General features: G+C 46.6%; 2 protein-coding genes, 1 long non-coding RNA gene and 1 pseudogene across 11 annotated transcripts; 3 read left to right on the forward strand and 1 right to left on the reverse strand.

Moving 5' to 3' along the window:
* The first annotated feature begins 23,624 nt into the window (after positions 1-23,624).
* On the forward strand, positions 23,625-35,257 carry AGT (angiotensinogen). The gene is made up of 5 exons (XM_032841111.1): positions 23,625-23,667; positions 28,305-29,156; positions 32,259-32,526; positions 34,164-34,308; positions 35,066-35,257. The coding sequence occupies exons 2-5, from the start codon at positions 28,328-28,330 to the stop codon at positions 35,255-35,257; spliced, it is 1,434 nt and encodes a 477-aa protein (XP_032697002.1). The 5' UTR covers positions 23,625-23,667; positions 28,305-28,327.
* Positions 35,258-43,947: 8,690 nt separating this feature from the next.
* COG2 (component of oligomeric golgi complex 2) lies at positions 43,948-97,270 on the reverse strand. 9 transcript variants are annotated; one of them, XM_032841118.1, is made up of 18 exons: positions 97,118-97,270; positions 77,444-77,605; positions 76,231-76,296; positions 73,946-74,026; positions 72,244-72,347; positions 69,776-69,884; positions 68,812-68,991; positions 67,076-67,200; positions 62,547-62,673; positions 60,257-60,396; positions 53,972-54,033; positions 52,222-52,373; positions 50,397-50,594; positions 49,421-49,493; positions 48,986-49,128; positions 47,306-47,445; positions 45,679-45,862; positions 43,948-44,166 (listed from the first exon to the last, which is right to left on the reverse strand). In XM_032841118.1, the coding sequence occupies exons 1-18, from the start codon at positions 97,187-97,189 to the stop codon at positions 44,065-44,067; spliced, it is 2,220 nt and encodes a 739-aa protein (XP_032697009.1). In that variant the 5' UTR covers positions 97,190-97,270; the 3' UTR covers positions 43,948-44,064. The 9 variants fall into 9 exon arrangements, with proteins under 9 accessions (XP_032697009.1, XP_032697008.1, XP_032697017.1 ...); XM_032841117.1 differs by having other exon boundaries at positions 68,812-69,009; XM_032841126.1 differs by having other exon boundaries at positions 68,812-69,009; positions 97,180-97,255.
* LOC116857214 lies at positions 91,589-92,239 on the forward strand (annotated as a pseudogene).
* Positions 97,271-99,758: 2,488 nt separating the features above from the next.
* LOC116857208 lies at positions 99,759-102,121 on the forward strand. The gene is made up of 3 exons (XR_004380713.1): positions 99,759-100,503; positions 101,840-101,982; positions 102,086-102,121. It is a non-coding gene; the product is annotated as an uncharacterized LOC116857208 (long non-coding RNA).
* The last annotated feature ends 42,058 nt before the right edge of the window (positions 102,122-144,179 follow it).

The following is a 144,179-nucleotide window of genomic DNA, read 5'->3' on the forward strand; positions in this document are numbered from 1 at the left end:
GACTTTCTTTCTAAGGTGGGAATGACCCACATGTCACCAAAGACTTCGAAAAGTCTAGCTTGAAGCTCAAAGCCAAGCAGGGATGTCTTCATTCTAGAGGGCCTCTGTTTCCCCTCCCTTCGGCTCACTGCCAAGAAGTTGAGGCTCAGGAGTGGTGGTCACGAGGGCCACCCCCGTCTCCTAGAAGGTGCGAGCTGGTGCTCCCTCTGTCACCTCCCAGGTTCACACCAGGAAGCCTGGGTCCCGGGTGAGATTCTCACTTCCTCCCCCAGGCCGTGTCCTCACCGGAACGGCCGGCATTCCAGCATCCGGCTACCCTTCCTCTCCAGTGGACCACCCACATTGACGTCACATCACAGGGCAGGCGGTCACGGGCAGGCGGTCACCGGCAGGCACCCAGCGCGAATCTTTCCCAGATGCTCTTTGCAGTCTCTGGCCTCAGCTGTCTGAGTGCAGAGAGCGTGCCGCTCGGAGATGCACGCTGATCAGTTCCGGATAGTCCCCTCGGGTTCCCAGAGCTGCTCATGCTGCCTGTGCCACCCTTGGCTGCAGCCTTGCTTTCTGGTTTGATTGTGGAATACGGTTTCCTCCAAGGCCTTGTTGCCCCAAATAAGCACTAGGCTCCTGCCCTACAGCCCAAGGTGACACTGTCGAAATGGCCTTTGCATTCCTGAGGGGTTTCACTCTTTGAAATTTCAGCGTGGGGGCACCTGGGTGGCTCTGTTGGTTAAGTGTCTAACTCTTGGTTTTGGCTCAGGTCATGATCTCACGTCGTGAGATCGAACCCCACCTGGGGCTCCACACTCAGCGTGGAGTCTGCCTCATATACTCTCTCCCTCTCCCTCTACCCCTCTTTCTCACTCTCTCTCTGTCAAATAAATAAATCAATCTTTAAAAAATAAAAATAAAATAATAATAAAATAAAATAAAATTTTGGTGTGGAAGGAAAACCGATATCCTTGGCTTCCTTCTGTGGACCCTCTGATGCCTCTGTCCCTGCAATTTGGTCTCATTCCCAGAGGACAGCTTCCCGGCCTCCCTCGGGGCTGCAGGTTGATGCTACACACAGATCCTAGGATGCCCTGAACCCTAGGCCCAGCAGAATGGACCTCCACTCTCCGTGGTTTAGCAAGCAAATATCCCAACTTGATTTTTGAAAAACTATGCGTCTTGTCGCCTCTTGCCCTGGAGCCCCCATTCCCAGCCAGTAGTAAAAACGGGATTTACATTTTGCTGTGTGATACTCTTTCATTTTAAAAGGGTCTCTTGCTCTGCCAACTAGCCGTCCACTTTAGCGCTCAAGCACCCTCTGAATCAGTCTCTCCGCACTCAGCAGTCTTCTTCTCCCTTCTTCTTTCCAACAGTGGCACCTGCAGCAGCTGGGGAGGTGGGGAGCTGTGGGGGGGTGTCTGATTTATCTGGGGCATTGGGGCGGGGCCTCTGGGGCCCTGGGAATTCACCTCTTTTCTCACTGAGTTTGCTGCTGGAGGTTGCGTTTCGATTTTTTTTATCGTGGACGATGCTTTGTAATTCCCCGGCGGTGCAGCATGGCTCCATTTTTCCCTGATGGAAGCCCCTCCACAGGTCTCTCCGGGCTCCCTCAATCTCTGTCCCTTGGTTCCCTTTCCCGGCTGGGCTCTTGGCTCTTGCAGCCACCCCAACACGTCCCCTGCCTGCTCAGGACAATGCCAGGGGAAGTGACTCTTGAGTCTCAGCCACGCCTCCCCCTCCAGTGGAAATTGACATGTTTGGGCTGCGCAGTGTCATTTGAACCCCCTTCTTCCAACTGGAGAGTTTCATAAATCCCATTTCATAAATCCCATCTCCCGGGGATGGGAACAGAACTTATTCCCAGGTCTTCCTGGTTGTCTGGGGCTACATGACTCAGGCTCTGCTCCTCAGAGGTCCCCAGGTGAGAGTGATTCAGAGCGAGAGCTGGAGAAGCAGGAGAGAAGGAACTTGTTTCGTGTGTTGTGAGAGCGAGGCGGTGGTGGAGGCACTCTGGTCTTTAGGGTCTGCGTGGGAAGCATTTGGTGTCTGTGTGTCAGCATCCTGTGAGCCTGTAGCATGTGGGCCTGAGGAACGAGGTCTTTGCCGGCGAGTGACCGAGGAGTTGACCTTTCTCCAAAGCAGCCCCGGGATGGCGCTGAGAATCATTGCTGGCTTTGTTCCTCCCAAGCCTGGGTCGCTGGCTTCCCTGGAAACCGTGACCTCCCTCTACCCTTTAATAAACATTCTGCTTTAAGTAGCAACTGTTGCTTGCGACGAGGAATCGTGGGCACCCTTGTCTTGTTTCCATGTGATCTTCAGGTCCTGGGATCTGAGCAGGCTTGCAGGCTTCCCTCCACCCAAACAGCCTTGGTGCCCTTCTTGTCCGGGACCCACAGGAGCCTCTGTGAGGCCGTCTGCCCCGCGGATGCACGCAGAACCTGGTGCACAGCGTACTGGTTTCAGAGTCTCCTGCAAACATCTGCAAGTGTTTCCTCCATTGCTCTCTCTCTGCAGGGTTAACCAAGAAGAGTCTTGGGGCGGGTGGAGGCAATGACTTCAGACATGGGAGCTCCGTTCTCATCTTCAGCTTCTCCCCACCTCCACCAGCCCGGCCTGGGCTCTGGACACTTTGGGACTCCTGCTCTGGTCCTGAGAACTCCTCTGGTACCGCATCCACAAGCCTGGCTAGTGTTGGGCTGGGCGGGGGAGGGGCCGCAGGGAGAGAGGGTGCAGCCCTCTCGACAGGCCGGCCACAGCCATCCCAGCTCCATTGTCTCCTTCCGAGACGGCTCATGGCCAAACAGCAGAGCCCACCCAGAGCAGGACAGCCCAGCTGAGCCTCATGTAAAAGGCCAGCCACAGACTCATGGAAAACACATGTTCTGTAAAGCCCTTAAGCTGCAGGGGGTTTGTTATGCAGCAAAAGCTCGCCGACACACCTCCCATGAGACCGTAACTATGGTGGGATGAATGGGACAGTCATGAGGCAGCTCGTAACCGAGCACGACTGGGGGCAAAAATACACTGGTTTGGGATTTAGTGTTGAAAAAATACCCCTGTTACACATCATTTTCTAAATCAAATGACACTTGGTCTGAGCTGCCAGTCTTCAGAACTGATGGAAAGTGTCCGCTCAGTCCGTTCAGATGGCTCCGTCCAGGGTTGCACAAGCCCTCCCCAGGGAGATGCAGGAGGCCGTGGGGGCTCGTGCAGGGTGGTCCCTGGCATTGCTGGGTCCTCCTGGCTTGGATGAGGATGCAGCACACGAGAGCTAGAGAGGCTCCCGTGTCCGTGGCATTGGCCCCGTTGGCTCTGTGAGGGTAGACATTGTCCTGACCCTAATTCCTCTGCAGAAGATCTGTTGTCCCAGCTACTAATCCTCCCCTGATTCTCCCCTAGAGCACTGAGGAAACATAGATTAGGGCGAATCTGGGAGACTCCTTCCCTCCTTTCCAGAGATGCTATGGGGGTTTTGTTCTGGGTCTGAAGGATCCTTCCATCCTAAGTCCAAGCACCATGTCAGACACCCTCTGATACACCAGAGCAATTATCCCAGAAGATCCCAGCAGAACACTCAACTGTCCTGGATCGTCCCCAATCCAGAAGGCTTCACCATTATACAGCCTGTCCCAGGGTCCTGGGGTCAGTCCAGCCTAGCCTCGAAGACAGCCCTCAGATTTACTATGAAATCAAGCAAGACCCTGGACCTTGATTTTACTTTGAGTTCACATCTAGGGAGGTTGGAGTAAGGGAGGCCCAAATCTCCAGGGAGCCCGTTGGCAGAGACTTTGCCAACAAGTCACGTGCCTCTGGGCATGAATAATGCAGAGTATTGTCCTGAAGCAGCTTCCCCCATGTAGGAGGAAAGACAGTCACTAGTAGTTTGTGATGTTTTCCTGTAGCAAAAAAGAGATGGGATACAAAAGAAAAAAGAAAAAAAGAAAAAAGAAAGAAAGAAAAAAAATCATTGTAGAGATTTTTATATTTCCACAACATTGCTGGGTTTATTAAAATAATTAATATAATTACAAAGATCTCATGGGTGCTCTCTCCTGCATCATACAGTCCAGCTGCATATGCAGTAATTGACATAGATTTTATTTAATTCCCCTTTTTTTCGCAGTGAAGGTTTATCTTCAGCAACTCTTCATGCGTCTCATCTTTTGTCACTTCTCATTCCGTCTTTTTGACACACCATTTTCAGATTCTCATAAATGGTATTCTCCCACGTTGGGAAGGCGCCATTAGGCAGCAAACACATGCTACTTTCGCCCGGATGAATGGCTCAGGAAAAGAACTATTTGTCTCCTTTGAGCTAATGGCTTTCATAAAATCTCATGGCAATCCTTATGCTCCGGCTTTCAGAAGGATTTATTAGCTTAGGCTTCCATGAAAAGGTAATTTATAAAGTCACTGACTGTCAGTCCTAGCTTGGAGGACACCAAGGAACACAAGAATTGCTCATTTTGGGTAGGACTTTTTTCATCTGAGTACTGTGATATGAACTAATACGGTCATGGGTTTGATTATTATAACTAATGTATAAATATAGTTTCCTGTTTAATTTAGGCAATTACAAACTGTGGGAGCTGGTGGTATGCAAAACTGTTTCACGATTTTGGAGAATAGTCTAGTCGTTCCCGAAATGGTTACACCTAGTTACCATGTGACCCAGCAATCCCAGTCCTAGACATATCCCCCACCCCATGAAAATATATGTCCACGCAAAACCTTGTTCATGGGTGTCTATAGCAACATTATTCATAATGGCTAAAAGGTAGAAAGAATGTGAACCAACTGATGAGTGGATAACCAGAATTTGGGATGTCCGTGCGGTAGAATATGGGCGAGTCAAGACAAGGAATGAAACCCAACACACGCCACAACATGGAGGAACCATGAAAACGTTATGCCCCCATGAAAGAACCATCACAAAAATCCATGTATTAGATGCTGTGGACTGAAGAATGTCTGTGTCCCCTCCCCGCGGCCCCAGGTCATAGGTGGAGACCTAACCCCCAGTGTGATGGGATTTGCTGGTGGAGCACTCACGAATGGGAGGACCGCCCTAGAAAAGAGGTTCAGGAAAGCTCCCTCGTCCCTTTCACCACTGGGGACACAGGAAAAAGACGGCCATCTCTTAGCCAAGAAACGGGTTCTCGTCAGACACCGGGTCTGGTGGTGCTTAGATCTTGGGACTTCCCAAGCTTCCAGAACTGTAAGAATTGTTTGTTGGTCATGCCCCACTGTCTGTGGTATTTTTGTTACAGCAACCCAAACGGACTAAGCTATTCCATGATTCCATTCGTATGATCGTCCAGAACAGGAAAATCTGTAGGGACAGCAACTAGATTAGTGGTTGTCAAGGGCTGGGGGAGAGTGAGGGGTGGGATAGAAGTGGGGTGTTAGCTATGGGACCCGGGGTTTCTCTGAGGTGATGAAAATGTGCTGAGATTCACGGAGGTGACGGTTGCACATAGTCGTGACCATACTAAGCATCATTGAATCGTACACTTAAAATAGGTGAATTGCATAATATGTGAATTATAGCTCAATAAAGCTGCTTATAAAAAGAAGATGTGTGTAAGTCCTGTGCTTAATTTTGCCCCTGATAAGGCTTCATAAAGTTATGTGCTGCAAATATGACTTGGGTGTTAATAATGGTGATGGTACTGACTGTAATCTCCACGGGAGGTTCTCCGGCGTCCCTGCACACGCAGTGTTCCGTGCAGATGGCTCCTTGCGGGTCAAGGTTCTCCTGTAAGCTGTGCAGATTGATCTGCGTAAATGAGGCAGAAAGGTATTTATCAAAAGAGCTCGGGAAACCCAGAAAATGGGTAAATGGAGAGAAAAACTAAGAACCGGGTATGGAGATGAGCAGGAACTGGGGGAGACCCAAGAGCTGTGAACAGAGGGGCGCCTGGGTGGCTCAGTTGGTTGAGCGTCTGCCTTCAGCTCTGGTTGTGATCTCAGGGTCCTGGGATCGAGCCCCACATCCGGCCCCACATCCGCCCTGTATCAGGCTCCCTGCTCCGAGGGGAGTCTGCTTCTCCCTTTGCCCCTCCCCGCTGCTTGTGTGTGCTCTCTTTGCCTCAAATAAATAAAATAAAAGCTTCAGAAAAGAAAAAGAGCTGAGAATAGAAACATTCTCACAGCAGGGTCAGAAGTCAGGGTGACTGGAAGCCGACCGTCCCCACAGCTTATACCTCTGTGCTTTGGACTCCAACGCCAGGTGGTGGCCCCTGAGCCCAGGGAAGGCAGAACCTCCCACTAACAGCCCTTCCAGATTCTACCCGAGACCCACAGGGGTCCAGGTGCCAAAAAGTGACCCAAGCCCTCAGCAGGCTCCCGAGATGCTGCCGGTTTTGTCCAGGGCGAACCCTGTGGCCCCATCAGGAAACAGAGCCTCCCCATTTTGCAATTTGGCCCCAAAATGCTACTCAAAGAATTACATTAGACACTATAGCAGTGTGTGGCTGACTCGGGAAAGAGAAATCGGGAGTGGAGGAAACATTTCATCCATCCCCAAAAGCCTGAGTAACAGATCTCTTCCTTGCTCAGCCCCGGTTTGTGGTTCAGACCAGTGTCCGTGCTCCCGATGTTGTGCAAATCCTGGCCAAATGAGGACGTTTCAAATAATTTTTTGGATCAAGACCCAGATAAGGAGAAATCCATCACATTAACAACCGCAACAGCAACTTTGCATTAAACCTTTATATGTAAAGACTGAATTTGCTTCAGGAGCTGGGAAGCCGAGCTGAGTATTACTGAGTATTACTGAGTATTACTGAGTGTTACTGAACCACACGCGTGTTCTTGGCCACACCAAAGCAAACTCTTTGGATTTAAGGTATCGTCTTTCTTTAAGTTTTGATATCCTTTTCCAAGATCCCCTAAACGTACGCGAGGCATTTTTCTTTTAAATAGTGTAGTCAGGGTCCTGGGAAGAAGTAGGCGGTACACCCACTGGGACAACCGAGAAGATTTTCATCAATGAACTGTTCACCAGGATGTGGGCAGGAAAAGACACAGTAGCTTGAACAGCTCCCTGGGGCTTGGAGCGACGGGGCCCCTCTAGAACGTCCCCATCTGGGAGGGGCAGGAGTTGACAGAAGAGGGCATAACCCCGGGAGGGACTCCTACATGTAGCGAGGACTGCAGGACCAGTAAGGATGATCTCCTCCACCGCTGAGACCAACTGAAAGTCCACCAAGGGAGACTGGTGGCCTCATTCATGTCAATCAGCCTCCCAGGGGCAGGGCAGGGAGGCGAGGGCGGGAGGGAGCAGGTGGGTGGGAGTCTTGAGTGAGCTCTTTGCAGGGGGTGGGTCTACTGGCGTCCCACAAGAGGGTGGGAGGCCCCCAAACAGTGAGCCCAGGCCTGAGTGCAGTTTTCTGAGCCAATGAGTAATGTGATTATTACCCACCTTTCCCTCCAGCGTGCCTCTGGCTCTGGTCTTTGGTTCAGATGAAAAGCAAAGCCAATTATTTATAGAATTTACGAATTAAATTCTTTCCTGGAGTCTTTTTGTGGTGAAATACATGTAACGTATGTATAATGTATGTATACATACATATACATGTATATGTATAAAGTGACCGTGGTAATAATTTTGAAGTGTGCGGTTCAGTGGCCTTAAGGACGGTCACAGTGTTGGGTGACCATCACTCCCATCCGGCTCCAGAACCTTCTCATCTTCCCAGACTGAAACCCTGCCACCGTTTAACAGTAGCTTCTCATTCCCCGTCCCCCAGGCCCTGGCCACCACCAACTGCTTTCTGTTACTATGAATCTGACCTCCTACAAGTGGGACCATATGGTATTCGTCCTTTTGCCAATGACTTATTTTACTCAGGATCATGTCTTCAAGGTCCTTCCATGCCGTAGCCTGGGTCTGGATTCCCTTCCTTCTAAATCTGAGTAATAGTCCATTCATGGCGCCCTGCTGATCCATTCACCCACCAGAAGATACCAGGATCGCTTCCACCTTCTGGGTACTGTGAACAAAGCATAGGGGATTTAAGTGAAACAAACATAATGCAAACACCTTTGTGCAAACTCCAGCGCGTGCCCACGACCCCACTGGTTAGAGGATCGTGCACACAAGAGAACTAGAAAACACATGTGCCCCCTGAAAGAGAGGGCATGAGAAGCTTCAAGAGCCCTGAGCTTGGCTCCTTATGGTATCATAGAAGCGAAACCAAAGCTTCTACCTGAGCCCTCCCCCTACCTTGCAGATGGGGGTGGTGATCCCGGAATGATTGGCAGGACAAGTCTCCAGAAGATGGTCTCCCCATAGACAAGATGGAAGAGAGGGCATGGGGGTGGCTCAGTGACAGGCCAGCCAAGAGGAAGACTCTGGTCCCCATCACAGTGGCTCTCAAGTGGCCCCATCCAACCAGATGTCACCAGGAGCCAGAGCTTAGGGTGGGGCAGCTTTGGAATTACACATGATCAGGTGAGTTCACCCCAACTCAACTGCATTGACAAGTTTTCCAGAGGAAACGTCAATCCTGCAAAAGCTTCCTATTTTCAAACAGTAGCAAAGATGCCATTTTGGCCTGAGTGGGTTTATCACTTTGTAGCAATTGAGACAGCTTTTCAGGGATAAGAAAGTGCAAACGAGTCCCCTAGTAAGAAAAACAGCCTTAGGACTAAGGGTGCTGGCTGGGGGTTCCTGATGGTAATTTTCACAGGTGCTTGCTTTCACAAGCTTTAGCCTTTCAAATTTTTATTTGTTGTGGCACCTGCATGGCTCAGTAGGTTCAGCATCCAACTCTTGAGCTCAGCTCAGGGCTTGAACTCAGGGTCGTGAGTTCAAGCCCCATGTTGGGCTCCATGATCGGTGTAGAACCTACTTAAAAAAAAATACAGTAGATTTTTTGTTTGTTTGTTTGAAACCTGGTGAATGTATGAAAGCGTGCTTGGAAACATCTAGTAAAGAGCTGAGTTTAGGAGTTGATAGAAACTTTCCATCATTTCAATCAGAAGGAATTTTCACGAAAAGGGGCAGAATTTTAATAGACCAACTTGGTTTTTAGGTACCTCTGGCTTTGGGTACCTCTCCAAATTTCTTGTGCTGATTTGCTGCACTCATGGGCCAGTTCACCAAGAAAGCCAGGGCCGCTCCTCCCTGCTGGGCACACCAATTTTGGAGACCCACCTGTGGCCAGACACTGTTCTAGATGTGGAACTCCTGCCAGGAAAAGAATCAGTCCTCAGCGAGCTCATCACCCAGAATTCAATATACAAACTGTATGATTTCATACAATGATCCCTGGTAGAAGGAAGTTAAGGAGGAGTCAGGGGATAAGGCGTGGGGCAGGGTGTCCCTCTGGAGTGCTCACAGAGGCCTCTGAAGCATGAGATTTGAACTGATCGGTGAGTAATGAGGCCCTGCTCCCAGATTGAGGAAGAAATCGTGCTAGGTGGTGGTTTCTGGGTTCAGGGGACAGGAATGAGGTCAGAGTGGCTGGAGCCCAGAAGATAAAGGGTGTGGGTCGTGTACTTAGGGCTTACCCACGTGGTGAGGGTTCTGATTTCTCACTAACTACAATGGGTTGCCTTTGGAGGTCTTGCTCCTAGAGGGAATGTGATGGGATTTACACCGAAGAAAGACCTCACTGCGTGCCACATGACCAACAGATGGGAGGGAGCCGTGGGGGCAGAAAGCAGGAAGTCTAGCAAGGTGGCCTATGGGACATGTGGAGGAGCTGTGCAAGCCTTAGACAAGCAGTTATGGGACTCTGTTGGGGAACATTTAATTAAAAAACATAGTCTTCTCTCAACCTGGTAATTCTCTCCACAACAACAGAGAAAAAAAAAAAAACAGTTTTATGAGTGAAGAGGCATTAAACCACATGTGATAGGCATCACGGGGAATCCACGAAAAGATGGCCAGCAGATACCACCATGACACACGTGTTCTCAAGACAAATGACAGACGACAACTAGTCCTCAAGGAAGAGGACACGATGGCCCTCCTGCTCATGCAGAGTTCATTGAACTTTACCTGGTGACTGGAGTGACCATCTGCTAAGTGAAGGGAAGACATGCTTCTCACAACATTACGACAGGAGGTGGGGGAGCCACCCCCCTCCCCAGCTTAGGCTCCTACATACGGCACCCAGGGGCTGGGACATAAGGAGCTCTGGCCCTTCCTGCTTCTGTTTCAAAAAGAAGAGAATTTGATTGACAGTGCCAAGTTTTCTAAGGTAAGTGTTCTGAGAAAACGGATGGGGGAGGGGAGATCCCTTCCCCCACTCTCAACAGGGAGAATGGAGTCTCTCAGGATTTCATTTGAATTTGTCCTTACAGGGCCCTCTGTGTGTCAGAAACACTACCCGGGAGCACAGGGCAGCTGTGCTGAAGACTAGTTGGGCACCATCGGCCTCTTGCTGGCCATGGATGAAAGTCCGGGAGAGATGACCAGTGGAGGCCAAAGGGCAGTGTGGAGCGCAGAGAGGGAGAGGGCGGACAAAGCACACAAGATAGAGACCTTCGGCTCAGGGTCAGGTGGAGGGTCAGATCACCGTTGCGATTCTGCTTACTGTCAGCCCAGCAGAGCTAGCGCTCTCCCCAGCCACCCGGCTGAAACCCACTTCCCCAGCAGCCCTTTCATGGTGGACAGCACACTGGTGTCATCATAAAACACTCATCATGACCTTTGAGACTAGAGTTGTTCTCCTGGGGCTTGCAGAGAGGATAACAATCAGCCCGATCAGTTCCCTGACCTAATTCCAGAGTATATTATCTACAAGAGCCAGAAGAACACCTGTGCCCAAAGAGTTACAGTGCAGAGAGTATGTTCTACCCTGTTATGGAGAATCGACGTGAAGCAGCAGGTGGGAAGTCCTAGAAGGGTGACCTGCCCCTCAAAGGTGCTTAGGAAGTGGCAGCCTCTTATAGTTGTTGCTATGATCTCACAGGTGACATAAATAGTGCCTCTCCAGATGGACGTAAGAGCCCGGAAGGCTGGAGAACTTTCTGTGTTGTGCCTCCCAGGGTCAGATCAAGACCTGATACAGAAGACGTGCTCAGTAATTACTGAGAGAAGATGAGGATTGTTGTGCCCTCAGAAGTGGATAGAACTTGCCATTTTCTCCCACGGGCACGGTGTCTTTCTGGAGGAGAGAACTCAGCAGAACTCTGTCGTGTGCCCCTCAGTTACTTACTTGAGGTTTCTAGGACCTCCTGAGCCTGTACTGATGGTTTGAATTTTGCTAGAGAATTGTCACTGTCAACGTAGGTTTTCATACTGCCTGGCAAAAAACTGTATGTAAGATTCTCTCTCAATTTCCTAATCTCCTTTGTAACTGTAGCCTTTTTATATGTGCTTGGTAAATATGTATTGACAGTCTGATTGATAGTTTTAATTTATGATTGTGGAATAACTCAGAGAGTACAGTTGGGCGTTTGACTCCTGGAGAAGACCCCGGGGATTCATAATTTCCATGCTTGGTGTTATGTGATGGTCTCTCTGCTCTGGCCTGAGAAATCACTCAAATGGGTTTAGGTATGAGACATAGTTCCTGGCACAGGTGGTCACTGTGCCTGGTCACAATATCTGGAGCAGGGAGCTCAGGAGAATTATATTTTTCCTTTGCCCAGAATCTTTAGGAGGAGGGATTATCTTTTTTGGACCTCAGCATCATACCTGAGCACCACTGGTGTGATTTTAGAGCTCTCCTATGTCTGTCTATGCCAATTTCCTGGGACCTTCTCAGAAAGTCCAACAATTCACCATCTCCAATGCAACCTTGACTCCAGAAAGTCATCATTGACATTACCGCCCAGGGGAGAGGGAGAAGGGAGGACTTTCAGATCCTGTATCCAAATTCCTCACTCCTTACTCAGAGAGTTGGAGTGTTGGAGTGTCTTCTTGGAAACATTTTGAGATCCAAGAGAACGTCAGGAGGTGAAAAAAACAAGACCTGGGGAGACACAGGGACTGTGCTCCCCCAGTAAAGCTCTATGGAAGAACATACACAGATTGAATTCTTCATCAAAATATGGAGCAGGGATGCTGGGACAGGATGTGAGAAGAGATTCGTTCACCCGTCGGGCTCCCTACTCTTGATAAAGTAGGGGAAGTGATCCCACCAGCTCAATGTTTTTGTTCATTTGTTTTTAAATATCGTAAGCGCAAACCAAATAGAGCCCTCTCTCATCTTGGCTCATAGCATGACATCTGGGGCCAAGTCCCACTGTCCAGACTGCTTGATCACTCGCCATGGAGCCATTTATAAGCCCGTCCCTCCATTGATAAGATGGGCAAAGCAACTGTCATGGCTTCTTCTCTTCATACAGGACAGTCAACTAGCAGTACCCACAATGCCTGGGGGAGGCCTGAGAGGTGACCCAGGAATCCCGGCCTCTGCTATAGGGCTGGTTCTGGCTGGCAGTTTTTGTTGGCACTTTTACCACGGCTGGCCTCCCCACTGCACCCCGACTTCTCCACTCCTTCCTGTTTGCGGCCGGAAGGTACCTCCACAGATTTCTGTCCCCAAATTTCTTTGCTGTGTTTTCCATGGAAGAAGACGCGATCGTTGCATAAACACTATTTCTGGAACTCGGTTTTTGCAAGAGGTACATCTCGGGCCCGTAAGGATGGTGTTTCTGTTATCACCTGTATGGAACTTCAGTGGGAAAAGGGTGACAGCGTTTCCCCATTGGACAGCCATTCCTTATCTAAACTTATTAAATGGCGAGCAGCACTGTCCCCTGTAGACTTTTCCCAACCCCACAGGTGCCAAAGCAAACACGTGGAGTCCGGCCACCTTGCTGTAGTAATACAAGTGTAAGGTGGTGTGAGTAGGGAAAATAGATCTGGAAAACAGTACTATCTGTATCTGCTTTCAGGACGCCTCCCTCTGCTGACACAGAAACGGAAGGCCAGGCCTGTCCAGGGCCATTCCACAACCAGGGAGTCACCCCCAAAACAAACTGAGGACCCCTGAGAATGTGCCATCTTAAACAAGAATGACGAATTCAACTTCATGTGACTCCTGATGAATTTTCATTGAAGATGTATTTTCTGGGATAAAACCCCTTCAGCCAATCTAATTCACTAATCAGTTTCTATTATATAGAGTAGTTAAATCATTTTTATTTTTCTAAAGTTAATGAAATGTTTTCCACTCTAATTTCTCAAAAGTTAATTATCATCAGGATAAATTCTTTCCCTTTTAAAATTTATTGTGAAGAGTTGATTAATCAATTAGCTTTTGTCCTCATCAAATTCTCTTGATTATAGCATCTGCCTCTCAGGATTTTTCTTTTATAGCCGGACCCAAAGTTTCCTTTTGTTTTTCTCCCCCTTCCCCTTTGGCCAAGTTCAATGGCTCAGGCTTAATGTTGGCATATCTGTGTTTTACCAACAATATAGTTTTTAAAATCAATTTTCTATTAGTGACAAAGTTTGTCATGTACAATTCTAGCCATCGTCTGGATAGGTTATGTACATTATTTCTACCTGTCCTTTTCATTATGAAGGGGATAAAATAGGTCATCTAGCTTTTTTTGGTTCAAAATTTTCTGTACAGTCATCTCTTCATGCAGGAATAAAATAATAAAATTATACATGAAACAGGTGCTGTAAATAAAGTAGATGTTTTCAAAGTGAATATTTATGTATTTATGCTTTAAAGACTTATGTATTTATGTATTTGTGTGAGAGAGAGAGAGCACCCATGCAGAGCAGGGGAAGAGAGAGAATCCCAAGCAGACTCGCCGCTGAGCGTGGAGCCTGACACGGGACTCGATCTCACGAGATCATGACCTGAGCCGTCAGCCAGTTAACTGACGGAGCCACCCACGCGCCCTCCAAAGCTGAATTTTAGAGAAGGACGCTATGCAAGTATAGATCCATTACCTTTGTCCCTGGTAACCTGGATTAACAGAACAGATCAAGGTTCAGCGAGCCTTTTGTGGGGAGGGCAGGGTAACAAATATTTTAGGATCATTTCTTCTCTCAACTCTTGTTGAGCCTGAAAGCAGCCATGGACTGTATGGGAGTTACCGAGTATGATTGTGTTCAATTAAAACTGTATTGTATATAGATAAACATATAATGTATATTTATATATACTTACATACATAAATATATACTATTTATTGAGATAAATATATGATATTGATATAAGTATATATTTATCTATATATCCACAGATTTTATTGAAATATAATTGAGACACAATGTTATGTCAGTTTCCGGTGCACAACATACTGATTTAACAATTCTGTCCACTCTTCAGGGCGCCCCACAGTAAGCACAGCCACCATCGGTCCCCGTACGAGGTTGCCACGGTATCACGGACGGTATCCCCTCTGCTCTACTTTTCATCTCCGTGACTTACTTAATTTATGACTGGAAGATTGTACCTCTTATCCTCCTTGATCCTCTCCCATTTTCCCCGCTCCCTCCCCCTGGCAGACTCCAGTTTGCTCTCTGTATTTAAGAGCCTGTTGTTCCCCCGTCCCCATTACGCACACGAGTGAAATCATATAGTATTTGTCTTTCCGTGACTTACTTCACTTAGCATAACACCCTAGGTCCACCCACGTTGGCTCGAATGGCACGATCTCATTCTTGTTTGTGACTGCGGAATATTGCATTGGGTGTATGTACACCACGTCTTTATCCGTTCATCTATCAATGAACACTCGAGTCGCTTCTGTATCTCAGCTGTTGGAAATAACGTTGCAGGAAACATAGGGATACATATATCTTTTTGAAAGAGTGTTTTCCTTCTCTTTGGGTAAATGCCTGGCGGTGGAATTGCTGTGTCATATGGTAGCTGTAATTTTTGAGGCATGTCCCTGTTACTTTCCGCAGTGGTCGCATGAGTTGACATTCCCACCAGCAGTGCACGAGGCTTCCCTTTTCTCCACATCCTGGCCAGCACCTGTTACTGTCTTTTTGATTCTAGCCATTCTGACTGCTGTGGGGTGATACCTCGTCGTTCTCCAATAAAACTTCATTCATAGAGTTGTGGTCCAGATTTGGCCCGTGTGCCGTAGCTTGCCAATCCCTGGAATGGATGAATGCTATTCCGTTGTTTGTTTACTTGCCTGGGTTGACTGCAGACGACTCTGGTTAGAGAGTTCCTGGAATGCACATTAGAAGTGGTTTCTCTTCTCCCAGTCTCTCAGGATCTCAGGATCACAGCTGTTCTTCAAAGTCCTGTAAAGCTGCCATGTGTGTGTCATACCCAGTTTTTTTAAGGAGCTCATCAACCCACGGACTTAAATGGAGAACCATAAAATGTCCTGGGGCAGGATAAAGGGAAGATAATCATAGCTCCATCTTACTGAAAACGGAGGCAGAACAATCCTCTTAACCTTCATCACAGGGTTAATTATGGATGGAGCATATTATATGATAAAACCAAACGCATTGCAAAGCAAGGCATGACTCTAACATTATTCATGAACCTCATCTGGGCAGAGCAGATTAAGTTCTGAATTTAACTGGGAAATTGTTACACTTTATACTTAGATCACTCACTTAAATACAGAAACGATGACATTTCTGAGTATAGTATTAGATACAGATTGTCTCGTCACCATGTTGGATACTGGCAGCGAATGTAAAACTGTGTGTCAACGTACTTAATTAAAAAAGAAAAGAAGAAGAAAAGCCAAAAATTCAACTAAAACAAATGTAAAAGGGAGACCCATTACACACAGGCTAAAACTTGAAGGGAAATTTAGTGTACTCAATGGAATCGAATTTAAAAAAAATATTTCATTTATTTATTTTGGGGGGTGGGGTGGGCAGAGGAAGAGGGAGAAAGAGTCCTGGGCAGATTCCCGGCTGAGTGCAGAGCCTGGCACCACCCTGAGCCAAAACCAAGGATTGGATGATTGACTGTGCCACCCACACACCCCGGAACTGGATTTTTGAAGAATGCTCTCTTGCCCTCTCCGTGGGAATAAAGGTTAAGTTATCGGGGAAATTTTCACCTGCACGCAACTGTCCCCAAATGCTGCTGTTTGCGCTCAAACAAGCAGACATCCAGAGACAGGCAATCGTCGGCACCAACTGGGAAGCTCGATGTGCCAATCAAAGCTCGGGTTTTCCGGTTTTCCCTCTCATTCCACTCTATCATTCTTAGTTTGTTGGCCTTTGGTCCTTGTGGGTGTTGTCTCATGGTGGCAAGATGGCTGCCCTGTCTCCGGGTAGTACGTAATGTTTGAGGGAGTAGATTCTGAGTCACTAACTCTGCTAATACAAGGAAAGCAACAAGACTCCCAGAGGCCCTCAAGTTTCTGTATAAACTTGCCGGCCTGAACCATCTCCCTTGACCAGTAGTGGTTACAGGGGAGCCGAGGAAAGTGAATAGTTACTTTTCCCAATTTCTGCGTGGATGTGGATGAAGGAGAAAGGCGTAGGGGAGAGGAGAGGAGGGCATCCAACAGCATCCGGGATTAACTTTATTGCCTGTTTTCACAATCCCGTGGAAGTTATTCACTAAGTGTATCACCTAATATCAAAATTGATGGAGACAAATAATCTACTTCTTATTTATACAACTGTAGTGGGTGACCAAGAAGAGTCATCCGTTTGGCTCTATGTTCTGAAATATGCTCCAGTCACAAGAATTTCCCCGAACGGTGTCATCTGGAATCCCCATCCCCTACAGCCCTTGGTCTCCTGCATCTAAATCAGCAGTCATGTCCTCACCAGGCAATGTCTGTATGCAGAGGTCTGCAGGGCCCGGCCCAGCCTAGGGCATTGCTCGATGTCCGGGAGGGCTCCCAGGGGGAGCAGATCCCTCCTGCTGAGAAGCGGGTGCTGGCACTAGTTCATCTTATTTAGCAGGAGTCTAAAGCCCTTGAGAGCTGAGAACACTGCCTTTGTATTTGAGGACTCTTTATTGGAAGGAGATGGATTTCTCCCTAATGAGAATCTCCATTTTACCAACGGAGAGAGCCCCAAGAGCTGTTCCAGTTTCTCTGGCTCAGACGAGCAGGGATGAGGACTCAGAAATGGGGGAACGTGTCCTCGTCACAAAAAGAAGAACTTGGTGGCAGGACAGGGAGCACCTCCCTGCAGTCTGGTTCCAGGAAATGATGTACCTGTATTCATGTGTCCCGGACCAGGCATGTTTGGGGGACAACAGCTCTGATCTGAGAAGAAGCAAGTCCCCCATGAAATAATGAGTTTTGTCCTAGAAGTAGAAATAGAAACCTGGGTCCTGTGTTTATGCCTCCTTCTTTCCTTGGTTCATTCTACCAGCCTCAGAGTCTGATGACGTCATGTACATCAGTAAAGCATGGCGTAGTTTCCCAGTTTGGCTTTGTTTTGCTTTAGAGCAGGAGTTTGTGTGTGTTTGTCCCGTGGCTGGCGGGCTGGCTGGTCAAGAGGTGGGAAAGCGGGAGTTTGAGTTCAGACCGATCCTCATCTCCATGACCGCGGCATGGACTTGACCTCCAGTAGTGCCAGATGGAGCCGTACCCCCTCGCCAAGGCATCACTGTGGCCCAACGCTGCCTCCAACCCATGGCTGGGTTCATGGACCCCGTTCTGAGGGATGGCTTACTCAAGCTCCATAGCCAATATGTGCTGTTCATTCCACAGTCTGCATTTAGCCGCAGATAAACCATCCCGGCCTTCCACTTAGAGAGCAGACACAAGAAATGGTACATATTAGAAAGAAAATTGTCCTAACTCTACATCAGGTCAAAAGTCAGTGGCCTGTTTGAGTGGCTGCTACTTCTGGGAATAATTTAGAGTCTTGATCAAATGCTCTAGCAATTTTCTGATTTATTTTAATGAGCTTAAAAGCCTGGCATCGAAAATCCACCCAGCTGATAGTCAGCCTTGGGAGCTGATTAATGGCCTTGAACCAGTCTTGCAAGAAGTCGAAGCTGACATCCTTTACTGTGTCCCACTTAATGACGATTGCCTCCTTATTTTTTCCCCAGTAATATGTCATTACCAAGAGAGAAATGTCTGTTTAGAGGCCCCTCTCCACTTTGTAACAAGTTTGAAATGAACTTTGACGTGTGTTGTAATCCCTGAGAAGCTGCTTTCAAATATACTAAAGGCTGTAATTGTGTGACAGGGACACTCAAGCCTGAAAAAATTGAGAGAAGTGGGGGAAATCACTCAAGGACACTCAAGAGCATGTTTTTCAGATGCTCACAGATGGGGGCAGAGGTGGCCTGGGTCTAGGGGATGGGGGTAGCGCCCAGAGGAGGGACACATTGGATGTTCCCTTGACGCTGGGCCACCACTAAGCTGTTTGGCAAAGACAATTAACCTTTGGGAGGAACTTGTCTATATGAGCAAAATAATTGTAAAATTATGTGACAGAATTCATAGCCCCATGTGAGATACAGTGATTCTTTTAAAATGAAGATTTAGAAAAGCGGTCAGAGAAGGGACTTAAGTCCCTACTGTCTAATCAGTGAATGTCAAGATTCTTTCTGTTCTTTATTATCAAATGTGTCATTCCTGGATAATTTCCTATCTTGTGGCTCCTCCAGCCTGTTTGTGTCGAGACAGTACAGACCTTCCTGTCTCAGCAGTTTCCTGACACTCCCAAAGCTGTGCCCTCCGTCATGCCATCTGGGAATGTTGGCTTCTGACGACTTAGCAAGTTGCCCTGTCCTTTGTTGACGATGACCACAAATGCAAGTCTTACCTACAGGGCAGTCTGAATTAGAATTCTTCTTCTGGTCATGTTAAACGTACTGCTTGGATTTTTTTTTTTTTTTTGTAGCATAAACAGAATAACATGTGTTATGATCATACCTTCCCCTGAACTCCATAGGATGTGTGGGCAGGGTGCATTCCATTGTCCACCTGCCTTTGGCACCCTATAGGAGCAGGGAGAGTAGGTGATGAGTGACAGTCTGGGGAAAAGCGGGGGGTCTCATTGTCCCAAGGAATGTCCATCTCCCATCTGGCATTGCAGAAGCCCACCCCAGAAAGCACGATATCATTGCATTGATTTGAGGAAGAGAGGGCATCTATCAGAAGAACCAGTTAGTGAATGGGCATTGATTTTGAAAGTCCTTGGAAGGGAGAGGACCACCTCTGGAGGACTGGCTGACACAGAGCCTGTGGAAGGGGTGGGGTGAACATTCTGAGGGCCAGAGGCAAGAGATCCATAAGTAGAAAGATGTCCGCTGCCATCGGTACCCTGAGGCCGTAGAGAGCAGAAAAGATACGTGGGACACAGGTGATTGAGACAGATGTATGGCTCAAGCCCAAGGCTTTGGCAGTGGCTCTTTGTAGCTCAGAGCTCCGACGTCCCAAAAGGAGACATCAGTACCACCCTAACAGCCCAATCTTACGTGATCCTGCTAATTATTATCAGTGAAACAAACGTGCCAGCCAGCAAGAGTGATCTGATGAGGAGACAGCCCTCCTAAACCGAGGATGCTCCAGAGGCAAGAGGCCTAGAGCTACTCAGACATCTGGTCACCCCTAATGCAACATGGGGAATGCATAGAAGGTGAGGGAATGTCTTCATGGGGAGAAACAGGAATCAGGGACCACACACGTCATGGTCCTGCCCCCAACCTGTCCCTGACACCAGAGAACTTAAAACATTGAAAAGAAGGTGCTCTAGGGCATAGTTTGTCTCCTTCCAGTTCTGTGGTCCTAAGATTCAACCCTTCATGCCTTGGTTTACCCACTGTGTTGGGCCATTTTGAGATAATACAGTAAAATCTAGTTTTGTAGATATCTGGGGTTCAGGATCCCTCCCCCCAAACTTTACTAGTTTAAGAAATATGTGTATGGTATGGTTTGTCTAGACAGCAGATGTCTTCCTGTCCCTTAATACTGTCATTTCTGTGAAATAGTTGCTGTCCTTTGGACAGCTGGGCTAAGACACATGACCAGACATTGAACTTCCAATTCTTGACCCGTAGAAGGTTTTCAATAAATAGTTGTTGGACAAACGCCTGAATGTGGTAGGAAAAGAACAGGTGTAGGTGTCAGACAGACCTGGATTCACCATGTTCTTTCTGGGTGATGTTTAGCAAACCTCTGAGCCTCTTGGGGGCCTCAGTTTTCTCTCCCTGGATGGCAGCGGGTGTGTGAAAGTGTGCACTGAAGACATCGAAGAACGTGGATGCACCGGGCATGAAGCCCCACCTTAGAAAGAAAACTACAGGCCCCAAATGGTGTCACTTAGGCTAACTCAGCAAACCAAGACTTAATACCCAAGCTAACTGCAGTTTGGATCCCTCGAGAACATGACCTTTCAGCAGACAACATGGAATTTTCTGGTCGATACCAGAAAATTTACTGAGAGACCACTTCTGCTCCCTCTAGAAGGCTGACATTGCCTGAATAATGCACTCTTAACTCTTGCTAACAAATTCCTCTATTCATTGTTTGCATGCCCTCTGTCTGCCTTCAAAAATCTTTCTTTTGGTTTGCTCAGTGGAGCTCCCCTCTACTTGCTGCCTGATTCATGAATTGTTGAATAAAGCCCATCGTATCTTCGCATTTGCTTGGTAGAATTCTGATTTTTAACAAGCTGCTCAACAAACATGAATTCTCTCTTCCTTCTACCCAGGAGTTGAGAATACGGAGTTTTTTGCTCCCTGCACCCATTCATTACCACGATTGTTAAAAGAGGAGTCCACAGTTCAATCTTCCATTGGCTTCTCAAACCATCTCAGCCGGACCCCTCCCTCGTCCTTCCCTGAGGCTGCTCTCCAACTCCCTAGGGACTCCTACCCTCCTCCTCATGGTCTTTGATGAGCAATAAAGGGTTGGTGTCAATCAAGATTGCTCTGGGTGGAAGTTCTTGCCAGGCTACTTTGTACCAAGTTGGGTGAGGATCACCTCCCACCAGACCCCAAATATCTAGGAGGAGCCTCGGTCTGTCACTAGGCTTCCAATGGATTCTCCAGAGTGGCTTTACCCAACCTGGGCTCCGGGATCATCTCAGACACGCAATGAAGAGGATTCCCAGGAAAGCTCAGGTGCCTCTCAAACAATCTCCGAAGTATTAACCAAGAACCTTGGTAAATTGACCCTAGACTCTAGTATCGTCCTCCCTTCCCCTCTGCCAGAGTATCCGTCTCAGCAGCCAGGCAGAGAGAGGAAACCACAGGGGCTGGTGGAGCGTATCCTCAGCAGCAGTGGGAGGAGGGCTGGAGTGAGGACCTTGTTAACAGCCCGGAAGGAAAGGATGGCAAGGATGATTCGAATGATTCAGTACCAGCGCTACCTAAACCCAGGGTCTCAGCTTCAAAAAGATCTACAGGAGAAGGAAACAGAGGAGGATGAAACAAGAGTGGAAAGATTCAGATGTCGCTGTCATTATTGCCTGTATCACAAAGATCTTGCTGAGGAAACCAGCATGGAGAATAATAATGACGTGGAGCCAATGTAAACAGACTTTTATTCTTGAACTATTTCTTTCTGCTAGTGATTTTAGGATCATTTTGCAGCAGCTTGGAAGGCTGCTCTATGTTAGGGCAAACTAATACTTTGATAATCTGTGATATTACAAGGGTTTTTTTAATATCTTTTTTTTTTTTTTTTTTTTTTTTTACCGTGATGCCAGTAATTTGTGAGGAATCCTGTAGTTTGCATTTGGATGACTTCAGTATACTTGCACCTTTTGATTTGACCTAAGGAAGCACTAATAGGTTTTGAATGTTGCCTGTGTGTTTGAGAGACCTGAAGTCATTAAGATAAGATATAATATCAAAAATTGGAAGCCAAGTAACTTGTGCAGAAGGAATACAAGAAAACTGGGTGGTTTGGTAAGCAAAATTAGGGTGGGTACATATGCTAGATTTTCTGGTTTTCTGACATTGTAATAAAATTTTTTTGTTGTGCTCTTTCAGTTTTTAGTAGGAAGTGTGTGTGTGTAGAGGATCTTAATAAAATTGAGTTATTTGAATTAAAAAAAAAAAAAGATTGCTCTGGGTGCAGACATCTCCACTCCGGTGACTTGAAGCCACTCTGACATATGCTGCCCAAAAGCCCTCCTTCCGGCCCTGACTCCTCACCTCTCGGAACTCTCCTCCTGGCTTCTGGAACACAAACCCCTGTGTGTTACAGCCACCCCCCTGCCCCTCCTCATCCTGCGCTGACTCCCTTCCCATCCCCCAACTCCCTAGGTTTCCCTCTTCTCCCCTCTCCTCACATCTAAGACTTCTAGGGGTCGGGGGTGGGGGGTGGGAAACATCTCCACCCATAGGCCTTGAACTCCACCATGATGCATCAGGACCCTGCATCCAGCTGAGATCTCTGTGCTGAGAGCAGGAATTGTTTCCCTGAGTATTCCCGGCTGGGATCCAATAGGCGCTCAAAACAAACCCATCTGAGATCAAACTCTTCCTGTTGCTTCCCCAAAGCTCTTGTGCTTCCTCGGTCCCTCTCTCGATTATTGGTTTCAGCATTCTCTCTCTCTCTGGGCCGGAGCTTGGAAACCTGATGCCTGTCCCAGTTAGAGGACATTTGTAAAAGCAGAAATCAGGCTTCATAACATTCTCCCGCTCAGACACCTTCCCTCCCTCCCTCCCTCCCATGGCATTGACTTTGGCCTCTGAGCTGGTGTTCAGGCTCTAGCCAGCGTCCTTTCTTTCCACATCACTGGGTCCCACACCCCAGATCTGGGGTGGCCGAGTGGGTTTCGTCTCGTACGTTGGCTCAGATCCTGGAGAGTTTGGCCTGAAGCCCTGTGTCCAGGGGACACTCAGGAAAGATGGGGCACCCTCCCCGGCCATGGGGGCAAGCACAGGGAACAGTGGCCATTTGCTGTTATCTCTGCTCTTCCTCGTAGCACCTTTAGGGGTGCTGGTGTCCCCTGAAAATCTCTGTGCTTTCCCGCCCCTTTGGTACTATCCATAGGCCTCTAAAGATCCCTTCCTCAGTATCCAAGCCCAGCTTGTTTACCCTTCAGGCTTGGACAGAAATGACATTGCTTCCTGAAACCTTCCCCAGCTTAACAATTGTTCCTTCCCAGGATCTGAAAGCATCTTGTCGGTGCCTGTCTGTCTGTCTGTACCACTGTTGGCGTCTAGCAGTCTCCCCAGCGAAATCACGAGTCTCTGGAAGGTGCTTCTGCTTGGTTGTGCGTCTCTCCCCCTGCCCGCCAGAGGGCGTCTCAGGGAGCAGGTGCCTAAAGGTGGTTTGGATAATCATTGAGCGGCTCAAGGCCATGGAGTCAGAAATCGCCCACCCCCACCTCCCGGGCCACCCTCCACAGCTCCCTCCCCTGCCCAATGGGGACTCAAGCACATTCTTGGGGACCCTCAGAAGCACACCTCAAGAGGGCTCTGTCAGAAGGCCTGAGTGGCTGTCACACCTCAGGCTAGAGACCCATCACACACCTACACACACCTACGTGGGATCCCCGTGTGCGTCCCCGCGGCCCCAGGGCAGGTGAGCTGGGGTAAATGTGTAACTCCACGGCTTGCCGGCTCATGCTGTTTGGCACGGAAAGTGTGTATCGATCACTCTGACTTCCTGGAAGGAGTCCCAGCCTGAGAGTCGCTCTGGCACCTGTCCCCTAGCCACCCGGCCGCCTGAGGCCCCCACCCCCTGGGGTCGGGCCAAGTGATGTCACCGCCCTCCTCCCCAGCTTGGGCACAGAACGGTCTGGGAACGGCTCCATCCCCTCTGATATAAATAGGGCCTCGGCCCAGCCAGGGGAAGAGGCTGCTCTTGTTTTGGGGACCCGAGGAGAAGGTAAGCGGGGAGCCCCTCCCTGTCAGGGCAGCTGAGTTCTGCCGGGAGGAGAAGCGAAGGGGTCTCTGGTGGGAGCAGCTGGGAGCCGGAAGGCAGGGGTCCGTGGTGACAGGCGCTGCGGGGGGATCACTACCGAAGACGACGCCGATATGTCCCCCCTCCTGTCACATCGGAAGTCCTCTCATGGACTGTCCTCCCCCTCAGCCACCCCAGGTCTTAGCAGAGGAACTGCCCCCCACTCCACAGCTGTAGGGCAGGGTGGCCGGGTCCCCTGCTGCCTCTGAGCAGGGCTGGGTCCTCAGGCACAGGCCGGGAGCAGAGCCACGGGGAGCCTTGAGTCAGAAGGAAGCGCAAAGCTTGTGCAGGGACAGGAGCTGTGAGGTGGATGGGGGAGCAGCCTCATATAGCTGGGAGCTGCGTCCCTGACCCCATCCCCGGAGGCTCAGGCGAAGAGTGGCCTGCACCACGTCTGTCTCCCTGCACCTCCCCCAGGCAGTGCTGCCTCTGGCCCTGGGTTCAAGGCTTGGGTGCCCTCAACTCATCACTTTGTATCCCCAAGCCTCGGTTTGCCCATCTATAAAATGGCCTCCCTTGCTCATGAGCTAGGGGGTATATTCAGAGAGCTAATATAATGTGAAAGTGCTTTCTAAACTTTAAGAGAAACTACAAAGACAGATTCTTACTGTTCAAGAGGCACTACGATGGGTGCTGAAGTGTGTGGACTGTGGCTTCAGGGGGTCTGGGTTTGAATCCTAGTTCTGTCTCTCACTTAGCTGTGTGACCTTGGGCAAGTCACGGAACCTCTCTGTTCCTCCGCAAAACAGTATCCATTAATCCACTTAACAACTGTTTATCAAGTACGTACTATGTCCCAGGAACATTTCTGGAAATGCAGTATATATATCAGCAAATAAAACAGAGCAAGGACCCCACTCTCTTGGGGTTTGCCTTCACGTGGGAAGAGACAGGTAATGAACACTAAACAAATAAATACATGAGAATTAATTATTTGTAAGCTCATAAGGGGGTCAGTGCTGTGGAGAGAGGAAGTAAAGTGGGATAAGTGAGTTCAGGGTGTCAGGCGTGGTGGGGACAGTTACAGCGGGAAATGGGATGTCACGGAAGACTTAGCAGGATGAGACAAGTCCATGGAAAGTGCTAGAACACTGCCTGGCAATGATAGGCGTTAGACCAGCGTTGGCTGCTGATCTCACCATTTCACGAAGCCACAGAACCACGAGGGGATATGGAGAGGAGACTGAGAAGGGGTGCCGGAGGAGGGCAGATCCACAGGAGCCTGGAGTCCCCGTTTATTCTGAGACCCCGCGGTGGGCTGCTAAGGACCGGTCAGTACGGCAGCCACAAGATCCCAGCTGAGAGCAACACACAGCAGCCCCCGCCCCGGACCGTGACCGTGAAATTGTTTCACTGTAGACAGTGCGTGTGCTGTGCGGGACTGGCAAAGCAGGGAGGGGGCTGTGCTTACCTGTGTGGCCCTAGCCCGGGACTGGGGGCCACTTCTGCCAGATTTCTCCAGCCCTCCGCTCCCACAGGTTTCCCCTGATAACTCAGAGTGTTTTGGCTTTTTACACGAGGCAAGAGCTGGCAACGGAGGCCCGTCTGGACAGGAAGGAGAACTTTCTGTTCCATTTTTGTATGTCGTGTGGCTTCTCATGAGAACCATGGATTGGGTCAAATGTGTGGGGAGGAGGGGGAAGTGGTGGCCGAGGTCAGCAGTCAAAGTTCCTTTGGTGTTTGATGACCAGAGCAGAACTAAACACACAATGCTCGTGAGTGGAAAGCGGGTGCAGTTTACCAGGCCCGGGAGAGGAGTGCGGAGCGCCAGCGTCAGGGGATAACTGGGTATGCCTGGGTGTGCAGGAAAGATGGAGGCATCAAGGTGACCTTGAGTTCACGCCTCAGTTCCAGGGATGACTGGGCTGCTCTGGGAGGGCAGGGGGATGGGTGAGGATGAGGACGGGAGCGCGAAGGATGAAGCTGGTAATCCGGTCCTCGGCTTCACCAGAAATCAGTGCGATTCCATGGAAATGACTGGGAGCAAATGAACCCGTGCCATGAACACAGGCCCTAGGTCCGCAGAGCCAGCCCAAGAACCTTGTCTGCCACGTTCTCGCTCACTGAGAGGTGAGGCAGGAGCAGAATCGCAGGGCGCTAGAGAGAGGTGCCAGAAATCCTCCTGCCAACGACGGAGACCCACGTCTAGGGCACAGGACGGTTCTACTTCAGACTCACCTGGGACGTTTTTTAAAAAAACTATCCCCGGCCCCAGCGCAGACCAACGCCACCGGCTGTCCGTGGGAGGCGTTGGTGGGGCTGGTGTCGGGCTCCATGGGGATCCACTGCGCTGGACATAGTCCTCCACGTGCAGGACACAGTCACCAACTGGCCTGGGGCGCTGGGACCGGTGCAAACACCAGGGCTTCAGGCTGAGCCTCTGGGGCTCACCGCCAGCTGCCTGTGGGGGCCACAGTGGAGCTGAGAAACCCCTTCTGAGGCCACACCCCAGGGTCGTTATAGCTGGCATCTCTGGGGGGGGGGACACGGACTCCCACGGTTTCTAGGGCTCCCCCGATGAGATCTGTGGGAACCGGGCTTGGGCCTGAAGGGTGAGAATAAACACAGGTGTGAATTGTGTCGGTCACACGCTTTGCTGTGTGAAAACTTTCCTTCCTCGCGTGAACAGCCAAGGCTGGACGGGGGAATCTGTAGGCAGGGGCTTCTGGGAACTGTCACGCACTACCCAGTTAGGACACGTCTATTCTTGCAGGACGCTCCTGGTCTGGGGAATGAGGGGTACATTTCCCGGCAGGGACCACACGGATCGTTCTCGCCAGGCCAACTTACAACATAGAAAAAAACCTCTGCGCATCTTAGTCTCGTATTCCAAACTGGTTTCCACCTACCCCGGGGCTAGGAGGCCTCCTGGAGACTCGAGGTCTGCCCCACGGCTGGTTTTCTAGGGACGCTCATAGCCAGAGGCAGCCATATCAAAGTCTCACAGACTGGGTCCCCTCGACGACAGAAATCTGTTCTCTCGTGATTCGGGCGGCGACAAGTACTGCTGACTCCTTTTGGGAGAACCTTCATATCTTCATACCGGTTCCAAGTCCAAGCGGAGATGTTGACAGATGCGTCTTCTGAGGTCCCTCCCCCTGGCTTGTAGATGGCTGTCTTCTCCCTATCTTTCCAGGGTCTTCCGTTTGTGTGTGTCTGTGTCCTAATCTCTTCTAAGAGGGACCCCGGTCAAATGCGATGAGGGCCCATCCCAATGACCCCGTTTAACCTAAATTACCTCTGTAGAGACTCTATCTCCCAATAGAGTACATTTTGAAGTAGTGGGATTTAGGACTTCAACATAGGAAGTTAAAAACTCTAAGGCACCAAGGTGAATTTTGTTTATTTTAAAATCAAACTTCCTTCAAAAATAAGTTTAACAAGATGGGATTGGGAGGGAGACAAACCATAAGAGATTCTTAATGTCACAAAACAAACTGAGGGTTGCCGGGGGCAGAGGGGTCGGGAGAGGGTGGCTGGGTTATGGACATTGGGGAGGGTATGTGCTATGGTGAGTTCTGGGAAGTGTGTAAGGCTGACGATTCACAGACCTGTACCCCTGGAGGTAATAATACATTGTATGTTAATACAAATAATAAAAAAATTAAAAAAAAATAAAATTCAGTAAAGGCAAAAAAAAGTTTAAATGTTTCCATATTACTCTTAAAAAAAAGATTTTATTTATTTATTTGAGAGATGGAGAGAGTGAGCACAAGCAGGTAGGGGATGTGTAGAGGGAGAGGGAGAAGCAGGCTCCCCGCTGAGCAGGGAGCCAGACACAGGACTTGATCCCAGGACCCCAGGATCATGACCTGGGCTGAAAGCAGATGCTTAACGACTGAGCCACCCAGGTGCCCACCCATTACTCTTTATTAAACATATAATTATTGACTAATCCATGATATCACTGATTTACCCAAGGTAAAAAATACTATCAGACAGTCGCATATTCTTTTTTTTTTTTAATTTTTATTTATTTATTTGACAGAGAGAGATCACAAGTAGGCAGAGAGGCAGGCAGAGAGAGAGGGAAGCAGGCTCCCCGCTGAGCAGAGAGTCCGATGCGGGGCTCGATCCCAGGACCCTGAGATCATGACCTGAGCCAAAGGCAGATGCTTAACCCACTGAGCCACCCAGGCGCCCGCAGTTGCATATTCTTGAAGAGAAGGACTTAACAACATTTTGTGAAAATATTTGTGTACATTTTTCCTTGATGTAACGGACATTTTGGTATTTCTGTTTAAAATCTACCCATGTCTTACTGTCGAGACATTCTCCCCATTATAAAAATCAGACAAAACAAAACCAACCCCAACATACTCCCCTGCAAGGCCCCCCCCCCCCCCGCAAAACGCACAGCTCAGTCCACGATAGCGCGTCATGGCTCCCAGAGATACTGTCCTCAGAGCCCGGAATCTATCGCTTCTCTTCAAGGTGTGTGTAGACCCGGATAGATTTCTCCTGGGTTCATGACCGCAGGGAATACGGGAACAGCTAGACGTCTGGCTGGAGGGCACTAACACACTTAGTAACCTGTCGCCCTGCACGAAATGCTGTTTCAGGGAAGCAAGCGCCCCTGCCGGAGATGGGTCCTGCTGGAGTGGGCCTAAGGGCCGCTGTCCTCTGCCTCGTGGCCTGGGCCGGCCTGGCCGCTGGGGACCGAGTGTACATCCACCCCTTCCACCTCCTAGTCTACAGCAAGAGCAGCTGTGAGCAGCTGGAGAGACCCGGCCCAGAGATGCCCGAGGAGCAGACCTTCACGCCCGTCCCGATTCAGGCCAAGACGTCCCCAGTGGACGAGGAGGCGCTCCGGGAGCAGCTGGCCCTGGCCGCCGGGAAGCTGGAGGAGGAGGACAGGATGCGGGCGGCTAAAGTGGGCACGATGCTCAACTTCCTGGGCTTCCACATGTACAGGGCGCTGGGCGAGTCCGGGAGCGCGGCCAGCGGGACTGTCCTGTCCCCCACGACTCTCTTCGGCACGCTGGCCTCTCTCTACCTGGGCGCGCTGGACCCCACGGCTGGCAGACTGCAGGCCTTCCTGGGCGTCCCCGGGGACGACCAGAGCTGCACCTCCCGGCTGGACGGCTACAAGGTGCTGTCCGCCCTGCAGACCATCCAGGGCCTTCTGGTCGCCAAGGGTGAGGCCGGCAGCCGGTCCGCACTGCTCCTCTCCACCGTGCTGGGCCTGTTCACAGCCCCTGGCCTGCGCCTGAAGCAGCCTTTTGTGCGGGGCCTGGCGCCCTTTGCCCCCGTCACCCTCCCGCGCTCTCTGGACTTGTCCACGGACCCGGATCTTGCTGCTGAGAAGATCGACAGGTTCATGCAGGCAGTGACAGGGTGGAAAATGGACAGACCCCTGTCAGGAGTCAGCCCAGACAGCACCCTGCTTTTCAACGCCTATGTCCACTTCCAAGGTAAGGCAAAGCCTGGAGGTGCCCTCGGGGTGGGTGCCCTAGGGGGACAGCTCTCTGTGTCTGCAGACTTAGTGTCCAGCATTTGGCTCAGCAGGGTCGAGCCTTGGGGATGGGCAGGGTGAGAACGTGGGGAAGTACCTGGGAGTCACTCTCAAGGGGCCGGTAGTAGCTGCCCAAGGGGCTCCGTGGATGAGCATCCAGCTAGCTACCTGCTGTCCTACTGTGTGCAGCGACTCTAGTACTCCCTCATATCCTGATCACTTAATCCCCTTGGGACGTGGTAAAGCAGTGTTACTGCCTCCGGGGAAAAACCCACAGTGACTGCCTTAAGAAGGCACGGCCACAGGTCGGGGTCCTGAGATCCAAACCCACACCTCCCGGCCCAGTGGCCCATCTGCACACTCAGGAAGGGGGGGGGCTTCTTGTCTCCTGAGAAGGTCAGTGTCCTTGCAAAAATACCCAGTTTGTTTGCTTACACCACTTTCATGCTGGGAGTGGTTAGTACTACTCCCCCCTCCCCAAATCCCCACAAAGATAGCTCTCATTCAGCAACTGATTGTTGAAGCCCTATGATGCGCATGCCCCTGAGCTGGGCGTCTCAGGGGGCCAGGGAGGAAGGACGCACAGGTCTGGAACCCAGGTTGCCTACTGACCTTCAAGAGGGGAGATCGATCCCACAGGCGAGTGCCCCCAGCTGCAGAGCTCTAGGGAAACGAGCCCTGAAAAGGCACTCTGGGGCACCAGGCCCTTGGAGGAGGGAGGGTCCCTGGGGAGAGGACAGAGGATGGCGAGGGGAGCAGGGCTGTGGAAGGACAAATGTGTGAGCAAAAAGGCTGGCAAGTTCAGGGCCAGAAACCAGAGCAAGGGCGGCTCTGTTTGGCCAGAGCTCAGGGGGGATGGGACCTGTGGGAAGCACAGCCCGAAAGAGGGGTCCAGCCAGATTTGGGGATGTGATGCTGGGAAGGGTGGTGAATGCTGGAGCAGGAAAACTGTTCTGGTCAGAGGGCATCCAGGCTGCCAGGGCTGTGTGCATGGGAGGCGGGGAGGGTCCCAGGAAGGTGATGCAATGGGCCCACTGTCCCGGGAGCACGTGCTGAGGCAGTGACCCTGCAGACTGACAGGTGGGGTGGGCAGGGCGTGTTTGCGAGCCAAGGGAGCCACAGCAGAGAGATGAAACCAGAGACATGGAGGTGTAATAGAGCATGACTATTGTCTTACTCTGAAAACATCCTGCAAGTCTGTAAACCCCCACGGGGGAGGACCTCCAGCCCATTCTGGGTGCAGGGGGAAGACGATGGACCCAGGAACCGAGGACAGCACAGGTGCCCTCCTACTGAGGGTGGCTGCCCGCCCCCCCCCCCCCCCCCCCCCCCCCCGTGGAGGACAGAGGGGGGATGCACGGCCTCAGCCTGCCGTTCCCAGGAGGAGCCCCAGGAGGACCGCTCATTGAGAAAGTCCTGCCCCCCAAAAGCTGGAGAGCCACGGGTGCCTCGACACTTGGCCAGCCCCACCATGCCCACTCTCTGATCTTGCCCCCTGACCTTTCTGGGCCTCAGTTTCCATCCAACAGTGATGCACAACCCCTCCCGGCCCAGCACCACACGGCTGCCTTACGAAGCCGAAGGCTGTCTCTCTGGGGAGCTCGAAGTGCCTCTTTGGTAATGATGTTCTGTGACCACGACCTCAGAGCCCAGATGGACGTTCCCAGCTCTCAAGGCCTCGGGGGTTGGGAGCCCCTGAGCTGTCGGGCGCCCTTTGCTCAGGCCCTGTGGTCATCCCCAGCTGCCGCGGGCTCTGGCAGGTTCCACAACACCAGTTGACTTAACCTTGAGAGATTTACTTAACCTCTGGGTGAGGATGGATTCTGTGCTTTTCAGCGGAGTGTCCAGGACAGGGAAGCCACCTCTGTTCAGACTCTCACGTCCTTCTGTTTGGGTGGGAAAAGGTTTAGTTCTTTCTTCCCCTAAATCTACAAGTCTCCGGCCAGGCCTGGTGGGCCAGCACTGAGGGCCCCCTTGGGGAGCCTGGTACAGTCACGGGGGACCCCCAGGGACAGGGCATCCAGCAAGCGTCTGCCTCTCTTTCCGGACAGCGGCCAGCTGGCCGCACCCCTTGGCCACCCCTCACGCAGCCCCCCTCCGGGGGGGGCCACACGGGGCTGCCCCCTCCCCGCAGGGCCCAGGGCGAGCTTACACCAAGCGCTTCTCTCCAAGCCACGGCTCGCACCAGGTCCTGTGTCTGTCCTGGGCAGCACGTGGAGCCTGCCTTGTGGGACGTGTGCTTAGCTCTGCGTCCTGACTGCAGAAGGGGAGCCTGTCGCAGCTGACACTGCTCCCAGATGGAGACGCGCGCGTGCCCCAAGGCTGCGAAGGGCTGCCAAGCCGCTCTGGGTGACGCTGGGATGGTGGGCGCAGGTCACTGCACGACTGTCCAGCCCCACAGAACGTACGGCCCTGAGAGCAAGCCCTCATGTCAGCCCTGGACTCTGGGTGACAGTGATGTGTCGGTGGAGGGTCATCAGGGTTAAAGGATGTCCCGCTCCGGTGGGGGTGCGGATAGCATGGGAGGCTGTGCTTGGGGTGGGGATGGGTGTACGGGGAAACTGTATACCTTCCCCTAATTATGCTATGAACCTAACTTCTCTAAAAAAAATGAAGTTTATTTAAAAAAAGAAGCCAGTGAGTGTGGCGGGCCGCAGGCTTTGGGCCAGGACAGATCTGGGGTGAGTTTACCTGGTCAGTTCATGGTGGCCTAAGGTCCCTGGTTTCCTTTGTGGACCTTAAAGTGACAGGTGTAAAATCTCAGAGTGCACCTGGTGTGTTAAATGTCTTCAACACGGGCAGTTAGCGTCACCGTCGTGATCTCAAACGGTTGGATCTTGTAGGAGGAAGACTCGACTGGACCTTGGGGTACAGGGTAGGGCCTGCAAAGCGCAGGGGTGGGAAGATACCCTGTGGTCCGGGGTATGCCGGAGGAGGCTAGGGGAGGTCGGATCACAGGCTGGGTCTTCGGCTCTCCCCGTGGTGTCCCCAGCCCTGAGCGCATCTGCCTGCCCCTGCCTCGGCTGACCCATCCCTCCTTGTCTCCTCTCTGGGTCTCCAGGACAGCTGAAGGGCTTCTCCCTGCTGGGGGGACTGCAGGAGTTCTGGGTGGACAATGCCACCTCGGTGTCGGTCCCCATGCTCTCGGGCACGGGCACCTTCCAGCACTGGAGCGACGTCCAGAACAACCTCTCCATGACCCGGGTGCCCCTCAGCAAGAGCGCCTGCCTGCTGCTGGTCCAGCCCCACGGCACCTCCGGCCTGCAGAAGGTGGAGGCCGTCACCTTCCAGCACAAATTCCTGACGTGGTTGAAGAACCTGTCTCCCCGGTATGGCTCCTGGGACACCGGCTGGCACCTCTGGGGCAGCTCCCCGTGGACAGTGGGGAGCTGGGCCCATCTGTCTACCCAGGGCGGGAGGGGACGTGGGATGAGCAGATGTGTGGGTGTTGGCTGAACCCTGGGCCCAGGATGGGGAGGGGCCGGGGGCTTCCGCTGTTCTGGAGTCTGTGCGTTCACGCGTCACCCCTCCTTCCGTCCACCTGTCCACCTAACTCTGCAGGTGTCGTCTCTTTCTGGGCACAGGAGAGGGAAGGAGTGGGAACGTGATTTCCTTGGGCTTGGGCTTACCCGCTGGTTTTGGAGGACTGCGTTTCAACCCACCCTGAAGGGGGGACCTTTAATGCCATGACCACCAACCACACCCCCCTCCCCTCCCCCGCCATCCTCCCACCCCCAATCTTCTGCATTCCCAGAGCTTGTTGGGGACTGGCTTCCCAGAAGTGTTCCCTCTGGGAGGCCTGGGGGAGAGGCTTCCCTGGGGAGCTGTCCTTGACTCCAGAACTCCCCGCTTTGCGGCCGAGTCCTTCGCTCCTCTTTCCAACTGGCGGGAAGAAAGCCATTCCCGTGCGCTGGCGCGCTACACTTGACCCTCGTCCGCGGCCCAGCGCAGTGGGGTCTGGAAACCTGCTCCAAGACCATCAGGGACACACTGGCCTCCCGAGGGCAACGCTCCTTTGGAAATCAGTTTTGGTTGTGCTGATGGTAAATGCCTAAGGTCAAGTGTACAACACGTACATCTCTAAGTGCACCGTTCAGTGGCGTGAAGCACCCCACACTGGTGTGCCCCCCCACCATCGGTCTCCAGAACTTTTTAGCTTCCCCGACGGAAACGCAGCCTGCCCACCCCACTCCACCCCACCCCCACCAAAACCCTGGCCACGGCCGCTCTGCTTCTGCTCTCTGCAAACTAGGACCTCAGAGGAGTGAACTCATACAGTGTGTGTCCTTTTGTGACAGGCTTGTTTCACTTAGCATGACGTCCTCAGGGCTCGCCCGCGTGGCAGCGTGGGTCGGGATTCCCTTCTCTTACAGCTGATGCTCCATTAGACGGACAGACATGTTTTGTTTATCCCACCGTCCGTCCATGCACTCTTGGGTCACTTCCACCATTTGGCTACTGTGGATAATGTATGGACGTGGGTGTCATGTAAATCCCGCGAAGGCTTTGGGGGTCACAGGAAACATCCCTGGGCTCTCAGGGAAGCTGACGGAAGGCAGAGGCCCTACAGGCAAGCCAGCTGAGTTGATGTCAGCAACATGACTGTGTGGAGAGTGACGGGACGTTCTTCCCATCGCTCTCTCCTCCACGGGGCTTTCTGTGTCAAGAATGACAGTGTAAGGTGGTCGTAAGACACGCTGCATTATTTCAGAAAACAGCATTTTACAATTATCCACGTAGTGCAGCTTTGATGAGGCCAGCTGAGAACCAGAGTAGAACGAAGGACAACTCATCGCCAACCCCCCGGGCGCTACTTGAAGCGCACATCCTTCTCCCAGTATTTCCAAGGACACGGGAGTTTTTTGTTGTATTTGTTGCTGACAAACTTTCCCTAGCTGGGCGGGGGGCCCCAGGGCCTCCCAGGGGGAGCCACCCGGGACTTCCTAAGCGTGTGTCACCCCCATAGGACCATCCGCCTGACCGTGCCCCAGCTGACACTGCGAGCCTCCTATGACCTGCGGGACCTGCTGGCCCAGGCCAAGCTGCCTACCCTGCTGGGGGCCGAGGCAAACCTGGGCAAAATCAGCAATGATGATCTCCGAGTCGGAAAGGTACCGTCTGTGCCGGTGATGTCCGGGCCCAAGTGATTCCGTGTGTTCACGGCGGGGGAGATGGAGACGGAAGGGACACGGAGAGAGCTTCTGCAGGGCAGGCAGAGGAGGAGGGGAGGACAGCATGGCTATGTGGCTGTGCATCCAGGGTGGGAGAGAAGGGACCAGAACTTTCCGGGGCTTTCCGGGGACAGGCGGAGAGCAGCAAACCCTTCCCCACCATGTGTTTTTGGCTCTGCCCAGCATGGCCTAGCCTCAGGGTCCTTCCCAGATCCCACAGCAGGGTCAGGACTCAGGCCATGGGATAAGGACCTGGTGCCAGTCCTGCCAGAGCTGCGTGCCCCAGGGAACACTCAGCAGGAGGCAGACTCTCCCTCTGCCTGAATGATGTCTCCCTGGAGCTGGGGGGCTTGGAAGTGCTGGCACCGGGCTGGGTACCGGGGAGAGGGGGCCTTCGCAGTTCTTCACTTCTAGGGAACATCAGTCCTCTTGCTAACTTCGTGGGATGAACCAAGCACTAGCAGACCACAGCCAAAGGGCCTGGGGTTCTGTCCTGGAAATCCAGGTGGAAAGTGGGAGACCAGTGGGTTGGAGGGATGCTCTGGGGAGAGCTGTTGCGTGAGTTGGGCCGAGTGGGAGCCATCTACACCGAGGGGCATGTATATGGCACGGGCGAGCTGGAGAAACAGCTGTCCTGCACCCTCTCCCTGGGCCCTGAGGGCCGTCGGGAGCTGTCACAACGCTTGCTGCTTTGCAGGTGCTGAATAGCATCCTTTTGGAACTAAAAGCAGACGAGGGAGAGCAGCCCACAGAGTCTGCCCCACAGCCGGATGGGCCCAAGGCCTTGGAGGTGACCTTAAACCGCCCGTTCCTGTTTGCCATTTACGAGCATGACTCCACTGCCCTGCACTTCCTGGGCCGTGTGACCAACCCGCTGAGCGCGGTGTGAGGCCCGGCCTGCCCGCAGACCTGGCAGTCACCGCGAGCAAGGGCAGCGGCCCGCAGCAGCGCTGATCTGTCGCCGTCTTCCACTCTGCCTTCCAGCGAGTCAGCTTCGAGCTGGGAGAAAGCCGTTCTCCTCCCGTCTAACGAGCAGCAGAACCTGCGGGCAGAAGGCCTCCCGGGTTCTTCGGCTTCTCCTGGGCCATGTGGGGGGTACCAGGAGCCGGAATTTAGTACAGGACAACTGTTCAGGAGAAAGTCTGAACAGACCAACAGGGTCGTGAAACCGAAATTGTTTCCTTTTTATCAGAGAACAGGAATTGGGTTTTACAGTCCCACGGTTTTCCCTGCCCTGAGTGTAGATCGGCTGGGGAAGCGTGAGCCGCCGAGCCGCCGTCCCCGCGATGCCTTAGCTTTTGTTGGTCCCGGTCTTCTTTCCCAGGATGCTGTGATCTTGGAAAACCCCAAGCACCTGAATTTATGTTAGAATGTAACACCACGGCTAATTATCCCTTGTGTTATTAATAAATGTCTTGCAACAATAAACAAAAGAAGAAAAATTCTTGGGCTGCCTGGGTGGCTCAGTGGGTTAAGCGTCTGCCTTCGGCTCAGATCATGATCCCAGGGTCCTGGGATCGAGCCCCACATTAGGCTCCCTGCTCAGCCCATCCTCCCACTCCTGTTCTCTCTCGCATCTACTCTCTTGTCAATAAATAAATAAAACAAACAAATCAAATAAATAAAATCTTAAAAAGAAAAATTCTTTCCTTCAGCAGCAAAACAAAACCCTGCCATCTAGCTGACAGACTGTACACACCAAGCCCTTTTAGGGCTTTGAGCCAGACTTTGGGCGTATTTCCACGGAAGGTGTGGGCCTTGACTTAGCCATCATGTGGAGAAGTTTGCTTCTGGACGCTTCCGTCCCTAAGCAGCAGGTGGGTGCGTGGGGGAGGAGGCCTCAGGCCCCTACATGCAGCCGGAAGGAACGGGGCCCACGGGCACTTCTTCCTTTCCGGGGACACAGGGTTGATCGCTGGTGCTGATGACAGTGAACCCGTTTCCTGATGTACATACAGTGCTCTCTCCGGCTACCTCCACCGACACTGAAATGACCAGGCAGGCTACGGACTACGGGGCCCACCGACGAGGGCCCAGGGGCATGCGGCGGCCGGGCAAGTGTCTGGGGGTGAGAGTGGGGGTGACCGTCTCAGAATTGAGCCAGGTGTCTCCTGTATGCGGATACAGTGGTGGGAGCAGAAGCACCCGTGTTCCGCTCACACGACGGCTTTGCTGCCCACAGTCCAGAGCGGACTGAGTGTCCTCCGAGCCTCAGCGTCCCCCTCATGTTTCAAGCGTCTGGCTAGTCTGGCACACACCTCCTTGCTCTGAGATCCGGGGAACAGCTGGGCCAGGCATGTGAGAGGCAGCATGGTGGGGGCTTAGGGGCATGGCTTCCAGAGATGGACGGGCTGAGCAGGAAGCCCACATCCAACGCTGACCGTGACCCAGAGCGGGTGACCCCCCCTGTCTGGGGCCCCCTGCCCTTCTGTACCAAATGGAAAATCCTTGAATGAATAAATGAGAAATAACCACCATCATGCCAGTGGCAAACGTTTTGGGGTGCAGGCAGCACCCATCCCTATTTCTACAGCTGCAGGCGAAGCTTTCTGCTGCGGATCAGTTCCTGGCCACTTCCCCTTGCCCCCCCCCCCCAGCTCCCCTTTCCTCAGATCAGCCTCTGCCTTCTGGCTGCACAAGGAGGCCCCAGACACGTCACACCGATCCAGATGGATGCTTGAAAGTTCTAAGGCATGAGTCCTTCCAAAATGTGAAAGAGCCTAAGCAAGGGGTGCCCATTCCCCCCAAACCCCCAAACCTCACACGACGTCAGCCTGAGTGATATGGGCCCCCGGGGGGATGACTGTGACACAGCACCAGCGCTTTGCACGGTCACTTCGAAGATGCAGCGGTCCAGATGCCCCGAGCCCTCCCCGCGGCATGTTAATGAACTGTGGGTGCTGCCCGGGGCCCCCCTGTCCGCAGCTGGCAGAGACTCGATTCCCGCAGCAGCCCCGACCCCGCTGGGCCAGCCCTGGCTTATTTTCCACCACGCTCTGTGCTCCCTGGGTCCCTCTTCCCTCTGCCCAGCGTGGGGCAGAAGCTGCCCCCCAAGTCCTCTCTGGCTTGGGCTTTCTGGAAAGGTTAGGAGACGCCAAGGCTCTGGGGAAAGCCGGACGTTCAGGAGACAGACGTGCCTGAGACTCTCACGACTCAGCCCAGCCCGTGGTGCGTGTTGGGGACGCAGAGCCTCGGGTCCCACCCAGGCCCCGGAGTCCGCGTCTGCATCTTCCTGGTGGCCCGCGAATGCACACTGGACTTCAGGTTAGGGACAGCACAGAATCCCCCTCCCAGCACAAGCTTCAAGAAGGGCCGGGGCCACAGCCAGCAGCACCGGCTCCCGGATTCCCGCTCTCAGGGGGGAGGACGCATCTTCAGTCGGAACTAACCCTGACGGCTTCTCCCGTGGTTCCTGAAGCGACTGTGGACAGACAGCGGTCTAGACGGGTGCGTGGGCTACAGGTGCATCTCGTCCCTGCAACGACACACCGGTGCCGGCAGGGAGCCCGAGCCACCGTCGCTTCCATCAATCTGTCTCGTGAACCGTGGTCTCGAGGCCGCTCTCGGAGACTCAAGTGGTCACACTGCAGTCAGAGGAAGGGGACGTCGGTGTTCTTCCCCGTATTTTAGAAAGCAGCTGGCAGCGGATGAGCGCGTTTCTCCCGCTGCTGGGGCTGCTGGGGCTGGGGGCGGTTGCTAGGAGTACGGTGTTGCCAACCCACCCACAGCTGCTTTTGTCCTCCAGCTCTTTTATAAATGGGCAGTGGGTCACCACACGTTCCCAGGATGCAAAATACCAACATTCTGCAGATTGCTTCACACGCAGGTATCACTTCTGGGGGTCTGTTTCTCTTACACCATTCTTCACTCAGTTCTAAGTCTTCCTGGGGGTGCCAAGCGCCCCTCCCGTAGACACGGGCATGATTCCGCAGCTCCGATCCCCTCCAGCCTGGGCACGGGTGGGGCCGGCAGGGACGGTGGCCCAGGTTGCTTCCCTGCCCACCGAGGAAGCGCCTCAGAGCCCAAATCTTTATGACTTTTGTTTGTTATTCATTTGGCAGCAAACCCCAACCTGAACAGACACGAGGCTGCTTAAGATCCTTGCGTGATAGAAGTTTATGGAAGTGTGACGGGCCCTCAATTTGCTGCAGGAAGATCCGTGTTGGATGAGCAGATGCGTTCCATGTGGCCCCATGGTACCCGAGATGGAAATCACGTTACCTTTCCAAACCGAAAAATCCGGATCTCTGAAACGTGTACTGAAGGCTTTGGGCTTTAGATAGATGGTGGATTTGAAGATCATCCCATGTGATCTTTTTTTTCCAATAGGATTTATGTTTTAGAGCAGTTTTAGGCTCACAGCAAAACTGAAGAGAAACTACAGAGTTCTCTATACTAATAGGTGAGATTTTGGGTGTCCTAAAAAACCCTCTGTGCTCTACCTATTCAGACCCCATACCTCCTGGCACCACTGACCCTTTAACTGCCTCCCTAGGGAGACATTCTCTTCCAGAAGGTCGTGTAGCTAGAATTCTACAGTGTGCAGTCTTTCCAGATCGCCTTCTCTTAGCAATATGCGTTTAAGATGCCTCCATATCTTTTCATGGCTTGATGGCTCGTTTCTTTTTAGCACCAATGACATTCCACTGCCTGGATGGGCCAGCCTTTGATTTATCCATCCCCATACTGAAGGACAACTTGGTTGTTTCCAGTATTTTTTGGAAATTATGAATAAAAGCTGATATAAACATCCGTGTGCAGGTTTTTGTGTGGTCACCATTTTGCTGTGATCTTTTCTTTTTAAAGATTTTATTTATTTATTTGACAGAGAGAGATCACAAGTAGGCAGAGAGAGAGAGGGAGAAGCAGGCTCCCTGCTGAGCAGAGGGCCAGATGCAGAGCTCGATCCCAGGACCCTGAGATCATGACCTGAGCCGAAGGCAGAGGCCTCCGAGGTGCCCAGGCGCCCATGATTTTTTTTTTTTTTTCAAGATTTTACTTATTGGGGCGCCTGGGTGGCTCAGTTGGTTGAGTCATGATCCTGGAGTCCCAAGATCGAGTCCGGCATCAGGCTCCCAGCTCCATGGGGAGTCTGCTTCTCCCTCTGACCTTCTCCCTTCTCATGCTCTCTCTCAAATAAATAAATTTTAAAAAGAACTTTAAAAAAATATATATATTTTATTTATTTATTTGAGAGAGACCAAGAGAGCACCAGCAGTGGGGAGGGGTGGAGAGGGACAAACAGACCCTGCACAAATCAGGGAGTCTGATGCGGATCTCGATTACAGGACCCTGAGGTCATGACCTGAGCCGAAGGCAGACACTTCACCAATGAGCCACCCAGGCGCCCCCGTCATGTGATTTCTTAAAGCTGCAGACTGAGTAGACGTTCAGGGTGCCTCAGGGAGACCCTCAAACACCGTGTGTTTTGAATGTCAGTGACTCCATCACTTCAAGGGAGTGGGGGTCCCGTAGCCCACCTCCCTGCCTGCAAGTTACTGCACACTTCTGTTGAGTTACCCGGAAAGTTATCCTCTGAGGCCTGTTTGTAAGCTCCGTTAAGCGGGTAGAGACCAGCCTGCGGTTTAGGCTAATTTGGTGCCACCCCTGAAGCCATATGCCTCTAAGGACCCTCCTCATGGCCCCTGTGAGAAACCTTCCATTCCGGGAACACACACTGTTCCCAGGCCCCCCGAGCTCAAGGATTGTTCTACCTGCTCCCTTCCTCGCCTTCGTGGCTTCCTGCCCACACCTGTCCACACGGCTAGTCAGCACCCAGCTATACGAGAGCCGCCCTCCTTCCTCTCCACACTCTACCCCCAAGTTCTGGCCTCCCAAGCACCCCCAACTCCAAACTCTCTCAAACCAGAGTCGCCAGGCTCTGGGTCCTCCTGTGCTGGGGCCTGGCCGCCATCCATACCGGGCTCAGTTTCCCTTCTCTCTGAGATCTCGGACACTGCTGTTGCCCGGTGTCCACACTGCACGTTTCTGACCTTGGCCTTGTTCAGCTGTTCAAGGCGGGAGAGTGACTCAGGTCATGGTTACTGCATCACGCTGGAGTCCTGCACAGCCGGAACCCGCCTCGAAGATTAAGAGTGCGTTTTGGCCCCGCATCAGAGAGAGAACCCCAGTGTTCTGAGGTGCAGCGTGAATGTGAGAATGAGGCTGAGCGGGGAGCACAGAGGCACACTGGCAGCCGCGGGAAGGGAGCACGGGGCCTGCCCCGCTGCCGTGCGACACGACACCCGGAGGCCGGTCAAGGGGGGTGGGCAGTGCCGGGAACGTGCACAGGTCAGTGCCGGCGTCCCCTTCAGAGCAGCTGACCCTGAGGCAGGAGGAGGAGACGGACAGAGAGAGGCCGGCTTTCTCCCATGGCGGGGAGCCTCCAGGGGGGCTGCGTGGAGGCGGAGGAGGAGGGGTCTCTCCTGTGGGTCGGGGTGCCAGCACCGAGAAGATCAATGGTGCCTTCCGAGAAGAATCACCCCCCCCCCCCCCAAGACCCGGCTTCAGAATCTACCACTCGTTCGACGTCTGCATTCCGTCACCGGCCTGAGTCCTGGAACATGAACTTGAGCGGGAAGGTCTCGGCGATCTCCGTGGCAAGTCACATCTGTGTGTCACCGTGCGGCCGGTAGGGCAAGGCCAAGCACCCGAAGTCCTGCGGCCCTGGCTGCCCTGCTTTAGCCCACCTGGAGAGGCCTGAGGACCCTGGGGCAGCCTTTCCCGCACGCGCTTGGTGGCTGGGCCACTTGGTTGCTGGCAGTGACTCCCTACAGACGTCCAGGATGCTGCAGAATCACCAGTACAGACGCCCACGAGGAGCGCGGGCGCGAGTCTGAAGCGGCTCCAGGATCAGCGTCCGTCTCTCGGTCCTCCTGGACACACAGCCAGACCAGTTTCCAGTCTTCACGGGCTGAGCTCCGGCCACGGGAGTGTGCTGGGCTCTCCCACACGGGGCCACCCCCACCACCCCACGGTGTGGCCCTCCATGTGCTTTTCCTTTCCCATTTGGCTGCCGCCAAGGGGGAGACCACATGGTGGCCCCAGAAGGTCTGCCCACATCCGAAGCCCTGGAACCTGGGCCTGGTGCCCGGTGACCTCACTCGGCAAAGAGGCCTTTGCAAACACGATTCAGCTCGGGAGCTCGTGACGAGATCTTCCCAGATTAAGCACGTGGATCCTCAATGCAAGGACAGCGTTCTCCTAAGGGAGGAAGGGCAGGCGGCCCCGGGAAGAGGGAGGCAGAGACTGAGTAGTGCTAATGCGAGGGAGGTGGGAGAGGCAAAGAGGACTGTGTCTGACCAGCCCTCGGGGTGCAGGGCCCTGCTGACGCCCACATTCGGACCTCTGCCTTCAGAACTCTGAGAGAACAGAATTCTGTCGTTTTAAGCCACCATATTTGCGGTAATTTGTTAAAACAGCCACAGGGAACCAACACAGGAAGTCACCCTCGGGGAACGTGGAAGCCACAGGAAGGAGATGGCGGCTGGGAGGCAGCCGGGGTCCCTGAACGATGGCGGGGAGCGCCCCACCAACTCGCGCACAGCCTCCAGGCACCACATCACCCAGGCCAGAGAGATGTCCTTGTGCTGAGATGGCTGTTTGGCTCCTATGTCTTAGGGTAAAAACTCATTCTAGTTTTTCCTATAAAAAATGCATTGGTTCGTCCTTAACCTTTGCTCAATTATGATTCTTCAAGGCAAAGCGAACTAACAGAACACACATTGACACAGACGTTCTGGGGAAGCCAGGGGTAAGCATTCTAGAACTTTCTACTTTTCACTAAAGACTGTTTCTTCAGCCTAGAGACCAGCCTCAGGACCCCAAGCGTGTAGCTACGCCAAAATGAGCCCGGAACGTGTTGTTACCGGACCTAGGCCAAGCCTGGGCCCCAGTCCTGCAGCGGCAGCTTCTCTGTTCCGACGCTCCTATTAAGGAGGGAGAATTACCTAGTGGGGAAGCCTGGACCCTGGGACTAGCTTGGTTGGATCGAAATTCCACTTGTTAGTTATCCTAACTCCTTGTTTTCTGTTTCCTCATCTGCATACAGGGACAGTGGGGGGTTGGAAGGGCTAAATACATTGGATCCCTCTCAACCCTGTTTTGAGACAAACGAGAAAGGCAAGGCAGCCAGGCCGAGGAGACACACCGAGGCTAGCATTGACCAGTGCTGGGGTGGTGACAGGCGCTCAGCCACGTGGCGACTGAGCAGACCGTGGGAAGGTGGGCAGATCCGCGCAGCTGCTGGCGCTGGGTCTCGGCTCCCAGAGGGCCCTGCCGGGGGTGGCGGGAGGCTGGCGTTACCCACGAGGGCCCAAGTTTACACGCAGAGGCAAGTGCTGGTCCGGCCACTGTGGTGGCTCACACAGGTCCTGTGGGGCTGCAGGCTCGCCTGCTGGCACGGGGTGGCAGGGCTGGATCTCCCTTGGCTCCCGCAAATCCTGGGCCGGGGGTGTGTGCAGCTTTGAGAAAACACGACTTTTGTAGGCCCCCTTTACAGAACTTGGGGTCTGGGGGCAGCAAGAGACAACCGCGGGTGCGGGCTTATCTCCACTGGCTCCAGGTCAGCCTCACTCGCTCTCACTTCCTGTCCCCTCCAGCGCGCCTTCCTGACCACCTCCCGCGGCCTACAGGCCCAGCACCTGCAGAGGCAACAGCCCGCGTAGACGGCTGAGCCGGCTCCCGAGGTCATGCGAGCGCCCACCCTGACGCTGAGTCCCTTCTGCTCTCACCACCGGGCTGCGGCCCACTGGACCCCGGTCCCATCAGGTGAGAGCCTGCTCCAACCCGGGCAGGGCACGCAGGGCTGCGGCCAGCGCTCTCCAGGCCCTGAGGGCGGGAGCCGCAGGGCCGCCCGGGAGCTCCTGCCGCCCCTGCCGCCCCTACTGGGGTTCCACTCGTGCCCCCGTCTGCAGCTCGGCCTCATCACGGTGCTGAAAACAAACAGCAGAGTAACTGCTGCTGGCTCCCAGCCCTGCTTTCTTCAAGGCCTCTTAGCCTCTTCCTTTCTCGGCCGGAATGGACCTTTGAACCAAGGAGACTCTGAGGTGCGACGAAACGCACGCTGGAGGGAGGAGGGCGGCCCCTCCGTGGGTGGGTCGGCGGCGGCCCACCTCGCGCTCCTCCCTCTTCCCCACGCCCTGCAGCCTCTCCCTCCCGACCGGGAGCGCCACCTCACCGGCTCACCCGCAACCGGAAACCACGTGCGCTTCAGCAGACACATCTTTTATTCAGGAAACACGTCTTTCCTCCTGCTTCGCACGCGGCAGACGGAGTGCGGCTTCCCGCCTCCCTCAGAGCGTCCTCTGCGCGCGGCCCCCTGTAGGCGGGCGCTCCCCGCGGCGGGGCCGGGGCCAACTTTCCGCAGCCGCGCGGCTCTGCGTACTCAAGTCCCGTTTTAGAAATCGGCTCTTCCACGCTAAGATTTACAATAAAAATAAAATAATTTGCTCTGTAAACTATAGTAGAAAGTTTCAAGTGTCTTAAAAACGATCTTCCATACAACGGAAAAAGGCTTCTGTGTTCTGCTCTGGGTGACAGGACACCTGATGTGCGGAGAGCAGTGGCGTTGGGGTGTGCCTGGAGACACGGTGCACCACTTCTGGGCCACGGAGACTTGGGGAGGGGACAGAGCCGCTTTCCTCCCCTCGGGCTCCATGGCCTGCTCTCCCCTCCCCGTGGGCTCTTCCAAAATGCTCACGGCTGTTCTGCCGTTGCCTGGTCCTTGGCGGCAGCAACCAGCTCGGCCAGAGCGGGGAAGCTCTTTATGTCCTTTGTCGCCAGGCCCATCTTTTGAATCTGCAAAGGCCAGGAGAGCGAATGAAGGCCCCTCAGCCTGAATGCGAACAAAAGCCCCTTATGAAAGGACACACAGAACAGCTACCCCCCCAGGAACCCAGAAAAAGGGCGCTCCCCAGTGACTGCCGGAGTGTTTCTCCCTCACAGCAAAGGGCTGACTCATCGTCAAGCCTCACTTTTTGGGGCCGAACGCCTGGCATTCTCAGAAGCCAGCATGTTCATTTATCTTAGTCCGTCACACCGGGCTCTTACCAGCCTGAGAGCCTCTTTTGTGGACCGCGAAAGAAAATTCACACAAAAAGAATAATAAAGTGAACTATTTCTTAGGTGGAGAGTTCTCAGAAAAGCATTGGCCTGGGCTCATTTCTTCACACACCACCACCAACCTCTCCTCAGAATCTGATGAATTGCAGATGCCGTGGCGGGGCGAACGCCGTGGACTACCAGGGCAACCGAGTCATGGCACACTGTGTTCCCTCTCTTGTGAACGGCAGCTAGAAACACCACGCGCACACACGCACAGGAAAATCTGGAAAAATCTGCACCAAGTATGCAGAATCTGCCGGCATGCCGCTGCTCCTCTGGGGACCAGGACCAAGGACTCCCATTTCCTTTTGTCCCCCTGCTGCTAGCCCCCCAGCCCTCCTTCTTTCTTTGGCTTCTTTGTTCTTCGCATTGCTGTGACACATTGTCTTACTTGTAAAAAGACTCTAAGTTTCTCTTGTGAAATAAAAAAACAGGGCAATGGACTTCTGCCAGAATAGACCTATTTCTAAATTCACCTCAAAGCAGCAAAATTAGGCTCTGCAGGAGTCCTCAATGAGCTAGAAAGCCAAGCATCTCCCGACGGAGATTTCAGGATCTCACCTCTTTTCCTCCAGCACAAGACCTTCCCAGAGGACCTGTGCCATTCCACGAGCCTAAACGGTTTAGAAAGCCAGCTTCTCGAGGATGAGAAGTTTCTCGATCCTTGAGCAAGTCACCTCAGTGTGAACAGAGGCCTTGCACAGAACCTGGATCTCCCTCCTCAGAGACATTAGGTACAGTAATGCTCATCCACCCGCTGGGACCCTAAAGCCTGGGTTCAATGAAAACAGAGAACTCAGCCAGGGACGCAAAGAGGTCAGGCTTAGGCGATTCCTCAAGGGCCACACTGAGAAATCCACGGGCTAATGGTTTTCTCATTATTCTAACAACCTGACTGCGTCTTGGGCACTTTCCAGAAGGCGGACAAATAGGACACCATCTCTGTCTGTAAGCTCACACTCACACTCATACACTCACACTCACAAGCGCTCGAGCCGAACAGAGGTGGTGGGACTGCAACCGTCAATTTTCAGTATCTGGTGCGCATCCTTTTCCTTCAAGTATTTTGGGGCCCTGACCTACTCTTCCAGCCCCAGAGGTGGACACCCCCTCCCACCCCGGCAGACCATGTGGGCTCAGGCAAGCCCCCAAGAGACCGAGGGGCCCTCATCAGAGGCATCATGCTGATGACAGCTCGAACCTTACCTGCTCTCCCAGGTACTCCACATCCAAGGCCAACTGCAGCCGGATTTTGTCATCGTCACTCATGCCGCCGCCACTGGGACCGACGGGGTTGGCGGGAGTGCTTTTCCTGGCTTGTTTCAGCCTTTTCAGGCTCTCCTCCATTTTCCTCACCGAGCTCAGGACGTCTGACACAGTTTCGTAATACCTGGAGCACAGGACACACTCACTGGTGAGGCCGAGGTGCTCGTGTGCCTCCCCAGACAGGGGAACTGGCTTTGTGGGCCAAAACAAGAGATTTTTAGGATTAAAAATTCATTTCCAATTTTAAAAAAATCTGCCATGGTAGATTTATCGATGTTTCTTAAGACTGAAAAAAAAAGTTTGTTTTTTTTTTTTTTTAAAGATGTTATTTATTTGAAAGAGCGAGAGAGAGTGCACAAAGTGGGAGGCGCAGAGCGAGGGGGAGAAGCAGGCTCCTTGCTCAGCGGGGGGCCTGATGCAGGGCTTGAGCCTGGGGGATCATGACCTGAGCCAAAGGCAAATGCTTAACTGAGCCACCCAGGTGCCCCTAACAGGCGGGCCTTGACTCTCTAACACTGCATTCCCTCAGAACTGAAGAAATATGTACGTGGACTTGTGTACAATTTTACCCCCGAACTCTAAGAGGAAACTGTGGGCCAAATGGTCTTTCCTACTTGAAGCGTGAGTAGCTAGAGTTCATTCCCCAAGTGCAAGTAACAGATTCATTTACAGTCAGTTCTCGGAACAGATCATCTTTTAAAGAATGGAAGCATTTCAAATTTTTAAATAAAACGAACTACCTTCACAATAGTCTCAATATAATTTGCAAATTATAAATGAGTTGCTTTTTAAAACTTTGTTTACAAGCTGGTTACTTGGCACTTGGAATGTATTTGCCCACAAAAGCAATATTGTAACTCACTGTTATGTCCTAAATTAACCCACAGATTTCACTTAATTCAGATGAGACTGAAATAAATCAAGTATTAGTGCAAAATAATTAAACAAAACTGAATTAATATTCTTTTGACATAAGTCAAGGCTGGCATCGGGGGAGGAGCTGATTAAGGGAGAAATGAGGAGACATTCAACCACAGGGATGCTAAAGACCTCCCTGTATTTTCAAGGACTGCAGGGTTTGAGACATGGAGCATTTCTCCGTTGTAATGATAGTTCCGAATGTCTGTTTTCTCGTCTAGACTGCAGCGGCCTCGCGGGTAGGAGCCTTGGATTATGCAGCGTGATCAGAGCCATTTCAGACACAGCTGAGGAGAGAGAGGATCTTGAAAGGAAAAGTAAGCCTGGACTTGCACAAAGAGGCCCGCATGAGTTGCATCACAGACACGAAGTCCCGGGCGTGCCCAAGGAGGTGCAGGGCCGGTGTGAGCCCCAGGGAGGCCGGGAAGCAGGCGGCCCGACACGCTCTGGGTGCAAGGCGAGTGGCACGAGCGCGGCTGAGCCATCAACACAGACGGAAGGACTGAGCACCCGCACCTGGCTCGTCCAGGCACCTGCTGACTGGATGGACTCCCCACCTTGTCCACATGCAACCTGCCAGGGCCTCCGCGGTCTCTGACTCAGGGCTTTTCTAAGAAAGTCTGGAATCGCCTACTCCTCGGGTACTTACTTATGAGTGCTCTCAGAAAGGGCTCCTTCCAGCCACTGCCGGATTATTGCCTGTTTGAGCTTATCCTTGTGCCCGCTCTGAAGCTGGTGAAAGGGCTTCAGAGCACTGTCCATGTACGAGGAGGCTGCTGTTGGCACCTCCTGGAATAACGACGGTGGGGGATACAAAAGTACACGGGAAAAAAAAAAGAGAGAGCAAGTTACTCAAACTTCACGGAGGTGCTATTGACCTACCAGTTTTGAGACAGGTACAAAGTCCCTCCCTCCCCAGAAGGCACACCAGTGTTGTCTACAGAAAGACACCTGGAGAACAGAGGGGATCTGGTAAAGCAAGGGAAAAGTCACGTTTCCAGCCAGAGACGGAGAGAGAAAGAGAACATGCACCAGGGCGGATGGGGGTGACGGGGCCGTCGGGGGCTGTCTGAGACCATGCATTTCTAACGAGTTCCCACCAGGTGGCGCTAACGCCGCCAATGGGCAGCCGGAGGAGCATGGATCTAGGGTTCGTGATTTGACTTTCCTCAGTTTTAGCTTCTTCAGCTAAAGTGAAGGCCACTGGCATTCACTTTATAGAAGAACAAATGACAGTATCTGACCCACCTGCACCTGGTAAATACATTAACGTCGTACGGAACAGACGGGGAAAGCCGGTAGCTTACTAAAAGGAAATTAATGTATTTGGAACATAAAGTAGGTCTGTCTCCCACTTTGAAGTGAGAGCTTCAAGTCAGACCAGAAAGAGGAAGCCAGGTGAGAAAGTGCTCTCGTTGGAAGTGGCAATCCTAACGCACACCCCAGATTTTAGAAGGAGAAGAACAAGAACCACAAAGGAGATTCGCCTCAGCTCAGTTCAGCCCCTCTCTGCCTCCGGAACATGAGTTGGACAGGAAGGCCAGCATGAACGGGACAGGACCCACGCTCAGCACGCGCAGAGGCTGCCCCAGGGACACTCCAAAATGGCACAGCGTCTTAGGAAATCGTCATAGTTCTTGAAAATAATTTTAGCCTAACATCCAACTCTACAATTGTGAAAAAAGAAATTCGATGGAACATTAAGTGACACGTAGCCAGAGGGAGATGAGAAATGCCTGAAAACAAGAATTCAGGAGGGGAAACTAAGACCACTGGTCCAAAAGAAGTCCCCAAGTCGCCATTCATAAAACGTGACAACAGGAGAATTCGACTTTGAACAACAGTGTGCGTGCACGCTTTTCCATCTCATAAATGCTTTCCATGTTCTTAACACAGCTTTTCAAATCTTATCGAGTTAAGAACCGGAGGAAGCTGATACTTGCTAGGACAGTATGAAGGGAACAAGGTAAATTCAAATTTTTTCAAATATAAGATTCAAAGACCAAAAGAGCACAGGAGTTAAAGATATTTTCTTAAAATGCTTTCTTTTGAAATCTTTATCTTTTCTTTTATCTTTATCTTTTCTTTATCTTTCCTTAAGGCCAAAGGCATCTAGAACTAGTCTGTATAGTCTGAGTCCAATTCCCAAAGCAGCTGACCGTAACCATCCACCTGTGTGGTCCCCCTCCAGCAAATAAAGACTCTTCGGATGAGGCCGATTAGGTCTGTCTTGGGCTGTCCTGGGTCTTGCTCAACCACTCCCTCCCTTGGTGGCTTTCCTGCTCTGTATTTCCCCACCTTGGAATTCTTTTCAGTGAGTGCTGCTAACCTTATTGGTTCTTCGGTAAAGCCTGGGGACTTCCAGGGCACTTTTCAGGTAACTGAAACAAGACTCACTTAAGTCTTGGATGATTCTGTTACTCAAGGCAGGCACACAGGCTGACAGAGACGTCTGGGAGTCCTCCAGGGCTGCTGTAGAGACATAAAGATTAAATGTAACCACTTACTCAGGCCCCGATGTGAATCTTAATTTAGATAGTGTCATGGTATTTAGAGAGTATATGACAGTAAATCAAATCAAATCATTAGAATTAAACAAAGTATCTCATTTAGAGAAGTCAAAATCACAGAACAGAATATAGAAACAACCAAGGATTTACAACGAGAGAAGAAAATGGTAAATATATCCTACAGTGTCTAAAGTTTTATTTTAAATTATTTCTTATTCAAAGATTTGCTGGGTCTAAAGATTCATTTTTTTTACCTGAGATAGAAGAAAAATTCTTAAAGCCAATCATTTCAAGTTTTGGCTTGATTGTTTCCAAGAGTTCTGGAAGCTGAAATAAATATGCACTTTATATATTCAGTTACTTTTTAGAAATCAAAGGAAGAGGCAATTCTATTTGCATCTATAAACTCTAAAATATTGTTAATGAACGATGAAACTAAACTCGGGACTTTCTGTCATTTTCGTCAGAAGAACGGAGAATTCCTAACGCTTTCACAATATAACAGAAGCCAACATCACGTGAAACGGCAGTGCTCGGCTAGCAACAGGCCAGGGACTATGAAAACCATTTCCTATCCTGTGGCTCTCTCCCGTCCCAAAACAAACTTACAATGAAGACCATGTTTTTGCTCAAAACATGTTATTTGTTCGAGCCCCACAACATATTTAAACCGGAGGAAAGCAGATTTATGTACCAGAGCACTCGCACACAAATTCGCCCACAAAGCCCTCTTAATTAATGATAAAGGCCCCCAATATGGGGCCCTATCCAGGGGAAACAGAGGCAGAAGTTTTAACAGTTGAGCACTTTCAAAGTACAGCTGATGATCTAAAGTTACCAGGAAATGATGTGGTCAGGTCAAGTGCGGTAGAGACAATTAAGCCCCAACCTGTTAGCAATCATGCTGCATAGGGTGAGCGGAAAGAACGGGCAGACGGGAGCGGGCTCGCTTGGGGCTCGTGACAGCGCTACGGGAGAGGAAGCGGAGGCCCCAGGTTCACACAGTTTGCGACCAGACTGATGAGCAAGGACGTAGACAGCCCACTGGTGGTGGGGGGAGGGTTTGGAGAGACACCTCGGAGGGCAGATGAACATGTTCTCTCGAGGTGCCCTTGGGCCCCATGATTCTAAGCCCCGTGAGGCCAAATGGCATCAGGTCTTTGCACACACACTGCTTTCTGTGGCCACACTGAAGCAAGCACCTGGGATTCTTCCGGGACAAAGGCCTACCTGCTCCTGAAGCTTGTCGAGGTCTGCGACCACATACACGAGCTGCGCACTGGAAATGGAGACCGTGGGCTTTGTTTCTGAAGGGCCACTTCCTTGGTCTTCACCATTTCCTTGGGTAACTGAAGGGTCTTTGCTACCAGTTACCAAAGGCTTTTTGATATCCTTGGCACTTTCATTAGAGATGGGCCTGAGTAAAAGCTGGAAAACCATTGCAATGATTATTTTTCCACTAGCAACATCTCTGAGCTTTCGTTTTTGTGGGTCAACGACTCACCTAACGTGACAGCTATCTACAAAGTATTACAAGTTCACCAACGGAAGCACAACAAGGAGAAACAAGGTCAAGCGACAAGCCCACATACATTGAATCTTCCTTAAACCTGTGTCTATTTTTGGTGATAAAAAGTAACTGGCAAAAATAAAATAGGTTCCTAAACAGAATGAAAATTAGTTTCTGGAACATCACAATAAAAAAAAAAAAATCACTGACTCTATGGGTAAAATCATTTACCTAGTGTGCTTGGTAAATTTATCATTATAATTAAGGATAAAAAAAACCAAAATCCAAGCCTCATTATGCTTCAAATAGTACAAACAAAAGTGTTACTCGAATCACGTATTGTTACAAGGTAATAAACCAGAGAAAATTACCCTGGAATCAGGAAAAAAATGGAAAAATGAATGTTCAAGGCAAGATAATTTATTAGAGACGTCAGAATTACTGGCTGGTCAGAATGCATGCCGCCGCCGACTCAGACTGAACTAAAGCATCTCATGGCCCCCGTGTCCCCAGAACTGACCACACCGTGCTCTTCAGAAACAGCCTGATGGTCTGCTAAGACCCTTCTGAGCAGAGGAAGGCAAAAGGAGGAAAAAAAAAAAAAAAAAACTGGCTTCCACTGAGCTCCCGGGATCCGCCAGGTACTTCCATCAACAATTTGTTGGTCAACAAATTATCTCTTTACTTCTCACAACCACATATAGAAGCTGTTTTCCCATTTTACAGATGAAGAATTTGGGACTCCAGAGCTAATCTTCCCAAGGCCACGAATCATAAAAGTGGCAGAACTTCGGTTTGGTTCTGATTGAAGCCTGCACTCCTTCCGTTAGAACACTCAGTGACACGGTGACGTGCTCATCTCTGATGCCAACTAGGACTTCCTTCCCACCGAGGAGGCTTCTTTGTGTCATCCTTCTAGAGAGCAAACACACGCTTCCGGCCTCTTTTCAGTGTCATCACACACAATGAACTGGCCACGTGTCTGTCTGTCTCCCGAGACTGTACAGGAGGCAGGGCCTCTCTCAGACCCACATGCTGGTGTGGGGTCTGCCTGCACGCTGAGCTGAACGGACGCTTTATGCACAGAACCTAATAAATCTTCGTGGGCATGTGGCTATTTAATATAGTCAACTACCTGACAAGGAGAAAAGTAAGATATTCTGAAATGAAGGGAAGGTTAATTAATTTCCCTACCTTTTAATCTTGACGACCGTATGATTTTTTTTTTAAACTTCCAAATATGATTAAAACACGTGTATTTTTATTTCTACTCCTTTTCATTAAAATGAGCATCTCTGTTTTAATCTGGGGGCACCTCAAAGATTCTGGCTTGGGGGAGGGAACACAAGCTCGTCAGCGTAGATCTCTCACCAGAGGCCCACAAAGCCAAGGAGCCAAGAGGGAAAGGGAAACACACACTGGCTACGAACTTGAGAAGGGCACCTACTGTCATCCTCCAGATTAACCTCTGGTGACCACAGGGCATTGTGAAACCAGAGTCCCTGACAGCGCTGGTTCTGGAGCAGCGGCGTGGCCAGCCCTCACCTCGCGGACGAAGCCCGAGTACCGAGCCAAGAGCTGCAGCGTGAGCCTCCACAGCCGATGCGTCAGCCCCGGGAGGAACATCTCGGCCGACCAGCACCGCTGCAGGCCGCTCCACGTTCTGTGAGAAGCCAGGAGGCAAAAGGGACTGCCAGCTGGAGAGGAAACAGACACGTCAAGAATCACCGCCAACTCCAGGGTCAACTCGAACATTCTCAACGTGTAACTCAGGAGTGGGGAAAGTGGCCCTACCCATCCACGCTACCCCATCTTTCGTGGCAATGCGCTAATCTTACACAGGTCCCCTTCCCAGGTGCTGGGGAAACGTTAAACACACAGCATTCAGAAATCATCTGTTACGAGGCATTTTATACCACCTCAATAAACACAAGCAGGAGGGGCGGTCCTTGCAAGGGTTTCGACTTTGGTGCCGAGTCTGTCCTGTTGCATTTGTCTGCTTCTCCGTTCCCCTCCCTGAGCCCACTGCTCATGTACAGGAAGTCAGAGACATATGACCCTGTTCGGCAAAAACAGGTGAAGACCGACTTTGAGGCTAAAACCGCATGGTCCAGGCTGACCTGGCCACACAGACACGAGGAGTTTCAGCGGGGCAGCCTAGAGACCCACATGGCTACAGAAGTAGCTGGACGGTGTGTGAGTGGCCGCCGGGAGTGACTACAGGACATGGGATTAGCGAGACCGCTGAGGAAAGCAAGCATGTCCGGAACCCACCAACCACGGTCACCTGCTCACTATCCCGGGATGGGGGCCGGGGCTCTGGAGGCCTGGGGCGGGAACCCCAGTTGTGAATCATTCCCAGGAGGGAAGGGCCATCCTGATGCTTTACATGGGCCTGGGACTAAAGCAGATGTGAGCCAGTTTGCTACACAAAGAGCCGATCACCAGGGGCTAATCCCCTTGCCGTGTTATATTCAGAAACAAAAGTAACGTCTGCTTCCTGTATTCTTAGAGTGTTTTTTACTTGTTTATTTTAGTTTCACTTTAGGGACGCCTGGGTCAGTTAAGTCTGCCTTCAGCTCCGGTCATGATTCTGGGGTCCTGGGATCGAGGCCCGAGTCAGGCTCCTTGCTTAGCAAGAAGCCTGCTTCTCCCTCTGCCTGCCTCTCCCGCTGCTTGTGCTCACTCTCTTTCTCTGACAAATAAATCTTTAAGAAATAAAATCTTAATTCCAGTGTAGTTAACATACAGTGTTGTACTGGTTTCAGGCGTACAATACAGTGACTGAATGATTCTGCACATTCCTGAGTGCTCATCATGGTAAGTGTCCTCTTAATCCCCGTGACCCGTTTCCCCCTCCCCTCTGGTGACCGCCAGTTTGCTGTCCATAGTTAAGAGCCCGTTTCTTGGTTTGTCTCTTTTGTTCCCTTTGCTCACTTGTTTTGTTCCTCACATTCCACAAGTGAAATCAGATGGTGTGTCTTTCTCTGACTCAGTTCACTTAGCATAATGCACTCTAGGTCCCTCATGTCCTTGCACATGACAAGATTTCCTCCTTCTTTACTGCTGAAACAACATCCCATTCTTTTTACCGAGAATGCTCTATAAACCAAAAAAAATTGATTTCTTTAGCCTCTTTAGAAAAAAAGAGAGACTGAGTTATGTTTTTAAGGTCTAACTACGGCATGACAGGACAAGGTGCAAATACCCTCGGAATGGGGAAGTCTAGGTGACTGGCTGAGCTTCCCTCACTCACGGAGCGACATCCTGCCACTGATCACTTTCAGGAAGTTACCTGGGGCGTCCGCCAGCACACCCGTGAGTGCTGCTTCTAAGGATCCTGCGATCTCTCTGAATCTGAGATAAAAACAAGAGCACAGATGAGGGTTAATGCAGCTGCTAGATGCCTCTCCCTGTTCTCCCTCCTTCCCAGGGACCAGCCACTGCCTCCATTGGCTTGTCCCTCGGTCTGATGCTCTTATCAGTGTCCAACAGCCCCAGAATGCCTATTCTCCCAAACGTTTTCTTAACTGAACAAGGAAAACATTTCTCTTGATTCGGGCACGATTAGGTAGGGTTTCTCTGTTATTTGCATCTGACTGGAATCATGACTAACCTGTGCTTTTCAAACTAAAACAAACTTCCCGTTAAGCTGCCATCAAGAAGCCATGCCTGCAAAGTCCCACCTGCCTTGTGAAACCTGCGTTTCCGTCCCCCTCGCGGCCACGAGACTGTGGGTATCCTCAATCCGTCTTGATTTGCACCATCACAGCAGAGTACGTGTCCTCAAACTAAGGAACGGGGAGGCTGTATTCTGTATCTTTGTTTGCAAGCTTGAGAAAAGCCACTGCAGGTAGCCAGGGAGCACAGCGGCTGGTGGCCCATGCTCTGCGCATTTCCATGGAGCCCCTCATGCTCCCTGGTGCCTGCCCTGTTGGCACAGCCAGTGGCATCTGCACCACTGCTTCCGGTCACTTTGCCTGTGTCTCAGCTGGCCCACCATCCATTGAGACCTCCTGTCCCCGATTTCTGTTTTAATAACTGATGAGGGCATGTGTTTAGGACTTTGTGACATGAAAATGTGTATTTTTTAAACTAGGTGCTCAGGTAGCATTCTGTTTCCTGACTACGTAAACTTCCCCCATCATACCCTCCCCAGCACGCTCCTGTCACTTGCCAGTTCCCTTACGGCAATCAATTCTGACACACGCTCAAGATTAATTTACCTAATTGAGCAGTTTGGTTTTTTTAATTATTTTACCTATTTTATTATTTTTTTAATTGTTTTGTTAGTCACCATACAGCATGTCATTAGTTTTTGGTGCAGTGTTCCATGATTCACTGTTTGCATATAACACCCAGTGCTTCATGCAATGCGTTTCCTCCTTAACACCCATCACTGGGCTCACCCATCTCCCCACCTCCCTGAAACCCTCAGTTCCTTTCCCAGAGTCTACAGTCTCTTGTGGTTCATCTCCTCCTGATTCCACACCCCCTTCATTTTTCCCTTCCTTCTCCTAATGTCCTCCGTGTTATTCCTTATGCATCACAAGTAAGTGAAACCATATAATTCACTCTCTCTGCTTGACTTATTTCACTCAGCATAATCTCCTCCAGTACCGTCCATGTTGATACAAAAGTTGGGTATTCATCCTTTCTGATGGAGGGCGTAATACTCCATAGTGTATATAGACCACATCTTCCTTATCCATTCGTCTGGTCAAGAGCATCTTGGCTCTTTCCATAGTTTGGCACCTGTGGCCATTGCTGCTATGAACAATGGGGTACATGTGCCCCTTCTTTTCACATTTGTATCTTTGGGGTAAATACCCAGTAGTGTGACTGCTGGGTTGTAGGGTAGCTCTATTTTTAACTTTTTGAGGAACATCCATGCTGTTTTCCAAAGTGCCCATACCAGCTCATGTTCCCATCAAGTGTTAAGAGGGTTCCCCTTTCTCCACACCCCCTCCAACACTTGTTGTTTCTTGTCTTGTCAATTTTTGCCAGTCTAACTCGTGTAAGGTGGTAGTGGTTTTGATTTGAATTTCCCTGATGGCTAACAATGAACATTTCCTCATGTGTTCTTCATGTGTCTGTAGCCATTTATATGTTTTCTCTAGAGAAGTGTCTGTTCATGTCTTCTGCCCATTTTTTTACTTGATTACTTGTTTTTAGAGTAGAAGTTCTTTATAAATCTTGGGTATCAGCCCTTTATCTGCAGTGTCATTTGTGAATATCTTCTCCCATTCCGTGGGTTGCCTCTTTGTTTTGTTGACTATTTCCTTTGCTGTGCAGAAGCTTTTTATCTTGATGAAGTCCCAAAAGTTCATGTTCCCTTTTGTTTCCCTTGCCTTTGGAGACGTGTCTTGAATAAACATTGTTAAAATTAAAATGTCTATGCTGACCAGAGCAATCTATACTTTAAATGCCATCCCAGTCAAAATAGCAATGGTATTTTTCAAAGTGATGGAACAAACAATCTTAAAATTGTATGGAACCAGAAAAGGCCAAGGAAATGTTAAGAAAGAACAACAAAGCTGGGGGCATCATGTTGCCTGATTTCAAGGTTTATTACAAAGCTGTGATCACCAAGACAGCATGGTACTGGCACAAAAAGAGACACACAGATCAATGGAACAGAATAGAGAGTCCAAATACAGACCCTCAACTCTACGGTCAACTAATCTTCAACAAAGCAGGAAAAAATAGCCAATGGAAAAAAAGAGAGTCTCTTCAGTAAGTGGTGCTGGGAAAACTGGACAGCTATAAACAGAAGAATGACACTTGACCTTTCTCTTACACCGTACATACAGATAAACTCGAAATGGATAAAAGACCTCAACTGTGAGACAGGAATCCATCAGAATGCTAGAGGAGAACATGGGCAGTAACCTCTTCGACATGGGCCACAGCAACTTCTTTTAAGACACGTCTCCAAAGGCAGTTTGTTTTTTTACAGTACATATGTGCTCTTTAAAAGCAGTCCAGGGACGGAGCTGAAGGAAACGGTCTGAAGGGTGAAAAGAACCAACTGTGAGAACCAACTGATGCGAGGCTGTGCACATCAGAGAGCAGCGGCTGTGCCGTCCACCAACACGGCCCGGAGCGCAAGACCCCAAGGCCACCCTGCACTGCTAGGACCCCCCTGGTTACCACAGTTTCCTAGAGGCTAAGCGGAAGGAACCTTCGCACCTACTGCCCAGGGAAGCCTGTGGAAGGCTTGTCTCCCTGAGCTGCAGACAAGAGGCATGGGGGAAAACAAGTGACAAGCAGAAAGGCGGGGTTAGAGAAGGGAGCCGAGGAGATGAGCCCAAGAACAGAGCAATAGCGGGTGGTATGACCCTGCACCCGGGGAAGAGAGAGGGGAAGGGGAGCTCTGCAGCGGGGAGAGCATACTGGCCCCAGGTCTCAGCCTCAGGTGCCTCACATCACTTTTTACAAAATCTATACAAAATTCAGAGTAAGCTCTGACAGGGAAAAGGCCTGAGAGGTGACCCAGCACGGCATACAGCTGGGGAAACCCGGAGCGAGCTACATGGCCCCGAGTAAGGAAACGGTTAGGTGACGTGTGGCACATTCATTCTAGAATGTGGTATGGGAAGAGGTCAGCTTGAAGGTACACAGCAGTTAGAGCAAATATAACTTACCAGTAAGGAAGACAGAGGACACAAAATTATGCAGACATTTATGCTAACGACAAGAACGCACACGTGAGAAGTTACCAGAGCCAAAAGCAGCAGGACCCCTGGTACCTTGCTGCCTTCACACGGCCCTTTGCCGTGAGACACGTGGGAAGAGCCGTGAAAGCACACCTGCCCGTGTCACTTGACAGAGCTGTGCCTCCCCAGCCCGGGACCTAGCACCAGCCCCTCGCTCAGCTTTGCTGGGCAGCCGACTTCCAGGACGGAAGCGACAGGTTATCGTTCTTTATGCAAAACAGCAGCAAGTGAGAGGCGCCTCTGGTGAAGCTTGAGAAGCGTGCTGTCGTTGGCATGTGGATGTGTGATGCCATTCTGCTCTTGTCAAGGGTACTTGTAGTGAGGGCAAATCCCAAATAAAATGTTTCTCAATTCTTAAATCTGGGTTTGGGGAAGGTCTCCGGACACATTCCTCCAGGCAGGCTTCAGGTCTGCGAGCTTCCGAACGTGCTCGCACAGAATCGGCGCGGCAGCGAGACACCCCCTCTGCTTGGCAGGATCAGAACTGTCAGAGGCCGCGTCTCTACACACCTCTACCTCATGTACACGCACACTTGGGGCAAAGGGAGAGTGCGTTGATGCTGCAGACACTCCACATCATTAACGAGGAGACCTACTACGTTCAGCATGTACCGAATAAAGCATATACCATGAACGTTCTGGGAGTATGTAAGGTTCTAGAAAGATTTCAATTAAAAAGACCTACAACTTAGCCTTTGGCTTTGAAGGGACTAACACCAGTTTCTAGGTAGCCACTGGCTTGTGACAATTTGACACGGTTTCGGTCCTACCTGCATTTACTTTTCTTCCTATGAGAAACTAAGTCCTAAGGCTACTTTGCAACATGCCTGTAAGAACATGGGAAATGCAGACCCAGCAGGGTATCAGGAACAGTGTGCTCCAGAAAGTGCTAGCTCGGAGTGCTCCCTTTTCTCCTAAGAGGATGGGGATGCAGGCCTATGGTCAGACCAGGAGTGTAAACCTGTTCCCAAGAGTGCAATATGAGTATTTCTCCCTATAAATATGTCAACGCGTACCACCCCACTGGCTTTTGGCTTCCTTCAGGTGACCCTGAAATGAATCAGATAACAATACAACTCTGACCCTAGTAATGTTTGGGGAACTTTCTGTCATTCCCCCAGAGTAAACAATTCGACACCTGGTAAAAATCAACAGGACAGTCCTACAAAGGATTACTTGAATTTATTTTTAAAATGGAAAAACAAATGTATTGAATACAAGTTCCACACTTCGTAACTCAAACGTCATTTTTAAGAATTTCACAAATTTTGAGAGAGATTACAAAGAAAAGTTAACCAATTCCTTTGAATGCTTAATTTTAAAGATCTGGCGAAGGTACAAAATCTTTCAGGGAACTGGCTGACTCTCGACCTAGTTTAAGGCTCACCTGCCAGCCCTGAGAACCAACTGAAGCGAGGCTGTGCTGTCGCTGGGGGCTCCGCCCGGTCCACCCCAAGCTCGGGCTGAAAACAGCCCGCTGGAGCTCCAGGAGGGTGGGTCCAGGAGGTGGGGGGACAGTACGAGATCTCCAAGCACGGGATCATGGGATCTGGGGGAACAACTGGAAATAAGAGTTTGGAGGCAGCAGCCAGGACGTGATGTGATAGTACCGGGCTCTAAAGCTATCTAACTCACCACCGACTACGGAAGAAATGGTTAAATGCAGACATCTCTTCTCTACTGTAGCCTTATACTGTGACATAATGCTCCACTATTTTAAATTCTGCTCCTGAATCAAAAGGGTTTCTTACCCTGGCTTGATCTTGATTATCCCGTAACAACTACTTCCAGTGTGGTCCATGAATACCTTAGATGAACAAATCCTTAATTTCCTTCTCAGAGACAAGCTACGTGGTGATGGGACCTTGGCAAATTAAGCATAAAATTTGGAGTAGTATGAGAAGGGCATCTCCCTAATGTTCTGATAACCGTGATTTCATTATCAGAAGATGATTACATACATTTGCAATCATGGCAAGCAATTATAATCAAGGTACCTAATCCGTAATATATTTCCCTGTGACTTTCCCTCAGAACTCTAGGGAAAAGGACTGCATCGTAATGAAAGTACTCAGCGATGAAAACAAAAAGCCTATGACCCTCTACAGACCGTTCTATCTGAAACACTCTAGTTAATGTCATTCTATGAAGGAACTTACCATGACCTCAATCAAGAGACTCTGCGAAAATGCCTGATCTCATCGATTTTTCTAGCAGAACACACATTGCTAAGAGTTTATCCTAAATTTCCCCAATAGTTTATAGAAGCACTTATTTACATACGAGTCATCATCATGACATCTGTTAGAAGCATCACCATTTTCCAGAACAGAGAGAACAAATGTCAGAGATTAAAAAGAAAAGCCAAAATAGTAACTAGGATTCTCGTAACTGATTGAAGGAACCAGATGCAAAGGAGAGGCTGTGCCTCTCCCCACTCTCTCTGAGGGAAAGAACTGTCCAGAGAAGCCGACAACAGATGTGGGCCGGGGCCGCTGTTTGACAGTGGCAGGTGGTAAGAAGAGGAAAAGGTAAAAGAAGAGTGTGCCGCTCCAGAGCCCCTCCTGTCTGCCTCCGTGTGATGGCTGTGGAAGTGTCATCTGGGGGGACGGAGCTGGGCCCGGAGGCCACCTCAATTTGAGGCTGGTGTGCGCAGCCCTCTACTCACAAAATTATTTTTCTCTCATGTGAGCCAGGACCTTGATAATCGAGACACCTGCACATTTCCATTTTAGGTTTTGCTTCCCACGGAAGAGTACAATGATCTCAAAGAAAAGTCCGGTAAGTGGGGCAACCCCTGCACTGGTATTCGAATTCCGTCTTAGAAGACTAGAGGTGGGGGGAGGGAATAAATTACTGACCTTATTTGAAAATAAACAGGTAAATTCCACTTATTATTGAAGCTGTGATAGGCAGGATGAGCTCTTAGTCTCCTCACACTGGCCTGGGATCCACACTGCCGTTCAAACGCTCTCACAAAATCCATACTTACGGTGTATTTCTAAAAGAAGAACACACAGGTGGGCGTTTCACTGTAAGCACACTAACCAGAGATGGGAACATGCACGGAAAGCTGTAATCCAGAGAGAGAAGGGGAGCCCTAGGACTCCATTCCCAGAGCCGACAGGGACCTCAAGAGATCGTCCTTCCCAGGTCCCAACTTGAAGATCCTGTAATGCCCAAGTGGTCCGGTGACTGGCTCACGAGCTTACGTGACAAGCTCATCTGGAAACCCAGTGCTCTGCAAAGGACAGCTCTCGTGTTCCAGGCCACCCCTAACCTAGCCCACTGGAAGGAGACGAGACTGGAAATTAAGTGGTCTCGCTTTCACTGCTGCTCCAGAACAGCAGCAGGACAAGAATCAAACCAGGGGAGCAGTCCAGTCCTTTCTACAGACAGAACAGCTCAAAAGCGGATGGGGACGGGGCGGGGGGGGTGGTCACACCACCGTGAAGAGCAACAGCTGAAACTCACCCAGCATTCATCACCTGTGCACTGTGCTTAAAACTGTACCACTTAATTTCGCCCACAAAACTACCCTACCAGTAACTACTGCTTGTACTTTAATGACGACATTTCCTCTTCTGCTTAGGCTCGAGAGAATTTACCCCCAGACGAAGCTAACAGAGGACACAGAACCGGGGTCAGCCAGTGGAGCAAAACCGCAGATGTGGTGAAATGTGGATTCCCTTGTGGGAACTACAGACGTCCGAGTGCCCAGGCTGTTAGGAGAACGTGTGTGGACCTTCCACGGACTTCTTAATTAAGATGGGCTCAATTCTGGCTCACCAAACCATTCACCTAAATTTGCTGAAGTCTGTGCTTAGGCCCGAATTACGGTGCCCTGAATACTACACGTTTTTAATTTCTTTCAATTGGTTCTGAGCAACAGATCTCCTGAGTGTGGGGTCTAGGCGTGTGGAGTTGAGATAAAAGTATTATTCATCCTTTTGGGATAAAACGTATTCTACCTCTGCATAGGACAGGATGTTAAAGGAATACAAAGATGCTTCTCTCTTCACAAGAAGCATGTCACAGCAATGCGGAAAGCTGAAAGCATTTTTTTAGTGAAACTGACAGATGCTATGCTTGCTTGAAATATACCCACCAACATTAAGCACTGGTTTAGAATTCTAAAATCAAAGCACTGTGAGTGTCATTTCCGAGCTAAAACATCTCCTGAGCCTAACGTGATCCATACAATTCTCTAGAGTACAGCAAAATGTAAAAGGTCTTAAATGGTTCCTGCCTAAATCACTATTTCATTCTGCTTACAGTATCTATTTTTGAAAGCCCTAATTTTCAAAATCACAAAAATCACTGCCACACAATTTACTGAAAGTGACACCAAGTGATCGTATTGTTCAACATACTGTTAACATCACACAATGAGTCACGAGAATAGGTCAGTGGTATTTCTGGAATAATAACGCTCCAAATTTGTTGTCTTACCTGTTTTTGAAGTCCACCAGCCCCCCAGCTCACCGCACTTACTGCCTGCCTCTCTACGCTTTAAAAATTAACAAGGATTTTACAATCCCATCGATACCTTTTGTTTTCCTTAAAAATTATACAGTACAGATCTGCAAACCTACTTTTTCATGGAAAACAATTGCAACGAGATTGGCTTTTAATGGTTTCTAGGATCTTTTTAGAAAAGTGAGAAAATAATATACGTATCTAGTCACAACTGTGTTCAGGCTGGATTTTACTAAACATTGTCAAATTAAAATACTTATTCCCAAAAGTATCAGGGACTATTACTTGGATGAAACTATTTTTAAGTACATGCTCACTCATGAACTCAAATTTTTATTAAAAAAATAAAGAGGGGCGCCTGGGTGGCTCAGTGGGTTAAGCCTCTGCCTTCGGCTCGGGTCATGATCTCAGGGTCCTGGGATCCGGCCCCACGTCAGGCTCTCTGCTCATCAGGGAGGCTGCTTCCCCCATCTCTTCTCTGCCTGCCTCTCCGCCTACTTGTGAGCTAGCTCGCGCTCATTCTCTCTCTCTCTCTGTCAAATAAATAAAATCTTTAAAAATAAAAAATAAAAAATAAAGAACACCACAGAACCAAGACTCTGCAGAAAACATGATTAGCATCAATCCTCTGGTTAATATCTTCAAGAATCAAGATGATGGAGGAAAAGGTACCTCGTGAAATGCATCAGGATTCCCAGGATTAAAAAGAGAAGGCAATTTTTCTTCTAATCCTCGTACTATTTCTGGCCACACAGAGTTCACCAAAAAGTCATATCCAGGAACAGTATTGCCTTTTTCACTGTAGGACAAGAGCAAAATCTCAATCAGATACACTGTGCTCTTCTATTTACAAAGGGCGAAATTCTACCGTGCTGCTTTTACTAGAAGTTCCTCAGCCTAACACTTATTTCGACCTTTACGAACAACTCTCTCTGTCAATGAACTGGTTTAGGGCCGACACTTCTATCTTACTCTTTGATCCCAGACTCACCTGGAAGCTGGTGTGTCCTCTGTGGCCTGACTCTTCTATCTATCACACAGGAGAGCAAGCTGGTGTCAGACTGCCTTGGCACGATTCCTCCCCTAATTAGGCCACCGTATTTACACTCTACCTTGGATAAGAAGCAGTCTAATAACACAAGAAAAGCGATCTTCGCATTCAATGTTAATACCGCTAAGCCCCGAGGCGTTGTAAATGACACTAATTTACCAATTACTAACAGCTGTGCGAAGATGCCGCCCTCTCTGAGATCACCTTCAGTTCTACAGCTGTAGGACCGCTCCGTGTAAAATCTTGATCACAAATCCCGATACAGAACACCTATCACACTCATGTTTTTGTGTGTGTCCATGCTTTATTTTGCCTTTTTTAGCAAAAGGCTGGACTCTGGATTTCAAGTTCTAGAATTCGATGAGAGGCAGAGGCAACACAGACATGAAGCATTCACTCGGGAGCCAGAGTGCCTGCGTTCAAGTCGTGGGCCCTTTACTTTCTATGTTTTGTTGTCTTCGTCTTTAGATGGACATGACAGCATATCACAGGTTCATCATACGGGTTAACGTCTACCAAGTATTTAGGCTGGGGCTTGGCGTACAGTAAGTGCTATGTTAGCAATGCTTTCATACATAAGTAAATAAGGCAGATTCCTTAAGTTTCTCCTGAATTTAAAGACACATAAATATGTTTCAGGCAAATGCCACCGCGATGACTACCCGCTCCGATGGCTGTATACTGCGTCACATGCTCTACTTTCAAGAAAATTTTCTTGAACAATGGTCAGCAATGCAGTACACGTTCTTATTTAAGCTAAAGTGGGAGTTCTGTAGCTAAGCTGCGATAGCATATTGGGATTTTACTATGCTGGCATTAAAAATCAACAGAAAAATGCTTTCATAATCTTCCTGCTTAGCAAAAATTATCAGGAAACACAGGTTATAAAGGAAGCTAGGCTTCACTTCCAGAAAGGGATACCAAATAATCTTACTATAGTTTGGTATTGATAAGAAATCCCCGGTGGGTTGGAAGAGGGTTGGGGAGAGGAAAAAAAAAAAAAGAAGGAGGGCTGGGGATGGCAAAAAAGAAAGAATAACATTAAGGTTTTTAAAACTACAGATGCACAGAGTACAAGCAACATTAAATAATAAGATCTCCACATCCTCAAGGTAAATATCTACTTAAAGCCCCAAAGAGAAAATTTACATCCTCAAGATGAACAGCTGCAACAGATGGCAAATGAGGGAAGTGAATCCTTATTCCTCGGAAGATAAATCCCGCATGGCGCCCGGTGCTGCCAGATTATAAAGGGCACGTGCAGACGCGACACATGGAACAAGTGAAGGACGGACAAGGAAAGCGCTGAGCCGAGTGTGTGGAAACCTGGAGGCAGGAGCTAAGCAGGGGGTGGTCAGGGGCAGCACAATCAGGGTGCTTGAGGCAAATGACGACCTACCGAGGTACAATTTAGATTCCTCAATGGGACACCTGGGTGGTTCAGTCAGTTAAGGATCTGCCTTCGCTTGGGTCATGATATCGGGTCCTGGGACCAACCCTGCACCGGGCTCTCTGCTCAGGGAGGAGTCTGCTTCTTCCTCTTCCTCTGCTCCTCCCGGGCTCATGTGTTTTCTCTCTCTCTCTCCCCTCCTCCCTCTTACATAAATAAGTAAATAAAATCTTTAAATAAAAAAACATAGATTCCGGGGCGCCTGGGTGGCTCAGTGGGTTAAAGCCTCTGCCTTTGGCTCAGGTCATGATCCCAGGGTCCTGGGATTGAGCCCCACATTGGGCTCTGTGCTCGGCAGGGAGCCTGCTTCCTCCTCTCTCTCTGCCTACTTGTGATCTCTGTCAAATAAATAAATAAAACCTTTAGGAAAAACAAACAAACAAACATAGATTCCCCAAGTTTCTGAGGCTTCTACATGAATTTGGCCACACTGAAAATGGGAGAACTTGCAAAGCTTTGAAACTTGACATTTCAGGACCAAGACTAGCCTTGTCAAATCTAATGACTGGCTGTTTCCTAACTGTGGTTTCTTTAGTTTTGCATCATGACTTTTCTTCTTCTTCTTCTTCTTTTTTAAATTTTATTTGAGAGAAAGACAGCACAAGCCAGGGGTCAGGGCAGAGGGCAGAGGGAGCCAACACGGGGCTCGATCCTAGGACCCTGAGATCATGACCTGAGCAGAAAGGCAGAGCTCAACCGACAACCACCCAGGCGTCTCTACATCATGACTTCTAAATTCTTAATGTGAAATCGAAATCCAGCTAAATCTTCATGATTACTAACTGCAAGCGGCAAAACCAGGCTTTCTCTAAATTCCTATAGTGAAAACAGGGTATCTCAATGGTCAAGTGGCGTGTTTATTACTCCAGGTTTTTCTTCCCACAGAACACAAATTCAAGACCAACTACACTGCTTGCTTACTTCATAAAGATTAGGGCCCTCCTTAGCCTACAGATTCATTCTTTCATTTTGCAGACACTGGGTAGTTTTATCTTTAAGATGCTGTGCCAGGTGTGGGCAGGAAGGCGTGGGCAGCATGGAAGGGAGCACGTGCTATGTCTATGGACATCAGGTCTCAACAGATTAAAAGCCAAATGGAATCCAGAGGATGTGCCTAATGCTGAACAATGGGATACAAGATGGTCTCTTGAAAGAAGTAGTATCTCAGGCACGCCTGGGTGGCTCAGCGGGTTAAGCCTCTCCCTTTGGCTCAGGTCATGATCTCAGGGTCCTGGGATCGAGTCCCACATTGGGCTCCCCGCTCAGTGGGGAGCCTGCTTCTCTCTTTGCCTCCCCCTCTCCTTATGCTTTCTCTAATAAGTAAATAAATAAATAATCTAAAAAAAAAAAGAAGTGGTATTTGGACTGGAGCTTCATGTGGAGTGACAGGTCAACAGAAAGACAAAGGGAATGAGACAGTCAGGAAGCAATGAGGGAAAACACAGAAGTGCACAGTACAGACAGATGTCCCTCAGCTTATGATGGCCTCGGCTCCTAATAAACCCATTGTTCAGCTGGAAATCTCTTTAGCTGAAAATGCATGGAATACACCTAAGCGACTGAACATCAGAGCTCAGCCCCGCCGACCTTAAATGTGCTGAGAACACTTACAGTATTGCACAGTTGGGCAAAATCCTCTAACACAAAGCCTATTTCACAATAAAGTGTCTGGTATCTCATGTAATTTGCTGAACACTGCACTGAAAGCCAGAACAGGATGGTTCAAGTGTGCTGGTTGCTAACCCTCGTGATCACGTGGTTTGCCTGGGGGCTGTGCTCGCTGCCCCTGCCCAGCATTATAAAAGAGGATCCCACTGTAGATCGCCAGCTCGGGAAAAGATCCAAACTGAACGCATATCACTTCTGCACTACTATAAAAGGTCAAAAAACCATAAACTGAACCAATGTGAAGTCAGGGATCTTCTGTACCAGGTGTGTTAGGGAAGGTCAAGTGCTCCTCTCTGGCCAGGAACCATAGTGGTATGGGGGAAAGTTCCACAGTAGAAAAGTTCTACAGCGGAGAACCACTAGGACTCAAGCACCAAGGGCCTCACAGGTTGTGCCAGGAAGACTGGATGCTCCTCTGTGGGCGATGAGAAGCCACAAGCAACTCAGGAAGGCCGCAGAGCTCTGGGCAGGTGGGACAGCCGAGGGCTGCAATGAAGAGGGACAGGTGGAGCCGGGAGACCAGGTGGGGAGAGCCTGCTACCCTGGACAAAAGGCAACAAAGGCCTGGACTGGGATGACGGAGATGGTGGCAGGTAATGGGACATTCATGAAACGGAACTGGAAAGCCATGGAAATGAAATAAGAGAGGGAGGGAAAACCGAACAGGACTTTAATCGCCATCAGTATAAAACGTGTTGAATTAAACTGAATTGGTATTTCTAGACAGATGATGACATCACAACAATGGAAGGAAACCAATTTTGATTTTGAACCTGGTTAAGGAGAAAGTATAGACAAGAGAAAAGCAGAGGCTCTGGAGTCACAGAAATGTCACCGTCAAGATTCGTCCCCACTCTTCGTTCCCTTCCCTGTAACCCCAGGTGAGCGACACCCGCCTCACAGCACTGGTAACAAACAGGGAAGTGCACACGTTCCCGGGTCAGACAGGACAGCCAGGGGTCAGCGGCGCATGAGGAGGTGACACGTGGTCACTAAACTGAGCTCAGGCGCATGCACAGCAGTTTACGTCACCTTGAGATGGCACCTCCTGTGACCTCTCGAAGAAGGCGGCAGTGGTGAGGAACGAACTCCAGGAGCTTGGCATACATGATCTGTAGGCCGTCCGGATGAGACTCAACGATCTGTTCTACGATCACCTAGCGGAAGGAAGAGCGTTTTTTTGTTGTTGTTGTTTTTTTAAAGCACCTAAAAGAGAAGTATGAACTATACACTACAGACAAAAGAATTGAATAAACCTTAAAAATGCACCTCGTCATTCCTCCTCCCCACTCAACATGCTTTCTAAACAGGAGGTAAGTAACAGCGGCATGAAAATCTAGGTCCCAAGATTTGGGAACACTGTTCCAACGCTGGGGGACATAGAAGCTGGGGGACAGAGACTGGCCTGAAGCTAAAACATCACACACACTCATCTGCTTCCCTTCTGAGCTTAAAAGCAAAATACTGTGTCTCCAGACAACAGCTCCGTGCCACCTTCACCCTGGCCTTGTCCTCTACCGTCTCCAGAACAGGGAAAGGGCTGAGACGGAGAGCAATGGAATAAAACACATCTTATTTTGCTTTAGTATTTTATTTTTTGTGGTGAGGCTGAGTTGCAGGAGGTGAATGACAAGCATACAAACTTAAAATACAAACGTGGCCACAGTTCATTTAATGACACGGAAATGTAAAGTACTTCCCTAATTTAGCATATTAGATTCAGTTCAATGAAAAGGGCATAAATTAAATAACTAAAATATTTTCATTTAGTGACAAAGAATAACGTGATCTTTTTCACCCCCACAGAGAGAGCTATGAACTATAATAGGATACATACAAAGAACTGACAGATCATTTATTTTTAATAGTCCTAATGAAGCTGAGAGGATTACTGAAATTAATCCTTCAATTTCACTTCTATCAATGGGATACTGTCCCGTTTTAAAACTGGAAGCCTTTCATCCTGAAGTCATGGTGGGTAACTTTGTACTTACTGGACAGAAAGAACACTCGCACTGGCAGGTTGACTGGAAGAAAGCCCTCAAACGCTGAGACTGGCTTCATGATTTCTATCAGCCTGAACCAGATGAAACCGACGCTCTCTAAGTGGGAAATTGCTGAGTGCTGGCGGCCTCACATGGCGCAGCCCGTACTCTGGCCGCTCAGAGGCAGGATACACTGACTCCCTGTATTTAACTGTATCCTCATAGGTCAAGGACACTGGGTAATCAAGTTCCAGACTTAAGGTACTACCCCGCTAACTCGCCCATAAAAGCCCTTTATCTTTGAATATTCCCTCCCTCCCACCTTCCTGGCCTGGCAAACTCCTCCATGGTCTTCAAGACTTAGGCCACATCAATTCTGCGAAGACGCCTCCCCTCACGGACTTTCCCTGCGCACAGGGCTGTCTTCTAGCTCCTCCAGCGGGCACGGGCGCCTTGGTCACGCTTTTTGGCAACTTCACTGATGTGTAACTTACAGAAATTGAAATTGACCTGAAAATGTTCTGATCCGTACCTTCTTCCTAGGCAAGTCCCTCACCCCTACTAAATTAAGATGATCCCTGAGCTATGGCATCACTGGAAGAGACCAGAGCGCATGCTGCCATGCTGACGGGCACCAACCGGGACCAACCCTTTCTTACAACCAGAAGTGCAGTAACTAGGAGCATCTTCAAGGAAAAGCCCTGAGCTCTCTCACACCAGTCAAGAATCGAAGCCAGAGTAGATGCTCTGTGTTTGCAGAATAAAGTGCATGGAGGCACAAACCTCATCCATGTACGGTTTCACCAGTACTTGACCGACTAGCGCCTCTGCGTCCCGTGTCTTGTCAATTGTGGCGTAGGTCCGTAGGCAGTGCCGTATGATGTCAACATTGGAAGTCTGAAGACCTTCTAACAGCAGGCCTTCCAGGGACTGCTGCAGCATGGCTGTAATGCCAGCTATACGCTGCAAGAACAGAGAGACAAGGAAAGAAAGGTCCAGGCAGAACAGTTTCTAAAAATTCAAATATATATTTATAATTTATATACATATGTGTTATATATATAAAGCGAGCCTCTAATTCTACCAGAATATATGTAAGATTAAAATCCCAACATTTCCTAGAGAATAACAATGAATCTCTTCTCCCCATGATTTCTTTCTTTCTTTCTTTTATTTTGTAAAGATTTTTATTTATTTATTTGTCAAGAGAAAGCACAAGCACACAAGCAGGCAGAGGCAGAGAGAGAAGCAGGCTTCCTGCCAAGCAAGGAGCCCAAGGGATCATGACCTAAGCCAGAGGCAGTGGCTGAGCCACCGAGGTATCCCCTCCCTGTGATTTCTTTGAAAGTAAGTCAGCTTCATCAAAGGGAAGTTTAGACAATTACTGAATGACAAAAAGTTATTTGCCTCTTAAGCTATGGAGTAAATCTGACAAGCGTGCATTTAAAACTGGTCAAGGGCTTTGGATAAATGAACTCTGACTACATCATATGATGTGTCAAGTTACGTGAAATTCAGAATTAATTTTACTCTAATAGTTTAGAGACTACACTCATGTCTTTACACAAAATCTATCTAGTGTGACACAATGGAAGCAGGGTCCCAAGCAGCAGACACTGAAAGAAAAAATTCAAAGCTAGCTTCAAAATCCTGTAGAGTAGCAATTATCAGGGGGCAATGCTAGGTCAAACCAAAATCATCCAGGAAATTCGCAAACAGCACATTGAAAATCAAAACCAACACTTACTGGTCTTACTTTGTCCAGAAGAGGCATGCCTTTGCTCTGAACAGCATGAAACTGTAACTGGTTAAATTCTGTGGCAATTCTCTCCAAAATCTGTCCAGTCCAGAGAGGGCTAGTAGAGACAATTAGAGAAGTGTAATTCCCAAAGTTAATTTCTGAGCGACCACATCACCTGGTTAGCAGTGCTGACTTTGGCGCCCACCCCCACCCCCGTGCTCTAACTTTCTTCACAATGTGTTCCCAGCCACAACCCGTCATCCCCGCTGCCCCCCATGCCTTACAGCGCTCAGGCACCTGCACGCCATCAATTTTCAGGACAAACTCTCTGTGCAGCAGGCCCCAGGTGCAGGGGGTGAGGAGCGGGGAGGTCCTAGAAGCCACCGACGCAGCCTGGCCTGGGCCACAGGGCCCAGGCAAGGGGATGGAGCTATTTTAGGTCAGTGTTTTAGGTCAACTGCGTGTTTCCACCACGTTCCTCGGGCTCTCCCATTCGTGCCCTTCTTCTCCCTTCTTCTCCCATTCTCTAACCCCCTCCTCTCTCTTCCCCTGTCCTACTGTTCATACCCAAATCCCCCTCTTCTTCTCCGCCTGCCTCATTCTCCCTCCCCAGTACCTCCCCAGTACCAACTACTGCTGTCTCCTCAATCAGCTAAAACCGGCCGCCTAGCAGCAACCCGGGAAATCCCTCAGAGCAGCGGACTCCAAGTTTACATTTACCTAACGGCGGAAAGAGCAAGCTCGGTGCTCTGGGAGCTAGTGAGAAAACACTTACAGTGCATCTGCCACCAAGTGGACTGGATACACTTCCCTCCCGCCCCCCACATTAGAAAGCGTCAACCCCATTGAAAAGGAAGCCGAACAGTGAAATAAAATAAAATAAAATAAAATAAAATAAAGGCCCCGAAGCACCTGCTGGGCTCTTTGAGGCATCCCACATCTGAGGATGGGCAGTCAGGTAGTGAGGAAACACACTGTAAGGAAACCCAAAACGTCTGGAGACCCGCGGCGGTGCGCCCAGTCCTGGAGCATCAGAACTAGTGTGGAGGGAAGGCAAGCGATCGGCACGACCAACGCCGAAGCCTAATCCCAACCTCTACTGACTGATCCCATGGGCATTTCCTATTTATCCTTATCTCGATGTTTCTGGGCCTGGAAAGCATGATGGATTTATCGTGCACCGACGCTGCTCTGGCTTTCCTGACTCTAGAGCTCAGAGCTGCTCTTCTCAAGAAAAAAAGTCCTCCAAGGTAATTCTGAGCAAGAAAGCGCACAATGTCTGTTTATCAAGGACAGCATTGCAAAGGGCCAGGATTGTAGACACAGAGCTCACTGAGGTGTTTCTATCCGAGGGGTGCAGTGGCAATGGCAAAGATGGGAAGAACACCGGAGGGCCGGCTCCCCAGGGGCCGAACGAGGACGTGGCCGGAGGGGCTGCAGGCGCTGCAGAGGGCCGCAGCGAAGTGGAGCCGCTGGAGACACACGGGCTGCAGAAGGGCCACGCACCGAGTGTCTGCTAAGTGCGGGCGAATGGGGGCAGAAGCACGAGTGCAATGGGCTAGAGACACAAGCACAGCGGGGGCTGACCACTTAGTTGAACGCCTTGATGTGAAAGGGGGCAGAGACCTTGGACCAGAGAATCGCTTCCTTTGGGATGTGTCCGTTCTGAATCTCCATCATGAGACATGTGGAGCATATGGTCTCTCAAGTTCCTTCCAAATCTAAAACCTTAATTCCTAAAATTTAGAAACCTAACTCCGCCTGCAGGAAGAGGGACTGTTAGCCTCACACGATAGAGCACACAGGGCACCAGGCGACCTTGACACGGGCAGCCCAGCTGGTACGTGCAGGACCAGCCCGGGCTCCTCCCACTGCACCACTGTGCGTCTCACGGTGCTGACAGGACCTAACAACTCATTTTCTGAGTCACTCATCTACCCTGGCTGACTGAAAATTCACACCAGGAAGGGAACAAGACAATCACAGTATAACAAAGAGAGCCATCATCTTTTTCCTATTTCATAAGCTTTTTCTTTCCTGTTTGTAAATTTCAACTGGATGTGTCCTACACTGTTTCGTAATAATATAATGCTGGTGCAAAATACATCAATGGTAATACTCTGGGCATGTCTAGGAAAAAAAATCTGAGCAAGATGAATGGTAGGTATGCCTTGAAGATCAACAGGATTTTGCTAGTCCTCAGGGAAGGTGATTCCAAATATAAAACTTTTCCACTGGAAGCATACTGATGTGTTGGAACTGTGGTCTATAACCAAAGGGTTTATAGGGACGTGTTACAGACTTCACCATTTCATGCTCTCCACTCTCCTGGAGCTACATTCAAAAACACTAAGCCACAAACCTGGATTTTCTTCTTATTCAGAAATGAATTCTAACTAAGCCCTCCCCACCAAATTAGGCTGGATGTGAAGTATTAATTTATGTGCTACTTAGTTAAAAAAAAAAATGCTTACCTGCTTGCTTCTAGTGCAGAGGTTTCTTTAGAACTTTGTGAATTTAAGATTTTTTCAATCTTTTCAACTGATCGAATAACTTGTATAAGCCTCAACACACACATCTATAAAAATAAAAATTAAGCAAACAAAAAAAGTCACCATCTTTACTCTTAATCATCTTTATTTCCCATGCTAAATGCTGGAAAATATAAGACCAAAAGTCAACTTCAAATATATAGGGCATGCTATATTTTGAATATATCTATGAAACACAGAATTCTCAAGAATGCAAATCTTAGTTCTGGCTTTCTAGAATAAGCATACTTCAATATTCTATTGCAAGTTTATAGAAAAAAAAAACCTAGACTTTGCTTTCTCATATTCTATACTCTTACTTCTTTTTCCCATCCTGAATCTTTCTATGGGCATTTCTTTCCTATTTTTTAAAAAAGATGTGTTTATTTGAGAGAGAAAGAGAGAGACTGCATGTGCGCGTGCAGGAGAGGGGCAGAGGGAGAGAGAGAATCTCGAGCAGACATCCTGCTGAGCACAGAGCTCAATGCGGGGTTCAATCTCATGACCCTGAGATCATGACCTGAGCCAAAATCAAGAGTCGGACGTTTAACCAACTGAGCCACCAGGTGCCCCTCCATTTGTTTTCTTATGGCCCTTTATTCATGTTTTAACTTTGGCTTCCGATCATACTGACCCTCTCAGTTTACATGTGCGTATACCTATACGCCCAAGCACCAATTCATTAAAGACCTTTTACACTACAAATATTATCAAAGAGGTTGAGGGACATTATGAAAATTCTCATCCTTAAAGAACAAAAAAATACAAAGTCATCCATTCACTAAATAGTTACTGAACACCCCTGGGAGCTCAACATTTGTCCCGACGCGGGGGGGGGGGGGGGACACGAGAAAATAAAGCAAGAAAAACACCCTGTTCTCATGAAGCTTACTGTTTTGTCTGGAAGCGCACGACAAGCATTCTTTGGACAAAAGCTGTGAGGAGATCTAGAGGCTAATTAAACAGAAGGACCCCTCAAACAGGCTTCTCCCCACTGAGATTTTAACAAATATGCTAATAATACACATAGAAAACATTGTACAGAGCAGCAGGCGAGAGTCAGAAGCCTGGACTCCCAATGCCCGCTGTGCCCCTACATCATTATGATCATGAATGAAATCGGGGACACTTGAAACTGGAGACAGCACTAAGGGGCGCACTCCCAGGGTGAGCCCTCAGATGTACGGAGCAGCTGCCTGTCTCACACACCTGAAACTAAGCCAACACCGCATGCTAACTACTGGGAATCGAAAAAATTAAAGTGAACACAGAACATAAAGAACACAGAATCAGAAAATAACAACAAACCTGCAGCAGAATCCTGAGTTTGCTTTAGAAAGCCCACTTCTCCCCTAGTCTCTAAGACAGGCCTATTTTCTTTACCGGGCCGCTGAAAATTTATACGGTCATTAAACTGTCAAGCCCTGCACCGACAACACTTATCACTGTTTCTTGTTCTGGAAAAAGTGAGTGATCTTGAGACCATGTGGGTACCTCTAAAATTCTGTCTCATTATTTCAAGTAGATAATGTGACATAATGCATGAGAGCTTTGAAAAAAAGCTGAATACTGCTGACAAGTACGCGGAGACAAGAGGAGAGGGCTTTAACTGGCATGCAGCGTTAAGAAATCTACTGGAGGGTACCTTTTTCTTCCTTATGTCCTCTTGTTTACACATTCGTTCATCTACTGCCCGAATTCCTTCACTGACAGATGACCTGAGACTCTTTAAAAGAATAATAAAGAAAATGTATTACAGACGTTGTTTTGTCACATTACCAAGTTCCTACATCTCACTCAATTCCACAGAACTTAATACCTGCGCAGCAGTACTATGCAGATATCGACGAAAACACGATATACCAGACACAATTACTGTTGAGGGGACTCATGATCTGGGGGCAAAATGACACAAAGGCAGGGTAGCATGGCCAGAAGAAGAATGACACATATACAGTGAAAGTCGGGGGGGTGGGGGGGTGGTTAGAACGGAGAACAGGTAATCTGGAGCAAAGTACAGGGGAGTCTGGAAATGCGACGGGGCTCGAATCGGACTCTGAAAACGATGTGTACACAGCTGCTGAGGTGGGGGGGATGTGGAGAAGAGGTCCGTGCAGACGCACTCAGGGTCAGGGTCGGACAGGCACACAGCAGTGTGCACTGCAGGCTTCCTTCTGGAGAGAAGCAGAAATAGGAAGGGAGGGCCAACTTCACTGAGATGAGGGCTTTAGATTCTGCACGTTCTGGAGAACGAGAGAATGTCAAAGCACTGATGCATGATGATGAAATGTGGGTTTGGGAAAACTAGGAATCAAGAATGAAGACCAGAAGACCAGAAAAAGGCAGAGTACATAGGTAGAGAAACATGTCCAGAAGCTAATGAATAAAGAGATAATTAGGAATTAGGGCCAAAACAAAGGTTAACAGAAACAACTAGAATAAAGTAGGCATATCACAAAAATTCCACAGGAAGGTGAATTAATTCACTCCATCAACATTATGAAACACCTCCTGGACGTCAGTATTGTGGCAGCCCACAGGGATACAACGAAGACAGAAATAGTAGTATCTCAGTGGTCTGAGAATTTCACAGAACAGCTTCAGAGTTGGGACCAGAAAGCAGGTCAAGCCTGTGGCTGAGCAGGACCAAAGTGGCTATAAAACGGGCCATGGAAAAGGGAGGGGATAGGGTCCTGGCAGGGGGCGAGGTAGGACAGGAGCCTGTGTGAACAGAGCAAATCTGCCTCCAGGGAGGGGGTTCGAGAGAAGAGTGGGAGGCCAAAGGAAGGCTGGGCTCGGGAAACAGCACCGCTACGAGGCCCCAGGAGGAAGACGAACACCAAGGAGGCAGCAGGAGAGCCCCACAGCGGCTGGTGTGGAATCCAACACTGGACCACGAAAATCACTTCCTTTCCAAGGAAAAGTACCTTTAACAAGATTTTGTAAAATTCAAACAAGACATAAACCATGGAAAGTATCAGCTAGCTCAAGGCACAACTCAAGATTTTTACCTCTTTCACGAACTCTTTCCTGCCTACCCCTCCCCTGGGCTTCTCAGCACTGACATTTCTGTTACTCTGCATTTTTCTTGGTTCTGACCATGCACTGTGTCTTCCCTTAAATTATCTTCTCTTTATATTCTCTCTAGGATGCAGGCACTGTCTTAGGGGCAGGATGCATGAGGCCACTCAAGCTAGAAGAGACACACAAGGAAGGATGGAGTCGTTTACGAGAAGTTTACGACAGGGCATCAAAACGGACAGAGGCCGGAAGTCAGGGCACCAGACACGGACGGGGGAAGTGGGGAAGACAGGGCAGCACAGTTTTCTGTTGGAAGCGATGCCACAACTCCCCTCCACAGTTCACCCGGGTGGAGTTCCTATTCCCAATGGCTTAGAGGTGGGAAGTCCCATTCCCACAACAGAGATTTTTCTGAGAGAACATTCAAATGTAACATTTATTAAGTATTACATTTTATTTATATTATCCTTCAGTTCCATTAGGGATTACATAGTTTTTGTAGATCAGCCCAGGAACCTAATCACATGTAAGTGGGTTGGGGGGTGGGGGGGTATTTACAAGATTGTAAACTGTTAAAATACAAGTCATTCGTAAGTTGGAAACCACTTACATATGACCAAAGTGGCATTAATAAGTTGAATTTGGAAACATGCTTCCTCTCCCCTGACATTTTAAGGCCGTCTACTCTGAGAATCTGTCTTCTTCAAATCGAACCTATTTTTTAGGCTTTTAGCATATGTGAAAACAGAAAATCATTTACAACTCTTCTGAAGGTAAATACTATAATCATGAACCATTAAAATACAACCACCAGTACCACCAACCTAACAGATGAAAAGAATTCTTAGAGAAAAGCCGACAAGGACAACATGCGTCACAGTAGACTGTTTTCATTAACTGGGGACTTACCAGAACTTCTTCTCGTAACTGTCCCAAAGGCACAGAAAGCTGATTGAGGGCTTTGTCCATGCCGACCTAAAAGGCAAAGCCAGGTTGGCACAAACACATCACAATCAGGAGTAACAGTGACGTATCTACTTAACGATCAAAGCAGTACCAGATTTAAGTGATTTTTTTGGCACAACCATATTTTGCTACGTAACTAGCTAAACAACAGAGGTGTTATTTGGCCATTAATGTTGCTCACAGAGTATGAAAAAATCTGCTGAAATACATGAAACTATAAAAATAAGGGAAGTCACGAGAAACGAAAGTTTCCTTAGGAACAATTTGCCTTTAGATGACATTTTAAATGAATGTGAAAATTTTCACAGAAGGTGAACAGCTCTGTCTGTAATTGATGATACTCAGCCGGCTGATGTGAAAGTCTGATGGGCTATGTCTCTCTTCAACATTATTATAACCCTTGAGAAAAATCCAAATTAAACAGAAGTAAGACTTTCTAGGTTTCTAATCCTATTGGGACATTTATCTTAGTGGTATATTTCCCCAAAGCAAATATGCATCATTAATTTTAATGCTTCTTGAAATTCCCGTGGAGCTGTGACTTTCTGTGCTTCTCTGGACAAACAGATTTAAAAAATGAAACATCAACAAGGAGATTTTTCTGCCAAGTAATAAAACTCAACATTTCTCAATGGCTTTTACAAACAACTAATAAGCTCAATGCAAATCATTCTTATACTTTTATAAAAACAAACTTTTAAAATATCAATATTGGCCAATGTTCCCTCAACCTAGCTCTGGCTAACAGATATACCTGGGAGTAAATTAAACATTTCTGTAAAAGTGGTGCACATTTGCTCCTACAAATTAGTCTAAACCAAGGAAGACTTCAGGGTAATCACTTAGCAACTAACAAAACAACCCCTCGGATATTATTATCCTTTACTTTTCACTGCTGACTAATGAATTTGAAACATAATCAAACTAGAGCAGCCTTAAATGAATAAAAACTAAAACAAAAAAAATGTATTCCAAAAAGTTTAGTTCTTTTATTAATGAAATTGGTAATTTCTTCAAGTTTCTGGTGGGGGTAGGGGGTAATCAACTGAAAGGTTTCTAAAAACTCTGTCCTTTTAATAAATATGAAGGAGAGAGAAAGTGTGTGTGTGTGTGTGTGTGTGTGTGTGTGTGTAGGACTTGCAAATTTCAGGTTTACCAAGTTTGTGGAAAGGTTGACAAAATCTGCGTAATCCTTGTTAATGAGCTCAACCATGGCTGTTTTAAGAAGTTTATAGTAGAGTTCCAGATCTCCTCTTAGTTCCTCCAGCTGGACACGCTTCCTACAGTCAGACACAAAATGATCGACGTCGAAATCTTCCTGAAAATCAAACCAGAAAGAAAAAATGACTGTACTGATATCACATTTTACCTATAAAAATAAAACCAGAGAAAGAATAAAAGAGAAACGCCATTCTATTCATTTAAGAGGCCGTATTACTGCAGGGGAGCACACACAGGGACATCGGGGGTCTGCTCACTTCATAATGGTGTGGGAAAGGGGGCCCCTCGCCAAGACCATTCTCTCTTGTTGCCTAACTCTACAAGGCATTTTATTTCTTTTAATTATACATTTCAAAGAGGCTCTTCTCAAAATAGAAACAGCTTTTTCTTCTTAATTTTAAAAGTAACAAATGTTCACTGTCAAACTTTCAACCAACAAAGAAATACTTATATAAAAGAGTAAAAAAAAAAAAATCACCCACTCTCTGATGTTCTGCAGTTAAGCATTGTTAATGTTTGTTTTTTTTCACTATGTAACACTGCAATTCACATCCTTCCAGACTTTGTTTTGGTCTTTCTCTTTACTTTTTTTTTTTTTTAAAGATTTTATTTATTTGAGAGAGAGAGAGACTGAGACAATAAGTGGGAGGAGTGGCAGAGGGAGAAGCAGACTCCCCGCTGAGCTGGGAGCCTGATGCCAGGCTTCATCCCAAGACCCTGAAATCATGACCTCAACCGAAGGCAGATGCTTAACCAACTGAGCCACTCAGGTGCCCTAGTCTTTCTCTTTAAAATATAAATAACTTTCAGGGCACCTGGGTGGCTCAGTGGGTTAAAGCCTCTGTCTTCAACTCAGGTCATGATCCCAGAGTCCTGCTCAGCAGGAAGCTTGCGTCCCTGTCTCTCTTCCTGCCTCTCTGCCTACTTGTGATCTCTGTCAAATAAATAAATAAAATATTTTTTAAGAAAATAAAATATACATTACCTTTTAAAAAAACTGACATATAATGGAAACATGTTAGTTGCAGGTGTACAACATAAAAATTCCATATTTTTATCTATTTTGAAATGATCACTGTAATACTAATTAACATCCATTACCAAACATACATTTTTTTTTGTGCTAAGAACTCTTAAGCTTTAGCAACTTTAAATATACAATGGAATACTATGCCACCATCAAAAGAAATGAAATCCTGTCATTTGCAATGATGTGGATGGAACTAGAGGGTATTATGCTGAGCGAAATAAGTCAATCAGAGAAAGACAATTATCATATAATCTCCCTGATATGAAGAATTTGAGAGGCAAAATGGGGGGCCTGGGGGTAGGGAAGGAAAAAAATGAAACAAGATGGGATCGGGAGATTCTTAATCTCACAAAACAAACTGAGGGCTGCCGGATGGAGGGGGTTAGGGATAGGGTGGCTGGGTTATGGACACTGGGGATCATATGTGCTATGGTGAGTGCTGGGAAGTGTGTAAGCCTGACGATTCACAGACCTGTACCCCTGGGGCTAATAATAATATGTTAATAAAAAATAATAAAATAAATATACAATAACATACAGTTATTATTTACTACAGTCACCATGATGTACCTTACATACCCAGGGCTTATCTTATTAACTGAAGTTTTTACCACTGGACCCCTTCATCCATTTCCTCCACAACCCCATCGTCTTTGGCAACCACTAATCTGTTCTCTATGACTTCATTTATTTTGTTTTTTAGATTCCACATACGAGGGAGATCATACAGTATTTGTCTTTCTCTCTCTGACTTATTTCACTCAGCACAATATCCTCAAGGTCCATCCATGTTGTTGCAAATGGCAAGACTTCCTTCTTTTTATGGATGAATAATATTCCATTGTATACACACACATTTTCTTTATCCATTCACCCATCGGTGGACACTTTAGTCATTTCCAAGTCTTGGCTGTTGTAAATACTGCGATACTCACTACCGTGAGTGTAAGTCTTGTTGGCCACTAGAGCCAGGTGATCTAGAGGTACTCCCTGGGTAGCAACTGCAAACCTTGGGGCATCATACAAGCATGCAAGCTCCTTTCTAGGAGATACCAGAAAGCAGAAGCGAGGCAGAGGGACAGCGCAAATGTGGCACCTGTAAGCTCCACCTTTGGAGAATACCTTACTAGGCCCCCAGATCCCTGTTAAATTAGATGCCTGCCCCTCAGGGCTTTAAACTAAGCAAATGAGCCTCTTTCACAGAAATCTGAACGCTTTTCAGTGTGCTGCTTCTGTGCTGAGTTCCAGGGCGGGTAAGTCTACTCGCACAATGGCTTTAAGAACTGTTTCTCCGTTTGCTACAGCTTTGTGGGTCTCATGGATGCAAGCCCTGATAGCTTTCGAAGCTAGATGTTTTGTGGTCTTGTCTCCCAGATGCAGGTCTTAAAAGTTGGGGTGCCAGAAGTGGGGTTCAAACCCTTTGCTCCTCAGGGAGAAGAAGCCTGGGGTTTTGAGTACCCTCCCAATCCTAGGTTGCTGTACCAGGGGTGGCGCTTATGGCAAGACTGAATCCTACTTCAATGTAGGTTTTGTTCTCATTCACCTAACATGTAGGAGTCACTCGGCTAGTTTTAGGGTTTTTTCCACAGGAAATTTTTCCATATGGAGCTATAGATTCAGTGTATTTGACTGAAGAGATGAGTTCAAGGTCCTTCTATGCCACCATCTTGAATGGAAACCCCAGACCTTCTCTATGTACGTGTGTACACACACTCACTCTCTCTCTCTCTCTTCATACTGTAAGGTCCTATTCAGCCAGAGCGGCCCCACCCCAGTTGAACTGCCATTTTGTTGTAAAACTTAAAATGACCCTGCCCCCCACCCCCCGGGGAACTTACTATAAAAACAAGTCCCAGGTAACAAAGTCCAAATACAAGGGTGGGTCAGGCCAGGTGGAGGTATTCAATCAGTGGGGGCGCATACTGTCTCCTAGCTACCAAGTATGGGCCCCGACCTTTGGGCACCTTTTGGGCGCCGATTCTGAACAAGGTAATAGGCTGGTTCAAATGTCTACTAGGGTAAATTGTAATTCAGTTGGTCACCTAGCATGACTATGCAGCTTTCTCTGTGTGTTACAATTTCATTGGCCACCTGTGTGTGGCCAGGCCCAACCACATGGCCTTTGCTCTATAAAAGTTAGCCTGTGAAACAGAGAGGGGTCGCCCTCTCTGTAAAAGGGGCGGCCCCCACCGGTCTATTTGACCGTCAGTTTGATTCTTGATGCTTGGCCTGAAATAAAGCTTTGCTTGACCTTTGCTTTATATCAGTCTCGCTCCTTTAATCACAGACCCATTATTGGGGGACCCAACATTGGGGACCCAACAATACTCATGCTATTCTAAACTATTTCCCATCTAGAGGCGCCTGGGTTACTCAGTGGCTTAAGCCTCTGCCTTCAGCTCAGGTCCCGATCTCAGGGTCCTGGGATTAAGCCCTGCATCGGGATCTCTGCTCAGCAGGGAGCCTGCTTCCCCCTCTCTCTCTGCCTCCTTGTGATCTCTCTCTCTCTCTGTCAAATAAATAAAATCTTAAAAAAAGAATAAAAAAAAATAAAAACCCATTCTATAAAAAAAAAATTTCCCATCTAAAAATATGTAACTTCAATATCTTTTTGTAAAACACATACATTTCTATTAATATTTTATGTGGATGTTGAGTGTTCCATTGAACAGATGTTCCAAATCTTTCATAACCTATTTCCAAGTACTGGTCTCACAGGGTTAGCTATGCTGTGTTTCCTCTTTACAATACTGTGATGCCCCGGTAGGCTTATATGCTTAGAGGCAATAAATTACTATCTACTTCCCCTGTGACTTTGCTACTCATTGACCTGTTTAGTCAGCAAGAATCAAATGTGATGATTCTCAAACTAGTTAAGGACACCTACACTTACTTCGTAATTATACAGTTTCATTAAACACAATGTAAACCAACAAAATATGAGTGCAAAAAGGTCACAGTTCTTACGAAAACTAAGACGGCTACTTTGGAAAGATTTGATACAAAGGAATCAATAAGAAAATTTTTGCTAAGTGAGGTACGGGTGAGATGATCACGTATCAGGTAGGGAGGGGGTGATCACAGGATTCTCACTCAATTCAGTTAAAGAAACTGAAACATAGAAAGCTTTTTTTTTTAAAGATTCTTTTTATTTATTTGAGACACAGAGAGACAGTATGAGCAGGGAAAGGGGCAGAGGGAGAAGCAGATTCCCTGCTGAATAGAGAGCCCAAGCCAGGACCCCATTCCAGGACCCCGAGGCCATGACCTGAACCGAAGGCAGATGCCTAACCTACTGAGCCACCCAAGTTCCATGACAACTCGGAAATCTAATCAGCAGTCAGTTCCCCGAGAAAAGACCTGGCACTGCTTCAATGGAGAATAAATGCACATATATTTTTTCCAAATAAAATGCTAAGAACTATATGTACCATTCCCTAAGAGTACTTGTTTAAACTGACTTTCTTAGTTAATCAACCAAAGACCCGACCCTGATAGTGTAGGAGAGGAGGACTTCATACCAAACCGTAATTTCAGTCATTTACTGAAAACCACCTGCTTCATAAACTGGGGCCCGAATTAGCCTGGACCTTTCTCTCTTGAGACCATCTCAGACAACACCTTACATCACAGTTATGTAGTATGTCACGGGATGCGGCTCTCAGTTCATAATCCTGGCCATGCTACTCACCAACTGTATGCCTTTAGGTCGACCACTTTCCCTGCCTCAGTTACACATTGTTGAAGTTCTGAACTTCATGATGGCATTCTAAATTGTGTATCTGGGATGCCTGTGTGGCTCAGTTGGTTAAGTGTCTGCCTTCGGCTCAGGTCATGATCCCAGTCTCCTGGGTTCGAGTCCCACATCAGGCCCTCTGCTGAGCAAGGTGCCTGCTTCTCCCTCCGTCCCTTCCTCCTGCTCCTGAACTTTCTCACTCTCAAATAAAATCTTAAATAAATAAATAAATAAATAAATAACTTGTATAACTTAGCCTCAATGAACAAATGCTAATTAGGTAATATTAGTACTCAACTCACTATTTATGTCTTTGTTCTCAGATAAACAAAAGTTGCGTAACACATGACTAAATAACTCGGAACATCTGTGAATACTGGGTTAGGCAGCTTTTGCTGTGAAAAGCAAACCCAAACTCGCAGTGCCATAATACAGACCCATTTCACTTACCAAGAATGGTTTTACTTTATAGTAGATTTATATAGTAGATTTCCCAAGTATTTAAAAAGAAAGTATTTACAACCCATACATTTATGGTCAACTGATTTTTCACAAGGATGCCAAGACCATTTAAGGGGGGGGCAGTCTTTTCGAGTGCCTACTACTGGGACAAGTGAATATCTATCTACACGCAAAAGAATGAATTTGTAATAGCAACTTCACACATACACAAAAATGTAACTCAAAAGGGATCAAAGATTTAAATATAAGAGTAAAAACTGTAACACTCTCGGGGAAAACAGGTGAAAATCTGTATGACTTTGGATTGGGCAAAGCTTTCTTAGATATGATACGCAAAGCAGTAAGAACTAACAGATAAGCTGAACTTAACCAAAATAAAAACTTTCATGTGTCAAAGGACACTACTGAGAACGTGAAAAGACAACCCACAGAATGGGAGAAAGTATCTGCAAATCATTTGTCTGACAAGGACCTAATAACCAGAATATGCAAAGAACTCTTAGAACTCAACAACAAAAAGAAAAATAGCCTAATTTAAAAACAAGCCAAAGACTTTTGAATAGACATTTCTCTAAAGATTATACACAGATGGTCAAGAGCACACGTCGGGATGTTTGACACCCTTGGTCATTGGGGAAATGCAAATCAAAAGCACACGACATGCCACTTCACACCCACTAGGACAACTACGGTAAAAGAAGAAAAAGAAAAAGAAAAAAAGAAGAAAAGTGCTGGCAAGAAGGCAGAGAAGCTGGAACCCTCCTGTATTGCCAGTGAGAATGTAAAATGGTGCGGCTAAGGCAGCAATCAGCTCGGCAGCTCCTCAAGAAGTTACACGTACAATTCCCCAGCAATTCTACCTCTAGGGGTATGACACCAACAGAACTGACAACAGATGTTCCTGCCACAATCTGTACATGAATGTGCACAGCAGCGCTGCTTGTAACGGCCAAAAAGTATAAACCCAACCACCATCAACTGATGAATGGATACTTAAAATGTGGAAGAGCCTCTTACACAGCAATAAAAAGGAATAAACTGTTCCATGCTACAACACGAGTGAAGTCTGGAAACATTCTACTCTCAGGTTAAAGGAAGCCAGACACAAAAGGTCACATTTTATCTGATTCCATGGACAGGAAATGTTCCAGAAGAGGCAAATCCATAAGAACAGAAAGATTCATGGTTCATGCATTATTCATGAATTGCCAGGAAATAAGGGGAGGGGAGAATTGGAACTAAGAGGTTTATTTTTCAGGTGATGGACATATTCTGGAATTAGACAGTAGGGACATATGTACCACATACATAGTAAATATACTAAAAACCAGAGAAGAGTACACTTTAAAATGGCAACTACTATGCTTTGTGAATTATATCTCGATGAAAAATGAAACAACTTAAATATCAACAAGTTAAATGCTCAGATACATTAAAAAAATCTAAAGTAACACTAAACACAGGAACACTGGAGAAGCTATATGAATTTCAGACAAAGCAGATTTCAGAGCAAGGAAAATTATCAGGCATAAGGAGGAGCATTACATAATGATAAAGAAATCAACTGACCAAGAAGACACAATTATCCTTAACGTGTATGTGCCTGATCAAAGGAGGTGAGACACAACCTAACAGAACTGCAGGGAGAAATAAACAATTCCATTATCATTGCTGGTGACTTCAACGCTTCTCCATCAGTAATGGGCCGATCCAGCAGCAGGGCAATAAGGATCTGACAGATATGGTGCACTCTTTCAGTCCAGACATGGCTCACTCAACACCACCATCGAATAACGTACAACAGACGTCCACAGACAACTTCGCCCAGTAATAGTGCAACACACATTCTTCTTAAGCTCATACGGAACACTCATCAAGACAGAATAATTCTGGGCCACAAAACACAACAAATTTTTAAAAATAAAAATTATACCAAGTATGTTCTCAGACTACAGTGGAATTAAAAATCAGTAACGGAAAGATAGCTGAAGAAGTCCAAAATACATGGAGATTAAATGACACACTTGTAAATAACAGGAGACAAGTCTCAACAAAATACAATGTAGCAAAATGTGTGGGATGCTGCTTAAAGGGAAAATACAGTATTGAATGCAAATATTAGAAAAAAAAGATTAAAGTTAATAATCTAAGCTTCCATTTTAGGCAATAACAACAAAAATTAAATCTAACATAAGGAGGGGCGCCTGGGTGGTTCAGTTGGGTAAGCCGTCTGCCTTTGGCTCAGGACATGGTCCCAGGGTCCTGGGACAGAGCCCTGCATCAGGCTCCCTGCTCAGGGAGGCTACTTATCCCTCTCCCATTCCTCCTGCTTGTATTCCCTCTCTCACTGACTCTCTCTGTGTCAAATAAAATCTTAAAAAAAAAAAAAAAAAACACCTAAATTAAGTAGGAAAAAAAATAAAAATTAGAGCAGAAATCAATGTAATTAAAACCGGGAATTTAAAAAAAAAAATCAATAAACCCCAAGTCTGTGTCTTTGAAAACATCAATAAAACAGATAAACTCTTAGCCAGGCAAACAAAGAAAAAAAGGTAGAAGACATAAATTACTAATGTCAGATGAAAGAAGGGAGGGCTACTGCTAACAATCCCAATCACTGTAAATTCAACCAAACATTTATGGAAGAAATAATACACAATTCTCTACAATCTCTTCCAGAAAGTAAAACTAGAAGGAATACGTCCTAAATCATTCTAGGAGATCATCATTACCCTAATACCAAAACCAATACTGCAAGAAAAGAAACTACAAACTAGTATCTCTCATGAACACAAACACAAAAATCTTCAACAAAAAACAGCAAATAAAAGCAAACAGTATATTAAAAAATTATACACCAGGATCATGTAGGATTTATTCCAGGTATGCAAGTCTGGTTCAACATTAGAAAATCAATGTGATCCATCACATCAACAGAAAAAAATCACATGATCATATCAATGAAGGGAGGAAAAAAACATTTAACAAAATCCACACCTCTTCATTATTAACCCTCAGGAAACTAGGAATAGGAGGACTTCCTCAACTTGATAAAAAATGTTTCCAAAAATCCACAGCTAACATGATATTAATACTGAGAAAATAGAAGACAGTAAATCAAGGCAAGGATGTCCCTCTTACTACTACTATTCAACACTATACTGGGAGGCCAAACTAATGAAATAAGTTAAGAAAAGGAAATAAAAGGTGTACAACCTGGGAAAGAATAAAACTTTGTTCACAGATGACATGACTGTCTACAGAAAATAGAAAGACTTCATACCCCACACCCATACCCACACCCTCCTGAAACTAGTCAAGTGATTATAGCAAGACTGCACAATACACAGTTAAAATACAAAAGTCAACTGCTTTCCAATGATGTATCAGACAAAGGGCCAGTATTCAAAATTTATAAAGAATTTATCAAACTCAACATCCAAAAAACAAAAAAATCCAGTCAAGAAATGGACAGAAGACATGAACAGACCAAAGAAGACATCCAAATGACCAACAGACACATGAAAAAGTGCTCCACATCACTCAGCATCAGGGAAATACAAATCAAAACCACAGTGAGATACCACCTTACATCAGTGAGAATGGCTAAAATTAACAAGTCAGGAAATGACAGATGTTGGCAAGGATGCGGAGAAAGGGGAGCCCTCCTACACTGTTGGTGGGAATGCAAGCTGGTGCAGCCACTTTAGAAAACAGTATGGAGGCTCCTCAAAAAGTTAAAAATAGGGGCGCCTGGGTGGCTCAGTGGGTTAAAGCCACTACCTTCGGCTCAGGTCGTGATCCCAGGGTCCTGGGATCGAGCCCCACATCGGGGAGCCTGCTTCCTCCTCTCTCTCTCTGCCTGCCTCTCTGCCTACTTGTGATCTCTGCCTGTCAAATAAATAAATAAAATCTTTAAAAAAAACAAAAAGTTAAAAATAGAACAACCCAACGACTTAGCAATTGCACTACAAGATGTTTATCCAAAGTACACAAACATAGTGATTTGAAGGGGCACAAGCACCCCAATGTTTATAGTAGCAATGTCCATAATAGTCAAACGATGGAAAGAGCCCAGATGTCCATCAACAGATGAATGGTGGTGTACACACACACACACACACACACACACACACACATATTACTCAGCCATCAAAAAGAATGAAATCTTGCCATTTGCAAGGACATGGATGGAACCAGAGGAAGAAAGACAAACACCATATGATTTCAGTCACACGTGGAACTTAAGAAACAACAGATGAATATAGGGGAAGGGAAGAAAAAATAGAAACAGACAGGGAGGCAAATCACAAGAGACTCTTAACTACAGGAAACAAACCGAGGGTTACTGGAGGAGAGGGGAAGGTTGGGGTAACTGGGTAAGGGATATTAAAGAGGGCACTTGTTGGGATGAGCTCTGGGTGTTGTATGCAACCAATGAATCACAAAATTCTAACCATGAAACTAAAAGTACACTATATGTTAACAAAATTGAATTTAAATAAAAAAATTTAAAAAGTCAATTGCTTTTGTATATACCAGCAATGTGCAAATGGAACACAAGACCATTTACATTAGCAGACAAAAATAATTTAATACTTAGGTGCAAATCTAACGAAATATGCACAAGATCTATGTGAGAAAAAGTACAAAATTCTGATGAAAGATAGCAAGCAAGGTAAGATGTGAAGTGGAAAGAAAGTCCATAATCTTCAGTAAGAACACTCAATACTGTTATGTTATGTCAGTTCTTCCCAAACTGATCTACAGACTCAATGCAATCCCAATCAAAATGCCAGGAAGTTATTTTGTGGATATCAACATGTTGATTCTAAAATTTGGATGGAAAACTGGAAAACCAAGAGTCCCAGAGTAGTCAGTTTTCCTTTTAAAGGGGGGGGGGGACGGAAATTGAGGATTGTCACCACCCAATCTCAAAACTTAGTACGAAAGCTACAGTGATTAAGACAGAAGGTGCTTGGCAAAAGAGACGAACAAATCAACGGAACAGAGTGGAGAGCCCAGAAAAAGATCCACACACACAGGCAAAGGCAATTCAATGGAAGGAGAGTCTTCAACAAATGGAACCGGAAGATGGGACAGCGACATGAAAAAACAAACAAATGAAAAGAATAAAAACAAACTTTTCACACCTTTCACAAAACTAAACAAAAAATGCAAAACTTCTTAAAGATAACATAAGAAAAAAACGTAGGGATCCTTGGATTTGGCAATGACTTTTCAGATACAAAACCAAAAGCATGATCTACAAAAGAAAAAACCGATGAGGGCACTTTATTAAAATTAAACTTCTCTTTAAAAGACACTCTTAAGAAAATGAAAAGACCAGTCCCAGAGTAGAGAAAATATCTGCAAAACACATCCATGGTAAAGTACTTAAAACCAAAAATATAATATAAAGATGTCTTAGTAACAATAAGAAATCAAACCTAATTTAAAAATGAGAAAAGAGGGGTGCCTGGGAGGCTGTCAGTTAAGCATCTGCCTTTGGCTCAGGTCCTGGGATTGAACCCCACACTGGGCCCCCTGCTCAGCGAGGAGACTGCTTTTCCCTCTCCCACTGCCTGCTGCTACCTTTGCGTGTGCTTGTGCTGTTAATAAATAAACAGAATCTTAAAAAAAAAAAAAATCTGAAAAGATGCTCAACTTTGTATGTCATCAGGAAAATGCAAATTTAAACAAGGTACTATTACATATCACGTAGAATATCAAAAATCCAAACACTATTAATACCAAATGCTAGCAAGGATGTGGGGTAACAGAACTCTCATTCACTGTTGGTCAGAACGCAAAATGGGAGACATTTTGTAAGACAGCTTGGCAGTTTCTCACAGAACTGAACACACTCTCACCATAAGATCAGTAATTGTGCTCCTTCGTATTTACCCCAAAGAGCTTAAAACTACTGTCCACACAAAAACCTGCACACGGATGTTTACAGCAGCTTTATTCTCTGAAGTGCCAAAACTTGGAAGCAATCCAAATCTCCTTCAGTAGGTGAACAGATACACTGTGCCACACCCACACAATGGATTATTCGGCAATTAAAAAGATGAATTATTAAGCCACAAGACTTGGAAGAACCTTAAATGCATATTACTAAGTAAAAGACCAGTCTGAAAGGCTAAATACTATATGATTCCAACTATATGGTATTCTGGAAAAGGTAAAAATTAACCAGCATTTTTTTTAAATTTATTTTTTAGGTCATCTCTACACCCAATGCCGGGGCTGGAACATACAACCCCGAGATCAAGAGTCAGATGCCCTAGCGACTGAGCCAGCCAGGTGCCTCTGAAAAGGTAAAACTCTATAGACAGTAAAAAGATCCCAGGCTGCAGGGGTGAGGGAGGAGGGTGCAGACAGAGGTGAAGAAACAAATAGATGAGGTACAGGGGCTTTCAAGGCAATGAAACTAGGCTGTAAGATACCGACAGTAGGTAAATAACATTATACATTTGTCAAAACCCAAAGAACTATAGAAAGAGGAGTGAACCCTAATGTAAACCATGGACTTTAGTTAATACTGTATCAATGCTGGTTCATCAGTTGTAACACATGTGCCACAACAATGCAAGACATTAATAATAGGAGATACTGAAATTAGAAGAAAAATAGCTTCTCTTTGTACTCAGGGGTATTTCCTATCTGAACCCAGGTAAAGTACAAATCCCCCAAAAGGCCAGAAGTTGGGAGATCACAAGAGGTGTTAGAACACAGGAAAAGAAATGAGCAAACCAGACAAGTTGCAGGCAATTTAAGAACCATTAACCTTTAGAGAAGCAGTGACATCACTTAAAATTAAAACCAAGTAGAGTTTAAAGGTTTAGCTACTTTACTAACTAGCTGCATTCAGGGACGGCAAAGACTAATTCAAAATAACCTGGGAATTAATCATTTAAGACTTACCAAAAATCCAATTATTAGTAGCTTTAACACTATGAAAATTACATAGAATTTTGGAAAAGATCGAAGTTCTCTAAGCCGCCAAGAAGTAAAACACTCTTTCCCAAATACATGGACTTCAAAGATCACTATGTACTATCTCCATGACAGAAACAGAATCCCCCGGAACCATCACTCTGTAATGATGAGAAGTACTAAGAGGGCACATGAAATTTATGATCTCTGCCCTGAAACATACCATTTGATCGAGACAAAAACACAAAATAGTTAAGCACTAACCTGCACACTACATAGGTTGAAAGACATAGAAAGTTAGTGTGAGCTCATGTATATGTGTTTCCAACCATTCTTGAAAACTAATGGACAAAAGAGATGAATAAATGCCCCTGTATATCCCACAAATATTCCTTAAATATTTATCATGCAACTCCAGCTCTGCTCTAAGACCTGTGGACACAGTCATAAAAAGGAAAGACAAGGTCTCTGCTTTTAAGGAGCATATATTCTAATGCACGAATGAGGAAATAAACATGTAAACAAACAAACATGATATTAATGAACAGTGATCAAATAGTGATTAATGAATAGTGATCACAGCTAAAAAGAAAACAGGACACCGTAAAGGTCTGAGTGACAAATGGGATGTACTTTAACTTGGATGAACCAGGAAAGACACTTAGAGAACAATGAGTTGAGATCCAAATGACACAAAGGAGCTAGCCACGGGAAGTGTGGGAAGAGTGTTCCGGCCCAAGGGATCAGCATGTGTGCAAAAATGTCCTTGGAGCTCTTCCCTCCAGCCCCTGCCCTCAAATCTCTGACCCAGGTAGGTGGGGACATAATCTAGGACTTGTGTCTCCCAAAACTCATTCTAAATCTTTATTTGGTGACTAAATTATTCAAGCTTGAGAAATTAAAAACATATGCTAACAAGATCTTCCCACCATCTACAGAGAGATCATCTTAAAAGCATCATGAAATAGTAACAGTGAAATTCTAAGGAACTTCTGTTCTAAAGTTTTAATCAATTTTATATCTAACTCCTTTGTTGAATTTATATACCTGTTTGATATACTTATGAAGAGACAAAAAAAAAAACACCCTACATTCTGTAAATTTATTCATCCATCTAACAAATATTTGGGTACCTAATTACACTCTGTTCCAGATGATTTCTTCTCTTTGTCTCTTTTTTCCCCTCAATTTAACACCAATCGTAATCTATATAGGCTTTTAGTTCGCTTTTCGAACTTAATTTCTTGAGCTATTTAAAGGAATTATCTAGTTCTAGAGTTCTCAACATTGGTCACAATTAGAATCACCTAAGGAACTTTTTTTTTTTAAGATTTTATTTATTTATTTGACAGAGAGAGAGAGAGCCTAAGTAGGCAGAGAGGCAGGCAGAGAAAGAGGGGGAATCAGGCTCCCAGCTGAGCAGAGAGTCCTACGCGGGGCTCTATCCCAGGACCCTGAGACCATGACCTGAGCTGAAGGCAGAGGCTTAACCCTCTGAGCCACTAAGGCACCCCCTCACCTGAGGAACTTTCAAACAAAAAGCCCAAAGGGCACCTGGCTGGTTCAGTCACGGGAGCGTGCAGGTCTTGATCTCAGGGTTGTGAGTTCAAGTCCCATGTTGGGTATAGAGATTACTTAAAAAAAAAAAAAAAAAAAGGAAAAAGCCCAAGCCCCAGTTTGTGATTAATTTGTTTAAATGTTTAAAGAAATTTGATGCTAAATGTTGTAAGACTAGTTAAATAACAAAAAGATGTATTTACATAATACTTCTTGCTCTCAAATTTTGAACAAAGAACTTACTAATAATCAACAACTCAGTAGGCCAACATTTTATTCAAATGATAAGTTTCATGATACTACAAAGAGTGAATTAGAAAATCAAAAGCAAGGAGCAATGAGCGGGTGTGAACATGGGGAAGCAAGAGAAAGCAAGAAAGTATGTGACCATGAAGTGAATGCTTAGCTCTGAAATCAAAGGCTTAAAGAGAAGGACAGATTAAAATCTAAAAAGAAAGAAAAGAAAGATCCCGTGCACTCAAGGAAAAAGAAGTCCCCCAACATCTCTCCTGCTTTTTGCAGTATAAACACACAGCTGGGCCGCCTTACCACATCCTGGTTGGTACCGACTTTATCAACTTTTCTATTTAAGCCAAACTTGACCGGGTACAGTCAATGATGGACGGGCTGTATGCCAAGTGTATCAGTTGTATAACTGACTGTGTAATGGCTGAAACTGAGAAACTGGGGTGAAAGTATCAAGTGGCTCTAAGGATTGCCAAAGAGCCAAGATTCAAAAGATTACCATGTACACACAAGACAAACTACCCAGATGACTGCTCAGTACAGAAGTAATTCAGAGTGTTACATTGTGGCATCAGCTGACCCAGACCCAGAAGATACCTGGAGTTCCCATCACGGACATTTCTAACCATAGGGACGACACTGAGTGAATGCCAGATGATGACGGAGCCCCTCACTCCTATTCCTTAATAGAGTTCCTCAGCCCTCCTTTACCAACTTTTCCTGTTGCCAGTTCATACAAGCAATGTGCCACTGCATGAATTATTCTCCTTACCCATTTCCTCTGTTCTGAGCTATGGCTAAAGACACTCACTTTTTGATGTTTTGAAACTGATTATCTTGTACCATTTTACATTTTGTTGCATCTTTTTATAAATCAGATGACCGCTCACAAAAGAAAAAAAAAGGAAAGGAAAGGAAAGATCAAAAGGGAGGACAACAACAACAACAACAAAACACTTCTTTTTTGCTGGGAACCCTTCTTACCAAGTGCCAATCAGATAAACTTTATCTGATGTTACATCGTCACATCTCCTCTATCACCAAGGAAAGTAGTTCACATAAGAAAATTTCTCTATAAAATGAGTTGTAGGCTTACATTCCATATTTGGCTGATTAGAATTTTATTACAATGTCTGTCTCAAACTGATGCGGAAGAGAATGGAATCTTGTCACCAAGACGTGGCATCGAACTACGAACCTACAGGGTAAGCACTCAGCTCCTGTGACACGAAGACGGCTCCTGGGGATGGGGGACGCTGGGTAACAGTGGCTGACCTGCTGGCCTGTGGCTATCTGCCATCTGTCACTCTTCCCTCTTTCTCCTCTGTCAGCTGCTATCTCCAGCTGCCATCAACAAAGTCCACCTGAAACAGCCATCACTTCCCTCTGGTCCCGTTTACCGTAGCTAAGCTACAGGCCAGGCGTCCAGATCACCAGCACTGTGGGAATTTCTTCTAAGGTAAGAGGTGGCCCTATTGGTGAAATGCAGGCGCCAAGGCATGCGGACATTGTGCCATCTTCTGCGCTATTCTTAATGTTCTGATTGTCCCACTTCCCACCTGCGGCCTCTGGAAAGGAACATGCTACAGTAGGATTTCCAAGGACTGATGCGTGGGGGTCAGGAGATCCAGCCTGTGATTTGCCCCAACTAGCTGTGTGGCTTTAGTGGAAGTCATCACACCTAAGGCCTCAGTTTCCTTATCTGCAAGCCGGGAAAATGGACTAGAGTCTTTTCAGACAAGCCGGCAAAGATCATACAGATAAGCACCACCTCATTATACTAACAAGGAAACAGAAGCCCGGAGGTGAGTGATTTGCCCCAAGTCAGACGGGACCCACATCTGCAGGTCACAGCTAATCAGCCAGCACAGTACAAAGAGATCTGAGCAGCTGCTCATTCTTCCCCTTTTCCATTTTGTCCATCAGAATGCATGCTCCCTGCGAACAAGGACATGCAGGACCCGCTTCCTATGTCAAAATTACCAGTTCACCCAATTAGAACAGGGAGGAGCCTCAAGGACTTATTCCCCGAGGTTCTTTCACCTACAGTACCTGCTCACAGTCACCGTCCGGAGAGCTCCCGACTTCATGTCTCATGGAAAAGGTCGTCATGTGCCTACCCGGGTTGCCAACGAAGCCGCGGGTTCTGGAGAGGAACTGACGCAGAGACGTTCGAAGGAGGCAGACTGGCTCAGCGCAGAAACAAACTGTCTACCAAGGAAAACTACCCCACAGGGGACTGAGTCTCTTTGAAATACGTTCGAATGTGTAGGAAAATGTTTTTTCAAGAGCCAGTGGACTGACCAGTCACCTTGTACATACAAGATCACATCCACATTCTGACAAGAGTGGCCTGCCTGTAGTGTAGACCTAGGGGCCAGAAAAAGACAAGGAAGGCGCAAGGAGACTGGGTGAGAAGCTTCTACGGCGCGATGACGAGGGCGCACTGCAAAGGTAAGAGAAGAGATGGAGAGAAGTATATGGACTCAAGAGGTTTAGAGAGCGAAATCCACAGGACTTGGTGTGACAGACTAGATTTTGGAAAGGTGACAGAGTAGGAGTTGACTTCTGGTTTCCCGACTCCTAGCTAAACGGATGGTGAAGTGTTTATTGAGAGAGACAATAGAATAAGAAAGGTGGTTTTCAGCGGAGGAGGTGCTCATGAATTCCATCTTGAACCTGATGAGTCTGAGGGGCCACAGACACATCCAAGAAGAAAGGTCAGCAAGTCCGATACACAGGACTGGTGCTCAGGAGACATCTGGCCAGAGACAGGAATCTGTCTTACCTGCCCATAGGTGGTCATGAAGCAGCACGAAGGGTCATCTAGGGAAAGGAGGGAACACGGGGCTGAGCCCATAACCAGCATTCAGTGGCTACCAGGAACATGACTGCATAGGAGACACATCAGAGAGGTAGAAGAAAAACAGGAAGCAATGCAGAGCATTTGGTCTACTGTGACATCGAGTAAGGAGACAGAGAAAGGTCAGGTGCGCTGACTTACAAACAGCTTTGGTAAGAACTCTTTAGTGGAACAACAGGGCCTGAAGGGTGGAAGGTGAGAAAGTCAAGTCAACCCCTGAGCACCGGCTGCGATGCATGACAGTGACAGGGCAATACCTAGAGGTGAGACCGTCAAGTGGGAGAGGATCAAACAGGAGCGCGTGATGGGAAGCAGTGCAGGGGAGAGGATCCTCGCAGGCTCCTGGAAGGGCGGGAGGGCATGGACTCTGAGCCAGAGCGGAGACTGAACCTGAAGAGGAAGGAGAGCCCCTCCCCGTACCAGGCGAGGAGGAGAAGGGGACAAATACAAGAATGGGATGGTGATCAGCAGGATGGAGGAGGTCCCGTGGATGGCTGCTAATTTTTCTGTACGACTGGAGATGAAGTCGTATGTTGAGATGGAAGAGGAAGGCTACGTGTGATGTCAACAGCACACCCATGTAAATGGTCTAATTTATCTGTTATGCCACCTTCTCCGCCTATTACCAATACCTTATGTCCCGCTCATCTATTAGTTGGCTGTCAACCCTAAGGATTTTCGTATTTCTAAGCCGACAAAGTATGATGTTGTCACTGCCTCTGCCCCAGGTGACCCTTCCCCATCTGCCATTCCTGCATTTTGATCACCTACCTCTTTTGCATACCTTTTCCCTCCTATTTCTCATTAGATCTCATAAACATGACTTTTTAAGTAGTCTCCTGCCACCAGCCAGCTCCAACTCAACAGATATGACCATGCAACTTCCTGCTGTAAACCTGACTGCAGCTCTACCGTGAAGACTGCATCAACGTGGACCCCTCAATGTATGCAGTGTCCAAGGTGCAAACCGCAGCCCCACCCCATCTCCCTCTCTACCATCCCAGTCTCGTTCCAAAATGTGCCGAACAAGACACCTATGTAGAGATACAACCCCGACAGCAAGCTCTCCACTCATTTCTGCCTCAGAACTGTAACTTACAAAACGTCTCTCTGACGGAAACACAAATTGCAAATAACCTTTATCATCAGGTCCCACCTAGAAGATCAATACCACTTTACACAGAACAGCTGTTCCATGTATTTTCCTTCTATGTAAGAAGGGGTCACGTTCATTAACACTACAAATTGTACATTATATTCAGAAGTTTCAGAGCCTTGAAAGAACACGGAATTGCTGGCATTCTAGCCACTTTCCCAGTTTGCTCTCTCCCTACCTCTAAGTCCTACTTTAGAACTGCTATTTTGAGATTTCTATTTTCTGAAGCTGCTTTGACCAAAGGCATTCTGTCAGCTCAGAGTGAGGAAGATGGCGGGGCTAGTAAGCGTGAGAAAATGCTAGTGTTAGGCCCAAAGGAAGCCTGACGAAGTCCAAAGACAGACAAGCTAAAGAGACTTCCGTACTTTGAGATTCTTTAAGTCTCTGCGTGTGCCTTTTCTTCTTCCAGTGACCTCTCTCCTCATCACGTGTCCTTCGTTAACAAAAGGTTTCTGGATCAGAGAATTCACTCTGTGCTCTCCTTCAGACACCCCATTCAATTTACACCTTTTATTACAGTGGTTTAACATCACTGTACAAGAACAAGAGTACAATATACCTTCGTCTAGACATCCCTACATATTACTAGACATCCCTCTGCCACACCGCAGAGGATCCAGACATAAGCACTTTTAAAGCCAGAGTCTGGGAGATGTGATCTGAATGCAAATATCAAAAAGGAACTAGCTGGTTAACCCAAAAAAGACAAAAAACATATCATGACTTGAAGTCATAAAAAAGTAAGAAATTCAAACTCTTTCAAAATTTTAGGTACCTACAGAGCCAAAACTTTTTAATATTGAAACCGGCGACTAAATCCCAATCCTTAGAAATTAAACATATACGTTTTGATAGTTTAAGTACAGACCCAGAGGGATAGAGAAAACAGATAAAGCTCCTCCTGGCTCTGATTCAAACCTTGGGACATTTTCAAGGCTATGCCTGATGAACCTTTATCGTCAGTAAAGTCTTTTCAGTTTAAATTTCTATTCTGTAAGTTTATGTCCCACAGTTATCTGCAGCCAGCTTCAAGCTGACCTCACCAAGAGAAGTAGGGCAACTTTAGAAAAGGAGCTTGGTATGCTTTGTAATACTGGAACAGAATCAGTAAGGATAGTACAGTCTTTCAGATTTCTCATTCCAGGAGCTTTAGACGAAAGTGAGGCAATAACTTTAGGTGAAGTGCCTTTTTGACCCGATTCCTGGTAAGTACGTGCGTTCAGAGATGTGTTCAACGCACAGTCGCTGAGCTTCTAGGCGCAAGGCACTGGGAGGCTTCTGTCAGGCCAGGGGAGCGGCGGTCTGAGTGCGCCGCACGGTAACAGGGTCGGGTCCTAACAGGGGCTTTTACGTTTAGCTCAAAACCACTTGCCCTGAACTTTCAGGCCTTTTCACCCAATGTGCACGATTTCACAGAAGTGCTTTCTCCAGGCTGCACCTACCAAACCCGAGGCCAAGAGACTCACTGCGAAGTGCAGCGAGGTCCCCGCCGAGGACCCGTCCGGGGCGGGCACGGCCCAGGAAGCCCGCAGGAGAAGCCCGAGGAGAGGCCCCGGAGGGCAAAGGAGGGCAGGCCACCCACGGCCCGACTCCGGGGAGCCGAGCCCCGGCGCGCACCTTCATGAACTCGTCCTTGTCGAAGCAGAGCGTGTCCGGCCCCTTGGGCAGGTTCATCCTAATTCTCTCCATCCCGCCGGCCGCCGCCTCTCAGCGCCGACACTCGAGCGAGGAGGAAAGGTAGGAGTCTGCGCTCCCGGGCGCGGCGGGAGCAGGCACTGCCAGTTGCCACCGCACAGAAGGCACCGCTTCCGCCAACATGGCAGCGCCCGCGCCGCGGCCAATAAACGAGGACGCCGCGGGCCCGCCTCCGCCTGCCGCCGCCAAGAGAGGCGCGAGGACCGCCGCCGCTGAGCCAGCAGGTGGTGCTGCCCCCGTGCGGCGGAGTGCGGCACTACACCCTCGCGTACGTTTCTGCGGGGCAGCCCGGCTGCTGGCGACGCGGGGCGAACCGGAGAGGGGAGGGCGCGGAGGGTCAGGGGCGCTCCCTCCCCACCTCACTGTTTCCCTCGGAAAATCGGCGTGCGAGCCTCTTCCAGGATCTTCTCCCGAGATTGTCCCGCGGGAAGCATAGCCGTGGAGGGATGCTGGCCCTTTACTTCTGCGGCCGGTCGTCCAGAGTGGGGCGCGTCCCCGTGTCGGTCCTCCGGTCCCCGTGCGCCGCCGCTGCAGCCGCCTGGGCGCGGAGGCCTCCGTGGGAGCCTGGCTTCCGCCCTTAGCCCCGGCGCCCACCAGCGAGCGTGGCTTCTCCCCCGCTGAGCGTGGCTCCCGCGATCTGTCGGGAGGAAGGTGGTCAGCTGGCAGCCTCGGGTCGTCTGGGCAGCTCCCTGCTCCGCTTCGGCTCAGCTCCGGGGTGGCCACAAGTTTGGGTCCTCAGAGCTCTTAAAGGATCACCTCGCTAACGGCCGACAAAGCACAGCCGACAAGTAGATGTGCGAGCATGTTTATTTCTAGTCCACGCTAGGATGGGCGGAATTGTGCGTTTGTGGCCAGCATTGGTTCGATCGCCACACCTGCCCCCAATTTCCGAGACTCCCTCCTCCTCCTGCCATCTACCCCACATCTATTTTGAGATTTTTCTTTCCTCTTCCCTTGCTCTTTCTCCCACTGTCCTCCCCTTTAGTGGGAATGCCATGGTCAAATGACGATTCATTTCTCTTTTTTGTCTCCTTGAGACTCTGACAGCTCAAACCACAGATCTCACTTTGCGCCCTTCACCCTGCAGCTTTGCCGCGATAGACCAGGCCTGGGCTACCCCTCCCAATGCTGTGATCTCCCAGAGATAGCATTAACAGTCCTTAGAAAGGGATGGGACACAGCAAGACAACGGCTTAACAGTGAGTCTTGCATTCGAGTCACTCCAAATGGGAAACTGGTCACTTTTTTTAAAAACGTGAGTACAGAATCTGAAACAATACATTCCCTAGCAGTGGGCCTGGCAAGGCCTTGTTGAAGAAAACGTTCCCAGTCAATACCCAGAGACTATGAGAGGTAGGATGAGAGCTGGAATCTTATCTGGAGAATCAGAATAAATCGCCAGGGGAGCAACTATGAAAGTGCATTTTATGCCCTGTAGTGGTCATTTGGATATAGGGAATGAAAGCCTCGTTATTTGGTCTTTGTTTGTTTACTCTTATTATGAACATTTTCAAACATACACCAAAGTGTGGAGAGCGGAAGGATCCCGGCCCTTCCCAGTACTTATCACTCTGCTTCCCCAACTGTCTGTTTCATAGGCCCTCCTCCTCCTACTGCCCCCGCAGTGCCTGTATTTTTTTTGGGGGGGGGGGGGGGGGGAGGTCTGGAATATATTTTAAAGTAAATCCCAAACATCACATCATTCCCTGCTCCCCAAATACCTTGGTTTACACATCAAAGAAGGAGGAGGAAGAGGAGGAGGGGAAGACTGAGAAGGAGGAGGGATGAAGAAGAGAGATTTCTGCACAGGCCCACGATGCCAGAATCAATAGGTCTAATAAGCTATTCCGATTGGCTCTGAGAGGCATGACTTTTAGCCCAGGGCCACACTGTTAATAAGCGACAAGGGCAAATTCAGGCAGCGCAAACAGCAAGGCCCACACTCATCACCAAGGCACCAAGAGAGGGGGCAAGGGTGCCAGTTGGACCGAACAAAGTTGTCTGGGAACCCTGCCTGCCCTAGAAGTCCAGATGAGCGAGTAGTTGAACTGTTTCTTACCTTCATTGTCATTCCTTTCTGAAATGATTGCCGGCCTTTGGTAAAGACATGAACCTGAGCTTGTGCAGCCTGGGGTACTGATCTTGGGGATGCTGAAGAGGGTGGGTGCCAACAAAGAATGAAAACCCCTGCTGTCTGTTCTCCTTCCGAGAGTCAGGAGGGAACAGTCAAGACCCCATACAGTGTGCTGCCACTTGAGGCCCCGGCTGTGGCAGTGGCGTGGAGCAACCAAAGCCAGGAGCAACAGGCAAGACCCCAGATGCTAATGGAACACCCTGGGGAGGACGAAGGAAAGGCAGAGAGTCAGCTGAAATCTTCCCAAAGGACATTGCCCTCAGTGTCACCTGGGAGCTGACATTCAGCTGGTACACACCCCTTCAGCCTCGCAAAGTTTGGTGACTAGCCTCTGGCCAGAGCCCGCTGTGTGTCTCCCTACCCTGAACCCTTCCCAAGATCTCTACCGTGGCCTCGGGATCCAGGCCCTGGGAGCGTAACACATGACTCTGCAGGGGTCCTCGGGCCAGCTTTTGGTTAGTTAGTTGTCTGCGCTGTTAAAGATTTGCCTACTGTTACATGTTTGACTCTCGTCTTTGGTGATGGTACCTATTTCACAGGAAATAGGAGCTGGAATCCAGGAAACAGGCTGGAAGATGAAATTAAAAAGTGGATACAAAGCTTCTAATCAGAGCCAGACATAATCGGCGATCAACTATATCCCGTCTCTCCCCTTTTCTCTGATCTGTACTTTCCTTAATGAGGAATGAGACTTTAAGTTGACTTTTTTTTTATCTTCAAGTCTCTCTCTCTCTATTCCCTAACTTGCCTCTCTTGCCTTCATTTCATCCTAGAGCTTGTGCCCACGACTTCTTTTCTAAGTAAATATTAACCCCCTTTGACTCTGAATCTCTGGAAAATTCTCAGTTCCCTATTTTCGCTGGCACTGTGACAGGTCCTCATTTCTCCTTCCCACTCTTCTCTATTTATAGTTTTCACATTTTTTTGGCAGGTTGGCTACAGAACACTCAAAAATTGCAAAGAGAAATATTGTGTTCTGGAAATTCGTATGAGCATTTTTTCCAATATCGTCCTTATGCTCTTCTGATCCTCTCCTGAACTGTTGGACTAAAGCAGCTGACGCTTCCACCAGCAACCAGAATCATCCTGTCCACTACTGTGGGAACAGAGGGTTTCCATTTGGAACTGCAGACTGAGCCTAAAGTCTGGTGGCCCTTTGGTGCCAGGATAGCAGGTGTGGGGTGGGTGGGACATGGAGGACAAGCATCATGGTAGAGGTCTCCATTCGACCAGGAAAGCTCACAATGAGCCAACAGGGCCATTTCAACATCTTCTGTATTTTCCTTATACCTGTTTCATTCCAGAGTGGATTTGAGATCATTTAGTTTGATTCTTAAATATTTCCCATTCCAACCGGAAACAGACTCATCCTGGGGCTCCCAAATTCTGCCTCATCTTCCTAATCAGTTAGTACCCCAAATTGGGTATGATAGTGCCAGAACATTCTTCCATATGTATTTTATAACAGACTAATATTTTATTAGTTTTTTTCAAACTAATAAGAATGATAAGGGTAACTTTTTTTTTTTAAAGCATAGGCAAAATCACAAAAGACATTGAAATGAACCTAAAAGATTATAGTGTCTTCCAAGGGAAAACAGGCGTTGTCTCATGTACCCTTCTGGGCTGACCAATTCTATGGGATATTCTGTGCCTTTCTTGTCTTTGAGCTATTTTGCAACTCTACAGATTTTACATAATTGATATGGATACAGATGATCTTGTCTAGCAATATGCAAATGAATTTTGTCCACTGCAAGTACAGTTGACCCCCTTTCCTTTGGTAGAGGGCAGTTTTGCATTCATTTGCATTCTATTTGCATATCTATTTGCATCTATCAAAGCAAATTCGTTTAAGTATTACTGATTGTATATGTGTCTGCCTTGAGATTCTTGCTTGAAGTGGTGGTAATGTCTTAGTGGTTCCCGAGCTAATAAATGAACTAAACAAAATCCCTTCAGGCATTCATCTCATATTTGTAAAATGGTCATTATTTAATCTTTTTGAGAAAATGATACACTACCAAACCATGACAGGATTCTGGTAAATGAAAAGTGCAGTGAAATCAAATCAGAACGAATTTTAGAATTACCTTCAGTGTGGCCCACGCTATGCCAGAGGCAGAGAATGAATGAAGCTCGAAGACGTGGCTTCTGGCACCCAGGAGTTACAATAATCTGTGTCAACATTGGCATGCCTGACAAATGCATGTGACTTTCCCATCAGGGTTTCCCCGGGGGTTCAGTTAACCTTTCTCTTCCAAGCTACCCTCTCTTGTAGTGATATCAACTGTGCCCTTGGTTTCAGCTCCCATTCCCTAGCCAACATCTCTCCCACTGATACACGACCATCTGTTTCTTTCCTACCCACCAGGCCCGTGTAACTGACTACCTACTCGTGCTATTTCACTGTGATGTCCCACCCGTGCCTCAAAACCCAGCATGTTCAAAACTTGATTCATCATCATTTCTGAAAAAACAGCTTATCCTCCTTTGTTTTGTTTCTTTAGAAATGATTCCACCAATGCCAGCGGCATGCACCAGAAACCAGGAACCAATCATTCAGCTGAGCCAACCTGCTGTACTTTAAAACAATTGACTACAATCCTCCAGTGGATACTCAACCCTGGCTTCAAACTCCCTTGTCTCTCCAGTGGGTTTGCTTTCCCTCTAATAGATGACCATTTCACACCTTCAAGACTTGCCTCAACAACGCCTACCCCCACCTCTTCTGAACTATGTCCCCTCACTCTCAGCTCCTGTCCTAGGGATGAGGGAGCAGAAGGCAAGCTGAGGACAAAGCTGGCACCCTACACCCACCCCCATGCCATATGTGTGACATTCCTCAGGCACTCCTGGCTACCCTAAAGGAAAAATAATGCTTAACTGATAGAGATCCCAGTCCTGCAGGACAGGAGTCTCCCTCCGTTTACAAATGTCCTAGAGACTTACAAGGAAGGAAGAAGCTTTCTCATCAATAGCCTGACTTCCGGAGACCCATACCTCAGTTCCCGGAAGCCCTAACATCACCCTCCCCTCCATAAAATTGAGGGAGGCTGAGGGGGAGGGAAGTGTAAATAAAACTGAATTTCTTCTAAACCCGAAGCCCACTGACAAGGATGTGTGATAGGAGGAATGTAACATTTCTCCAGGAAACTCCCAACTGTCTTCATGCTTTCCCTCATTAGAGGCAAAAACAGCCTTGGCTTGACAATAACCAGGTCTCCCTTATCCTGAAATTCTTCTTTAGCATATGACAGTCCTTCTGGACACCCCCTTTGTCCTCACCTTCCTCAGCTCCCAGTCCCAATCAAATCTATACCTACATTTGTATCCATTTTTAATTTGTTTTTAGACATTTACTCAATAAATATTTAGTCAGTACCTATTACGTGCTACACACTGCCCTGAGTGTTTGTAAATCTGTGGCGAACAACACAGAAAAGTCCCTGGCATCATGGAATTTACATGGTAATTGGAGAAATGTACAAGAAACACAGAAAGAGTTGAAGACAGAGCAGGGTTATTGAGAAGAGCAGACCCCCCCAGCTGGGTCCCCTTCCTTGTGTCGGGGATTTGTTCCCTCTAGCCCTCTCCAGGACTCCACTCCCAGGGTCAATATCAAGTTCTCTTTCCAATGGATCTTTCCAGTCAGAAGACAAATGACCTTTTTCTTAAAAACGAAAGGAAAAAAAACCAAAACAAAGACTTCCTTTAAACTTCTATCTTCCTATAACAACCTCTGTATTTCTCTCCCCACCTAATTCCCAGCATAGCTTGTAAAATATTTGTCTACACCTGTGGGTGTAGGGTACCATGTCCGCAAGGGTAGTTGAAAAATCTCTATAAAGAATCCTTGTGTGCAGATCATTTTAAGGGAATCCATTTCCAGATCCAGACTCCACGTGTGCTCTGTAGGATAGGTGATATGCCCATTCTTGGGTCTGATATCAGGATACTCCTCTCACTTCCTGGAAGATCAAGACACTCCTCTCAGATCTTATTAGAGTGTAGGACTTGGGCTGACACCAAAGTTGGGGCTCCACCTTTAGGTCTTCCTCTCCTTATTAAGGGTGAAGGTTAACATCAGAAAGGGGATTTAGGCAGATGTTGGAAGCACTCTGAAATCAGAAAAACAATCAATTTTGGTTAGTGAAACTCATTCCTTCATATTTAAATTAAACTACATATTTTTAGGGGACATAATAGGAAAAAGCACAAGTAAGGATTTTAATGGTTTCATTCCATTCCAGTGTGGTTTTATTTCCAGTGGGAAATAAAATAACAGAAAACGAGACTGTTCTGCTTAAAAAAAAAAAAAAATCAACTTGTAGCAAGCAAATGTTATTCCAATGAAGTCGATCCTTTCCTATCTCATTTTCTTTTTAAAAGATAGATTTATTTATTTATTTATTTATTTGGCAGAGAGAGAGACACACACACACACACACACACAGAGAACACAAGTAGGGGGAGCAGGGGAGGGAGAAGCAGGCTTCCTGCTGAGCAGGAATGTGGGCCTTCATCCCAGGACCCTGGGATCATGACCTGAGCCAAAGGCAGCTGCTTAGTGACTGAGTCACCCAGGCACCCTCTATCTCATTTTTTAAATGTTTAATATTTTCAACACCTAGTTAATAAAATATACATATACTGTGATGAAAAATTTATGATTAAAAATTTCAGATGTCCACTCTAAAATGTGCAAGGTGCATGAATTCTCGTAGGGGGTCTATGCACCATACACGCCTACCACTAGCAAACGTGGACGTACTCAGTGTCTCTAGGTTCCCGCTTCCTTAGTGCCCTCTTAATCACTTGGTTTCTCTTCCTACCATCGTGGACCTATATTCTCAATCTGCTTCTCTATCATCTCCGCACCTTTGAAGAGCTTGATTCTGGGTCTTCTGTAGCTATGCACGCTCTCTCTCTCTCTCTCTCTCTCTCTCGATCAGGGTTTCGCAACCTAGCACTATTGATACTTGGTGGATGATTCTCTGCTGTGGGACTGTCCTGTGCACTGCAGGACAGTTAGCAGCATCTCTGGTCTCTAGCCACTGGATGCCAGTAGCACCCCCCTACCCAGTAGTGACCACCAAAAATGTCTCCGGATATTGTTCAATCAGCCCTGGGAGCAAAACCCCCTGCCTCCCAGCCCCAGTTTAAAAACCACTGCGTTAGCTGATCCCATTCAGCATCATTGATTTAAGTTCCTTGAAGAAGCTGAAGGCTCTGAAGTTAATGTCTCTAATCCTAACCCGCCCTTGGAGCTGAGAATCACGTGGCCAGCTGCCTGCAGCATTTCTCCATGAATATGTAATAGGAGTCTTATTTCCACCACAATTTCTAACCTGCTCCCTCCTCAACCTGCTCCTGTCCCGGTCTCCCCATTCTTAGTAAACAGCATCCCCACCTCCTACTGGCTAAAGCCTCAGCCCCTGGGATAAATTCCCCCTTTCCCTTTTCTCATATCTAATCCATAAGCAAAACCAGCTGATTTGACCTCCAAAACAGAAGTCAGACTTGATCACTGCTCTTTGTATCCACTGCTCCCATTTGAATCCAAACCCTGAAATTTTTTTTGCACTTCAGACACTGTTAACAGTCGTTGGTCCCACAACTACACCTACACAGATATTTTACAAGATCGCTAATCACCGCCAAATTGCCAAATCCAATGATTAACCCTCAGATCCAAATGACTCATCCTGTCAGTCCTATAGACACAGAAGTCCCTCCACTTCTCTGGAAATATTCTATTTATTTCATCGTGATGTTGGCTTTCCCTTCCTCTTCCACACTGGTCAGTGATGGCTCCTTTCTTGGCTAGGTTCTCCTGAGCTTCCTGACCTTTAAACATCAGTCCTGTGCTCTGGGACTTGGACCTTCTGCCTGAGTTTTCTGTTGTGTTAAAAAAAAAAAAAAATTCAGCTGAGTACATTTTAAATAACTTATTTGTTGTATTCAATGATTCACGAAATGGGCAGCATCTAAGCCAGCAGATTGAAAGGAGCTCGGAAGAGCTGTACAAAACAAAAGACTTCTATAGGCAGAAGGGAGGAGGAGCAAGGAAGTCACATCAGGCAAACAAGGCAGGTTGGTTGTGGCCAGGTGACTTGGCTGCCGGGGATGGCAGGGGTCCGAGGGAGTGCGGATCAGGTGGTGTCTGATTGCCTGGGCTCAGATTCCATTTCTGGGACAGCTGACATCATAATTGAGTCTGGTTTGGGTGACATGGGGCTTAACATAAGCAACTCCATTTTGGGCCTCTTGTTTTGTTTTTAATAGTTACTTCGTAACAAATAATAACAAGTTTAGTAACTTTAAACAGCTCAGTTTACTGTCTTACCATCTCTAGCTGTTAGGAGGCCAGACACAACTTAGCCAGGGTCCTCAGCTCTGGGTCTCACTCAAAGGAGGAGAGAAGGCGCCCACCAAGCTGTGTTCTCTCCTGCAGGTTCCGCTACGGAAGGCTCTGCTTCCAAACTCACTCAGGTTGTTGGCGGAACTCATTTCCTTGTAGCTGTGTGATTTGGGGGGCAGCCCACGCTGGGGGGGCAGGGAGATTCTCCAGGCTGTTAACTGGAGACCATCCTCAGCCCCCAGAGGCCGCCTGCGGTTTCCTGCCATTTAACTCTCTCCATGGGTGATTCCGAACTTGGCTCTTTGCTTCTTCAAGACCAGGAGAGCCTCTCACTCCAATCAGTAAAACAGTCTGATTTAATATAATGAGATCATAATAGTGACATACTCTTACCTTGCCAAATTCTACTGGTTAAAAGCAAGTCCTAGGTCCCATACACACTCCCGTCCACACTCACAGGACAAACACCAGGGGACAGATATCATGAAGCTGCCTTATCGCATTGCCAAACACACCTCTGTCCATACTCACTGCATAGGTAAGCCCACTTCTTCTCAGAGCTTGAACGTTATGTCCTAACGGTGCCCATATTTATGCCTCCAGCCTGGACCTCACCCATGAATGCCAAACTCATGTGTTCAGCTGCTGGTTTGGCATCCCCATATGGATTCAACCGCCATTTCCAAAACCAAACACCTGTTTCCCATCAAACTTGCTTCTCCCGTAGTCTTTCCCATCTTAGCAAATGGCAACTTCATTGTTCCAGGGCCTCAGGCCCCCAAAATTGTAAAATCATCCCAACTCTTTTCTTTTCCACATACTCCACACTTAATATATTTACAAATCCTGCGTGTTTTGCCTTCAATATACACACAGAATCTCCCCACTTCTCCCCACCCCTGCATCTACCGCTCTGGTCTGGGCCAATACTGCCTCTCACCCAGATCGGTGGTCCTCAGCCAGGAGAGTTTTGTGCACCTGCCCCCCCGGGGGACTTTGACAGGGTCTGGACACCTTTTTGTTGTCACAACTTGGGAGTGGGGAAGGGCCCTCCTGGGATCTAGTGGTCAGTGCACAGGACAGCTCCCCATAGCAAAAATTAATGTGGCCCCAAATGCCAGCAGTATAGAAATCTCAATCTACATTAATACAAGTAGCCTCTCCACCCCACAACCCCACAAGTCCGTTCTGCACACAGTAGCCTGAGTGATTCTTTTCTTTTTAAAATTTTATTTATTTATTTGACAGAGAGAGAGAGAAAGAGAGAGAGAGAGAGAGAGATCTCATGTAGGCAGAGAGGCAGGCAGTGGGAAAGGGGGAATCAGGCTCCCTGATGAGCAGAGAGCCTGATGCGTGGCTGGATCCCAGGACCCTGAGACCATGACCTGAGCTGAAGGCAGAGGCTTAACCCACTGAGCCACCCAGGCACCCTGATCCTTTTCTAATCTAAATCAAGTCAAGCCTCTTCAAAACCATCCAAGGTCTTCTCGTCTGGCACAAAGTTAAAGGCAAATCTTTACAAAGGCCTTCGAGACTTTATGTGATCTGACCCCACTACCTTCCTTACCTACCTACCACCTGCCCTCTTGCTCATTTTTTGCCCAGCATTATTGGTCGCCGTGTCATTCTTTTAACACACCAGATGTGCTCCCACCTTGGGCTTAGTGTTTGCTTTGTGTGGGATGCTCTTCTCCAAATAGCACAACTGCTCGTTCCTTAATTTCCTCCAGGTCTTTCCTCAAATGAGGGAGACTTCCCTGACACAGCACCATAGAAAATACCAACCTGCTCCCCTAAACCCCCACACCCCATGTCCACTCACTCAGCTTAGTTTCCTTCCTACCCCACATCAACCCCTCATATGTATGTATATTTATTTGCTTCATTTCTCACTCAACAACTAAAATGAAAACTCCAAGAGGACATCAAATTTATTGTGTCTCTTGTTAACTATCCTGTCTTTAGGGTTTAGAACAGGACCTGACACATAGTAGATGTTCCATAAATATTGGAGAATGATTTGTTTCTATTTTTGCCTTCTCTCTATCCATTCTTTACACGGCAGCCAAAATGACATTTTAAAAATACAAAAGGAATCCCATGACCACCCTCCACCTACCAGTGTAAAACCCTTCAACAGCTTTTCGTTGTGCTGAAGCCACAGCTGACATTCTACAGCCCAGGCCAGATTAAGATTTCAGAGTTCTTAATCACCAGAAAGACGATGGTGTCGTCACCACCAGAGATATTATAAATTTTTTTTTAAAGATCAGATCCCAAAGGAAGTGTGCTAAAAGCCTAGCAATTTTGGATTTCACAAATTCAGATTTCATAAAGTCTCATTAGTCTTCTCACCTTGTGTAAGTTTAATCTTTCCACGGCCCCTTTTTCTCTTCTGTTTCAGGCACTCACCATACTTTGCCAGAATGACCATAATGGCCTTCCAATCTGTCATCTCATCTCCATCCATATGCCCCTTTCCCTCCCCTCCTCACACCAATTCATCCTTCCTCTAAACTTATTCCAAGATGATCACTCTAAAATGTGCATCTCATGTCCTTCCCCTACAGAAACTTACTCAGTAGCTCCTAAGGACGTGTGGATTTCCTTGGTGTAGTATTTTTACAAGACCCTTTGGTTGCAAGTGGCAGCAATCCAAAGAAAACTGGACTGAACCAAAGGGGAAAAGTAAACAAACAAACAAACAAACAAACAAAACAAAGGAACGTCCAGTTCCCGTAGGGGTGGATACCACGGGAGTTCATAAAAATCAAAAGAAGAGCTGCAGAACTAAAATTTCAGAATCGAGAACTAGGGACTGGAAACCAGCAAAACACTTTTCTGTTTGTCCATGTCTCATGTTTACTCGTCTCCATAGGGAGGCTTTCTTCTCTGGTCAGAGTCTCTTCAAGTGTCAGGGAAGATGGCCATTGCCAGCTCCTGAATCCCATCCAGCAAGGCCAGCCACTCGCCTAAAGAGAGAACCTCGCCTTCCCATCATTTACATATCAATCCCAGGGAGACTCTGATTGGTCCTATTGGTGTCAGGTGGACCAATCACTGTGTGGGTTTATACGTGTGCCCCTCCTCCCCCCAGACTGCATAAAGCACAGGCGAAATTCTTTTTTTTTTTTTTTTAATTAACATGTAATGTATTATTTGCCCCAAGGGCACAGGTCTGTGAATCATCAGTCCTACACATTTCGCAGAACTCACCATATCACATACCCTCCCCAATGTCCATAACTCCACCACCCTCTCCATACCCTACCCCGCCCCATCCTCAATTTGTTTTGTGAGATTAAGGTCTCTTATGGTTTGTTTCTCTCCCATCTTGTTTCATTTTTTCCCTCCCTACGCCCCATGGCCCCCCCACCCTGCCTCTCAAATTCCTCCTATCAGAGAGATCATATGATAATTGTCTTTTTCTGATTGACTTATTTCATTTAGCATAATACCCTCTAGTTCCATCCAAGTCATTGCAAATGGCAAGATTTCATTTTTGATGGCTGCATAGTATTCCATTGCATATATACACCACATCTTCTTTATCCATTCATCTGTTGAAGGACATCTAGGTTCTTTCCATAGTTTGGCTATTGTGGACATTGCTGCTGTAAACATTCAGGTGCACGTCCCCCTTCGGATCACTACATTTGTATCTTTGGAGTAAATACCCAGTAGTGCAATTGCTGGGTCCTAGGGTAGCTCTGTTTTCAACTCTTTGAGGAACCTCCATACTGTTTTCCAGAGAAGCACGGGGGAAATTACCCAGAGTGAACTGTGATCTGTACCCAGAAAGAGGAAGATGAGAAAGCACAATGGTCAGGCACAACACATAGCCAACAGTTTTCACCATTTACATGATCTCTTCAATTCCACTTTTCCCCGCTCCTTCTGCAGGTTCTGTGCTTGAACCACAGTGAGCCCCTGTGAATTCATGGATGGCTTTGCCTTTCTCTCACCTGCATCTGGCCACACCTGCTGCTCTCTGTGCCTAAAACCCTATTTGCTGGCTTGTTATACAAAGATAATACTTCCAGACCTTCTTCACACATCGTACACCTCATACATCACCTCCTCCAGGAAGTCTTTGTTTGGATTTAGGGGCTTTATTGTCATTTAGGGATAGTAAGGCCAACAGACCAGGAGATCACTGCCGTTGAAAAGACAATTGGTTACTCACATATCCCAGAAGGAAGGGGCTGGTGCAGCCACCAGGGAGGGGTATGGGAGGACAAAGGGGAGCACCAGGCTCTGTCAGGATGGAACTGAGGGTAAGAGCCTTTATTGTGGTTTCTGCAGGAAGGAATGGGGTAAGTGGGGACAGTAGGTTGGGACTGGCTGATTTGGACACTTTCAGCAGGAGCTGGGGTATAACGGCTGTCCCTGGTTGTCTGGTACTTGGCCCTGGGGTGATTCGGACCCTGAGTAAGAGTTCCACAGAGGAGGTGGTCAGAGTTCCACCAGACTATAGATTCATTGCTTTGCATTTAAAAACCACACTCCTAGCTGAGTGATAACTCTCTCTAGGAGCTGACCAAGCCTGGAGGGGCAGTCCTTCCAGCATCAGCAAGCACTCATGATGGTCAAAGTATCAAAATATGGAAAATAAAGGACACGGTTACTCGTCTTCTCTGATTTTTTTTTCTTTTTAAACTTCTTCTTTTATTTAAATTCAATTAGTTAACATAGAGTGTATCAATAGTTTCTAATGCAGAGTTCAATTATTCTTCCCTGATATTTTTTGTTCACCCTCTTCCCCTAAATCAGGTTTCTGTGTCTCTTCCTTCTGATCCCATAATAACCGGTGCATATTTCTGTCCTTGCAAGGTGACAGCGCCAACAATGGCAACCCAAGTGACAGCATAGCAATGTTTGACCTTCAGATTCCTTCGAGGGAAGCGGGTGAGAACTTGAAGCCATTTTAATTTCGATGTAATGGATATGTAACCTCATTTGATGCGGGTAGCCTGTAAGACTGCACTTCTAGTCTTTACTCACGTGTCCTAAAAATATTTTTATTCATATTTTTTTATTAAAATGATGACAACAAAACTTGAGGTGTGCTATATATCCTGAATTTCCACCATCACATTCACTTATGGAGCCATTGTTCATTTATCCTCATACAGATTATTGAATATGTTTTTTTCTCTGCATCATTGTGCCTATCTTAGACCCTCCAAATACACAATTAACCAGGAAAATTTAAACTCTGACTGCTCTTTTAAGAAATTCAGGCCTGTGAATATCCATGCATAGAAAATCAAAACAATACGCCTGATTACATAAGGACCCCTCCCACTGCTGAATGTATGGTGCCTTATTATCTTTATATGATGCCTGGGTGTGGATTAGGAAAAGAAGCACCTTCCTTTGCGTGGTTGCAGCTGTGTGCTGTGGAGACTGCTTGGGGAGCAAAGCACAGGTTGGTTTTTAGCCCAAAGTGTCTGTTCTGGTAACCCTTAAAACGTCAGGCGAAGATGCTTAATGTGCACTATTTTGCCCCAATGGGCGTAGCTCGATTCATGCTCCTCCCTGGGATTTTCTCCGGGACCTGATAGCATTATACAATAGCAAGTGAGGGACTAACCCATCACTGTGTAAATTTCTGCTGCCGTAATAAAACGTGCATGTTTCTGTTTAGGAATCTGAACACGTATTTGACCTTCTTAGTGATTCAACTTTGAAGCAAAGACTTTTTTCATCTTTTCTTCAAGACTTTGGGTTAAATTAAGGAGTGCCCCGAGATTTTAAGGCAAATTTTCATGAGTCATCCTTTATCTACAGTTACTTATCTTTGTAATCAGATTTTTCTCAAGACACAAAATACATGTACACACAAAATAAAACACAGATACAGTTTAGATGCTGACTCAAATTGTCAGCCAGGGCTGCTGAGTCCACATTTTTTATCATCCCAGGTGATTGATTATATTAAGTGAATATTATACATTTGCAGTTACAAATTAAATCTACAGTAATACAACGTACTTTTATCATTTTTTTACATTAATGGTTTTTGGTTAATTTTTCCCATTTCTTAAAAAATAATTTTTAAAAAATATAGCTCTGCTATAGACTGAATGTTTGTGTCCCCTCTCAAAAGTCATATATTGGAGGGGCACCTGGGTGGCTCAGTGGGTTAAGCCTCTGCCTTCAGCTCAGGTCATGATCCCAGGGTCCTGGGATCGAGCCCCGAGTTGGGCTTTCTGCTCAGCAGGGAGCCTGCTTCCCCCTCTCTCTCTGCCTGCCTCTCTGCCTACTTGTGATCTCTGTCTGTCAAATAAATAAATAAAATCTTAAAAAAAAGTCATATTTTGGAACCCTAATCCCAGTGTAATGACATTTACAGATAAGGCCTTTAGGAGATTATTAGGTCATGGTGGTGGGGCCCTAACAATGGGATTAGTGCCATTATGGGAAGAGACAGGAGAGAGCCAATGATATGATATACTACATATAATATATGAAATATTATCATAATGTTATATTACTATATCAATAAGTGAAATGCAATAAATAAATAAATTTCCAGGTACTGTACAGGGCACAAGAGATAAGCAGTAACAAAGTGGAAGTTCTCCCTGCCCTTCTGACATTATATATATTATTAAAGAAAGTTATTTTGTGAATTGGTGGGTTAAAATAACTGACTTACGTGTAAGTCCCTCCTAAAAAATTCCTAGTCTGTCATTTACTTTAAACACTGTGCATTTGACTCAAAATAATAAAAAAAAGATTAATTCTAGTATAGACACAAAATAAAATTAAATGGAATGACAGGTATTTACAGAAATTTGTTGGGTGATTGGGTACTTGAGAGGAAACAGGTACAAAGGGAAGACATTGAGGATATTTGTGGGTGTTTGGAAGGAATTTCTGTGTCCATTCAAGGACTCTGATTCTACATATTACTGTACCTCCCAGACTTTCAAAAAGCTGAGACTGGGAATGAACTGGGTCAGATACAGGGATGCATGAGAGGGTGTCAGACTTCATCAGCGATTCAGGAGGCCGGCTCAGAGGGACAGACGTCGTCAGTGTGGCGGAGCTGGGGGAAGAGGGAGCTGGTGTTACATAACTGGGATGAGCCATTTGGAAGATACTGGCAAGTTTGGGTTCCTGAAGATGGAAACATCAATTTACATTTTAATCTCTTGAAAAGAAACCCAAAAGTTAAGCAAGTATCCAGCCATCTTTTGACAGTGAGATTATAACCAGAGTTTTCATCTCAGTAGAGCACCCTCCCCACAACCTTCTTTGGCAAATGGACCCACGTCCACCTTTCCCTGTAATTATGGAGGTTAGCCGGGATTGTGTGGGGAAGTTGGCAAAAGCAGAACAGGCTCTCCAAAAGGGAAGGGAACAACAACTCTGCTCATTCTAAGATTGAAATCAAGTAATAGAGATGATCTTTTTCAAAGATGAAGCCAATATAATCTCAGTGGGGCCCCAAATTGCATTCCCATATGGACTTCTGTCCCCAAGGCAGAGCCAGAAGTCTCAGGAAAGACCACAGGTACCACTGAAATCAAATAGGTCATTCATCAACCAAGTCTCAAAGTTGAGTTTTTATTTTTATTTTTATTTTTTTATCCGCAGCTAGAAAAAGCTTCTTCCTTTCAAACTTCTAGGAGCCAGGTCCGAGGGACTCTATGGTAGTGCTTCTTTCCTAGTGTGTCAAAAACACTCGTCCCATCATTAAAATTGAGTCAAGAAGCTTAGTGTTTGGGTGGAGGAAGATATGGGGGTGTGGAGTTGGCTGGACAGAAGAGGCTGAGGCGAGTTCCTGGCTCCACACAGTCTGTGTGGTATGGAGAAGACCCAGAGCCGCCCCCCTCACCTCCCCAGCTCCTGCTGGGGAGCAGAGAGAAGACCAAGAGGGATGGGGCTGGGATGGGTGAGCCATGGTATACAGGGACTTGATAGGAGCCAGCCTCCAGCAGTGGGAGCCCACGAGACCTCACCAGGACCACCCACAAACCAGCATTCTGCAGCAAAGACTACCAGTGCCAAGGACGCAGCATGAATCCAAGGGCTTTTTGTCCCACAGCCTTGAGTCCCATCCCACCCTACATCCAGATCCATGGTAGGGAGAAGGGTGAATGGAGAGAAAGAGCCTATACCTGAAAAAGACTGCGTGGTACAATGGAGTGTCTGACCGCGCCTGGTGAGGGAGCTGGATTTTGAATGCACTCTACTTAACCACGAAGATGCTGAGATACTGTAAGTCCCCGGCTCGCTCTCCATACAAGGCAGAGCCCCATGAGCAAGGGTGGATACGACAATAAAGAAGCCATATTTTCTTTTCCCCATTGATGGTAGGGTGCAGTCTGTCTCTCCACCAAGGGGGGGCAAAGACAAAAATGTGCCAGAGTACCTGACCATCAAGCCCCTGAATGAAAGTAGGGCGATGAGGCTATGAGTGAAAAATCACTGTGGGAACAAGGAAGCGGATTCGGTTCTGGGTCATGCGGCAGGTGATGCAGGAGAGCTCTGTCTGCCGTCCCAGTGGGCTGTGTCCCAGGGAAGGGCTCTGGAAATGATGGGAAAGGTCCATGTCAGAAAGAGCAGCCTAAGTGTCCATCACCACATGAACAGACCCACAAAATGTGGTAAATCCATACGATGGAGGATTATCCAGCTTAACAAAGGAAGGAGTGTGGGTGATGTCCCTGGTGGGCCATGCTGGCTCTTGGCTGGGACCTCAGCCAGGCCCGGACTGAAAACCTGCATCGTCCCACCAACTTGGGGTTTCCTGCTGTCTGTCCCCCAAAGGACAAGTGTCCAGTGTCAGAGCGTGGGGACAGAAATAGCCTCAGTTAGTTCCTACACTAAGAGTAGCTTTGGAAACTTCTGAAAACCCAACTCGTCATCCATCTGGCTATGAAGGGACGTCTACAACATTAATCCCGTGACCCATGTTTTACTTTGTAGAATTCCAAACATTCAGCAAGCTTGTGAGTGGTCTATTTATTTGCAAGCTTAGGTTGCTGCTTCTTGCCTTTAAAAGCCAAGCACTGTAGTTGCTACCATAGATTGGTACAGTCTTTTACAGTTTTCAAAGCACTTATGAGTTCTTCCCCTATTCTTTACTTCTGAAAAGCAAAATGTGTATCAGTCAATGATGTAACTAGTAACAGAAAAGGACTTTATTGAACATTATCAAGGGCCTTGAAGAATGCCCGAGGGCCAATGCCAGGTTCTGAGGCTGTACCACCGCAGGACTGCCCAGGGGAGATAGTACAGTGATACCCCAACAGTGGGCCCTGGATGGAACCGTGGGCATGGCTGCTCAGAGAACTCCAGTCCTTTGCATTCATCCTTAGAAACAGATCCTACCTACTTGGTGCTTGCTTCTTCTTCTCCCATCAGAGCCTCATGTGGGTGCATCTGATCGGCAGACCTTAGGTCACATCCTTACATCATTTGCAAGGTAGAATGAGAAAGTAATTTCTAGCTTCTCTTTTGGGGTAGAAAGTCAACATGGGAAAATTCCTCGGAGGCAGGAAGAGTGTTCAAAGGATGCTGGCCATTGCAAATTACAACAAACATGACTAAATACCACTGACCACCAGAAATGGGGTTTTAATGTCTTGAAATGGTTATTACTAGGTTTTGATGTTACTGGGAATCATTTACTGTAGGTTCACAGGATATCTGATAAGAGAGCACCTTTTAGATTTCTCTAACCAATAATGTCTGCATTCTGATCCTGCAGAAAAAAGTTCTCTGAAAGTGCTGACCAGCTTTGATTGCAATACGGTTTCTCAGCTGATTCTTTTCATATCCTATTTGAAGCAGAGCTCAAAGCTCTGTACTCAGTGGGTGGTTGTATAATTGTTTTAATTCATTTGTTAAACATAATTATCTTTCCTCACTTCTGTCCTATTCCTTTGATATATGCTCAGCAACTAAGTCCCTAATGGATGTGATTAGAGCTTCCCACGGTGTGCAGCATGTGAGGGAAGGGGTGTTACATCGTTAAGCTGGGGACACATCTTCATTTCATGTTTCAGGGACTTAAGCTGTTTCTTCTGACACCTGGGGACTAAGTTAACGAGAGAGTTCTTTAATGGCTTTATGTGAGCTAATTCTGCTTGTCACATGCTATAGGGGACCTGGAGAAGAGGGAGGAAGTCAGAGGGCAGAGAATAGGTGGGGTGTCTTTGTTCAGTGACCATCCCCTCATGCCAACCACCAACCCAATCATTAACTCTGTGGGTTTAAACACAGACATCCCGAGACAGATCAAAGACAGGTCATTGGCAACAAGTCAGAACATATTCTTGGGAAAAAGAGTTACGCTAGTGGTCCCTTGTGAATCTGAGGTGTCTTCCTCCTAGAGACCTGAGGGTTTCGTAGACATCCTCTCATCCACTTTTTTGCAATGTCTCCACAAGACACCTCTTCCCAAGTCTGGGAAAACTGAAGAATATTAGACTTTGTGCTCTTAGAGATGAGGGCAGGTGTCAATGAATCATCCTTCTGGGTTCTAACCTAGACTGACAACAGATAACGAACCGAGTTCAATCAAATGTGATAGGTATTGAGGGCTAGATGAGTCAACATGGCTTAGATTCAAGACCAAAATAGTCTTGAATCTTCCTGTGCCCTGAATTGAAAAATGGTGCCCAGGGAATAGTGTACCTGGCCCGATCCACCCATGCTTACCCCAAGAATATGAAGATTTCCCCCTACATTTTCTTTTGGAAGTTTTATGGTTTTAGCCTTTACCTTTAAGTCCACGATCTATTTCCAGTTAATTTTTGGATATAGTGTGAGGTAAGAGTGGTGATTTGTTTTCCCATACATACATGCAATGATAGAAATGCTTTCCAGCCTCTCCCCAAGAAGAATGAGCCTGGGTCTTTCCTACTGTTTCCTGGCAATGGTCCAGCACAGCTTTCCTTTGGAGCAGGCAAATAACTGAAAGAAAATCCTCAAATTTAACAATCTTGTCTACTGGGTTTCAATGGAAGTTCATGCATTTTATCCACTCCCCCTTTTCAACCTGCTTTCTATAGAGAACATCAATTCACCGGTTAGAATTAAACCTGAAAAAGGGGGCAACAAATTAAGCCACTTACAAGAGTGTCATGAAGTACCGATCTTTTATTCTTAACACAGTGACTAGACAGAACCCCTATTTTTTGCCAGTAAAATAGAGAAGGCAACCCTTCCCCATCCTATGCAATGGTGCACTTCGAAGCCTTGTCTAAACAAATCTTAGAATGTAGAAGTTATAGGGAACAGAACATTCATCAGTTTGATGAACGTTGGAAACAGTGATCTCTGCAGCTTCGGTTTATAACGGTGAGCTTGTGCATTCTTGGATAGCTGTCCATTACTGATGTGTGCCGGATTAGTTTTACAGTTTCATCTGAGGAGTAGAAGTCTGTTGTAGTTGTTTTATGAAGAGTCCAGAAATTCTGCTTTTAAAAAACAGGATAAATGCATACAGCAACATTTATTACATGGAAAACGCAGTAAGTCTACAAGGCCAGAAGCATAAGTACTGATGAATGGACGGCAGCAGTAGCTAGGACTATAGACAGTCCTATAGTGAGAGAAGACTGTGATGCTTCAAGCTGGTCCAGGAAAGCTTCTGGAGGCTTCAGTACCTGGTGTGATCATTTAGCTGTGAAGAGGGCACATCGGAAGGGTTGGTGTGATGAGCAAGGGCACAGGACAGGAGCCGAGCACATCTGGTGGGTGGCAAGTGGATTGTCGAGGTGGGGCCGTGAGAGACTGGGGTCAAGGCAAGCTTCCAGGAGCCAGGAAGCCTCCTGAAAGCCCGAACAACCCATGATAGCATATCCTCAAATCATGGTGATAAGACTTACGACGATTTAAATGCTGTTAAATGGGAATTTTCAAACCATGCTATACCTTTGATTGTAAGATGTATCCCAATCTCAAAGATGTTAGATTGTGTGGGGGTAAAAGCATAAGTCAGTGTGCTAGCCAGCCTCAGAGAGGACCACAAAGATTTCCACATCCCAGTATCTGCACGTGTGTTGTACCCTCCCACATTTGGTGTGACTAACAGGATATAGCAGAAATGGGGGTAAATCAATTACAGAATTAGGTTATGAAAGACAGGGAGGCTTCTGTTTTGTTCTCTCTTTTCCTCTCTTTCTCTCCTCTCTCTCTCTCTCTCTCTCTCTTCCTCTATTCCCCCTCTCTTTCCCTCTCACTCCCTCCCTTTCTCTCTCTCATTCATCATTAGCTCTTATGGAGACGCAGGTCTCCCTGTAGATACCCGGGTGGCAAGGAACGGAAGCCCTCCACCCCTGCCACCTGCACAGAATTGAGGTCTGTCCATCATCACATGTCCTTCAAACAGCTGCAGCCGGCTGACTGTGTGATGGCAATCGCATGAGATACCTCAAGGCAGAAACACCCAGCTCGACTGCTTCCAGGTGCCTGACCCTCAGAAACTGTGTGAGATCATAAGTACTTAAATATATTGTTTGGGCTGCTAAGTTTGGGGGTAATTCATTGCACAGCCATAGAGGAGGGATTCTATATTCAGAATCGAAAAATGCCTTATTCCGTATGTGTACTCAGTGTCAGTCTGACGTTCAGAAAGAGATATGCCTGCCTGAGTCAGCTTAGACCCTGCAGTGCCTCAGAACAGGGGGAGACATTAAAGAGAGGTAACCACGTGGGACTCAGGTGGTGAGTCATATGGCCACAAATGAGGATGGTTTGCAGAAGCAAGACTGGGAGGTACTGAGCCAAACCTAAGTGCCTTCAAAGCTGAGACCGCTGTCTGCCTCTGTCCTGGAACATTCTATCTTCTTCCTACCCAAGTAGAAGTCAACTCCAGAACAAAGTCCCACCAGATTTCACAGAAAGAATTAAGGGGAATATTTCTACAAAGTAAGAAGTTCAAGGGTGGGTGCAGATCCAGGCATTTCTGGGACGCTGGAATTTTAGAACTTCAGAATGTTATACGCCAGCGATAGATCCTAGAGGACCTTGACAGCCAGGCTAAGGTATTTGACGTTATTGTGAAGCCGAAGGCAGCTGCAATGATTTGGGGCATGAGAGCTGGGTGATAATAACAGTCTTTAGGAAGATTAAACCGATCATGGCAGGCAATGTGAACTTGAGTCAGAGAAGCTATAAAAGTGTGGCCTATTTCCAGCATGAGGATGTCAGTTTCAACTTAGCAGAATCCTTATTTTCTCATCCCTCATGCCCCCTGCCTGGCTCAGCATCGAAGTGAGCCTCACTTCTCCATTCCCAGTGCCTTGCTGTCACCTTATGCCGATTAGAAACTTCTCTTCCCGTGGCCACTCACTCCCTCATAAAAGTCCTTCCATAAGACCATTCTAGAAGCTGAAGTCCATCTGAGGCTAGCATGCTGAGTCCAGGGCCAAAGCAGGACCGGGCTCTGGGGGAGGTTAGGGTGGGTGCGAAGTCCTTGAAGAGGGAGGACAGGGCAACCTCCCCTGGGATATGGAAAGACCTTCAGGAGAAAGAGCCAGAGAGCTGACTCTAGGTGAGAGTGTGGGAGAACAGAGGCTTCCCACAAATTCCTTTAATGTGCTGGAGGGATCTTAGGCATATTCCGATTCAGCCCACAGTTTTGTTAATAAGGCACCGAGCTGAGCCTTATGCACACAATCCATGGAAAGGTCTTGACTCCTGGTCTGCCGTCCCCCAGGCCAGTCTAGTATCACCTACAGACCCCATCTACCCCCCAAAAGGAAGAAAAGTCAGTGTCTACCAGCATGCAAGGTGAGCCTCCATGACAGAGATGACAGCACAGGGTTCCTTAGAAAGCAGACTGCCCCTGGGGTGTTTTTGCTCATTTTTTGATGAGTTAAAATCGGAGAACTTAGAACTTCCACCTAGCAAAAACGACAAAAATGATTTTTACACGTGGGTGAAGGAGAGACGAATTCCCATCTAGTTTACTTTCTGTGACTCTATTGAGGGGGAAGTTAAGCAGGTAAACTCGACATATTTTTATAAGTCTGTTTTAAGAAAGTAGAAAGATTAATGTGATTTATTCAAGAGTATTTGTTTCTCTTCCTATAATTAGTCTGCGCTGGCATAGATTTATTTCTCTTCACATGGAGAAGGCACAATCCTAAACAAGGGGAGGAAATCCTCCCACTCGATTTTGTCATCCGCTTCCTTTCTCACATGTCTTTTCTCTCTTCCTGAGAAAGTCACCTGGTTGACTTGTAGCACTTTGTACCTCCTGGGACAGAAGCAAAAGTCACAATGTGTTTCAGTCACACAATAGGACTGAAACACCTGTTTACAAAATTAAAGCAGAGTTTTATTTACTAACCTGTGCATTTTATTAGGCGTCATTTTCTTCTCTTTATGTTTCACACACACAAGCCCTACAGGGTTCTCTTTCTGGCAATATGGCAACCTAATTACCCAAATCATCCCTTCTTGCTGAAAATAACTAAAAAGGTTGAAAATCAAAGGCTTCTTCAAAGCGCTGATGAGCTGGCAAGAAATCAAGGCATACACAGGGCAGAATCCAAGGGAACATGGAAACAGAGGGAAGTAACAGAGTCGGCTGTCTGCCTGGGGCATTTGCCAACTTTGGTGACACTGAGCTCCGGTGCTCATGGCTTCGTGGAGCCTAGGAGATGGAGACGCAGCACAGGACAGCCGAAGTGGCATATCCCAGAAGACCCCCATCCCCCAAAGCTGGGACCCCCGAAAATCACACCTTCAGCGTCAGCTTGATCTGAAAATAGACCCGAGTCTCCCCTTACCACTGCACAGCACTAGGAGGAAAATCACTCAGCTCCTTGGGGTCCAGCAGAAGGGAAACCCCGCCCATGGGAAGTCGCAGCCACAGGCTAGACCTTATACACATTTGCAGCACAGACTCACACTGCCTAGGTAAAACAACAACACTCAGGGCACCTGGGTGTCTCAGTGGGTTGGGCCTTTGCCTTCAGCTTGGGTCATGATCTCGGGGTCCTGGGATTGAGCCCCGCATCGGGCTCTCTGCTCAGCACGGACCCTGCTTCGTCCTCTCTCTCTGCCTGCCTTTCTGCCTACTTGTGATCTCTGTCTGTCAAATAAATGAGTAAAATCTTAAAACAACAACAACACTCAAGAGGAAATGTAGCTCGAAGGGACAATGCGCTAATGGTCTCCCAGGGCATCTGGCAAAATAACCTCGACTTTTCTACAGAGAGTTCTGCTTTAATTCCAGGAGAATCAGGAATTCTTTCTCTCTCGCTCTTTTTTTTTTTTTTTAATTTAAATTTTAGGTAGTTAACATACAGTGCAATACTGGTTTCTGGAGCAAAATATACTGGTTTCTCCAGCAAAATACTAGAGCAAAATTCAGTGATTCATCATTTACATACAACACCCAGGGCTCATCCCAGTGAGTGTCTTCCTTGGGGTGCCTGGGTGGCTCGGCTGGTTAAGGGACTGGCTTCAGCTCAGGTCATGATCCCAGGGTACTTGGATCGAGTCCCACACTGGGCTCCCTGCTCAGTGGGGGGGCTTGCTTCTCCTCTCCCTCTGCTGCTGCTCTCCTGCTTCTGTCAAATAAATAAATAAAATCTTAAAAAAAAATGAGTGGCCTCTTTAATGCCCATCACCCACCTAGCCCATCCCCCACCCACCTCCCTCCATCAACCCTCAGTTTGTTCTTATCATTAAGAGTCTCATAACTTGGGGCACCTGGGTGGTTCAGTGGGTTAAGACTGCCTTCGCCCCAGGTCATGATGTCAGGGTCCTGGGATCAAGCCCCGCATCGGGCTCCCTGCTCAGCAGGGAGCCTGCTTCCCTTCCTCTCTCTCTGCCTGCCTCTCTGCCTACTTGTGATCCCTGTCTGTCAAATAAATAAAATCTTAAAAAAAAAGAGTCTCATAACTTGTGTACCTCTCTCCTTTTTCTTTTCCCCCTTCCCATAGGTACATCTGCTTTCTTTCCTAAAATCTACATATAAGTAAATCATATGGTTTTCTTTCTTAAAATCCACATTTAAGTGAATCATATGGTATTTGTCTTTCTCTGACTTATTTCACTCAGCATAATACTCTCCTGGTCTTGTTGTTACAAGTGTCAAGATTTCGTTCTTTTTGATGTCTAAGTAATAGTCCTTTGTGGGTAAATACCACAGCTTCTTTATCCATTCATTATTCAATGGACTTTTGGGCTCTCTCCGTAGTTTAGCTATTGTTGATAATACAGCTATAAACATTGGGGGGGGTGTCCCTTCAAATCTGTATTTTTCTATCCTTTGGGTAAATACGTAGTAGTGCGATGGCTGAGTTGTAGGGTAATTTGTTAACATGTTGAGGAACCTCCATATTGTTTTCCAGAGTTTCTGCACCAGTTTGCATTCCCACCAACAGTGCAAGAGGCTTCCCCTTTCACCACAACCTCGCCAACACCTGTTGTTTCTTGTGCTTTTGATTTTAGCCATCCTGACAGGCTTCAGATAGTATCTCATTGTGGTCTTGATTCACATTTCCCTGAGGATGACTGATGTTGAGCTTCTTTTCATGTGTCTGTTGGCCATCTCGATGTCTTTTGGAAAAGTGTCTATTCATGTCTTTTGCCCATTTCTTAACTGGGTTATTTGTTTTTTGGGTGTTGAGTTTGATAAGTTCTTTGTAGATTTGGGGTACTAAATCAGCAGTAGATTTGGGGTACTTATCAGCAGATATGTTGTTTGCAAATATCTTCTCCAGTTCTATAGGCTGCTCCTAGTGCTGTTGATTGTTTTCTTTGCTATGCAGGAGATTTTTATCTTGGTGAAATCCCAGTGATTCATTGTTGCTTTTGTTTCCCTTGTCCGTGGTGACCTGTCCAGTAAGAAGTTGCTATGGCCGAGGCCACAGAGGGTTCTGCCTGTGTTCTCCTCTAGGATTTTGACGATTTCCTTTCTCACATTAAGGTTTTTATTCTTGTATAAGGTATAAGAAAGTGGTTCAGTTTCATTCTTCTGCATGTTGCTGTCCAGTTTTCCCAAAGGTGTTGGGACTTTCCTTCTTCCACTGGATATTCTTTCCTGCTTTGTTGAAGATCAGTTAACTGTATAGTTGTGGGTACATTTTCTGGGTTCTCTATTCTGTTCCATTGATCTTTGTGTCTGTTTTTGTGCCAGTACCATACTGTCTTTTTTTTTCCTTTAAGATTTATTTCTTTATTGAGGGGGAGGGGCAGAGGGAGTGAGAGAGTCCAAGCAGATGTCTCATTGAGTGGGTAGCCTGTTGTGGGGCTCCAACCCAAGACCCCGAGACCATGACCTGAGCCAAAATCAAGAGTCAGATGCTAAACCGACTGAGCCACCCAGGCACCCCAGTACTATACTGCCCTGATGATTACAGCCTTGTAATATAGTTTGAAATCCAAAATTGTGGTGCCTCCAATTAATTTTGTTTTTCTTTTTCAGAATTGCTTTGGCTATTCAGGGTCTTTTGTGGTTCCATACAAATTTTAAGATTATTTATTCTAACTCTGTGAAAAAGTGCTGGTGGTATTAAAATGCATTAATAAATGTGTAGATTGCTTTGGGTAGTATAAATGCTTTAACAATGTTTGTTTTTCCAATCTGTAAGCATAGAATGCTTGCCATTTCTTTGTGTCCTCTTCAATTTCTTTCATAAGTGTTTTATAGTTTTCAGAGTATAGATCTTTTACCTCTTTATTTAGATTTATTATTAAGTATCCTGTTGTTTTTGGTGTAATTGTAAATGGGATCCATTCCTTGGTTTCTTTTTCTGCTACTTTGTTATTGGTATATAGAAATGCAACAGACTTCTGCACATTGATTTTATACCCTGCAAATTTGCTGAATTCATGTATGAGTCCTAGTATCTTTTCGGTGGAATCTTTCAGATTTCCTACATAGAGTACCATGTCATTTGCAAATAGTGTAACTTTGACTCTTCTTTGCCAACTTAGATGCCTTTTATTTCTTTTTGTTTATTTCTTTTTATGGCTGAGGCTAAGACTTCCAGTAATATGTTAAATAGGAATGGTGCAGGTGGACATCCTTATCTTGTTCTTGATTGTAGAGGAAAGGCTCTCAGTTTTACCCCATTGAAAAATGATATTAGCTGTGGATGTTTCATATATGGCCCTCATGATATTGAGTTATGTTCCATCTATCATTAATCTGGTGAGCATTTTTGTCAGGAAAAGATGCTGTATTTTGTCAGATTTTTTTCTGCATCTATTTACAGGATCATATGGTTCTTATCCTTTCTTTTATTAATATGATGTACCACTTTGTACATTGTACATTGTACATGATGTACCACAATGTACTTTGTACATTGATTTGTGAATAGTGAACCACCCCTGCAACCCAGGAATAAATCCCTCTTGATCATGGTGAATAGTTCTTTTAATGTACTGTTGAATTTTATTTACTACTGTATTGTTGAGAATTTTCTTTTATACCCATGTTCATCAGGGATATTAGTCTGTAATTCTCCTTTTCAGCGGGGTCTTCTTCTGGTTTGGGAGTCAAGGTAATGCTGGTTTCATAGAATAAATTTGGAAGATTTCCTTCCATTTCTATTTTATGGAACAGTTTGAGAAGAATATATATTAACTCTTCTTTAAATGTCTGACAGAATTTCCCTGGGAAGCCATCTGGCCCAGGATTTTTTTTGTTGGGAGATTTTTGATTTCTGATTCAATTTCATTGCTGCTTATGGGTGTGTTCAAATTTTCTATTTCTTCCTGTTTCAGTTTTGATAGTTTATAAATTTCTAGGAATTTGTCCATTTTTTCCAGGTTGCCCAGTTTGTTGGCATGTAATTTTTCATAGTATTCTCTGAAAATTGTTTCTATTTCTTTGGTATTGGTTGTGATCTCTCCTCTATCATTTGTGATTTTATATATTTGGGTCCTTTCTCTTTTCTTTTTGATTAATGTGACTAGGGATTTATCAATTTTATTAATTCTTTTAAGGAACCAGCTCTTAATTTCATTAATCCATTGTACTGGTTTTCTTTTTGTTTGTTTCTACATAATTTATTTCTGCTCTAACTTTTATTATTTCCCTTCTTCTGTTGGCTTTAGGCTCTATTGCTGTTGCTTTTCTAGCTCCTTCAGGTGTAAGGTCAGGTTGTGTATTTGAGACTTTTCTTCTTGAAGTAGGCCTATACTGCAATGTACTTCCCTCTTAGGACTGCCTTTGCTGCATCCCAAAGTTTTTGGGCTGTTGTGCTTTTTCATTTTCTTCCATGTATTTTAAAAATTCTTCTTTAATTTCCTGGTTAACCCATTCATTCTTTAATAGGATGTTCTTTAACCTCTATGTATTTGACAAACTATAAGAGACTCTTAATCTCAGGAAACAAACTGAGGATTGCTGGGGGAGTGGGGAGGGATAGGTGGCTGGGTGATGGACATTGGGGAAGGTATGTGTTATAGTGGGTGCTGTGAATTGTGTAAGACTGATGATTCACAGACCTGCACCCCTGAAACTAATAACACATTATATGTTAATTTAAAAATAACTATGTATTTGAGGTCTTTCCAATTTTTTTCTTGTGGTTGACGTCCATCTTTTTATATTTGTTGAGGGCTGATTTGTGATCTATTCTAAAGAATGTCCCATGTGCACTCAAGAAGAATGGGTATTCTGCTGCTTTAGGATGAATTGTTCTGAATATATCTGTTAAGTCCATCTGGTCCAGTGTCATTCAAAACCATTGTTTCCTTGTTGATTTTCTGCTCAGATGATCTGTTCACTGCTGTAAGTGGGATGTTAAAGTCCCCTACTGTTATTTTATTATTATCAATCAGTTTCTTTATGTTTGTTATTAACTGCTTTATATTTCTGAGTGCTCCCAAGTTGGGGGCATAAATATTTACAATTGTTAGATCTTCTTTTTTTTCTTTTATTTTTTTAAATATTTGATTTATTTACTTGAGAGAGAGAGAGAGCAAGCATGAGCAAGGGGAGGGGTGTAGGGAGGGGCAGAGGGAGGAACAGAGGGAGAGGGATAAGCTCCACTGAGCCGGGAGCCCAATGTAGGGCTCAGTTCCAGGGTCCTGGGATCATGATCTGAGCCAAAGGCAGGCACTTAACTGCCTGAACTACCCAGTCACCCCCAATTGTGAACTCTTCTTGATGGATAGACCACTTAATTATGATGCAGTGCCCTTCCTCATCTCTTGTTACAGTCTTTGGTTTAAAATCTAATTTGTCTGATATAAGCATGGCCACTCTAGCTTTCTTTTGATATGCATTAACACAATAGATGGTTCTGCATCCCCTCACTGTCAATCTGTAGGTGTCTTTAGGTATAAAAGGAGTCTGTCATAGACAGCATATGGATGGATCTTGTTTTTTTTTTTTTAATCCATTCTGATACCCTATGTCTTTTGATGAGAGCATTTAGTCCATTTACCTTCAGATTGATTATTGAAAGATATGAATTTAATACTGTTGTGTTACCTGCAGAGATGATATTTCTGGTGATGTTCTCTGTTCATTTCCAGTCTTTGTTGGCTTCTGGTCCTTTTTTCTTCACTCAAAGAGTTCCCCTTCATATTTCTTACAGGGCTGGTTTGGTGGTCATGAACTCCTTTTGTTTGTCTTTGTCTGGGAAACTCTTTCTGAATGACAGCCTTGCTGGATTAAGCTATTATTGGCAGCAGATTTTTCTTATTCAGCACATTGAATATTTCCTGCCATTCCTTTCTGGCTTGCCAGGTCTCTATGGACAGGATCCATTGTGAACCTGATCTGTTTCCCTTGTAGGTTAAGGACTTTTTTCCCTTGCTGCTTTCAGGTTTCCTTTCTTGTCCATGTATTTTGTGAATTTGACTCTGATATGCCTTGGCAATGGCCAGCTTTTTGGTTGAATTTAGTGAGAGGATTTTGATGTCTGTGTACTTCACCAGATTAGGGAAGTTTTCAGCTATAATGTGTTCAAATAAATCTCCTGCCCCTTTATTTCTCTCTTCATCTTCTAGAACTCCTATGATACAAATGTTATTATGTTTTACTAAGTTGCTGAGTTCTCTAAATATACCTTCATCGTCCATTATCTTTCTTTCCCTCATCTTTTCAGCTCCATTATTTCCCATAATTTTATCTTCTTTTTTTTTTAAAGATTTTATTTATTCATTTGACAGACAGAAATCACAAGTAGGCAGAAAGGCAGGCTGAGAGAGAGAGGAGGAAGCAGGCTCCCGGCCGATCAGGGAGTCAGATGCAGGGCTCAATCCCAGGACCCCGAGATCATGACCTGAGCCGAAGGCAGAGGCTTAACCCACTGAGCCACTCATGTGTCCCATAATTTTATCTTCTATATCACCAATTTGCTTCTCTGTTTCATCCATTCCCATTGTTATGGCATCCATTTGAGTTTGCACTTGGGTATAGCATTCTTAATTTTGGCCTGACTATTATTATTATTATTATTTCTTTTATCTCTATAGTAAAGGAATCTGTAGTGTCGTCTATGCTTTTTTTAAGCCCAGCTAGTATCCTCATAACTGTTTTAAATTCTAGTTCAGACATTTTACTTATGCCTGTATTGATTAAATCCCTGGTTGTGATTCTACTTCATGTTCTTTCTTTTGGGATGAACTCCTCTGCCTCATCATTTTGTCCGGAAAAGAAGAGAAAGAAAAAAGAACAAACAAACAAACAAAAACACAAAACAAAAACAAAAACAAAGAAAAAGGAAAAAATAAGAAAAATGAAAACACAAAATAAGAACCCCCCCAGATCGAGGGTGCCTGAGTAGCTCACTGGTTAAGCGTCTGTCTTTGGCTCAGGTCACTATCCTGGGGTCCTGGATCAAGCCCAGAGTTGTGCTTCCTGCTCAGCAGGGAGTCTGATTGTCCCTCTCCCTCAGCGCCCCCCCCACCCCATACTCTCTTTCTCTCAAATAAATAATAAAGTCTTTTAAAAATGCCAACTAGATCCGAGGTGTGTTTTGGTCTGGTTGTTTAAAGAACCTAGGTCCCAAAATAAAATAAAATTAGAAAAAAATAATATATATGAAGAGTATATATATAAATTTTAAAAATTTCAAAGGACTTGGAAAATATAAGAAAATAAATAAAAAAATAATAAGAATAAAAGAAATAAAGAATAAAAGTAAAAAGGAAGCTCCATCTTATTTCCCCTAGATCTGAAGCTCTGCAGCCCTGTATGATCAGTAAAGGGTGTGAGCGAGTCCTTTGCGCAGGTCTTCTAGTGGAGGGGCCTGCCCTGCTAACTCTCAGGCCAACTTGTTTCAGTGGAAACGTGAGGCCAGTGCGCGGAGGGCTGGGCTAGGTGTATGTGCATCCACTAGGTGGCGCTGTTTTGCGCCCTGAAGGCTTTCCGCTCTGATGGGTGGGACAAATATGGCAGCGCCCTGTTCTACCCCTGAGCTGAAAGTTTGCACCCCTTACTCTTCAGTGAGCCCTCCTGGAAAAGCAAACACCCTATTTGTTTCCCTGGTTTCTGTCTGAACCTGCATTCACCCTGCGCATGTCTGAGCCTCCTTATCTAAGGTGCAGAGCCGAGTTTCAAAACTCCAAATTTCAGGAACATCCACAGTGCGATCCAGCACTGTTCCTGCAGGCGAGGGGCTCACCACACTTTGGGACCCGTCCCAGGAAAGCACTCCCACGTCCAAATGGCAGTTCACAGTTGATAGCCGAAAGCCGGCACCAAGACCCGCTGCTCTCTGCTGGCTTCCCAGCTCCTAGGCCTGGGAATAGCGTAGCACTGGGAACCACCCATCATTCTTCCTGTGACCCAGGGAGTGCTGGACCATCCTGTCACTCCTGGAATTCCGCCCCTCTTCCTCACCGGAGTGCCTTTAATCCAGCCACAACCCCCACAATAGCGAACTTAAAAATTCATATTATGTGCTCTGCCTCTAACACTTTGTGGTTGTCCCTACAAGCCGGTTCTCTCCCCACGGCTGCATCCACAGCTGTGTCTTCCACGGGTGAACTTCCGCACCTCCTACCTTCCAAAAATATAATATATTCCACTTGTGGACTTGCAGTTTCTGTTCTCTGGGACCTCCAGCTGACTTCTTGGGGGTTCCGAACAATTTGATAACCATCTAGTTGTGTTCTGGGGACAAAACAAGTTCAGGTCCTCCTACTGCTCCGCCATTTTAACTTTCTCCAGAATTAGGAATTCTTAGTCCTCGAAGAACTTTCTCAAATACATTTCCAAGGAAAACAAGCAGCTCACAGAAAAATATCATAAATAATTACGGAAACAAGGCAGCCTGAGTGAGAGCCACTGCAAACAACAATCGAGATAGACTTGCAAAGAGCTCAGATACTGGAATTATCAGACACAGAATTTTAAAAAACCGTGTTTTCTGTTAAAAAAGAAACAGACTTCAGTGGCTGAGGAGATTAAAAAAAGAATGAAGTAGAATGTCTAGAAAGAAATGTAGCAATGAAATAAATACCTGAATGGATGAGTTTAACACATTAGACATGACTGAAGAGAGAACTGGATCCTAAGGACAAAATACGGATCGTAAAAACTTACTAAATGTCCCATAGAAAGAGGAAAAGATGGGGCATTTGAAAGCAAGAACTATAAAGTGAGAAAGTCTAACATGAGTGTAACAAGATGTTCAGAAGGAAAGAAAAAAGACGAGATGAGGCAGAGATAATATTTAATGATGTAATGGCTACAATTTTTCAAGAACTTTCAGAAGACACAAATCCACATACAAAGGTCCAGCAAATAGCTCACATAATGGAACTGCAGAAAAACTGACAGGGAGGAGATCTTAAAAGGAATCAGAGAGAAGAGAGAGAGGCTACCTTCAAAGGGGCAACTGTTAGCTCAATAAATCTCGACAGCAACTGTAGAAATCAGACAAAAACAGAATATTTTCAGTGTGCTGGGAGAACTGTGCACACGCACTGACACACACCTCCAGCCAAAACATATTTCAAAGGGTTAGGGTTAGGGTTATATAAAGCCATTTTTAGGCTAATAAAAGCTCAGCTTGCCACCAGCAGACATCAAGGGGTTTCGTTCTTTCTTTCTTTTTTTTTTTTTTTAAGATTTATTTATTTATTTGAGAGAGAGAAAGAGAGCTTGTGAGTTGGGGTGGGTAGAGGGAGAGAGAGAGAGAATCTTGAGCAGAATCTTGAGCTCTGTACTGAGCGTGGAGTCTGACATGGAACTCGATCCCACCACCTTGAGGTCATGACTTGAGCCCAAATCAAGAGTCGGACACTTAACCAACTGAGCCACCCAGGCGCCCCAGACATTGGAGAGTTTAGGGAAATTTTCAAGGATATTCTTTAAGTAGAAGGAAGGTGATACTAGATGCAAGGAATAAAAAGCAAAGAAAGTGATAATTATATGGGAAAATGTATTTTTAAATGGCTGTATGAAACATTACCAGTAATGTTTTATAGGTCTAAATATGACATAGAATTAAAATACATAAAAACATCATAAAAGGGGCGCCTGGGTGGCTCAGTGGGTTAAAGCCTCTGCCTTCGGCTCAGGTCATGATCCCAGGATCCTGGGATCGAGCCCCACGTCGGGCTCTCTGCTCAGCGGGGAGCCTGCTTCCTCCTCTCTCTCTGCCTGCCTCTCTGCCTACTTGTGATCTCTGTCTGTTAAATAAATAAATAAAATCTTTAAAAAGATAAAAAGTAAATAAAAAAATAAAAAAATCATAAAATTCAGTTAGTGACAAGTGGAGTTTAATTATTCTTAAATCCTTGAAATGATTGGAAGGATATAAAAATATTTATGAACTCTAGGCTTTAATAAATTAAGCATTAAAACAACAAAAGATAAAAAGAATGTGTTACTTCTATAGTCAAAGGAAAACTTAGAGGAAAAAATTATTTAAACAACCAAGTTAGGGGCATCTGGCTGGCTCAGTCAGGGGCATGTGACTCTTGATCTTGGGGTCGTGAGTTTGAGCCCCATGTTGGATGTAGAGATCACTTAAAAACAAAATCTTTAAAAAGTTAATCCAAAAGAAAGAAAGGGGGACAGAAAAGACATAGGAAAGAGTGAAACTAGGTGGGAAAAAGTATGGAATAAGACAGTGGCTGTAAGTACCATGACAGAAGTCCAAATATATAAGTAATTATAATACATTAAAAGGCAAAGATCAGGTGCCTAAGTGGCTCAGTTGGTTAAGCATCTGACTCTTGATTTTGCTCAGGTCATGATCTCGGGGTCCTGGGATCCAGCCCCATGTTGGCCTCCGTGCTCCGAGGGGAGTCTGCTTCGGATTCTCTCCCCTTCTCCCACTGCCCCTACCCCCATTCACATGAGCTCGCACTGTCTCTTTCTCTCAATTAAGTAAACAAATCTTTTTTTAAAAAGGACAAAGATCATCAGATGGAAGTTAAAAATAATTTAACTACATGGTTGTTAGGGTGGAGATTCTTGATGCTTTGAGTCTAAGATATAAATAGAACCACAAAGAGCCAGGGCGCTGAGGTGGCTTACGTGGCTGACTCTTGATTTCGGCTCAGGTCACGATCTCAGGGTCGTGAGATTGAGCACTGTGTGCGACTCTGCACCCCGCTTAGGACTCCACATTTCACGTGGGCTCTATGTTCAGCAGAGTCTGCTTGGGATTCTCTCTCACCCTCTCCCACTGTCCTCTCCCTGACCAATGCTCAGACATGGGCTCAAAATGAATAAATAAATAAATAAATAAATAAATAAATAAATAAATAACTTTTTTAAAAAAGAAGTATAAAGAGTCGGTAACAGCCAAGACAGTCTTTGAAAAGGTGAAGGAGTTTATGATAAGGCTCTCATACTTAGGAGAGCATGGCACTGGTTCAGGCATAGAGGTGTAGATAAGCCTTTGGAATGTGACAGAAACCCACACGTAGATGTACTTCATAGGCAATGCTACTGACATGTTAGGTCACTGGGGACAGAATTGGCGTTTCAAAACAGAGCATGAGAAAAATTGGTTATCTGCAGGAAAAAAAGACCAAACTCACACCAAAAACCACCCCGTAACGCCAAGATGATTCAAGTACTAACTGTGAAAGGCAAAATCTAGAAAATGTTTCAAAAACAATATAGAAAAATATCCTTATGTCTTGAGGAAAGACAAGATTTTATTAAAGGGAAACCAGAAAATACAACTTAAAGATTAACAAATTCAACAACAATTTTAAAATTAAAATTTTTCAAATCAAATACTCAGAATAAAATGACAGACAACCTTGAAGAACATATCGCTACACATGTAGTCAACAAATGGTTAGTGTATGGAAAAGATATGCATATATATTATTGACTATTTTTTTAAAAGATTTTATTTATTTATTTGACAGCCAGAGATCACAAGTAGGCAGAGAGGCAGGCAGAGAGAGAGAGGGAAGCAGACTCCCTGCTGAGCAGAGAGCCCGATGCAGAGCTCAATCGCAGGACCCTGGGATCATGACCTGAGCCGAAGGCAGAGCATTTAACCCACTGAACCACCAGGTACCCCATGACCATTTTTATATCTTTGGGAAAATGTCTATTCAAGGCCTTTGCCCATTTTGCAATTGGGTTGTTTGTGTTACTGTTCTTACTGAGCTGAATGTGTACCTTATATATGCTGAATATTAATCCCTTATCAGACATAAGACTTGCAAATATTTGACAGATTTCTTTTTTACAAGAGACAAACCCCAAAATGCTTTGAAATGTAATCCTATTCAACTAATCCTATTCAACTCAAACTGTTTCCATTGAAAGCCTAATGTATTTAAGAAAGAGAGAGAGAGAGAGAAAGAAAGAAAGAAAGAAAGAAAGAAAAGGAAGACAGATCAGATGCCAAAAAATTGGATTTCCCTGGTTTCCATTTACCTCTTTTCCTAGAGCATCTTTTCTAGATTTTTCTCCCTCTTTTTTATCAGAAAGGATTCACACCTGACAGAAGTCTCTGTTCCATAATCCTAATTTATCTTCCTGACCTACTATACTTGAACTAGAGAGAATGATAAGAAAAATAATATGATAATAGGAATAGCTACAATTTAGGGAACACCTACAATTTACCCATGTACCAGCTTAGGGCCAAACCTATGAGGCACAGGTATTGTTATCCTCATTTCACAGGAAAGAAAAATAAGTCTCCAAAATGATAAATCTTTTGCCCAAGGTCACGAGGCTATAGGCAGAGAAGTCAGAATTCCATCTTGATTCCAATGCCTATGTCCTCAAGTACTGAGGAGAATTATCATCCCGGTGCCCAGAGAGAGGAAAATCCTACCGAACATTGGCTGTGCACCTGCTAAAGAGGTCTCTCTGTTGGTCTGTCTACCGAGGAAGGCACATATCCTGACTTTGTCCTATGGTCCCACAGCCAATAATAATGTCCAACACTAGTGAAATAAAGTACTCTACCTTTTACATCTATCATCTCATTCAGTCTTCTCAGTCCTTATGAGAGAGTTCCTATTACCATTTCCTCTCACTGATGAGGAAACTAAGGTTTTGTTGAGTGAGGTCATTAGCTGACAAGTACAAGGGAGATTGTGTGCCCAAGCTGCCTGATGTCCAAGTCCATCCTGAGAGGCAGGGGACCGAGCAGTTTGAGTCCGGGGGTCTGGTTCTTTCCAGTGATCTCCTTCAGAGGAGCAAGGGGGTAGTAAACCTTTCTACCTGGGCCACTGCAGCTTTGTCTGCAGGCTCAAAGCAGGAAGGAGAGCACACGCCATTAGTATCTAACATTGATGTCGCAAGCGCCCAGCTTTGCATCAGCGTCATTCCCTCCGGGCTCTGGGTTCTCTGCCAATCCTGGGACAGCCCTCTCCAGGAACAGATGGTGGGATTCTTAGATGCTTCCACTTGAGCAGAACTGTGATAGGCCCATCAACATGGAGGCCAGACGCAGACCCTGAATTGGGCTATTTCTTGCCAAGACACCGAGCTAATTGGTACCAGATGGTCAGCTGTTGTTCCAAGAGGGGAAGGGCCTCCCTTCTCAGAATGCCTGGCTGTAGCATAAGGTTAGGGTCAGCCTGGGGAAGCTGGGAGAGACAACATAGCTGGCTTCCTTCCCCTTTCAGTTATGACTTCCTACAAATCCCTGGAATGAGTGTTGGAAAGCACTAGAAAACTGAGCCCACCCAGAGGGATTAGAGGATGAAAAGTGGGTTCAGGATGACTAGTGGAGAATTTTTGGTCACTCTCTTGAATTCTTAACTAAATGTTATCCTTAAAAATCTTCATTTCAATACCTTTAATATTGACTTTCAGTTGCTATGCTGTTTATTTGTACATTTACTTCCCATTCTCTGCCCCCCTGCATTTTAAAGTAGGCCAGTCCACATGGGCTTGTAATGTTTAAGGCCGTAGGAGCCACTGACCAGCTGGGTGACCCCGGGCAAGTCAGTTCTGCTCTGTGCACCCCAGTCCGTCGCCCACAGCCATCTTCTTCCTCCAAACCATAACATGCAGTAACTAATATTTTCAAAACCCAGGTCTTTTGAAGATCATGAGCCTGTATTTGAGAAAATATGAAACCAGTAAGGGCTACCAAACATGACTAAAAGTTGCCAATTTCTTAGAGAGGTTTGGAGTTAAAACTAAATATTAGGAATGCACCCAAACCTCTCTTAGCTTTCTGTCTTAACTCAGACATCTTCGGTTCACAGAAAAGACCTCACACACAATCACTGGAAATGCCATTCCAGCTTCGCTTCCAAAGCTTCCAGCATCCAACCCAGATCAGAAGTCGGTTAAGCCGTATTTAACGAATCGGATGTGTGATCTCAAGAAAGAGTTCGTGACGGTTTGTATTAAGATATGAAGTACTCTCATGTCCTTTCATTTGCAGGTTTCATGATCTCAGGGTCAGGTCTGAAGCATCTGTAATTCTGTTTAAGCGCAGCTTTAAAGCTCTTGCATATTCGTCAGTGAAAAGCATGCCATAAATAACATGATCACATAGGCAAATGGTATAATTTGCACAAGGTTTAAAATACAGGTGGGTGTTTTTTTAACATAAAGCACCGTGATGCAGAACTGTGCCCGTGGAAGGTTCTAATGCAGAAACACTGCTGGGCTCTGAGGACAATGAGCTTGTCTGCCAGCCTCCTTCTCGATCCCGGGACCCTACCTGCCATGCCTCGATGTGGACACCGAGACTGTCCCCCTTTTTTCTCTGCCCCAATGTTAACATTAGGGAACAGTGACAACATTCTCCCTCTATTTAAACAGGTGTTTTGAAACTAAATGATCCTAGTTTCCCATTTTATTATTAATTAAATCCTTGAGAGTAATTAAGGAGTTCGTATATTAAAAAACATGATGGGGGGCGCCCAACTGGCTCAGTCAGAAAAGCCTGTGCCTCTTGATCTCTGGGCCACGAGTTTGAGCCCCATGTTGGGTGTAGAGATGATGTAAATAAATAAATAAGCTTTAAAAAAAATTGTTAGGTTTTTAAAAATAAATTTAAAAATAAAAACACGTGTGATATAAACATATGAAACATATCTCTTTTAATAGCTCTTGTATCATTATCTGCCTCAAGGCTAGATAATCAGATCAAGAGTGATTTAAACTGAAAGAGTAAGAGAGGAGAAACACCGATGTGGATAGAATTATTATGGAAAACAGCAGATTTCATTCAATATTATTTTTTGAAGTTTGTCTAGCAGCATGTCTCTTAACAGCTTACAAGAGCTGATTGTTAAATTTTTAGGAATTTTGGAAACCAGGTGTCAAACATAACATAAAAGGTACATGATAAAAACTCATAATTAAACTAATTACATTAAAAACAAAGGTAATAAATACTCAAAGCTCATTGCTTCCTAATTATTCAACTACCTTTTTCTTTTATCTATGCTCATGAGGTTATGTAAATTAATTATAACTGCACGGAATAAACATTATTGAAAGGAGCGGTGTTATGTATTTCTTTCAAATCTTGTGTTCAATACTGTCACATTGGTAGCTTAAAATTGGCCACAGTGGGAGTATTTACATCATGGAAATTAGCAAATACTTTAAATTAGGGCTTTATTTTATTGTTCTATTGATTGTCTAGACTTAAGAAAGTGATGGAGAAAATGTTAATTACGAGGGCCAATTAACCTTAAAATATGTTGTGTCTGTAGCCTAAATTACATTGTGAGAAACACACAAAAAACGAGGAACTCTTCTTTCAGTATTCAAAACTATTATCTAATTCAGTATAGAGGTTCCTCCATCACTGGCAAGTGCGGGAAGGCTCGACATAAATCTTTAGTTTCTTTGGTCTTATTCCTCAACATAAGTAAAACGATCAGAGTAACAAGCATGTCAGAGCTACATTGGTTTGTCGACCGTACCCACAGGCTACCTACAGATACAGGAGTTCATCAAAAATCAACAAAATCGACGGAGAATCGATTGGCAATATGGAATTTCCACTAAGGAGTATTGCAGATTTTATCACTTGTAGATTGTGTCCTATCCAACCTTTATAATATTGAAATTTAAAATAAGTATATGTATAGATATATAGAGAGATTTTTCTTCCCCAGAGAGACAGTGTTACACATTTGCCAGCACCTCTCTGGTCACTTACATCACATATTATTGTGAATAGTCGTAGCTCATTTATTTCCTTGGGCGTATGGTATTCTGCTGAATGATTATACTACCGTGTATTTATCCACTCTACTATTGACTGATGTTTGGATGATTTCTGGTTTTAGGTATTTATCTTTCTTTCTTCTTTCTTTAAATTTAAATATGAATGAGCAATATAGAGTACATCATCAGTTTCAGATGTAGTGTTCAATAATTTATCAGTTGCGTTTAACACCCAGGGCTCATCACATCACATGCCCTCCTTAATGCCCATAACCCAGGTACCCCCATCCCCCCCACCTCCCTCCCCTTCTGCAACCCTCAGTTTGTTTCCTATAGCTAAGGGACTCTCATGGATTTTCTCCCACTCTGATGACCTCCCACTCAGTTTTTCCTCCCTTCCCCTGTGATCCTCTGTGCTGTTTCTTAAATTCTGCATATGCGTGAAACCATATAATTGTTTTTCTCTGCCTTATTTCACTCAGCATAATGCTTTCCAGTTCTATCCGTGTCAGTGTAAATGGTAATTATTCATCCTTTCTGATGGCTGAGTAGTATTTTGTGTGTATATGTATATATATATACACAAACATACATATATATGTATATATGTAATATTGATGTAATATGTAATATTTCCATATATCTATATATCTGTATCTATGGATCTATCTATACATATCACATTTTCCTTATCCATTTACCTGCAGCAATGCCCTAAACAGCCAGAGTGTGGAAAGAGCTGAGATTTCCGGCTGTAGATTGAACAAGTAATGCTCTTGAAATATTCTTGTGAATATATTTTGGTACACATATGTACTCATTTCTTTTGCTGTTGTATTAGTTGTGAATGGCTTATATAAGAAATTACCTCAAATTTAGTGCCTTAAAACAACATTAAGTTTATAATGTTAGGTTCTGGAGATTAGAAGCCCCAAATGGGTCTCGTTGGGTTAAAATCAAGGTTTTGGCTGGAATGCATTGCTTCTTGAGAGCCCAGGGAAAGGTCTGTCAGCCTTTTGTTGCTTCTAGAGACCACCCACAGTCCTTGACCTGTGGTCCTTCCCACCCGTCACTCGTCACTCGTCACTCAGATGCCAGCTTCCATTGTCACACCGCTTCGCTGGAATCTGACCCCATTCTTCCCCCCCATGAGGACCCATGTGTTAGATTGAACCCACCTCAGTAATGCAGGATGAGCCCCACCCCACACAATCTCACGATCTTCAATTTAAACATACTTGCAAAGTCCCTTTTGCCAAGTAAGGTAACCTAAACCCAGGTACAAGGGATTGGGACGCAGACATCTTTTGGAGTGCTATTATTTTTATTTAAGATTTTATTTATTTATTTGTTTGAGACAAGAGAATGAGAAAGAGAGCATGAGAGGGGAAAGGTCAGAGGGAGAAGCAGACTCTCACTGAGCAGGGAGCCCGATGCCGGGCTCGATCCTGGGACTCCAGGATCATGACCTGAGCTGAAGGCAGTCACTTAGCCAACTGAGCCACCCAGGTGCCCCTGGGGGTGCCATTATTGTGCTTGACACAGGCACACTCTAAAGATGGAATCACTACACCATAACCATGCATATATTTTATATAATTTTAGAAAACATTACCACATAGTTTCCCCGAGTTGTCCCAATTTCCCCTCCAGAACACTATCTGAATATTTCTGTTACTCCCCATTTTTGCTTAATAGGGTCAGTCCTCTTTCTTTGGATCATTTCAGCAGATTAGTATTAGAATCTCACTTTAATTTTAACTCACATTTTCCCAATGACTAAAGCAGATTTTCGTAGGCTTATCCTATGAAATACCTTCTTCCGTAAAGTGCTTGGTTGAATCTGCCCTCTGCTTATTTTTATATTGGGTTGTTTGGTCTTTTTTTTTTTTCTCTTTTGTTGTCATCTCAAATACTTTTTATCTAAAACTATACTATTTTCATTAATCCTCTTTTTTCCTTATGAATTTTTTTAATTAACTCATGTATAATCAACATATGGTGTTATATTAGGTTTACGTGTACAATGCAGTGATTCAACACTTGGACGCGTCACCCAGGGCTCATCACGGTATGTGTGCTCTCACTCCCCTTCCCCTATTTGACCCCCCCACTCACCTTTTCTTTTAGATGTATCAGAATTTTTAAAAAAATATGTATTCTGGAATCAAGACTTTCATCATTATGATTATTACAAATATTTTCTCCCACTCCATGCCTTTCATTTTCAATTCCTTTTATCATGTTATTTGAGGAACAGAAGTTCCCATTTTAATGTGGTATACTTTATCAATCTTTTGCGCCGTGGATAGTGTTTTCTGGGTTCTGTTTAAGAAATCGTGTTGCCTACTTTGCCTACTCAGTGTCTTGAAGTTGTTCTCCTACATTATCTTCTAGAAGCCTTATTGTTTTACTTGTCACATTTATCGTTTTAAAGATATTTATTTATTTGTTTATTTATTTAAGAGAGAAAGCACCAGTAGGGGGAAGGTCAGAGGGAGAGGGAGAAGCAGACTCCCCGCTCAGCAGGGACCCCAACATGGGGCTCCATCCCAGGGCCCTGAGATCATGGCCTGAGCCGGAGGCAGACGGTTCACCGACTGAGCCACGCAGGTGCCTCTAGTTGTCACATTTGCATCTACAATCTGTATAGAATTGATGTTTTTGTGTAGTGCGGGTTTTCCCCTCGTGTGGATACACAATTGACTTAGCATCATCTACTGAAAAAAAAATTCTTTCCCTTGATTCTTGCCTTATTGTCGATGTATTTGCTTTTACTTCAGTGCTGGACATCGAGCATGAACATCCTGAGGGATAATTTGAGGCTTTGGGTGATTCCAGAGAGGATTCGTTTTTATTCCGCAGACAGGCTGGGGCAAATGGTCCCGATCCGATCAAGGGTGGAGCTGGCTGGAAGCTAAAACTCCCAACTTGGGGAAGCACGTTTATTTCAAGGTCTCCCGCTCCTTCCATGGAATGACCCCTGGGGTCCCGACTGCAAGATCGGGGGTTGATCGGGGCCTCTCCTCTTCGGTGGGTCATAATATTTGTGTGTCCTGCCCCACGGGAGTGCTGAAGGCTCTGCTCAGCGTCTCAACCTTTTAGCTGGTTTGTTTTCTTTTCTTTTTCTGTTTTGTTTTTTGTTTTTTGTTTGTTTGTTTGTTTGTTTAGCTTCCCAGACTCTTTGGTGCAACTTTCAAACCCATGAAAGGACTCCAGAAGAAAAGTACGGCCCTATATGGCCCTATATCGGCTCACTCAAAAGGAGACTATCGCCCGTCAGTCAAAGTAGAGTTTGTGGTGATGACCGGAGTCCAACTCATGGTGAGCCCCCTCGGTGGCTGTTGGTCCAGATGCTGAGTACTTGGCAGCCAGGGACATTACGGTGGGAAATGCTCAGTAGAAATGCCCGGAAATTTTCCCTCCTTACCACGATAGCAATCCAGAAGCAATACTGCACTCCTGGCGGAATCACAGAGATTAATACCACCCTCAAAGACCTGAAAGGAGAGTGATAGCTATCACACACCCCCCTTAGCTCACCCAGTTGGCCTGTGCAGACGCCACATGGATGCTGGTGAGTGACTGGGGGTCATCCTAAACTAAACCAAGTGTTGGACTTCAGGTGCAGGGGCATATGGACATAGCTCCTGGCTCTTGGTCTGCTGCTGCTATTGGGCCAACGGTGTAACTTCACGGCACTGTCTCAGGGCCAGTCGGCACCCTGCTCTCTGCCAGATTAGAGTCTGCAGGGACCCTGATCACCTTGGTAAGCATCCCACGGTCCACCACATGGACGACAGTATGCTGATTGGCTGAAGTACTCCCCCCGGTGAGCAGGGTACACAGAAACGAGTTCTGTAGGAGCTTTGACTATTTTCCCTGTGCTTGTTATATGCCTGTGGTTTCCAGCGTATACCCGCCATTTTCTTTTCTTACCTCCTTCCGATTTTAATTTTCTTTTTAAGATTCATTTATCTATTTTTTTAAGATTTTATTTATTTATGTGACACAGAGAGAGAGAGAGAGAGAGATCACAAGTAGGCAGAGAGGCAGGCAGAGAGAGAGGAGGAAGCAAGCTTCCTGCCGAGCAGAGAGCCAGATGCGGGCCTCGATCCCAGGACCCTGAGACCATGACCTGAGCTGAAGGCAGAGGCTTAACACACTGAGCCACCCAGGCACCCCTATCTATTTATTTTAGACAAACAGAGAGAGCACTCACAAGAGAGGGGGGAAGGGCAGAGGGAGAGACACTTCAAGCAGGCTCCCTACTGAGTGTGGAGCCGGATGCAGGGCTGGATCCTGACCTGAGATCCCGACCCTCGCCAGAATGAAGAGTCAGATGCTTAACCATCAGAGCCACCCTATGACGTTGTTGGAAGTTAACCTTACTGTCGAGTCTTCAGGTGACAGAATGTTCCATGGGGTGATGAGTAAGTCCGAAGATTAATTAATATAGCCTGTGATGGATGCAAGAACTCTTGGGAGTCTGTGTCTTCTCACTTGGGGGAAAGGTGAGAACGTCTTCTCTCGCAAGGAGGAATGTCCTATCTCCCTATGTGGAGATATCAAGTGGTTTTGGTTTTGTATGAGAGTCACGTGTGTGCACAAGGGTGCGTGAGGAAGCCGAGTCGCCCAAGGCTTAGGCCGCCAGGCATCCACTCGCGGCCTCTCGGCTCCACATTCACCCTTCAGTGCCTGCCCTTCAGCGATGGGCACAGCTCTCCAAGCTTTCCTCTTTCCACCTTGGTCATGAAGATAGGCTTTGTCAGTAGAGGGCACTGAAGGAAAGCTTTTTTTCCTGGTTTCAGTCCTATTTTGCTTTTGCTAGCTCTAGTTGCCCTGCCCATCAGGGGGCTTGGGGAGAAACATCAGTGGTGCTCTGCCCCAGCCACACACCTAGAGCGTTAACCCCCGGGGAGATTTTGCTTCTGGCTGGGGCCCAGGGACCACCTCTGTGACCCTCCTGACGCACACACTGTCCTTCAGACCTACAGACTAGAGAGGGCCCCCAAATCCCTCTGTGTGCTCATCTCCAGCCTTGGCTCACTTGCACCCAGAGGCCTGTTTCGTGTTTCCTGACTGGGGGCTAGCTCTGGCCCCGCAGCCCAGCGGGCTTCTCTGCCATCGGGGAGGGCGGACGCTGTTACCATGCCTTCTCCAATGAGGAGGTCCCCTTGCAAGTTTGCCCCCCCATTTCTTCCATTTTCTTTATGGAAAAATAAAGAAAAATGTCTTTATATCATTGGAATAGCTTAATAATTCTTTATATTAAGCTCCGTGGTTTAAATTAGAAGGCAGTTTCTGTTTTCTGATTGGCCCCAAACTGATATGTTGGGTGATAATGAAGGGAAGCCCCGAAATGTGAGCAGGAAGCTGGCCTGTCCGTCAGGCAGTTCAAACCGGAACCGGAAACCAGAGGGCTCTGGAAGGGATGTGGCCGGAACTGAGAGATTTCCTCACCACACAGAAAATTGAATTGAAAGGCCGTGGAGGACACAGGAAAAAATTATCTACACACGTATAGAATCATAAGAATATTATAATTGAGTCCATCGTGTGGAAAATTGTGTGTGGCTGTGGGGAAAGTGAGAACTGGCTAGAGGTACATCAAAGCCTACGAGAAAATGAAAATCATGCCATTGTTAAATTCAGAACTAACAATTAATTCTATTTTTTTAAAAGATTTTATTTATTTATTTGACAGACAGATATCACAAGTAGGCAGAGAGACAGCCAGAGAGAGAGGGGGAAGCAGGCTCCCAGCAGAGCAGAGAACCTATGTGGGGCTTGATCCCAGGACCCTGGGATCATGATCCGAGGTGAAGGCAGAGGCTTCAACCCACCAAGCCACCCAGGTGCCCCAGAACTAACAATTAATTCTAAAGGGAAGGAAATAACAATCACAATACACTACTTAGATATAGTTGACAATATTTACAAAGCAATAATTCTAATGATTCAATTAAAATTGTGATAAACCTGTGGTTGAAAGGGAGGGACAGGAAGCAAGGGTGGTGATGAAGTGATGTAAGAAGCTCAATCTTTGATCTAATATAAAAAACAAATCATATCTATGATTGATAAAAGAAATTTCTGTTTAAGCATAAAAAATAGAAACATAAAGCTAAGCGTTAGAAGAAACTAGTGAGAGGGGATATTTACAGCACATATAATACTGTTTGTTACAAGCGATTCAGCATTACTTGACATTTTAACTATGTGCATGTATTACACGAAGTTATTTCAGAGGAAAGGTAAGCCAGTTCATGGATCAGAAGGCATTGAAGAGGAGGCAATCTTATGGGTTTGAAAGGTCCCCAAATAGATTTTCTAACAATACATTTGCAACTGATCTTGGAAGAAAAGGGGATGATACCAAAAGAACAGGCAAACGTGCCCAGAAAGCATACCACAGAGACAACAGCTCTAACGATGGCATGAAGACGATGGAAACAGGGCTGGTGCCATGCACAAGGGAAGAGGATAGTCCAGGCACATGAGAAAAAGAGCAGGATGCAGAAGGTCACAGCGAGTAAGGAGTAAGGGCTGGGTAAGAAAGAAACAAAACAAAACAAGCAAGCTCAAGGGATTTCTAAAACTTGTTTTGTTTAATAACCCAGGTGTTGTAAGATCAATTTTCAACTGGGAGCTGCCACTCAGGAGGACATAGGCAGAGAGATCAGAGAAAACATGAAACGAAGACCACACAGAACACTCCTCACCCCAGTGTTGGAGAGAACCGGGCAAAAGGGCTTGTCACTGTGGAAAGGTCAAGTCTGTGTGTCTGAAACTTTAACCTGCAGATCACCTGAGATCTTGTTAAAATGCAGATTTATATTCAGAGAGTCGGGGATAGAGCTCAAGATTCTGATTTTCTAACAAGTTCAATCACTTAGAAAAACCAAGCATGACGCATTGAGTAGGAAGGTCCAGAGTCTGGGAAACACCCGTGTACATGTCACACAGGCTAGTTCCACCCATGTGCTGGGAGGAAGATCTGCCTACATGCACCCCAGCTCTCAAGAACCCAGTCTTGTCAGAGGTGGAGGCACCTGAGAGAACTGAGACACTCCACAGGAGACTCTAGGAACTCCTCCACTCAAGGGAGGAGAGGCGTGGGGAGAACGCACAGCTGAGAAGACGACCAGTGCAGGCAGTGTTGTCAATGGTGCCCGTTGGCAAGAACCGGTTACTTGGAAGGTTCTCTCCTGGTCAATGGCATAGCTAGATAGGTAGGTCTGGAAAGTGTACCAGGAAATGGAGAGTTTTTTCATGACATGCTTATGGACCATGTAAAGAAGTATAGATTATGTACTATTTATAATTAAGCAGGGGAGTCACTGGCTTAATATCCATACCCAAGTGTATTGATTCATTAATTGACTGATGTCAACTGAAAGGGAGGTTTTAAAGGAGATGCGGGCAGCTCTTCCTGTTCAACAGCATTGGTCGCGATCAGTGTGAAACAGGATGTTAGAGGTGTGAGGCAGGACTCTTCTGCAAGTGACAGAAAGACCAGGTCATGTAGGCTTAAGCAAAAGAGGGACGGTATTTTATATATTGGCTCATTATAGGTATGTGTTGGCTCTTTAGTTTTTTTTTTTTTAATTTTTTTATTATGGTGAAATGCACATAATGTAAAATTTGCTAGCTTAACCATTTCTATTTTTAAAAAAATTATTTATTTTGGAGAGAGAGAGGGAGAAGGGGGAGGGGTGGAGGCAGAGGGAGAGAGAGAGAAAATCTCAAGCAGACTCCATGCTGAGTGTGGAGCCCCACGTGGGACTCGATCTCACGACCCTGAGATCATGACCTGAGCCAAAACCAAGAGCTAGATGCTCAACCGACTGAGCCACCCAGGCACGCTTTAATCATTTCTAAGTGTATACATCAATGGTATTTAATCCGTTCCTAATGTTGTTCAACCATCACCAACCATCCATCTCCAGAACTC

The sequence above is a fragment of the Lontra canadensis genome, unplaced genomic scaffold (genome assembly GCF_010015895.1).
Source record: "Lontra canadensis isolate GAN:19392208 unplaced genomic scaffold, GSC_riverotter_1.0 scaffold120, whole genome shotgun sequence".
In the NCBI taxonomy this organism is placed as follows: Eukaryota; Metazoa; Chordata; class Mammalia; order Carnivora; family Mustelidae; genus Lontra; species Lontra canadensis.

Excerpts from the sequence above, each read along its gene's own strand:
- COG2 (XM_032841117.1), bottom strand. The coding sequence starts at position 97,189 with ATGGAGAGAATTAGGATGAACCTGCCCAAGGGGCCGGACACGCTCTGC. Across the intron at positions 69,010-69,775 it reads TTCTGGACAAAGTAAGACCA|GTCTCTCTGTTCTTGCAGCG; the intron begins GTAAGTGTTGGT and ends CTTTCTTTCCTT. Across the intron at positions 44,167-45,678 it reads TGGAGTACCTGGGAGAGCAG|ATTCAAAAGATGGGCCTGGC; the intron begins GTAAGGTTCGAG and ends TGGCCTTTGCAG.
- AGT (XM_032841111.1), top strand. The coding sequence starts at position 28,328 with ATGGGTCCTGCTGGAGTGGGCCTAAGGGCCGCTGTCCTCTGCCTCGTG. Across the intron at positions 29,157-32,258 it reads CGCCTATGTCCACTTCCAAG|GACAGCTGAAGGGCTTCTCC; the intron begins GTAAGGCAAAGC and ends CTGGGTCTCCAG. Across the intron at positions 34,309-35,065 it reads ATGATCTCCGAGTCGGAAAG|GTGCTGAATAGCATCCTTTT; the intron begins GTACCGTCTGTG and ends GCTGCTTTGCAG.